General features: G+C 41.7%; 1 protein-coding gene across 1 annotated transcript; it reads left to right on the forward strand.

Moving 5' to 3' along the window:
* Positions 1 to 1,658: 1,658 nt before the first annotated feature.
* On the forward strand, positions 1,659 to 114,915 carry LOC125890228 (protein crumbs homolog 1-like). Its single transcript, XM_049578758.1, has 13 exons — positions 1,659 to 1,922; positions 25,923 to 26,618; positions 42,886 to 43,081; positions 46,363 to 46,502; positions 66,287 to 66,472; positions 66,585 to 66,698; positions 83,304 to 84,257; positions 87,426 to 87,967; positions 92,215 to 92,380; positions 96,736 to 97,597; positions 104,917 to 105,033; positions 105,177 to 105,303; positions 106,973 to 114,915. Exons 1-13 carry the CDS (start codon positions 1,853 to 1,855, stop codon positions 107,192 to 107,194), a joined length of 4,392 nt encoding a protein of 1,463 aa, XP_049434715.1. The 5' UTR covers positions 1,659 to 1,852; the 3' UTR covers positions 107,195 to 114,915.
* The last annotated feature ends 29,264 nt before the right edge of the window (positions 114,916 to 144,179 follow it).

Raw genomic sequence — 144,179 nt, forward strand, 5'->3', positions numbered from 1 at the left:
ATGACCCAAAACACACAGCCAAGGCAACAAAGGAGTGGCTCAAGAAGAAGCACATTAAGGTCCTGGAGTGGCCAGTGTCAGGACCTTAATCCCATTGAAAATCTGTGGAGGGAGCTGAAGCTTCGAGTTGCCATACGTCTCGAAACCTTAATGATTTGGAGATGATCTGCAAAGAGGAGTGGACCAAAATCCCTCCTTAGATGTGTGCAAACTTGGTGGCCAACTACAAGAAACGTCTGACCTCTGACTGCCAAAGGGTTCTGCCACCAGGTGCTAAGTCTTGTTTTGCTAAGGGATCAAATGCTATTTTCACTCGACCAAATGCAAATCAATTTCGAACTTTTTTCCAATGTGTTTTTCTGGATTTTTTTTTGTTAATTATCTGCCTCTCACTGTTAAAATAAACCTACCATTAAAATTATAGACTGATCAATTCTTTGTCAGTGGGCAAACTTTCAACATCATCACGGGATCAAATAATTATTTCCCTCACTGTAAGTACCTATATCTTTAAGCATTTATCCAAAAATATCTATTGTTGTGAAAGTAATTTGGCTGCTTTTTTCATCTTAAACTGAATATCTTTCTGGTTTTGGCTCACTACAGCTAAAGCTACGGTATTATGACATCACCAAGCAATTCAACTATTAATCTGGAAAATAATCAGCCACTTAATTGATAATGAAAAGTTGTTAGTTGTCGTTAGTTGCAGCCCGTAAACTGTCCATGTGTGGGATGTTAAATCATCATTACTAGAGAATTATATTGATTGAACTGCACGTGTGTGCAATTAGAAATTCCTGAAAAACATTGAAAAGTAAAAACGTGAACATTAATGAAGAAAAAATGTCAGTGAACAGGGATTCCAGTTGTCGACTGGTTTCAGAGATGGCCCTTTTTAAATAGGAATTGTGCAAATTTGCAGGAAAGCCCAATCAGTCTTCTTTCAGCATTGGCAGTATAAAAAAATAATCGAGGAGTGCAGCAAAATGGCACCTGCCTACTTTTGTTCATACAGAATGTGCCTTTTTCGGGGCAATGGGGGGCGTGAGCAAGTAACAAAACATGTAGCTCAGCGTGCAATGTAAATAGTGATGTACTCAGAGGGAAGTCGGCCCGTCCTTCACCGTCCCTTCATTCTTCATTTGCAAGGACAAGGAGGGCACGCAATTCTTTGTCTCCCCAGTTGCTCATCTTTACTGTAGTGTCTGTCAGGTTTGCGTTTCCCTCTTGCTGCTAGTACTAGCTGCTCATTCCTGCTATCAGCTCTTTCCTGTTAGTCCACCATCAGTGTGTCGCACTTGCAGCGTCATCAACAGCTCCTCCCACAAGTCATTAACAGGCGGAAGGACGCCTCATTCTTTTTAAACCAAAAAGGTTCCGCCAATATGTTTACCCCTACGTGGTGGAAAATTGGGCACCTCGGATCAACTCACCAATCAGGTTCTGTGTGCCTAAACGCTCGCAGCTTGCCGGCAAAACGGCCCAACATTCGCCGAAAATCTGGCAGTGTAAAAGGGGCTAGAGACTCAGTCAGTGAACCAGTGGTTGAATGAGTCCAGTCCAGTACTCCAGTTCATGTTTTCCTTCCCTCACTCTCTGCTGGGGTGATTACTCTGCTTTACTCCAGCCCAGCTTGGTCTCCAGAGAGACTCACACACACTCCTAAACACACGTTCATACACACACACACACACACACAGACGCAGAGTGCCAGTGGTAAGGCATGCTGGTGCTGGTGCTCACTGTCAGCAGCTAACTTGGAGCGGCTGGATGGAGTGTTGCAGTGTGCTGGACTGAGAGCGTGTTGACTGACAGTATTGTTCTACACTGACTAGAAACTTAAGCAACAATGGAATTTGGAAGAGTTTGGTCCAGATATCAGAGGACGCTGCTGATCACCATGATGATGTTCAAACTGGGTAAGGCTTAATTCAACACATGCAGTTAATACTAGTGCAGAAATGTAAACACATCACTCATGGGAACTTTGAGACAGTTTTAAGGGAGAAACAAACAATTCATAATCCATCCACAGTTGTAGCTGCAGCCCTTGCTTGTGTGTGGAGTGGAAAACATCTGCTGCCCTGTTTATCTTTAGAATCAGACTCACGTATTGATATGTGTGCTAAGAGCCACAGTAGGACCATCTTGGAAATGTAAATATAGTTTGATCATCCTTTATTTTATTGCTTTATACCTACAAATAATTTAAGAGTCATTTCCAAGTGGAGCCATGTAATTCTAAATCTAGGGCAATATTAACAATGTTCAATTGAAACACTTTGCATCAATATTCTCTAATCAATTGCATGTGTAATGTGATGGATCTTTTAGTTAGTGCACAGCACTATCTCACATCTGAACATACAAAAAAATGAAATCTGTCAGCAAAATACATGATAAATAAATTATAAATGAACTATAAAAGGCATATTTTACCTGTAATTAGTTCCCAAATACAAAATTCTTCCCAGGACACTTTCTAGAAAATGATTAGGAAATTATGGACCCATACAGTAAAACAAGACGGGTGGTTTTCTTAATCATTAAAAGCAGCAAAGCTTACTGTTAACTGCAAAGCATAGCATAATCATCATCATGTTATTTTGTATATACTATATTGTTATCATAACAGTGTGATGGAACCCAGTGATGTAATCAATGAGGCATTTATTTATGAAGTGATTTATAAAGATGTGTGTGTGTTATGTGTAGGACGGTCTTAGAGACATATCACTACATTACAGCTTCTTGGTCGACTCCACCACTTTATGAAACCTGTTGACCCATTTTTCCCGCGACCTTCATTTGTGTGAAGCGTCCAAAGCTTGTTTAAACCGTGGCAAACTAGCCGCAGGGATTGGTTGAGGGTGGCATTGTTGGAGATCACCATGGTAACGAGCTGAGCGTCCGACTGCACTACTACACAGCTTTTTTGTCTTAGCTTTGAATGGAAGGAGTGATGGGTATTAGGGAGCATGGCAAGAGATCTGGCACTCTGAGCTCTTAAGGATTAAAAAAAAAGATAGCAGAAGCAGAGCACATGGGATGGTGAAGACAAGTATAACATAGATTTTAAGGTGCAGGGTTTGCCTACTATATTCAAGACTTTATTATAAAGAAAAGCACACAAAAGAACATCCATAGCATTTACCAACTAACTGACTGAGAAGAAACAGGGATTTCAGTGGAAAATTTCCCCAAACTGCAGAACTGTTAGCTTGAATGAAATCAAGCCTGAACAACAGCAGTTTTAGGAAAGAGAAAAGGCACCACAAGAACCATCTTTAAGTCTGAAAATCATAGGGAGGAGCCAGCTGATAAATAACTGCTTAGAACTATACAAAAACATTGTGTTAAAAATGATGCAGTCTTTAGTCTTTGCTCAGACAGGACACAAAAGGATGTGCGCCTCTGACTGTGTAACTGTGACTGATTCAGAGAGGATTTGTGCATTTCTTTGTATAAAGCAAAGCAGCCACCTGCTGTGGAGCCTTTGGAGCACAAAGATGAATTCAAGCAGAGCTGCTAGACTCTTGTGGTGATTCAATAAAATTCCTCTTAGCCCAACTTGTGCATTAAGCGGGGGCTTCCCTTTCTCAGTGATTCATAGCATTGCCGCATCCTCTGCCCTGCAGCGAGACTCTGTGTTGACTTTGTGTTGCTGTTTTTGTGACTCAGGGTAAAGTCTTTCTCTCACTCTCCCCCTGCATTTAGCATCTGCCAGGGGTGAAAAGAGTTGTATCTCATTTAAGACTGTCTTTGTCTCATCAGACATGGTACTTTAGACTTGCACAGGTCCTTAAAAACTCTGAAAAAGTTAAATTTGTTCTTAACAACATACAGCATGTTATTTCAGCGCATATTTTCAATGCCATTGACTCGGTTTCTTACACAGATTTTTGCCAGAAACACAAATTTGTGCACTATGCACTTTGGGAGGTTATTCTGGTTAAGTTTAGATTCAGTTTTGCACAGGGTGTTCCTAACTTTAAAAAATTAAATTAAATTGAATTAAAATTAAAAAAAAAAAAAAAGACTATTTTTTTACTTAGGTTTTGACATGTTTCTTTTTGTCAGTAGGGGTATAGCACCAACTTCTGGGCCCAGTGCATAAGCAGTCTTTATGTTATGTTATATGTTTGCTCCAGAAATGATAAGAAAGATGTCACAGTGCATCTTTGTTAGGCTCTGGTGTGGGCGTGTTGCTCGTGGAATGTCAGTGGGAATACACTCTAGACGGTATATTCTGTTAGTACTGTGTATCCATATTCCTGCCTCTTTTCAAATTGTCATATGTGTTTGGTGTCAAATGTAAAAACAAAACAAAGAAACTCACAATTTTTCATACAAACAAGGATAATGTGACAGTTGTAAATTTTGTATAACAAACTGTAAATGTCCTGTAATAAAATTTGGTTTAATTTTCCTCAACCTTGGTAATTGCTTGGTCTGTTCATTCTTAGCTGAACAGCTTTCATTTGAAAACAAGTTGGGTATTTTTTTTCTTTTCAACTTGGCTTTAAGATTCATTTTATGGAAACAGCATTACATATTAATCGAAGCTTCGCATAAGAGGGAATACTGATGAGTCTAAAATTAAACCCCCTCTAAGAAACTCTCTGGTCTCTGGCGGGCAGTTTGATTCTGACCTACCTACAAACAGTCAGTGGCTCTGCTCAGTGTTATTGTTGAAGTGAGATGCTGGTACCAGTCAGTGTCAGGGATCTACCCCGTCTGGCCATAACCATGATCTATGAAGTGCTCAGTAATGGGGGTGGGGGGTGGGGGGGGGGGGGGGCTGTTATCAGCTCTCTGGAATGTGTGAAGGGTTGATTGGGTTTGAGAGGTCTCCCTGTCAGGCTTCATGGGATTACAGGTAGCACAGGTTAAAGTACATGGTTCTGACTGAGTTAGCTTTACATGACAGTCCACGGAAAGATCCTGCCTCTATTTGAAAAAGGGAGGTGAAAGAGAACAATGAGAAAAAGTAAAAGATGATCTCAGTACAAGTAAAAGCCAATAGAGAGAGGTAAAAGAGGGAGGTGATGCAAGACTGAGGAAATGACACTTCTGAAGATGAGAAAGGAGGGAGAAACATTCAACCACATTTAGCATAAATGCTGGGTCAGTTTACACATTCCGTAGCATTTGTGTCACCTTGTCAAAAATGACAATGATTGACAAAGATTGAGGGCTTTACTGCATTAACATCCTTTATGGAAAAAAGGTTCTTATCAGTGTGTACTCTTGTGGTTCCTAGACAAAATGCAATGTTATTGTCCAATTCATGATCACATGTTCACAATTCCATGACCATTCTCTGTGGTGCAGTGCCATATGCCTTACAGTTACATGTATAAAAAGCAACATTTAAATTCGGCAGCAGGGATAATTGCATGTAATCTGTTATACTGAGAAACAGTTAGCTATGATTAGCGACGTGTTGGCAAGTAATTTAAATGTATCCCGTCCTTTAAAATAATTATAATAATAAACTTGATTTATTTACTTTCATACAAGAAATGCAGCACAAAGCATGAAAATGTGAATTAACTGATTCATAAAATCATAGAGTTGGAAAACTATAAATCATAAAATCAAGAAAAAAGTTAAGAGTTGCCGCAGTGTGAAGCGTAAATAAAAAGTAAAAGCGTAAAAAGAAAAAGTTTCAGACCTATGACCTAAGACCTAAAAGTCAGAGCTAGGCTACTTAAAGCTCCAGTAGGCAACATTGTTTTGGTATAATTGAGTAAAAATTTTATAATATCCTCTAAGCATAATGTAAATCATGTGGTCTGAGACAAACAATAGGTTTCTGCACCTCACCATGGCTCTGTGTTCAGCCTCTAAAGAATCAGTATCGTGCTGATGTGCATCAACCAATCAAAGGTCAGCTCAGACCACTGCGTTCCTATTGGCTGTTCTACTGCATATGTGCATTCCCGTGCCGCTGGCAGAAGGGGAGAACAGTGGCAAACAGTGCACCAGGTAAAATAGCTATTCCAGCACAGCAACTGCCTACACAGCTAAACAACCCAAAAAAAGGAAGACAGAACTCGGTTCCCCAGAACCCCAGAGGGAGGGGAAGGGTGAGGTGGGGCCAGGCCCGGCCAGAGGGCGCGAGGGTCGGCCGTGGGAGCGGAGCCGAGGGCTCTCTGCGGAGAGGGAGAGCCGAGCCTCGGAGGTATGTGCGGGGCGGGCTGCTGCGCGGTGAGGGAGAGCCGAGGCTTTGGAGTGTGTGCGGGTCCGCAAGGGAGGGATGGGGAGGGCTGCTGTGCAGAGAGGGAGAGCCGAGCCTCGGGGGTATATGTGTGGGGCCGTGAGGGAGGAATGGGGCGGGCTGCTGCGCGGTGAGGGAGAGCCGAGGCTCCCAGAGAGGGAGAAATAGAACCAAGTAGGATAAAATACTCGCATGCTCGTCTGGTAGGAGGGGCTCAGGGTGGAGACGAACGAAACCTAACTCAGATGAGACTCAAAAATCAACCGTTTTCAGGCTTTCTACCTACTGCAGCTTTAAAGGCTAAAGTGAACAGATATGTTTTTAGCCTTTTTTAGAAAATATTAAGGAAGCGAGCTTACCTGATATCTATAGGTAGTCTGTTCTGTGGCTTTGGGACATAACTGACAAAGGCTGCATCCCTGATCTTTGGACTGTTGCTGAGAACCTTTAGTAAACCAGCAGCAGATGATCGCAGTGTTCTTGGAGGCAAATAGTTGACAAGGCAGTTAGCAATGTAGCCTGGTCCCAGCTCATGTAAGGCTTTGTATACAAGTAGGAGGACCTTGAAATCAATTCTAAATGTAACAGGAAGCTAGTGCAGAGCAGCTAAGACTGGTCTGATGTGCTCTCTCCTCTTAGTTCTGGTTAATAGCCGAGCTACAGTCTCTCAGTGATGTTTTTTGGAAGGCCAGTACGAAGTGCACTACAGTAGTCGAGGCAGCTTGAAATAAAGACATGACTCAATTTCTCTGCATCTTTTTAATTAAGAAATGGTCGTACCTTGGCTATGTTTCTGAGGTGTTATCTTGTTAATGTGGAATCAGGGATCAGGCCTCAGATTTAATTCAGGGAGTTTAATTCCCAAGATTATTAGGGTTTATTTAGGGCTGACAAGCAGGATTTCAGTTTTGTCTTTCAGGTTTTGTCTTTAAAGTGGGTAGATAAGGAGTCTCGAGTGTGCCACTGGAATAATTGTAGACTTTTTTAGCATTTTAATTAGTTCGTAATCTGAGAAAAAAATAGACAAAAGAAAAATATATATACATGGATTACCTTTATTTTTAATTGAGTGGTTACTTGTTCCTGCACAGCAAAGGGCAGTTCAAAAGCAAACAGCTGGCCTGTCACTGCTGCCGTTGCGGCACCTTTTTTTGCTTTTACGGATGGCAATATTGGCTGGTTGGCCGATGGCTCAATTGGTCTATCACTTTGGCCCAAACCAAAATTTCTCACCAACTGCTGGATGATTGCCATAAAAGTTTGTTAAGAGTTTCGTGTCCCCCTTACAGGATGAATTGTAATAACTTATATGATCCCAAGACTTTTCATCAAGAACCACCATCAAATCAAACTTTTTTTATTTTTATTCTAGTTGTCCAATACTTTGGTTTATTACCAAAGACCTGCAAAACTCATACTATCTCTATCAACCTAAACTGCAGACCTACTAACTGTTTAGAGCTGATTAGCAAATGTTAGCATACTAACATGTTAAACACAGGTGGTGAACGTAACAGTATTACCTGCAAAGCATCAACATGTGAGCATTATGAGTGTGAGCATTTCAGCATGCTGATGTTAGCATTATGCTCAAAGCACCACTGTGTCTAAGGACTGAGGAATACTCAATCAGAACCAGTATTTCTAAGAGGCTGTCTGATCACGACTGGAAAATTACAGAAAGTTACAGAAATTTCCAGACACAGCCACCAACTAATCTGATGTCCCAAAGGTGTGTCAACCATCCAACAAGCAGTTCTGATGAAGTATACTGGCCCTTTAACACTCACAGTACTCACAGAGCTGCTGGGGTTAGTCTTGTTTAGTAGCACACTGCTTAGTAGCTTCAAAATGAGCTGTTTCTACATTCAAGCAAACATAGTGATTGTTCCTATAAAGTATAGGAAGAAATATGCATCACTGAAAACTTGATTTGAATCGTTTACATCTGAATCTGAATTAGTCAATTTGAATATTTGCTGTAAAACCTGAATTTAGATCATATAATTCGAATTTGTATTATTAAACATGAGTAATTGCATTTAAAAACTGAATCTGAATAGCATAATTTGAAATTGAATTTATTATTTGGGAACTGAATTCCAATAAACATTAAATATTAAACTATCTAATATTCAATTAAATTCAGTTGCTCTCAAACTGAACTGAAAATTGCAGCTCTTTAAATACTTCCACATTCAGTTCTTACAATTTAAAATTAGCACTTGCAATTCAGTTTTAGTTTACTGAGATGCACATCTGGTCATTGAGGAAGAGCAGTTGATTGCAGATTCACAGAATTCTGGTCCCAAAACAAAATAGAAATGAGGAAAACAGGAGAAAACACTTTTGTTTTAACTTGAATTCAGCAAGCGCAAACCCCCAGCACTGGCAACCCAGTCTCACTCCAAAGTTGTTGAATACCGTTGCTTGGTCAGTGATTTCTGGTGAAAAACCCCTCCTTTCACATCGGCATGACACGTGGCCGGTTGCCATTATTGTTTAACGGCACCCAGAGGCATCAGGGTAAAACAAGGTGGGACAACAATACAAGTTAAGAGGTTGGAAATCCAAGTAGGACGAGTGGGAGGGTGGTGGAAGGGTCCAACAATTACCAACTTTCACCCAGGAGATAGATATCTAGATAGAAGCACACGAACAAGACAAGATACACGAGAGGACCTGCTGCAACAGGCTTCCGCCTGGCACGGCACCATCTTGGTGTTTGCTTCCCATAAGACTGTGAAACCAAACGTTGTTCTTTTTTCCTAAATCCAACCATGTGTGTTTGTTGGCTAAACGTATCCACATGCATTTGTTGTTGAAGGAAAAAAACATCAATTTGCAGTGCTGTACCAATGTAGTGCATTTATTTTGAAAGAGAATGTACTGTATGCAAACTGCATACATTTTATTTATAGGCGCATTTCACTACACTCAAGGTGACCTTGCAGGCAAAGAGAGAGAAAATAACAGCAGATAAAAGAAGTCAGCAAGATAAGAAATGAAGTAAATTAAAATAAATAACTAAATAATAAAATAGTTGTAACATAACAACCAATAAATATTCAGCAAAACAAGATTACAGTAAAGGGCGGCACGGTGGTGTGGTGGTTAGCACTCTCGCCTCACAGCAAGAGGGTTGCCGGTTCAATCCCCGGCGTGGAAGCCCTTCTGTGCGGAGTTTGCATGTTCTCCCCGTGTCAGCGTGGGTTCTCTCCGGGCACTCCGGCTTCCTCCCACAGTCCAAAGACATGCAGATTGGGGACTAGGTTAATTGATAACTCTAAATTGTCCGTAGGTGTGAATGTGAGCGTGAATGGTTGTTTGTCTCTATGTGTCAGCCCTGCGATAGTCTGGCGACCTGTCCAGGGTGTACCCTGCCTCTCGCCCGATGTCAGCTGGGATAGGCTCCAGCCCCCCCGCGACTCTCAAGAGGATGAAGCGGTTAGAAGATGAATGAATGAATGAAGATTACAGTAAATAAAATTCTATGTAAATAGTGGATTTGTGTGGCTAGATGGACAAAAGTCATACTGAATAGGCTATATGAAAGAGGTGAGTAAGGTAAGGCAGGATTTGAAAGGGGAGAGACAGTTGATGCTACAAATGTCTGGTGGGAGGGAGTTCCAAAGGCGGGGGGTAGAGTGGCTGATGGCTCTAGGCTCAGGCGGGCTGGCAGGACAGTGAGGTGGATGGAAAAGGAAGACCTAAGAGTGCAGGTGGGGGTGTGGGTGTGCAAAAGTTGGGAGTGGTACATAGGAGCTAGGTTGTGGATGGCCTTAAAGGTGAGGAGTAAGATCTTGAACTCATTGCGGTATTTAACTGGGAGCCAGTGAAGCTGCTGGAGGACAGGAGTGATGGGACTGATGGAGGGGATTCTGGGGATGATGCGTGCGGCAGAGTTCTGGACTAGCTTAAGTTTGTGGATGGACTTGAGAGGCAGACCAAAAAGGAACAGTAATCACGGGATGTAACCAGGCTGTGAACAAGAATGGCAGTGCTGTGTGGTGTGAGGGATTGGGTGAAGGCTGTTAATATATCATGGATGGAAATAGGCAGACGAAGTGACATTATTGATGTGAGCTAGGAATGACAAGAGTGCCAGATGACGCCAAGACTCATAACCGTAAGGGTTTCTCTTAAGGGGAAACTGAGGAGTTTTCAAGTGTGAAACTGTCAGTTCTTGCTAAGGTGGATTTGGTGCCAATGAGAAGTAACTCAGTTTTATCACTGTTTAATTTGAGGAAGTTGCAGGAGAACCAGGAATTTGATTTCCTGAAGGCAGTCAGAGAGGGAGGAGGGTCAGAGGGTGGAGGTTTGGTGGACAGATAGAGCTGGGTGTCATCCACATAGCAATGAAAGTAGATGTTAAATTTATGGAAAATGTAGCTGAGAGGAAGTAAGTAGATGATAAACAGAAGGGGACCCAAGACAGAACCTTGAGGAACACCGTTAGTAACTGAAAATAGCTGGGATTTGAATGTTTTGAGCTTGATAAATTGAGTATGGTCAGAGATATAGGATTTAAACCAGTCCAGGGGTGTGCCATTGATTCCACTGGAGGCCAGTCTGTTAAGAAGGATGTTGTGAAAATGGTGTCAAAGACCGCACTCAGATCAAATAGGATGAGAATGGTTAAGAGTTGGGAATCAGCTGCCATGAGGAGGTCTTTGTGATTTTTACCAAGGCTGTTTCTGTTCTATTGAGGGGGCAGAAACCACAGTGGAATTGCTCATAAAAAATAAATTGTCAAACAAGTGAGCATGATCATGAGATAAGACAGTTTTTTCAAGGATTTTAGAAAGAAAAGGTAGATTTCAGATAGGACGCAGGTTATTGAAATTGTTGGGGTCTGAACGGGGTTTCTTAAGAACCGGAGTTACTGCTGCTGATTTGAGAGCTGAAGGAACAATTCCAGAGGTGAGGGAGGAATGTATGATGAAAGTTATTAGGGAGGAGAGAGAGGGTAAGCATGCATTAACAAAAACAGTGGTAAGATGGTCTAAGTGACAGGTTGTTGGCTTGGATTTTCTGATGAGGTATTCAGTAGCAGAGGGAAGATTGAAACTTGTAATTGAGCAGGTGGTAGGGGCTAAAGGAACTGGAGAGGTCAGACTGTGGGAGGAGATAGGGGTTAGTTATTGGTGAATATTGTCTATTTTGACGTTGAAAAATTACATTAATAGGCAGGCGTACAATAGGCAGTTGAAAACTGGTGAGGAGCAAGAGAGTCCAGGGTCATAATATGTTGCTGACCATGGAAAGTCCATGGAAGTCCTGGTTTTCCCTTCACCTGAGCTGATTAGTCCTGCTTAGTAGGTGGATTTTGCTATAGAGAGAGCATCCTTGTAATGGATGACATGGTTATTGTACATTTCTTTGTGAAAGATTGTCTTAGGTGCAAACCATGGGGCAGAATTAGTGAACTAAACAGTCTGTGTTTTTAGAGGAGCTAGGGCATCTAGGAGATTATGAAGGCCATCAGTGTAATGAGAGATCAGTTCAACAGGGATAGATAAACAGTCTATGCTGGGGAGGCAGTCAATACCCCTGAAGAAAGCATTTGGGTTAACAGCCTTAACGTTACGAAATGAGAGGATGTGGTAGATTTGCTTTGAATAACGTTAGGTTGACATCAAAAGATTTTAGCCTGTGGTCAGAAATGGTGTGATTAGCAGCATTACAGCCAAGGGAAGTGACACCAGAACAACATATCAAGTCCAACACATGTTCTTTGGAATGAGTAAGAAAATGGATATGATCTTGCTTATCCAGGCAAGATGTAAACTCCTTAGTTAAATTATTATTGGTAGTATCCTGTATACTAAAATCACCCAACAGAATTATGTTAGGGGAGAATGAACAGAGATGGGTAAGAAAAGCAGCAAATTCATTTATGAAATCATTATTCGGCTTGGGTGGACAATAGACTGTGGCAACTATGGTAGGAGTTAGGGATGGGCATCAATTTTCGATTATCGATGATTGATTGTTAAGGCTTTTGATCGATCACAAATAATTTTGATCGATAGTCGCAGTGTTTCCCCTACAATGCCTGGCATAGGTCCGAGTTGCCGTGCCAACGACACCCTTCTGCCCAGCGAGCACGGCAGCTCGATGGGCCTATGAGACCCCCGCCGGACCTATGCCAGACAAAAAATCAGAAACAGACAGAGGCTCTCATCGCCCTCCAAAGCTTTGGCGGCTTCCCTTGAGGCCTCTGAAAACACAACACCATTGAAAGATGGAGGTTTTGCTGAAAACTGAACCCTGTAACTCTGGCTGGCAACGGTTTTAAACACCCAGGGGTGAACTGCGCATGTGCACCATTCTTCCTCTTTGGCCTGGGGGTTGAAGCTCAAAACTGGGGCAGCTGCGCCCTCTTGCGGCGGCAGTCTGCACTGCACTCTTTTGTTTTCTCTCTTTTGAAATACTTGCTTATCAATTAATCAATAATTGATCATTAATTTTTTTGATGATCGAATAATGAATTTTGATCGTTTGCCCATCCCTAGTAGGAGTAGGGCCATTTAGCTGTAAGGCAATGGATTCAATGAAATGTGAACAGGCACAGTAAAAGGCTTTCCACTTGTTGCGGTAAATTATCGCAAGACCTCTACCTCTACCAGAAGCACGGGGTTGGGAGATGTAAACAAACCCAGGTGGCGTAGATTCACTTAGTTGTGAAAAGTCATTGGGTTGTTGCCACAGAAAGTCAAACTTACGATTAGGAGATCCTGGAGTGGAGGTCCCTTGCTTGTGAGAGAGCGGATGTTGAATAATCCCAAATTGACTATGTTGTGGAGGTGTTTGACACTGTTGTTAGCTGACTGGGCTAGGCTGGGTAGGACATTGCAGTAAACTTTCCATCTGGGGTTTCTTGGACATGTTGAGAACCAGATGGATTGTATTGGTGTGGAGTTGTCGATGTGAAGGCTCTGCCGAGATCCACAATGGATATATTTCCGATGAGCATGACGAACGACAAATGGGCAGAGAAGCCGTGTTGATGGAGGATCCAACAGGTGGGAGCACAGTTGCAGGAGCTCGGCAGCTGTATATTGGATTACTGCTGTTGATGGAGTGAGTACAAAGGACAGGGCAGTCCAGGCGAGCACAGACCATACAAACTGCTTATTGATCCACACTAAGAAAGATGAAGCCTCTGACAGGCTGACATGCTGTGTTCTCCCTCACCCGCAAGTTTTAAGTGGCTTTTAAACTACTTGCTTTGACTTCAGTTGTTTTTAACTATCTCCTATGCCCGGATTTTAGTTTTTAATCATTGGATGTCAAAGCATTAAGGTTTTAACAGTTAAGCACTACCTGGCCTGCTTTGAGAGTGACTAAACTTCCGCCAGCTGTCAACACAGCTGGGCCTATGCTGTACGGCCTACCTGTTTTGAACGGACTGTAGTGAAACTGTTTCTGGTGAAACTCACCTCCAAACATGGTCAATTCCTTGACTTTCTCTGATATCAGGGGTGAACTAGCTTCCATTGAGTAACTCATCTCGGTGCTTCTCGAGCGGCAGATTGACTTCAGCTCCCGGCTGCTTCACTTGAGCCTCCTGAGCCCCCTAGCCGACAGGAGGAGTTGATCCACAGCGATGCAGATGATCCATCTCCCGGCTGTTCCACCTGGGCTTTGGTGGTGAAGGGCGGGAGGGGACGTCGGTCCCTTCCCCTCTTCGACTCCCTGGATGACACCGCAGATTTGGAGCTGTCAAACTTTTTCTCCCCTCTTGCTGCTCTGCCGATGTAGCCTGCACTACTGCTGAAAGTGACTTCTGCTAATAGAGAAACAAGTGTTTCCAAAAGGCGCAGATCCCCGCTCAGCAGCTCCAGCTCAAGAGCTGCCTCTCCGTCAGACTCTTTTACCGGAGGACAGCGGTGCAACTCTCACTGCAACACCCGGACCTCCAGCCACTCCGGCTGCTCTCCAACCTCCGCCCCGCCTCGGTCCCTCCGGCCGGGGTTCTGCGCTGCTCAATCCGCCACAGATGACCAACGCTGAGGTTAACTCAGCTAGTATGCAGAGCGTGGTTGGCCGGCTTCTACCAAAACTCACTGTCTACAACTCCAGCGTGGTAAGCAGCAATCCAGAGATTTTGATAGTCGGTGTTAGATATTTAACTCTCCCTGGGGCTATCACCTACTGTCTCTCTGGTGGCAAAGTGGTTCACTTAATTGAACTCATTCCAAGGCTCATTGACCTGCATCCCACAATCAGTATTGTTATAACACATGTTGGAACAAATGACGTCATGGCTAGACAATCCAGCAAATTATATGCAGATCTTGAGTCCCTGTGTTGCACTGTTGAGAGTCTGGGAAGATCCTGTGTTATGTCTGGCCCAATCCCAGCTCTCTCCAAAAACTCTGAGCATTTCAGCTGCCTCTTCATTCTCCACCACTGGAAAATTGAACTGGAGAAAAATTTCTGTTCTGCTGCAGGATGTGATTTTATATCCAACTCTGACTACTTTTGGACAAACTCTTGCTTACACACAGCAGACAGTGTGCACCCAAATAGGAGAGGAACAAAGCAGCTGACTGGTAATTTCATCCAGTTTATTGCTTTTAATTCATTGTGATATGCACCACGGCATGACCCTATCCAGACTTGTACATCTCCCGCTATTACATCCAGCCCTAACAGTCTGGGTCCTGCCACTGCGTACTCTGTATCTCTTCACCAGTCTCTGAGAAACTCTGGCTACCTCAGGCCTGACTCTGTAACACCTGATAATTCATCTGTAAACGTCTTAAAGTTTGCACTTATAAATGTCAGGTCTCTCGCCAACAAGACTTTCATTATCAATGACTTTACAACATCACACAGTCTAGATTGTACAGTATACTCCTTACGTGGCTTGATGAATCTGGTAGCAAAGAGTTGATTGAAGCTTCTCAACCAAACCTCTCATTTTCACATTGTAGCAGGTCATGCTTCCAACGGTCTCTCCAATTTCACCCTCATTCAAAGTTGTGAACTACAAGAAATTGTACAACAATTAAGCCCTGCTACATGTCCTCTTGATGCAATACTTGCCAAGTTTTTAACTGTCTGGTAGATGATGTCCTGGAAACTGTCAATTTCTCTCTACTCACTGGAGTCTCCCCCAAGGTTCACAAACATGCTATAGTAACTCCACTTCTAAAAAAGTTCAGTCTTGACCCTTTTCTTCTTGAGAACTATAGACCAATATCAAACCTACCATTCTTGGGGACAATTCTGGAAAAGGTTGTATATCAACAATTACACATGTACCTGTTGAACAGGGACAGGACAAACTAGCTAGATCAAATAGACTGAGGAACTCCTTTATTCCTCAATCTGTTAAAATGTTGAATCAGTCGGGTTTGTCAGGGCAGGGGGGCATTTAATAGCCGCTAGGGTAGGGACCTGGAGGCACTGCAGCCACTTTGATGAGGTTACATATAGCACGTCTCATGTCTGATGGTTGTCTCATGTCATATTTTGTTATGCTTTTGTCTGATGTGACATTTTGTCTGGTTGTCTGTTATATTATGTTGTTTTCTGTCACGAGAAACGTGTCTTGGACGCAAGAAAATTTTCAGAAGTGATTCTGACAAATAAAGTATTCATTCATTCAATAAATGAAACCAACAGAATTCCACACATTCTAGTGGTTGGCTCAAATGCCGTCAGCGTGATTTAAATAGTAGATATTTAAATAGTTTATTGAGTTTATTGCAGTTGTTGATCAATGTTTTTTACAACGAAAAATAGGTACAGAGGAAAAGAGAAAAAGAAAAAATGTAAGTAATATCAATCTGTTGATAGAAATGTTATTTTATATGCAAATACTTTAATAAAGTATTTCTTGTTTAAGTACATGGGATCTTAGGATTTTATTTTTTTTTACCGTGGTATTGACTTTGGTATCGAGAATCGTGTAATTTTACTGGTATCAGCGCCGACTACTGAATTTTTGGTATTGTGACATCCCTAACCATAGCACAGAAACTGCCCTGGTTAGGGTTATTAACAATCTTAAAATCAACACTGACAACCACAGAGTCTCTGTCTTGGTATTACTTGACCTCAGTGCTTCGTTTGACACGGTTGACCATGTCATTCTTCTTCAGCATCTTGAACAATGTTTAGGTTTTAAAGGCACTGTCCTCAACTGGCTTGCTTCATATCTCTCTGGTAGATCATCCTCTGTTTCTGTTGGTGATTTTAAATCAAACAAAGTCAGCATTCCATATTGAGTTCCTCAAGGATCCATTCTTGGTTATACTGTTCTCATATGTATGAAACAGCTAGCTTAACTCATTCCTCCAAAAAGTTCCTCCAATGAACAGGCCATGTGTTGTACTTGGCAGGATTTTTAATGAAGAAAAGGTAAAACTGAAATACAATATTACAAACAAGCAATAACTTACTCCAGCTAAATATCACAAGCATTTGGCTACAAACCATCAAAATATCACTGTTTCCCTAACAGATAAATTAAGCTAGCCACAGGTAAGTATCTACATGAATGAATGAAATAAATATAAAATTAAATGATGTAATCTTGTCTAATAATAACATATATTCACTTCTCGGGTTCTTAAATTACAATGTACTTACTGGCAATGCCATCAGAAAGGAACAGAAGAAGAATGGATAGCGATTTCACCATCATGTGCCACCATGTGCCTCCAGCAACAAAATGGCTGTCCCCATTTTACAGGAATATACAAAATAAAACTCAACTTCAAAATAAAACTTTCTTACTTTTGTCACTTTCTATTCCGTTATGCCACATTGGTCCTTTACTTGACAATTTGTATATGCTCCCACTTGGGCCCATTATTCAACAACACAACATATCATATCACTCCTATGCTGATGACACCCAGTTATACCTATCTGTTTCTGCCGACCATCATCAACCAGTGAATGATCTCATCCAGTGAATTACTGATGTCAGGTATTGGATGGCCAGAAACTTTCTACAGCTAAACGAGGACAAGGACGAGGAGATTTTATTAACAGGTCCAAAGGCTCTTAGACACCAAATGAGCACTTTGTTGTCTCCCCTACTGGTAAAACCCTGTGAGCATTTCAAAAATGTTGGTGTAATTAATAATGTTGATCTTAACTTTCAAAAACGCATTTGTAATATCTAGCAAAGTAATCACTCACTAAACTTCAGCTTATTCAGAACACAGCCAGAGTACTAACCAGAACCAAAAGATATGAAGACATCTCTCCTATTCTGGCTTCTCTTCATTGGCTTCCTTGGCTTCCTTGAAAACAAATAATTGATTTTAAAATTTTACTTATTGTTTTTAAAGCCATGAATGGCCTAGCACCCTCCGACATCTCTGACATGCTCACTGAATATACAGTGGTGGAAAAAAGTTTTCGGACACCCTTAAAATTTTACACAATCTCAAATATTATCATGAAATATTTGTGGAAAAATCTTTTTTGTGTTTCAAAAGGTGTGGCTGCATTAGACAGATACAAACAAATACAAATTATATTTTTTTGTTTATTGTTTACAAGAAAAACTAACAAAACTAAATTCTTGACAGTTTCAATATGTCAGTTCTCAACATTGTCGATATCAAAGTCAACAAATAACAGAGAATGTATTCAAAACTGAACAAAAAATAAATAAACCATCACATCATCAAATTAATATTTAGTAGTCCTGCCATTGGCACGTAGTAGAGCTCTAATCCTGGCTGGCATGTTCCCCACGAGCCTTTCACACTGTTGAGGGGTAATCTTGTCCCATTCTTCTTGAATTACTGCTTTTAATTCTTCTAAATTCTTTGGTTTATGCTTTGAAACAGACCTTTTGATAATCCACCACAGATTTTCAATGGGGCTCATGTCCGGGGATTGAGCTGGCCACTCTAAGACCTGGATACTGTGCTCCTGCAGCCAAGTTCTACTGGCCTTGGATGTGTGGCAAGGGGCATTATCTTGTTGAAACATCCAGTTTTTACCTCGACGGAATAGTGCACGCGCAGAAGGGAGCATGTGGGTTTCGAGAATGGTACAATACTTGGTACAACACCAGCAGCACTCATGCATCCCCAAACCATGATACTGCCTCCACCATGCTTGACAGTAGGTACTGTACATGCTGGAGATAATGCTTCGCCTGGCCTTCTGCGTGCCCTCACATTAGTAGGAGGAAGATAAAGCTGGAAACTGGACTCATCTGACCACAAAATCTTCTTCCAATTCCTGGCTGTCCAGTTCTTGTGTGCCTGGGCCCAACGACGCCGGGCTAACCTCTGTCTCTCATTGATCAGGGGCTTCTTGATAGCCTTGTAGGACCTTAAGCCATGATCTAAAAGTCGGCCACGTACAGTGCGGGTGGAACACTGGACACCAGTTTGGTTTGACCATTGCTGCTGAAGCTCCTGTGATGTCATCCGGCAGTTTTGCCTGCACATGCGGATCAGGATGCGGCCATTTCTTGCTGAAGAAACCCTTGGACGCCCAAGCTGTTGGTTCATCTGTATTTCTGCAGAGTGTATCCAACTGCTGAAGGACTGCATCTGCACTTCCTGGCTATCTGGCGGCAGCTGTACCCTTCCTGGCTGAGAATCTTTATCTTCAGGCGTGTTTCCTGCGTTAGGTTCCTTGTTTTAGCCATTTTTGTGTCTGAAGAACTTTCAAATGTGCTGGCTTTATGTAGACACGAAGCTTGGCAACAAAAATTGTGTCTTTTAATAAAAAGAACGACCTTCATCACTGGTACCAAAATGACCCAATACTTAAAATTTCTTATGTATTTTTATGGAACCAATCAATCAAGTTTTTAATGGCTTTTTTAGGATTTATTTAGTATTTTGGCTGTGACTGTACTAAAAGAAATTGCACGTGAAGACCGAAGAGTGACACAAATGCATGGGGTGTCCGAAAACTTTTTTCCACCACTGTATACCGGAAAGACATCTGAGAACATCAAGTAAAGGTTTCCTCACTACACCCAGAATTCATTCTAAATCAGTTCAAGGTGCCCTCAGTCATTATGGACCTACTCTCTGGAATTCTTTTTCAAATGATCTCAGGTCTGCTGCAACAGTATATTCTTTAAAAAGCAAAGTAAAAACATATCTTTTTTCACAAGCTTTTAATCAGGTCTAGTGTTTGTATTAAAAGCTTCGTCTTCAAACATTTTATACATTGTCCTATTGTATTAAATGTTCTTGTTTATTTTTATCTTATATGTTTTATATATGTATTGCTTATGAAATGGTATGTTCTTGGTATGTATGATTTTATCTGCTTTGCCTTTTTAAGCACATTGAGTTTACGCTTGTTGTATGAAATGTGCTATATAAATAAACTTGACCTGACTTGACATTGTTGCCAATGATGAACCAGAGAAGTCGGAGCCCTGGCACGCAACAGGAAGGCTACAGCCAGGTGGTGTAATGCTGATTCTCATCCCAGCCACTTCACACTCAGCTGCGAAACCATCCCAGCTAGAGCTGGAGATCACTGTTCGATGGGGCTAGGAGGACCACGTCATCCGCAAAAAGCAGGGACGAGATCCTCCTGTCACTGAACCTGACACCCTCCACCACTCGACTGCGCCTAGAAATTCTGTCCACGAAAGTTATGAACAGAACCGGTGACAAAGGGCAGCCCTGGCGGAGTCCAACTCTCACCGGGAACAGGTCCAACTTACTGCCGGCCACGCGAACCAAACTCAGGCTCCTTTGGTACAGGGACTGGATGGCCCTTAGCAAGGGGCCACCAACCCCATACTCCGCCCACAGGATGTCCCTGGGGACACGGTTGTAAGCCTTCTCCAAATCCACAAAACACATGTGGACTGGTTGGGTGAACTCCCATGCCCTCTCCAGCACCCTGGCGAGGGTAAAGAGCTGGTCATGAATGTGGACAAAAGCCACATTGCTCCTCCTCAATCTGAGGTTCAACTATCGACCAGACCCACTTCTCCAGCACCCTGGAGTAGACCTTACCGGGTAGGCTGAGGAGTGTGATCCCCCTGTAGTTGAAACACACCCTGTGGTCCCCTTTCTTGAAGATGGGGACCACCACCCTGGTCTGCCACTCCAGAGGCACTGCCCCCGCCCTCACTGAAAACAGTGTGAGCAAGTTGCCGCGTTCCTCCCCTGAGGCACCGGACGGTTTGCCAGATCGATAGTCTTTCTCCATGGCCTCACCGAACTCCCCCCACGCCCGAGTTTTTGCCTCCGCGACTGCCGCTGCTGCGCTCCGCTTGGCCCGCCGGTACCCGTCAGCTGCTTCCAGAGACCCACAGACCAACCATGCCCTGTAGGCCTCCCTCTTCAGCCTGATGGCTCCCCTCACCTCTGATGTCCACCAGCGGGTTCGGGGATTACCGCCGTGACTGGCCCCAGCGGCCTTGCAGCCACAGCTCAAAACCGCCGCCTCGACAATGGCAGAGCGGAACAAGGCGCATTCGGACTCAATGTCCCCCCCTGCCCTCGGGACATGGTCGAAGCTCTCCCGGAGGTGGGAGTTGAACATCATCTTGACAGGTTCTTCCGCCAGGCGTTCCCAACAGGAATAACAAGCACATTCTAATTAATTGGAAATCATTGTTTTTAGGAACATGGATGGAAAAAGGAATATGGGCTGTAACCCATTTAATGGATGAGTTTGGCTGTTTTTTAGATTACAGAGATTTTTGTGATGAATTTAATATCATAAAGTGATAAAGGCCATTCCGGTTCCTCTTCAAACAAAGATTTAACAACTGCTGGTGTACTCCAGTACTGTTTCAGAAATGAGGCCACTGTGTACTGAGTTTATTAGAAAAGCTCTTTCATCACAATATTATCCTAACCAGCTGAAAAGAAAATATGTTCTTTAAGAGAACAGTGACAATTAGGCAAGGAAAATGAGGAACAATTTTTACCCTGTCCAGTCCTACCAAAAGCCAAATATGTGATATTTAAAATTTTGAATGACATCTATCCATCCAGTCACTTTTTACATGCAAGATTTAACTGGGACATCAATTCATGTGGAGTCTACGAGAGGGGTATTGAGGCGGTTGAATATATTTTCTTCCAGTGAGAGCCTGAGATATATTGATACACCCTTTAAAAGTGATGTTGATTAAAGCTGGAGTAATTATTCATGAGAAAAAACTAGAGTTTCTAATAAACAATTTGATTCTACTATGCAAACACTGTATTCATAGATGTAAATATCTAAAGATTAAGTCTCTCATCAGTGGATGGAGGACTGAACTCAAGCCATTTGCAAAAAATCGCGGAAGTACATGACCATCAGAAACACCTGGAAACTATTTTCATTCATTGGACCTGTTTCTATTTCTGGACTAAGACCCTCACTCTTTGTTAATTTCAGAATTCTGTATTTGAAGATTGTGTTTTTATTTGTGTTATGTATATTACAAACGACTGTATCGACACAGTTAAGTCTTTCAGTATTGAAATGTGCCTTTAAAGTTTGTACTTGAATGGTGTTCAATAAAAAAAAAAAAATTAACAACCAACCAGGGTATTGCATGTCATATGTCGACGTGGAAAGTCCATGATCAGACATTCATACGCAACAACGCCAGAGTAAGAATATGTTAGCACTGAAGGGTCACAGCAGACTGGAAGACAGTAGCTCCCTCTCCGGGGCTGCTGTCCACTCTCTTTCTGTGAAGTAGTCTAGCAGCAGGGCTGAGGTGGATGGACCACGGGTGCGCTAGCTACTTTACTTTTATCTCAGTTGTGGTCTCTGAAATTCACCAAATTCAGTGCCACATATTGGTGTTTTCAAATTTTGCAGAGACCTTCACTTAAAAGCTGTAGCAACTCAAAGTGAGCCCCAGCACTGGGGGTTCTGGACCGACCCAACTCCACTCCAAATCAGCTATTGTTGCTGTTATTCAGGTTTTCCATTAATTTTAATTCAAGGCAGACAGTTTGTAATATTTCAGCAGCACACTTTAGACTCTAAAGATTGGGAGTGACTTTCAAAGCTGTTGGCCTAATGTGCAAAGTACAACAAATTCAACAGGAGTTCAGACATTTTTCAAAAGCCAGAAAGTACCAGGAAACATTTTCAGTCATCATAAATTCACTGACAAAGGTCTGATCATTGCACCTCATCCTAACTGTGTCAACATCAGCTTATAAATGCTTTGCTGGGACTCATTACCAGCATTCAAATTCAAAGGAGCACAAGCAACACAACACTTCTCTGGATTTATCAGGTATGAAAGGCATCAAGACAATGGGAGGAGAAGTGAGAGACTGGTGTGAGGATGAAGACTTGGTGTTAGAGCAGAGGAAGGAAGTGAAAGCAGATGCTTGTGAGAGGGACTGGGGGTGTTAAAGTGGATTCAGTGGGTAATGAGAAATGTAGGTGTGAGAAAAACAGTTCTCCCCCTGTGGAGCATGAATGCGTTTAGCAAGTGCATTATGTGACCTTGTAACAGATCTCCAGTTATTAGGAACTTGTAGTTCAAAGTATCAAAATGGTTGTCTGAAATAATTATTATTTATAATAACTATTAAGTATGTTAAATAATGTGACTTAATTTACAATCATCACGTGGGGTGACATTCCTGAAAAGGGAAAAGTGAAAGCCAGTCAATGATATCAGTCTTGTAAAATATACCAAACTATCAATTTGGAACACTGATTAATAGTTGAATTAATAGCTATAACCAAAAGTACCATATTAATAGTAAAGGCTGAAGGGTTTCGAGTTCTTGGCATAGCAGACGATGACTATTCAGTCACTCTTGTGCAATATTAAAGAGACAGCAGATGTGATTCCAAAAGTATTTACTCACAAGACAGTAAAGCAAAACAAAACACACAAATTCTAACTAGCCACTATATATGAGCATGGGTGTGTAGGCTATCTGTGTGTGTGTGTGTGTGTGTGTGTGTGTGTGTGTGTGTGTGTGTGTGAGAGAGAGAGAGAGAGAGAGAGAGAGAGACACACACACACACACACAAAGGTGTGTGTGAAACATAGGCTGCCTGGCCACAAAACAAAATGGCTGACAACAGAAAACTACAAGATGGCCGAGTCAAAGACAGCTTCAGATCGGGGAAGGTTTGCCTGAATGTGTGGTCAGTCAGGACAAAGACAAAGGAGAAGAAGCGGGAACTTTGAGTCTCCTCTTTTGGTGTAGCTATGTTAAAAGGCAATTTGTGAGTGAGTATGGCTATATGTGTCAATTAGAGCTTAGATTCTCTGCCCGACCACAAAATTATGGCCTGACCTGTGCGCTGCTTTGACGGCACCACTGGCCGCGCACATGTGAGTTGCCGACAGTGACAATGTGTGTGTCGGCTTCATCGAGTGTACCAAGTGCAGCCCGATGCTGGTAGCCTATATGACAGCAAAAAGACAGGGACCTCGACACTTAAAAGGCACATGACAAAGGCTTGTCATAGAAAGAAAGAGCCTTCAATGTCCATATTTGTATCCTTAAAAAAAAAAATGTCGGGCTTAAACTGGGCTTGGGCTCATAATTACAGGGCCAGGCCGCCAAGCTCTAGTGTCAATATATGTTGCAAAAGGGTCTGGGTTAGTACAGAGGATGTTAAATTGCATGCAAGATTCTGTCTGTGTAATGCATAATGCACAGCTTTGGTGAAGCCAACTAACCAATGACCTAACTACAACAAAGATCACAGCAACAACTCACTGAGCATTATTAAATCACAATTGACAAAATTAAACAGTCTTGCTTAGCCTGTACAAATATAATACTGCTATGCCCAGTTGTTACATTAACAATTCTTGAATAGATGGAGGAAAGGCATGCTTTGGTGTGCTGCTTTTGTTAGCAAGCAGTGGAGGGTTGGAAAGAACTGTGGTTCCAGATGCAGTCTTTGCTGTGTCCTTGTTCCAAAGCTGCAGATCAAAGGACACCCGTTGCTTGGTATCCTTGCAGAGTTAGAAGTCTGGTGCTAACTGAACTTGGTACTCCTCATTGGAAAGTTAGTTGCAAACCTCATGTTTGGCACACTCTGGTCTTTAGGTTCTGTGTCTGCCAGGAGCAGGCCACATTCAGAGCAGAGCTGCAGCTCCAGAAAATAGGGAATGTCAAGGTCCAGGAGAAAGAGAGAAAGAGCCCCCTTCGGGAGTTCAGGGGAAAGACAGAGATGGAGAGTTGAAGTTTCTCCTTAAGTTGGCTTGGGTACATTACAGAGTCACATGTCACTGTAGCCCCTTTCACACTGCCAGATTTTCTGTGAATAATGGGCCATTTTGCGGGCAAGCTGCGAGCATTTAGACACACAGAGCCGGATTGGCGGGCTTCCCTCCCATGTCACTGTTTATGTCACACGCTGAGCTACACGTTTTGTTACTTGCTCACGCCCCCCACTGTCCTGAAAAAGGTGCAATCTGTATAAACAAAAGTAGGTAGGTGGCATTTTGCCGCACTCCCTGATTTTGTTTTTATACTAGCAATGCTGAAAGAAGACTGATTGGGCTTAGCTGTAATTTGCACAATTACTGTTTAAAAAGGGCTTATGATAATCACCACTAAGTCAGTAATATCACTATTGTTTTACACATGACAGTGTGAAGTTCCCACCTGTGAGCAAACAGTTGTGAGTGAAACTTTCATTGACAACACTGACAGCTGCTACTTTGGTCATCTAATAAGTTTACTTTTAACACCATCTGCTGTGACCGTAAATCCGGAGAAAAGAGGGGCTTGTTACCTTTAGCACCGCTGAAGGTCAGAGTTATAGGTAGACCACTGTGTAAGCTGGAGGGTAATGCTGCTAAAGCTTACGAGGGAGGGCAGCAGACTCTGTTAGCCAATTGACATTAAGTTCACTTATTGATGTGCTCATTCACAGTTGAGTACTTTCATGTCAGGCTTTTGGTGAAATGTTTAAGTACATCCCATTACCTATATTCTTGGGGACATATTAATTTAACTATGACTACTTTGGTGTTTTAGTACCACTTAATACTTAAGTAGCACTTACTGAGGTAACCGGCAGTGTTGGGGAGGTTACTTTTGAAAAGGTTACAGTTAACTCGTTACCCTGTTAAAAATGTAATAGGTAATGCAGCTACTTTATTAATTATTATTAATTACTTCATTTAGCAAACAGTTGCCTATTTACACCTCCAACAGACAGAGCAAAACTGCATTGATATGGAGTCCGGTTTCTGGCCTCCTTTGAAATGTAATGCAATATGTACTCTCCCTTTAGCTCTATTTTGGTCTCCACCAACTTCTGATATCTTTCTGCTTTATTTACCAGTTAGTCCCTAATATGTCTGTATGATTTTTGTGCTGAGCAGGATGTGTACTGTGACTTTGTCAATGATTTTTCATTGAGAACTGCTGCTTGCTGCTCCATGAAACAAAGTTAAGTAGTAGGAGTGAACCAAACAGTAGATCTGTGAGCTGTAAAACAAAAGACAAACTGAAAGATACTAAAAAGCTCCATGGAGCTTTGGGGACTCTCTGTGGGCTCATCGCAATGAGCAACCTGTTTCACATTACACAGTCATTTTATCCACTGTTGGATCAAATTATTGATCGGACCAACTTTAAAGCTTCAATCTGCTGTAGTTGCAACCATCAGAAATGATGCAACTATCAGAAATGGTCAGCTTGAATGAGCTCAACCTTAAACAGATTTTATTGTAGAAATATGTTGCCTTTTGCATGTTGACTTACCATTTTGTCTTCCATACCAGGCCTACTGTGCACAGCAGCAGCAGACAAGTGTTTGTCATCTCCCTGCAACAATGGTGCCACATGTCTGGACCACCTGGGTGACTATGTGTGCCTGTGCCCCAAAGGACCAGTGTGGTACATGGGCAAAAACTGTGATGAGCTGTATGATGCCTGCATCCTGGCACCTTGTGCCAACTGTACCAGCAAGCTTGGGACTGACGAGTTCACCTGCCACTGCCTGGACGGCTTCACAGGGCTCAACTGCACACAGGATGTAGATGAATGTCAGAGCAACCCCTGCAAAGGCATCCAGTCCTATTGTGTTAACGGAGTCAACAGCTATTCCTGCCACTGCCCCCTGGGCTTGGGAGGGGAGGAATGCCAGGATAATATGACCACTTGTTCAGGGGAAACATGCCAGAATGGTGGCACCTGTGTGGACATCCCTGACACTGGGCACAGGTGCCAATGTGCGGCTGGGTACGAGGGGAGGAACTGTGAGGAGAACACTGATGAATGCCGGTCTGAGCCCTGTCACAATGGAGCCATCTGTAAAGATGGGATTAACACCTATCAGTGTTTCTGTGTGCCTGGATTTCAAGGCTACCACTGTGACTTGGACATCAACGAGTGTGCTTCCCGACCATGTCAAAACAATGGCACATGTCGGGATGAGGTGGATCACTACAGGTGTGACTGCACTCCAGGCTTCAAAGGTAAGCCACTGTGTATAGTTAGTCAGGGTACGATTGGCTGGGTTTGTGAGAGGAGAAATCTGTTATTTAATCAGAGATTCTTGGCTAATGATCTGAGATTTGCTATGAAAACATTTTGACCATTTAAACAGCTATCCATATGAGACACACACTCTCCATCTGAACACAAGGCTGCCTTACGGGCAGCTGCCCTATGGAACTCCAGACCAAGGCCATCCTTACCTATTCAACACTGGGGGACCATTTTAATCAACACCATCTGTGACCCAACTGTCCAGGGGATCTGGGGGGAATTTCCCCCAGGTGAAGTTTTTTTAAACTCAACAGCTAAACTGACCATTTTAGAGCACTCTGAAACAAAAATCTTAGATCAGGGGATCCACAGAAAAACTGCACACACTAACATTTTATAACTCTTTAAGACATACTGTACTATGACTCTTTTAAGACATAGGCATACTATGACTTTTTTATTACGTACTATATGCTGTAAACCCCAATTTGCTAAGTCAACTTGAAGTTTTTATGGAAAAAGCTTACACTCAAAACTTTTAGTGTAGTACAATACGATATGTTAAGTTCTGAATACATCAGACATAAAATAAATGTCTCACATGATCCTTGTCTGACAGGAATTTTATGTCAGATTAACATAACATTTTTTTACTATTGTTTGAGCATTTAATGCTATATCATATGAATATAAAAACATTGAGTACACATTGTGCAACTTTTTTTTCCATTTAAGTATAGAATTATATTGTGGTGACCTTAGGTTTCTCATTTGCAAGAACAAGGCAAAAAAGTTGAATAGTGAACTAGGAGGTGCCTTTTATTTCACCTCAGCACAACTTTTTGGTTACTGTGTATACAACTTAATTCTTGGTGCAAAATGTCTTTTACCACATTAACTGTAACCCATTAGAACCACTGTGAAATACATAAACATTAATCACTTTTTTATGGGCAACATGAGTGATTTAGAACACATTACTACACAGTTTTCCTCATTAAAAACATTGTCTCAGGGCATGCTGGGAAACTCTACCCATTTAGCCCTAACATGCCACAGTATGGTAAGTGCACAATGATAGTGTTGTTTATTGGCCTTAAACTAATAGGCAAAATCAGCTTGATAATTTTTAGTTGCTAAGCACCGTTGAGCATCACTTCTGTGGAGGCTAATGGAGGCTTATGGTGCCCCAGATTCAAATGTCCAAAAACACATAATGGAAACCACAAAATATCTCCATACTGCTCGTCCGTAGTGATCTAAGTGTCCTGAAGCCCTGACTTAAAAAGTTGTTTGGAAAAACATCATTTGAACTCTGTTTTTAGCCTCATTGTAGCCTGTAGCTCTAACTGCCTCTCTGGGCACCGCGTTCACGTGTGCGCTCTTGCACGAGACCGAGAGACATGGGCACCGCGTTTGAGTGTGTGTGCTTGCTTTTGCTGGTCTCGCGCTGGCTGGTTGGTGCAGCCTGGACCAAAATGTTTTTGTTGCCATTTGCGGAGCCTGGGCTGCCTACAGAGACCGGACTTTTTCAGAGCATCTTCAGAGGACATGTAGCTATGGGGTGCCGTTTGTAAAGTGGCTCACACTGAAAATAACATCAACATTTTGCCACATTTAGCTTCAAACAATGTTTAAAAATGTGTTGTGAATTTTTTAATGTCACCTTTTACCACATTTTACAGCAACATTTGTTAACTTAGAAATATATTAAATAGTTAAATCTAAATATTAAATGTGGCACCTAAATGTTAAAAGTTAAATCTAAATATTAAATCTAAATCTAAATGTTAAATGTTAAATCTAAATATCTAAATCTAAATGTTAAATCTAAATGTTAAATCTAAATGCTAACTCTAAATCTAAATGTTAAATGTTAAATATAAATGTTAAATGTTAAATGTTAAATCTAAATGTTCTGGGTGAAACTAAATATTTAGCTAATATGCAAATTCACACTGCCGGTCACCTGAAGTACCAAAACAAAAGCTTAAGATGGTCAGACTGTGTTTATAGAATCAAATAACGAATTAAAACCAACTTATTGGGGGAAATGAACAGTTGAACATACATTAGCGTGATAATAACTACCTAAAATAACAAAAAACATGTTTGGAGAAATTTTATTTGACGTGTACTTTGAGTTGTTAGTGTCCCTTCGGAGGGAATTGCCTTGTTGTTAGCAAATACTTGTAACTAAGACATCCGCTGGAATAAAAAATATTTTTTTCATGGACCGTTTAGAGTTAATGAGTCATTACAGACACCGCTAATGGGGCTAACAGCTAACAGTTAGCCCAGCTAATCTATGATAATCACGTTTCTCCAAATTTCTCCTATCATGTTTCTTGTTATTTTAGGTAGTGATTATCACGCTAATGTATGTTCAAGTGTTCCTTTCCCCTGATAAGTTGGTTTTAATTTGTTATTTGATTCTATAAACACAGTCTGACCATCTCAAGCTTTCAATTTGGTACTTCCGGTGACCGGCAGTGTGAATTTGCATATTAGCTAAATATTTAGTTTCACCCAGAACATTTAGATTTAACATTTAGATTTAGATTTAGATTTAGATTTAATATTTAGATTTAGCATTTAGATTTAAAATTTAGATTTACATTTAATATTTATATATAACATTTAGATTTAGATTTAGTATTTAGATTTAACATTTAGGTGCCACATTTAATATTTAGATTTAACTATTTAATATATTTCTAAGTTAACAAATATTGCTGTAAATGTGGTAAAAGGTGACGTTAAAAAATTCACAACACTTTTTTAAACATTGTTTGAAGCTAAATGTGGCAAAAATGTTGATGTTATTTTCAGCGTGAGCCATTTTACAAACAGCACCCCATATGTAGCTAGCGGATCGTGAGGAGATGTTTGTTGTATGTGACAAAAACTTTTCAAGCTTAGGAAGACTTAGAGAGCCTTTAACATAAATATATATATATATATATATATATGTGTGTGTGTGTGTGTGTGTATGTCAGGTTCACAAGTGAGTTTTTGTGTCAAGTGAACATTTTTTTTGTCATTTTGACAATCGGGCATTTGTGCAGACTTAACATTAAAATAATTTTTCATGGATGGATTGGGGTTTATATTGTACTATGACAATTTTTTTTAAAGATACTATATGACTTTTTATGATTTTTAATGATATACTATCAACATAAACTGTGATATAACCTACGTAACACATATATTACATTGTAGTTTTTAACTGTTTAGCATAATACATTTGAAATTAATAAAATGGAGATTGAACAATGTTTGTCATTGATTGTAGCCACAGCAGTCAATATTCAGATATGCCAACACCACTTGCACAAACCACACATAGAACTGCAGTAATTTAACACCATAATAGAAGTAATAAGTAGTAGTAATACTACTAATAATAGCAACTTGTTGAGTTTATTCATGACAACATCTCCATTTTTTTCATTTTTGGCTTTTGTTTGATTTTAAATAAATCAGAATATGAAACTTTTATTGCTAAATTCAGATGATGAATACAATTTTAAAACCCATAAAGCCAGCCTTAAAAAACATCTTAAAAACCCCTGGCGACATGCTTGAGCTAATTCTAAGTGGCTTAGCATCGTGCATCAAACTATTAATGCTAAGTTCTTAACATTATGGGCATTCTACACACCGTCCGCTTGGTTAGATTCTCCAAAATTCAATTGCTCAGTTCGATATACAAAAACCATGAGTGCCAAAGTACGTTGAATAATTCAAATTAACTTTTAGGTGTGGTAAACGGGAGAGAAGAAGAGCAAAACTGACGCAGTTATAAAGTTTGAATATCCATTCTTTGATTATTCATATTCCTTTAGTCCACCAATCAACGGAATGAGAAGTAGTTTTCATAAAGAATTAATTTAATGTCAAGGCCATGAAATAAAATAAATGTATTTTGCCAGCTTTTGACAGCGTAGGGCTTTAAGGGCATTGTGTTGTGGGCAGATGAGGTGCGTTCGACTACTGTTTTGTAGCTACTGTCTGCCGTCTGTGGGCATCATCTCCATTTCAGATTGCCATCCGTCTGCCGTAAGCGAATCCAAATGCCACTAATGATTAAAAAAAAATAAGAAAAAAATAAGGCTGAGCACGGAAGAACCAGAGAGGAAAAACCATCACATGGAGTTGTCTGCATCGGGAGGCTCTTGGCGACCCGACCGCAAGCCAGCGCCACAGAACCAGCGGCCGCTATCTAAGTTATCTATTAGGCTACCATTTCACTCTGTAAATAGATTTTAAAATTTCAATATAATTTTAATATTATTTTTGTTTATTTCATTATTGTTATTATTGGTTTTGCTTATTAGTAGTATTGTATTGTCTGAGGATGACTCATGTTAGTAACTGTCTACAGTAAAAAAGAAAAAAACAAGCAAAGAAACAAACAAAAATCATTTTATACACTGGGCCTTCAAAGTGCTCTCTGAAACTACACCTGGCATGGCTTGTGTCCAAAAAATGAAAACATCAAAACTTTGTCGTAGAGCTAAACCAAATACATCATTGGAAAGGTCTCAACCTGGAGAGAAACATATGTCAGTATGAAGATTCTCCATGACTCCTGCTTTCAGCCATTGACCTTTGAACCTTGACCTCAGTGCATGTTTGAAGGCTTATAACTCAGCAACAAAAGGGGGTACAGACATGGGACCAACTGTTATAGAGAGCTCTTGACCTCAGCTATCATGTGAGTGTAGTCAACAACTGGTGATGCTGTCAGATATGGGTAAAATTAAAATTAATTTTCACTCATTTAGAAATTAGATATTTAAAATCTGATTACACAAATGTGTTAACCATCCCCCTAAAGTCCACACTGTACTCTCAATTCAGTATTTACAACTTCCAAATCTGGGAAAAACACTTACATTTTTTAAAAACTACAATTCCCTGGGACAGAGCCATGCAGTTTGATACATATCAGCAACATAGTTGTAGTTTTTCTGATTTGCAAAGTAGGGCTCTAAATAGGGTTGTAAAAAGATATATCTACTGAATATATCTAATATCAAGTAAAGCCGAACTAGTTATTACACTCCACTTAGATGAAATATGGTAAGAAAAAGTAAAGATGTCGGCTAATTTTCGATATTTTAGCTAATACACTAGAAACGGCGTTTTTGGGACAGTAGGTTCGTTTGCGGCTTGTAAAATAGGGTTGTAAAAAGATAGATCTACTGAATAAATCTAATATCTAGTAAAGCCAAAGTAGTTATTACACTGCATCTAGATGAACCATGTTAAGAAAAAAAGCAAGGATGTTGGCTAATCGTAGCTATTTTAGATAGTACTCTAAAAACGGCGTTTTTGGGACGGTAGGTTTTTTGCGGCTTGTTGTAAAACAGGGTCGTAAAAAGATACATCTACTGAATATATCAAATGTCTAGTAAAGCTGAACTAGTAATGACACTGCACCTAGATGAAATATGTTAAGAAAAAGTAGGCATGATGGTTCATTTCAGATATTTTAGCAAGTTCTTTAGAAACGGCGTTTTTGTGATTGAATATTTGAATAGGCTATAACAAATATCTAGAACAGCTGAACTATCACGTTATTACCATTATTATTATTATTATTGGTGGGAAATTATAACAGAGGAATGTATTTGCCGTTTTAATATCAAGGACACTTCCGCGTTTTTGTATGTATACAGGAATGTTAAAGATATCATTGAGGAAAACGAGGTTGACGTGACGTGATTGAATCAGGGAATCCGTGTGTCCACCACGGGAGAGGACCCTAATTGACTTTACATTGGCATTGTTTTCGTGGTGGCAGCACGTAATTTCAACCCATTACGTGCTGCCACCACGGAATGCGGTGTTAAGAGGTCGTGGTCATTTCACGTATTTCTGTGAGATCAGGTTTACTGTCATTACCGTCTGTCCTGCATCTCTCTCTGTCTCTCTCTCTCTCTCTCTGTCTCTCTCTCTGTCTCATTGTGTCATATGGATTACTGTTAATTTATCATGTTGATCTGTTCTGTACGACATCTATTGCACATCTGTCCATCCTGGAGGAGGGATCCTTCCTCAGTTACTCTTCCTGAGGTTTCTACTGTTTTTTTCCCGTTAAAGGGGTTTTTTTGGGGGGAGTTTTTCCGTATCCGCTGCGAGGGTCCTAATAGTACAACGAAATAACGGATAAATTGTGCACTTTTTGAAAAAAGCATGAATTTCTACCATAGTTTGTACATACCATAAGGTTTATTTTCAGATGTGGAGGGAAGTCAGATTTGACCTCTGAGGCCCGGGAGAGGTCAAATTCAAGATGGCCGCCAATAATATTCAAATATGCTTATCTTTGGAACAAAACACAATAGAAAAACGTTTAAGGTGTCATTTCCAACTAAGTTTAGGGTGCCCATTCAGTTGATGATACTTTTGAAATCACCAGAATTCAAGAAAATGCATTTAGGTCAAAGTCATGGTCAAATTATGCAGACAGAGTAAGATAAAGGGTGCAAAAAGATGGTTTATTTCCAACATAGTAACAGTAATGATAATGATCATTAAAAATGTATTTACTTACAATATTTCAGTAGGCCTACTATGCTTCTTATACTGAATCTTGCTTTGAAATCAGTAATAACACGTCTACATTTACATGCCATCTATTAGCTCTCAAGTCTGTTTGATACCAGTGGCACAGTACTGAACTAGGCTACTTTGCTATCACCATTAATTCAGCTATAGTCCTACTTCACACAAATGACCAAGCTGAAATCTCTAGAACATGTGCTGTTCAATCATTCAACTGACTTCAACTCATGTATGTTCCAGACTGTCTTCTAGTTTAGCTAGCAGAATTATTTTGATCAGTGCCCGCCTTTTTTTTTTTTATTTATTTTTTATTTTTTTACCACAGAAGCTAGCTAGCTAACGAACTAGGCAGACTCATTCCTGGCTACAATCAAATTCAATGTATTTGCATGTTAAGGCTTTACTCAAGTATACTTATATTGGCGGCGTTTCCCAGATTGCTCTTAGCACTAAGAGCTTCTTAAGAACACTCTTGAGCCTCCCTTGAAAGAAAAACGCATTTCCCAGATTGCTCCTCTTAGCTTAAGAAGATCTTTCACTAAGAAGGAGTTGTAAGTTCGAGCTAACCCACTCTTAACAGTCTTCTTAGCAACCAAATGCGCACAGATCCAGCCGCGCCAGGCAAATTAATATTACACTAAGCTTTCTGACTAATTACTGTCTGATTAATTTATTCCCTGTTTTTCTGAGTAGTATTTTCTGTTTTCGGAGTAATATTTTCTGTTTTTCGGAGTAATTTATTTATTTTTCTGTTTTTTTGGTGTAATTTGTTCTGCTTTTCTGAGTAATTTTTTCCAGTGACCGGTGCCTGCGTAAAGTCAGCAAACTAATGATAACACCATCTATATGACTTAAAGACAAGAGTATCTCCCAGTGTCTCAAACCCAAAACAAAGTGAAACTGGATTAAACTAAACAAGCGGGTCATGTTGGCTTCCATTATATCGAGCTCTCAAGAAAGGAATGAAAGCGTCTGTTGTTCTATTGCTCTCTTGACTCAGAAAAAAATACTCAGAAAAACAGAAAAATTACCAATGGAAAACAGAAAAAAAAAATACCACGAAAAACAGAAAAAAATATACAGAAAAACAGAAAAATAAAAAAAATTACTCTGAAAAACAGAAAAAAATTACTCAATAAAACAGACTTTTTTAAAAAAAAAAAATTGTCAAGTGAATGCAATACGCTTCCGTAGATATTGAAACAGTGCTCACCATATATATTTTGATCTATTTTATACTTCAGATTTATATTGTTTAGCATTAATTGGTGACAGAAAAGAACGAATTTCATTCTGCAGGGAAACGCATGTCCTTACTGTGCATAAACACTTTGAATCTTGAATCTATATATTTTATGAAGACCCTATGTGCGCTCAAAGCTGTGGCACAAGTTACGCACCGAAATCTGGCGGAAGAAAAATAATAATAATAAGAAAAATAAGTATGAGGAATAACAAGTGTGTTCCTGTATGTGCTGTGCACATCAGGCACACAAATAAAATGAATCATCATCACTATCATTTATCATAATTTGTCCGGACATGTCCCACATCTGTATGCACATATGAGATAGTTTACCACATCCAAAAAATGCATCAGGCCACAACAGAAACACATCCATCTTCCAAACCTGCGACATTCAGATATCAGGCAACTGACAGCTGTAATTGAGCTCAGCTTTAACCACATCAATGGATGCTCCACCCGCTACTCTATATAAAGGCGTTGCCACATCACATATGTGTGAGATATCATGGCTATATTCTCACTGCTAACCAACAGGGTTGCCGTGTGCGAAGCCAAACCGTTTATGTAAAAGCATTTGTGCGTCACTCGACGTGCTGTCAGACCGGGCTGTCCAAATGAAGTACCGAGATACAACGCCTCATCAACTAGTGTCTTCACACATCCGGAGGGCAACTTGGTGCAATTTTGCCCTCAGCCCGGAGGTGCAATGCCTGGCTGCGCTGCGTTTTTACGCAGTGGGGAGTAAAGCCCTGTGAGGCAAATTGTGATTTGTGATATTGGGTTTTATAAATAAAATTGAATTGAATTGAATTGAACATAGTTTTTGCCTATTCACACACCAATGCAACATTAATTTTTGTGACCTCTGATTGGCCTAACCGGGTGCCATTACCACGACGTGAATATCAATCTCACTAAATCTACGTTTAGTCTTAGCCAGCAGTTTTAAATTTGATTCAATGTCGCCCACTCCGGCCCCAGGGATACATTTGACTGTGGCCGCTGCTGCTAATTTCACGTTTCTCAGAATAGAGCAGCCAATGAACGAATGAGTTTTCTCCTCGGTGGGTGTGTCACTGAATGGGGAATAACAGTTGGAACGTGAACAGGCTGGTGGTGAACCGAGGGCTTCAGCTTAGTATTACGCTTCTCTCGGACATTTACCCAGCCTCCCGGCTGCATGGGGGTTACCAGAGGACCGCTTCCAAGAGCTACGCTATGTGGCTTTGCGCTGGCTACAGGGGGCTAGCTGACTACCGTAGCCACAGATTGACTTGCCACGGTGCCGTGACGTGCTTCCAATTCACTTAACCTAGCCTCCAATGCAGTAAATAAACTACATTTATCACATGTACCACTGTTGCTAAAGGAGGCAGAGGAATAGTTTAACACCAGGCACACCGAGCAAGAGAGAGCAGGAGAAGGAGAAGCCATCGCAACTGTTAAGCTAACGTAGCTAACAAGGCTAATAGTGTGTGAACAACAGCAAAGATTAGCAAGAAACTTGTTAAAAGAAGAGGAGAGCTATGAGTGCTTAAAGGGAACTAGTGTGGGTTAAAACGTGAAGTAGATGTTTCGCAGCTGAAGTAAGGAAAATTAGAAAACTAGCTGGTGATCAGCACAGAAACACAGAAACATAGAAACACCGGAAATGACACAACACACTTACAGCAGAACGTCATTAACTAATGTGGGCTCATTTATTGCAGTTGAAAATCTGTCGAAAAATCTTCAGAATTCATGTTTTTGGACAAGGAGATAAATTTAAGTTTTATTCATGTTACCTGTGGCCACATTATGTCACATCATTCTAATGAAATAGCTGACTAGTCAGTCAGGTTACCCTTGTTAACTTCACATTAGCATTAGATGAGTCAACTGCATAGCCACTGTAGCTAATGGTTTGTGGTGAATTCAGTCATGGGGTAATGCTGCACTGTTATTCATGGTCAAAACAATAAAACTAAGAAGAACTTTAGAGGCATGTTTAATGTTGTGTTTATGTTGACGTTACCATGTGAATTAGTAGCCAGTCTTGTCTTTATCTTCTTCTTCTGGTTAATGGTGGGTGGCAATTTAAGGTGCATTACCCCCATCAATGGGCGTATGGGGTGTTTAATAATATGAGGGTTTTATCAAACATTCATTATATCTTTATGGAGGAAAATTTGTTAGTTTATGTATTGTTCATTACCTGAAACATAATAGGGCATTTTTACAAGCAGAAATTACGACTCATATTTGTGTTTTTGTTAGCCGAGGACCTCTAGTGGCTATGGTAATTATAACAGCAGAGCCGGGGCTAGCTGGGAGGCTAACTGGCTGTGTTTCCCTCCGGTCATGCTTCGGCTAATGTTCCGCTAGCCGCTAGCGAGGAAATAAAACCTGAACAGCCAATCAGAGTGATCTCTCTAACCGACAAGCTCCGCCGCCGATTCAACATGCTCAATCGGCCAAAAAGCTGCAGATGCTTAAGTGCTGACGGTGCAGGACACACCGCAAAAACTAGGCCGACAGACGCTCACCAACGGCCCGACTTTGGTCAACGGCCGACCGTCGGCTTGGTGTGTCAGGGCCTTAAGGAGCATAGACTGTAAATAAAGATGGATGACATAACCGCTCCTCATAAGTGAAGCCAAAATATCGCCCCCTGCTGGCTGGCTGTAGGACAGGCCATAACGCCCACCCCTGCCCGATCTTTTCATAAACCTAGCCAAAGAGTTTTAGTGCAGCAGTGACCAATTCCTAACCTTAAACAATTGTTGAAAGCTGCCATTATTATGGAATCACTGGCCAATGTTTCCTGTAATCATTTAGTTCAGAATGAAACTCCCGTTAGTCAACATTAAATCTGTATCTGTCTGTTTTTTTCTGACATAGAAAAATGTCTTGGATGAGATTTCTGAATAGGAATATTGTGAACTCTGGTGGAATCTGATCACATTAGTTACAGTGAGTTAGCCAGTCTTGTCTTTATCTTCTTTTTCTGGTTAATGGTGGGTGGCTACTGCAATTTAAGGTGCATTACTCTTATCAATGGGCGTATGGGGTGTTTAATAATATGGAGGATTTATCAAACATTTATTATATCTCTATGGAGGAAAATATATTGAGATAAGCCCCAGTAACTCCTAACCTGTTTGACTTGCAACCCCAGAAAACAAAGCACAGTCTGCTTGGGACTCCTCACATTCTGCATATAGTGCATCAGCAGGTTTTCACCAGTTCAGCCCAAGACTGATTTTTCCTTTTCAGATTGTTTTTTCGGTAGCACTTTATAATACAGCCCGTGTTTTACGACGTAACTCCCCGTGTCTTACGGCGTAACTTCCCGTGTCTTACGGCGTAACTCCTTTAAGACCTGCCGGGGTCTTACAGTGGAACTGCTACTGTCTTATGCTGTCACTCCCAGTGTCTTATAATGGAACTTCATGCGTCTTACCTTGCACTTACTGGGACTTCCCGGGTGACTCTCTGACATCTACCATGACATTTTGGGGGAGCCTATATGGTTTAGTTTCACTTATGACTTACAGTGTAACTCGCTATGTCTTACAGTAAAACGTCTTACAGTCCAACTCCTTTTGTCTTACCATGTAGGCCTACTTATTAAAACTTATAACTATAAAATCAGATATGATTTACAGTTTTAAAATACACGAAAATCATACTGCAATATGTAACCTGTTTAATCACACAATGACAACTTCAGAGTTATAAAATATCTTTATTCTTTACCACGCAGACACCTGGTACTTACATGCTAAGTGCCCAAGACTTCCCCTGTAAGTACCAGGGACCGGGTTGTATTGTAAAGTGCACACTGTTCACCCTTCCTTACCATGCAGGTACCTGGTACTTACACTCTAAGCACCCGAGACTTCTGCTGTACCTACCAGGGACTTTCCCTGTAATTACCAGAGACCTACACTGTACTTATCAGGGAGCGGGCTGTATTATAAATTGCACACTGTTCACCCTTCCTTACCATGCAGGTACCTGGTACCAGGCAAAGTGCATACTGGTAAATAAACAGAAACAGAATGCTGTGTACATGCTGCTCTCCCATTCTCTTCACATTCCCAAGTAATTTGTAAGATAAACAGAAACAGAATGCTGTGTACATGCTGCTCTCCCATTCTCTTCACATTCCCAAGTAATTTGTAAGTAAAAACATTATTAGGTGTAATTACTGTCAAACATTACTGGGCATATGACAATTTTATTTTAACTTCAGGTTCAACATTACAAAAAAGATCAGAACAACATATATAACTACATATATAATGAACAATGATTTCCCTTTAAAACAGATTTTCTATTTCCTTTTCTTTTTCTTTTTGTCTTTCTCGTGGTGGTGCTTCTTCTTCTTCTTCTTCTTCTCTTTCTTTTTCTTCTTAGCCTGGCCCTCTGTGGAAACACATGGCGATGAAGTCACAGATGGGCTTGCTGCTGTCAGTAATGAAGAAAAAAAAAAACATTTTAATACAAATCTGTAAGCCTTGTAAGTCTTTATTGTGTTACTTTGATGAATGATTGCATCACATGCAGGCAGATCATTCTGTGGGTGTAGTATTCCTTTAAAGGAGAACTCCGCCCAAAATGCATGTCAGCCTCCAGTATTTACTTTTAGGGACCCTAAGCAGTGGAGGCTGACATGCATTTTGGGCAGAGTTCTCCTTCAAGGCTTACAAGTATGTGTGCTACTCCATTGAGAATGAGTGCTGTAGTGAACTTTTAGTTTGTTCAGTCACAATTTAACAATTTTACTGGTTAAATTATAAATTCAAATTTGATAACATTGATAGGGTGGACTATGACCACCAGTCATAATCCATGTCCACCACGGTACAGTCATTTCATTTCTAGTTTGTATAGTATATGTTGCACACATACATCAGGGTTTCTGCAGGTATCAGGAAATCAAATTTAATGCTTTTTAATGCCATTTTTAATGCCACTTTAAACAAATTTAATGTCAACGTCCAACAGCAGATACAGTCATATATATATATATATATATATATACACACAGACAAAATTGTAAGCATTTGACAATGCTAATCTTGAATATTTGAGAAAATCTAAATTTACATTAACAGTCACTCTAAAGTAGGGCTGAACGATTTGGGGAAAATATCTAATTGCGATTTTTCTGACTGACATCGCAATTGTGATTGATGTGCAATTTATAAAATATACAGCTTTATTTTGGTTTGATTCTTTGGTCCCTAAATGTCTTATAAAATAGACATATGTCCTGTAATGTTTGACAGCATTTACTGTGAATAATTTTTTACAGTGTGCACTTTACAATACAGCCCGGTCCCTGGTACTTACAGGGGAAGTCTTGGGCACTTAGCATGTAAGTACCAGGTATCTGCGTGGTAAAGAATAAAGATATTTTATAACTCTGAAGTTGTCATTGTGTGATTAAACAGGTTACATATTGCAGTATGATTTTCGTGTATTTTAAAACTGTAAATCATATCTGATTTTATAGTTATAACTTTTAATAAGTAGGCCTACATGGTAAGACATCACGATTTTGACTTTAAGACGTTTTACTGTAAGACATCTTTGGTCCCTAAATGTCTTATAAAATAGACATATGTCCTGTAATGTTTGACAGCATTTACTGTGAATAATTTTTTACTTACAAATTACTTGGGAATGTGAAGATAATGGGAGAGCAGCATGTACACAGCATTCTGTTTCTGTTTATTTACCAGTATGCACTTTGCCTGGATAAGTACAGTGTAGGTCTCTGGTAATTACAGGGAAAGTCCCTGGTAGGTACAGCAGAAGTCTCGGGTGCTTAGAGTGTAAGTACTAGGTACCTGCATGGTAAGGAAGGGTGAACAGTGTGCAGTTTACAATACAGCCCGCTCCTGATAAGTACAGTGTAGGTCTCTGGTAATTACAGGAAAGTCCCTGGTACAGCAGAAGTCTCGGGTGCTTAGAGTGTAAGTACCAGGTACCTGCATGGTAAGGAAGGGTGAACAGTGTGCACTTTACAATACAGCCCGGTCCCTGATAAGTACAGTGTAGGTCTCTGGTAATTACAGGGAAAGTCCCTGGTAGGTACAGCAGAAGTCTCGGGTGCTTAGAGTGTAAGTACCAGGTACCTGCATGGTAAGGAAGGGTGAACAGTGTGCAATTTATAATACAGCCCGCTCCCTGATAAGTACAGTGTAGGTCTCTGGTAATTACAGGGAAAGTCCCTGGTAGGTACAGCAGAAGTCTCGGGTGCTTAGAGTGTAAGTACTAGGTACCTGCATGGTAAGGAAGGGTGAACAGTGTGCAATTTATAATACAGCCCGCTCCCTGATAAGTACAGTGTAGGTCTCTGGTAATTACAGGGAAAGTCCCTGGTAGGTACAGCAGAAGTCTCGGGTGCTTAGAGTGTAAGTACCAGGTACCTGCATGGTAAGGAAGGGTGAACAGTGTGCAATTTATAATACAGCCCGGTCCTGATAAGTACAGTGTAGGTCTCTGGTAATTACAGGAAAGTCCCTGGTAGGTACAGCAGAAGTCTCGGGTGCTTAGAGTGTAAGTACTAGGTACCTGCATGGTAAGGAAGGGTGAACAGTGTGCAATTTATAATACAGCCCGCTCCCTGATAAGTACAGTGTAGGTCTCTGGTAATTACAGTGAATGTCCCTGGTAGGTACAGCAGAAGTCTCGGGTGCTTAGAGTGTAAGTACCAGGTACCTGCATGGTAAGGAAGGGTGAACAGTGTGCACTTTATAATACAGCCCGCTCCCTGATAAGTACAGTGTAGGTCTCTGGTAATTACAGGGAAAATCCCTGGTAGGTACAGCAGAAGTCTCGGGTGCTTAGAGTGTAAGTACTAGGTACCTGCATGGTAAGGAAGGGTGAACAGTGTGCACTTTACAATACAGCCCGGTCCCTGATAAGTACAGTGTAGGTCTCTGGTAATTACAGGGAAAGTCCCTGGTAGGTACAGCAGAAGTCTCGGGTGCTTAGAGTGTAAGTACCAGGTACCTGCATGGTAAGGAAGGGTGAACAGTGTGCACTTTACAATACAGCCCGGTCCCTGATAAGTACAGTGTAGGTCTCTGGTAATTACAGGGAAAGTCCCTGGTAGGTACAGCAGAAGTCTCGGGTGCTTAGAGTGTAAGTACCAGGTACCTGCATGGTAAGGAAGGGCGAACAGTGTGCAATTTACAATACAGCCCGGTCCCTGATAAGTACAGTGTAGGTCTCTGGTAATTACAGGGAAAGTCCTGGTAGGTACAGCAGAAGTCTCGGGTGCTTAGAGTGTAAGTACTAGGTACCTGCATGGTAAGGAAGGGTGAACAGTGTGCACTTTACAATACAGCCCGGTCCCTGGTACTTACAGGGAAGTCTTGGGCACTTAGCATGTAAGTACCATGTGTCTTCGGTGTAAAGAATAAAGATATTTTATAACTCTGAAGTTGTCATTGTGTGATTAAACAGGTTACATATTGCAGTATGATTTTCGTGTATTTTAAAACTGTAAATCATATCTGATTTTATAGTTATAAGTTTTAATAAGTAGGCCTACATGGTAAGACATCAGGAGTTGGACTGTAAGACGTTTTACTGTAAGACATAGCGAGTTACACTGTAAGTCATAAGTGAAACTAAACCATATAGGCTCCCCCAAAATGTCATGGTAGATGTCAGAGAGTCACCCGGGAAGTCCCAGTAAGTGCAAGGTAAGACGCATGAAGTTCCATTATAAGACACTGGGAGTGACAGCATAAGACAGTAGCAGTTCCACTGTAAGACCCCGGCAGGTCTACTGTAAGACAAGCGAAACTACACAACAGGTTCCTCTAAAATGCCATGTAGATGTCAGAGAGTTACCATGAAAGTCCCAATAAGTATATGGTAAGACACGGGGAGTTACGCCGTAAGACACGGGAAGTTATGCCGTAAGACACGCGAAGTTATGCCATAAGACACGGGGAGTTACGTCGTAAGACACGGGGAGTTACGCCGTCAGACACGGGAAGTTACGCCGTAAGACACGGGAAGTTACGCCGTAAGACACGGGGAGTTACGTCGTAAAACACGGGCTGTATTATAAAGTGCTACCGTTTTTTCTTTTCTTTTTTCCCCCATTTTTGTTGAAGACATTTAAAGATTTTATATTAGTGTTTTACAACAGGACACATATGCATGCAGAGGGTGCATGGGTGGAGGGTGGGTGGGTATGTTAGGTGTCTCAGGTTTGTGTAAGGAGGGACCATATAAAAAGAGGTTGCCTGGCTCTGTTTAAGCAGCATTAGTCTGTGTTGATGTCTACTGTCTGCAGCTGAGTTCTTGGCAGCCCAAGTACCACTGGGTTGTTATCTGTACGTGTGCTAAGATAATTATGTGTGTTGCCAATCTCACTCCTTGGCGCACTGCCATCCCCGCTCTGTCTCCTGCAGGGATAAATTGTGAGGTGGAGATCGATGAGTGTGAGGTGCATCCCTGCCAGAATGGTGCCACCTGCCGAGACCATGTCGCCATGTACACGTGTGAGTGCATGGCCGGCTTCCAGGGCCAAGACTGCGAGGTCAACATTGATGAATGTGCCAGTATTCCCTGTTTGAATGAGGGCAAGTGCATAGATGGGGTCAACAGGTAGGATTACACACACACGTGTTTGTCTACACATACCTACACATACAATTTGGTCATAATGATTTGGGTTTTTAAAATGGTTACAACCTCATGGATGAACAGTTACACTCGCACATACAAATGGACTGTAGTACATGTGAGGTAGAATGCAAATTGGTTCTGAGGTCTGATATTTTAGTTTTTGAGGTAACAATTTGTCAACCCATACAGTTGAGGTTGACAGATTTGTCAGGTGATATATTGTTCATTAGCTGAAACATAATAGGGCATTTTTACAAGCAGAAATTACGACTTATATTTGTGTTTTTGTTAGCTGAGGATCTCTAGGAGGAAGGAGGAGGAAGTCAGGCAATGTAGCATAAGGAGCATAGACTGTAAATAAAGATGGATGACATAACCGCTCCTCATAAGTGAAGCCAAAATATCTGTATCGCCCCCTGCTGGCTGGCTGTAGTACAGGCCATAAAGCCCACCCCTGCCCGATCTTTTCAGAAACCTAGCCAAAGAGTTTTAGTGCAGCTGTGACCAATTCTTAAACTTAAACATTTGTTTAAAGCTGCCATTATTATGGAATCACTGGCCAATGTTTCCTGTAATCATTTAGTTCAGAATGAAACTTCCGTTAGGCAACATTAAATCTGTATCTGTCTGTTTTTTTTCTGACATGCACACTAGAAAAATGTCTTGGATGAGATTTCTGAATAGGAATATTGTGAACTCTGGTGGAATCTGATCACATTAGTTACATTGAGTTAGACTGGTGCTTGTAAGTGATTATCATCCTATGTGTAACCAATAAACATCTTAATTCAAATGTCTATATGACTTTCTACACACCATGTTTGTGTTTATATTTTCCTCTCATATTGAGCCTGGTAAGGCCGCTGTGTCATCCAGCAGTTTGTTGTGTCAACTTGAGGCTGCAGGGCAGACATTAAAGTTGACCAGGGATAAGAATTAATCCTCTTACTGTCAGCCATTGTGATGACTCATTAGATGTCTGGAGGTGCTGAGAATACCTGGGTAGTAACATAGATGGGAAGAGCAGGGAGTGAGGATGATGGGTAGGATGTTATATTTCACACTTAAATACAAGACAAGTGATGTTAAATAGTCCAGGAAACAGTGCAGATTTCTTACAGCTGTTCAGCTTAACCCAGACCAGCTGATCATCAGCTGATCACCCAGTGGTTGGCACTCCATGCAGTGGTTGGAGTGTCAACCACTCACAAATTCATATAAGCAGTTGCTTTAGTTGCCCTTTCAAAAGGGCAATTGCAATGATGTGCAAAAGACAAGTTCAGTTTTTGCTTTTATTGTCTGAATCAGCTGAAATAATGCTGTTTTATTTGTAGCAAGCAATTTCTGTCAAGGCTTTCTGATTTCTTTTGGCCTTGTTAATGCAGTCTTTGCATGGAGTGCTCCAATATTCTATCTGTTTCTTTGAAAATGTAAAAAACTTTTTCTGTTATCTTTAAACATTCAAAACAAGAACTGTAAATAACAAATAACAAATAACAAATAAGAACTATAATAACAAAACTGTAAATTTTAAAAGTAGTGCTCATTCTCCCTCCTTTTAAAGAAAAGGTGAATTTATAAGGAATAACATACCCTTGCTCATTTCAGTACACTCAGGGGATTTGTTACTTGGTTTGGTATCACCAGTAATTTGTAGTTGCTAATGTTGATTATATTAATGTTAGATATTGTTGTGCAACTGACATTATGTCATAACTCTTCACTTGTTCACAATGTTGTATGATGTCCCAGATAAACATTTCAGTGGTTTTATAACTGAAGTAGAACAAGTGGTAACCCAGCATATCAAGAGACATGTTTCCTGCATGTGGTGCCATTTTACTTGCTCTTCAGGCTCCTACAGACCCCATCTTTTAACAAAGTTTAGTGCAGCTGCACTGTGTATCATGGATCTAAAAACTTGGGTACTATATCAAGTTTGATGTATGTAGACTGTACAATGACAGGGCCCACTGAATCGCAGGTTACGACATATAATGCAATAGCTTCCTGTACTGAGTGCACAAGGATGCTACATGGGTTATTAAACTGTGAAGCACAACATAGAGGGTCACATTATTAAATAACCCAATGTTTTGTGGGCACTTTATACTGTGGTATGTCTGTTTGCTAGCCATTAGGTTGCTCATCTCGCAGCTGCAACTCCGCTGCTATTTCCTTCCATGCCTCGTCCTTCTTTAAGCGATCATGGTAAGAGCCCGAGAACACATCATAAAGGCAAGGCGTCTACTGCCACATTTCGACTAGTTTTCCTCTTTGCTGGAATCCCACACATTTCTTTTAGCTTGTTTTGACTCCATGACAAGCTGCTATCCATCTGTTTGTTTGGGTTTAGCACCAGTGTGTCATTTCATGCTGCATTTCTATTGGTTGGTTAGTAAACACAGGTGGTAACAGCAGTCACAGAGTGAGTTGGTTTTTAATAATAATAATAACAATAATAATAATAATAATGATACATTTTATTTGTATAGCACTTTTCAAAACACTCAAAGACACTTTACAAAAACAAAAAGAACAAAAAACAACAACATAAGAGCAGTACAACACAGTAGAGCAAGAATGGTGATTGAATGCAAGCCTGAACAGGCGGTTTTTTAGCAAAGATTTGAAGGAGTTTAAATCTGTACAGTTACGGATGTGTTGGGGGAGAGAGTTCCAGAGGGAGGGGGCAGCAGTGGAGAAGGCTTTTTCAAATTTTCCAAATTTCTGACACTGTCAGAATTTAATCCCAGGCAGTCTTTGAATGCAAGACCATGACAACGGCCATCCTTGGGCCTCTCTCACTGTGTGATGTAGGACCACCGTTTTAGAGCCACGACCAAAGATATCGCCACGTTTCTTTCACATTGCTCATCTTTCATCTGGGACAGTCCAAAGTCACACAGTGTATACCACGCTCTAGTCCGGTCGCCTCATCCTGTAGTTGCCACTTGTGCCTACAGTAAGTACGGTTGAGAGAAATTCAGTCGCCTTGCACTCCATTTTTATTGACTATAGGCCTGCACTCATTTGTTTTTATTTTTCCTTCCTCCACTAGATAATCAATCTGTTTATTTAGAAAGTTAGAAATTAAAGTGTGCCTTTTTGCCAAGTCCTAACAAAATTCTTTTTGCACAAACCAGTGATTTATCAAAGGTTAATCACACATACAAAATTTTATTATTATTATTATCCATCTCTTCCTGGTGACAATCACAGTATAAGACAGGCTTATCTGTTTCTCTGCTTTTTTCCAGCTATGAATGTGACTGTGAGGGGACGGGCTTTGAAGGTGACCATTGTGAAGAGGATATTCTTGAATGTGCTTCTGACCCCTGCCGGCATGGAGCCACTTGTTTGGAGGGGACCAACCAATACCAGTGCCTCTGCTGGCCAGGTACACCATGACTACACTTGTTAAAAACCAACTCTCAAACATTGCAGTAGTCATACATTAACCTGCTGCTCAGTAAAAGATACATTGTTATATAGTTATTACACTTGGAAAAAAAAAGCTAGAACTTGCACACATAAAAAGTGTCCTCAGGCTTTAAGTTACCCACACATATATCAGGACAAGAGGCGGATAACGAGCAGGGCTGTGCTTTGCAACATGCAGAATTTCCGGTAGAGCTCTTTATAAAACAACACAAATTCAAATCCTTCATTGCTGTGATGAATTATGAAAAGTGATGCATGAGCACACTGCAACAGAGAGAGATGCAGATGTCAGCAGACTTCATCTGATTTTTGTTGTCATAGTCTGTGTTTGTGTGTGTGTGTGTGTGTGTGTGTGTGTGTGTGTGTGTGTGTGCACACGCGCGTGCGTGTGTTTGTGTGACTTAAAGAATGGGCTCAGATTTTTCTTCCAATACAAGACTCACATATTGTAAACTAGAATAGATGCCGTTTTACTGTAATACTGATACTGAGGCATGTCCCCAAAATGTTTCTGCAATAGAGCAATAGGAGATAGGAGACCAAGAACGTGGCCAAGCACAGTTTTGGATATAAATAAATAAGCATCTGTCCAATGATCAAAAAATCCTGTTTATTTTTAATGTAGGCGTCCTAAATTGTCAAAAGTTGTGGTCTTACCTAGCTTTCAAGTTTGAAGGTCCATGCTGGCTTGAACCCTGGAATCACCACTTATGGCTATATATTTATTTTTGTTTAGTGTGCAGTTTTCTTTGAGGAACGTTTCTTTCAAGGCTGTAGCCATGGAGTCAACATTGGAGGGGGACCAAATCTGCATGCCCCCCCAAACACACACCCTTACTTCTTGCCATTGAAATTCTAAAATAAAATATGTACAAGTTCACACAACACATGAGAATGAATGTCTAACACACCAAAGTGAACATGGAAGAACTATTATCAGATAACAAGTGCACTGTAAAAATGAATTTGTTGGCTCAACAAAAAAAAAAAAAACACGTTACCTTGCTGCCTTAAAATCTTGAATTAAGTGAGCTAAAGATACCTAGTTCTTTACACTTCCAAGCAAGTTCCTATCACTTACAATATCACTTACAGTGACTCATCTGAAAGTGACAAACAGTTTGATCAACTTGATATTTTAAAGGGGCAATAAGCAAAATCGTTTCACCGCTAGGTTTGCTGTTGTGCACTGCCTGTAGAGCAAAACAAAGTGTGTCACGAGCCACTCCTCCCTCTACCTCTGCTCTCAAACCCCCACACTACTTGGCCACCACGCTAACGCTTGAACTCCAACTGAGCCGGGAGCCAGGTCACAGTCTCACGGAGAAGAGTTGGAACGTTAGCATGGCAGCCCATTAGTGCTAACATCCCCACGCTTCTCTGCCAGGCTCAGTGAGTCGGAGCCGAGAAGCGTGGGGACGTTAGCGTTAGCACCAGTCGGCTGCCATGCTAATGTTCCAGGAGCCTGCTTCTCGGCTCCGGTGAGCTCTAGCGTGGAGCCTGGCGGGCTCAAGAAGAAGAGAGGATTGTTAGCGTTAGCACCCAGAGTTAGCACTAGAGCTACTACAGCTATTGAAGTTGCTTGCAGCTATGGAGCGCTTCTACCAGCTCTTCTAGTCACTGAGCCTCGCCTCCATTCATTCATTCATTCATTCATTCATCTTCTAACCGCTTCATCCTCTTGAGGGTCACGGGGGGCTGGAGCCTATCCCAGCTGACATCGGGCGAGAGGCAGGGTACACCCTGGACAGGTCGCCAGACTATCGCAGGGCTGACACATAGAGACAAACAACCATTCACGCTCACATTCACACCTACGGACAATTTAGAGTTATCAATTAACCTAGTCCCCAATCTGCATGTTTTTGGACTGTGGGAGGAAGCCGGAGTGCCCGGAGAGAACCCATGCTGACACGGGGAGAACATGCAAACTCCGCACAGAAGGGCTTCCACGCCCGGGATTGAACCGGCAACCCTCTTGCTGTGAGGGAAGAGTGCTAACCACCACACCACCGTGCCACCCCTTGACTGAAATTCCTCAAATAAATTATTATCATGGAGAAAATCACACAGCTGGTCTGCAACCACTTTCTCAAGGATCTTTGAAAGAAAGGGAAGATTAGATATTGGTCTATAGCTGGCTAACACCTCTGGATCCAGGGTGGACTTTTTTTAGGAGAGGTTTAATTACAGCTACCTTAAAAGACTGTGGTACATAGCCTTTTAATAAGGATATATTGATCATATCTAATATATGAGTGTTAACTGAAGGTAAGACCTCCTTAAGTAGCCTAGTTGGGATGGGGTCTAAGAGACATGTTGATGATTTAGATGAAGAAATCACTGCGGTCAGTTCTTGAAGAGAAATCGGGGAGAAGCAATCTAAATATATATTATGTCTTACAGCTGTGTTTGAGGTTAGATAGGTACTATCTGAGGACAGGAGGTCATGAATTTTGCCTCTAATAGTTAGAATTTTGTCATTAAAAAAGCTCATAAAATGATTACTGTTAAGGGCTAAAGGAATACAAGGCTCAATAGAGCTTTGACTCTCAGTCAGCCTGGCTACAGTGCTGAAAAGAAACCTGGGGTTATTTTTGTTTTCTTTTATTAATGCTGAGTAATAGTTTGCTCTGGCATTGCGGAGGCCCCTCTTATACGTTTTGAGACTGTCTGCCCAGATTAAACAAGATTCTTCCAGTTTGGTTAATCGCCAGTTCCTTTCAAATTTTCACGATATTTGTTTTAACTTACGGGTTTGAGAGTTATACCAAGGAGCAAACTTTCTTTGCTTTGTTAACTTCTTTTTAAGAGGAGCTACAGAGTTGAGTGTTGTTTGCAGCGAGCCTACGGCGCTATCGACAAGATGATCAATATGGGAGAGGTTAAAGTCGGCACGGGAAACCTCTGTTACTGAAGGACTTGTTATTGAATTAAAAAGAAATCAAAAGTAATCAAATAATGATCCGATAGTGAGGGATTCTGTGGAAAGACTGTTAGGTTATCAATTTCAATTCGATACGTCAGAACTAGATCGAGGGTATGGTTAAAACAGTGAGTGGGTTCATGTACACCCTGACTGAAGCCAATGCAGTCTAATAATGAGATAAACGCGGTAGCCAGGGAGTCATTATCAACGTCGACATGAATGTTAAAATCGCCTACAATAATAACTTTATCTGATTTAAGAACTAAACTGGATAAAAACTCTGAGAATTCAGAAACAAATTCAGAATACGGGCCAGGAGCACAGTACACTATAACAAATAAAAGTGGCTGTGAGGTTTTCCAGGTCGGATGTAAAAGACTAAGAACAAGGCTTTCAAATGAATTATAATCTAGTTTAGGTTTAGGGCTGATTAACAGACTAGAGTTAAAAATGGCTGCAACTCCCCCTCCTCGGCCGCTGCCTCGAGGAATGTGGGTATTATTATGACTGGGAGGAGTGGATTCATTTAGACTAACATATTCATCTGAACACAGCCAGGTTTTGGTGAGACTGAGTAAATCAATATGATTATCTGAAATTAATTCGTTTACTAACACTGCTTTAGACGATAGAGACCTGATATTTAACAGTCCGCATTTAATTCTCCTGTTTTGTCTTTCTGTCACAGAAGAGGTTTTAATTTTTATGAAGTTGTTATGCACAACTCCTCTTTGTTTAATTTTGGATTTAAATAATTTACAGACACTGTTTGTATAAAACTATGAAAACTATGGCTGGGTAACTGAACTAGAAGCTCAGAGAGGCGTATAGGACTGCGACTCTGAGTCCTGGTCTCAACTCTGGGTTGTCAGGGATTTGAAATACTAATAAAATTTGCCAGGTTCCTAGAAATGAGAGCAGCTCCATCCAAAGTGGGATGAATGCCATCTCTCCTAATAAGACCAGGTTTTCCCCAGAAAGTTTGCCAATTATTAACAAAACCCACATTGTCCGACATCGTTTTTGCATATTCACACACCGAGGCAATATTAATTTTGGTGACCTCCGATTGGCATAACCGGGTGTCATTGCCGCCGATGTGAATAACAGTCTTACTGAATCTACGTTTAGCTTCAGCCAGCAGTTTTAAATTTGATTCAATGTCGCCCGCTCTGGCTCCAGGGATACATTTGACTATGGCCGCTGGTGTTGCTAACTTCACGTTCCTCAGAATAGAGCTGCCAATAACCTGAGTTTTATCCTCAGTGGGTGTGTCGCTGAGTGGGGAAAAGCAGTTGGAAACGTGAACAGGCTGGTGATGAGCCGCGAGCTTCGGCTTGGAGCTATGCCTCTGGCGAACGGTTACCCAACCTCCCGGCTGCACAGGCGTTACCTGAGGACCCCTAGCAGAGGCTATGCTATGTGGCTCCGTACCGGCTACAGGGGACTGGCTAACTACCGCAGCTACTGAATGGTTTTCCATGTGCGGAGCCGCGCTTCTAATTAACTAAGCCTTGCCTCCAACACAGCAAATAAGCTACACTTGTTACAATTACCACTATCGCTAAAGGAGGCAGAGGCATAGCTAAACATTTGGCACACCGAGCAAGAAAGAGCAGAGGGAGAAGCCATCGCTAACTGTAAAGATAATGTAGCTACCAAGGCTAGCAACGTGCAAACAACAGCTAAGAGATTAGCAGGGAAGTCGTAAAAAGGAGGAGAGCTATAAGTGCTTAAACAGAGCTAGTGTGGGTTTACAGAGTCCTGCACTGGGTTGGGTACCCGCGGGTACCCGCAAAAACAACTGATTTGCAGGTGGTTTTTTAAAAAAAACAATTTTTTCCCGGGTTCGGATCTGGGTGGAAAAAAATAACATGCGGGTCGGATCGCGGGTTTTAGATAAACACATCAGTGATTAGTTGGGTAAACTACAGATAACTATCTTGGTCATTATTTACTCTCTGAGGATTGCCTCCGCTATTTCGCAATGGTCATTGGTTCAGCTGTTTACACGCGTTTCACCATCTAATAACACAATTTGTGATTGGACGACAGAATCAACATGGCTGCCACCGTCTAACAAGCGCCGCTTCCAAAACAGTAAATAATTATTTAGGTATTTGAGAAATAAGTGGATAAAACGTACAACTATCACTTTATAATGTTTCTGAAGTGTTTCCCTGATGGATTACTTATCTCCTCGATGGATTCTAAAGACACGTGACGGCTCGTAACTGCTGAACGTCGCTCTGGACAGAAAGTAAGTCTATTATTACACATGTAATGTTCCTTTACATAGATTAAAAGTTTAAAAGCATTAAACGTAACAAACGAGTGCTTTTACACTCGTATGGGAAAAGAACACAGAGGGTTGATGATGGAGCTGAGGTCAGGTTTTTATTGTGAGAGCTGCTTCATTCAGGTCGTCGTTTACTTACTGGCATCTTAACTGTGGCGATATGCTGTTCAATATTCAGCCAATATGACCCAAAATGATTACTTTAAATCCGGGTTACGGGTCGGGCTGTGGGTTGTGTTTCAACGGGTCGGACCGGGTTGCGGTACTAATTGGCCTGATGCGCGGGTTTGCGGTTCAGGTGCGGGTTTGTACGTCGCCGGGTCGGGTCAGGGCGGATCTTGAAAACTGGACCCGTGCAGGACTCTGACGTGGGTTAAGACTTGAAATAGATGTTAAAGCAACTGAAGTGAGAAAGCAGAAAGCAGGCTAGTAGAATTCACAAGAGCAGTACAGAGACGCTGTCACAGAAACACCGGAAATGAAACAACTCGCTTACCGCAATACGTCAGCACGTCAGGAGACTGTCAAATCAACATAAAATTTCAAGGCAGCAAGGTAACTTTTTCTGTAAAAGTTGACCTCATTAACAATCTTAAGTTTGATCAATACTTTCAATAGCATTATATGTCAAGTCAACTAAATCACTTATTTTCTAAAATGACTGAGTGGAAGATGAATTACTTTTTAAAAAACTATTTATTTTCACCATCTTTTCAATCTCAAGTTCAGGCATAGAACAGTGAACATGAAAAATGCCAGCCAAAGGTGCTTAAGGCGCTTAACAGAAGTAAATACAATTGCAACACAAAATATAAACGTTTTATATTAAAACTGTAAATAAGAATATGTATAAATGTAATACAATAAAAGCTTAACAATCGCACAGTTTCTTTGTTTTTAAAAGTATTTAACAGTTGCACATCAACAATTGTGTAAATAGGCTACTTGCACAATCACTTTCAGTCACTTCCACATTTGGCATATTACTGCCTCCCCACTTCCGGTCAGTACAGATGTCTGTGGCTGTGGATGAGGAGGGGAAGAGAAGAGAAGGAGATGAGGGTAGGAGAGGAAGAGGTGCCGCTGCAGCTTTCACTCCCCTCCTCTCCTGTGTCTCTGACACGGGGGGAGGGGCGAAGGAGGGCAGAAGATGCGTTAAGTTTAGGGTAGTTTTCATCAGCACACAGGGGGATATACACACACGAGCTGACAGTAACAGCTTGTCTACTCTAGAAAATAAAATGGAGTCGGTTTCTAAGTGCCAAACCCTGAGCAGATAAAAATCAGTGATATGCACGGGGCTGTGACGAGCGAGTACTGTCAATTTACCACAGGAAATAAGAACAGCATTTTGAACATACTTGAATATACTTCCTGAACATTTCCAAATTCTCAGTCAGAGGCTATAGCCTTCTCTTCCCTCCTAGCTCGATGCCTCATCCTTCTCAGGTGGAAGGCGACTACACCTCCATCTCACACACATTGGGTTAAGAGTGTTATGTCCCACCTTAAGCTGGAGAAGTTTAAGTTTACCATACGTGGCTCCACTCAGAAATTCTTTAAGTGGTAACCATTCCTGGATTACTTTGAGAAAGTATTCCCCTCTTTTAAGTTATTCTATATTTTATGGGACTAATTTTTTATTTTTATTTTTTATCTTTATTCATTATTATTATTATTATTGTTATTTATGTATTTATTTTAATTAATTAATTTTCTCCTTTTACTGTGTGTGTGTGTGTGTGTGTGTGTGTGTGTGTGTGTTAATATACTGTAACAATAATACTGAAGGTCATGTCATTATTGTCTGTGTTGTGTTTATTGTGGTCTTTTGTTATGGAAACTCCAAATAAAAATAGTTCAAATAGAATATATATATTTTCTTAACACTTACATTAATATGTTCAGCTGACTACCAGTAATAAAGTGAAAAATGTTCAAATAACCAAATACACTCACTCCATAGACGACAGAGCCGTTAGCATTAGCGTTAGCAAAGTTAACGTTAGCTCATTCGTCGTCGCACATTTATCTTCAAAATATTCGGACATATCGTCAAACAAATACTTCCCAGTGCAGGTATACACATTCATCTAACACACTTGTGAAACTGTTAACAGGAGGGACTCATACCTGGATATTGTGATAAAAATGCAGACACGCTTTCCTCTGCTCACTGGTTATGTTCTTGCTGTTCCGTTGCTTGACTGAAATGGCGTCCTTTCCAACTGACACGAGGAGCAGGAAGGCAGTCTGTGATGTGCGGATTGTCCAAGGCCATTTTGCAGGGGCTACTCACATTTAATTGAGTCAGCTTAGCAATCTAAGTTACCTGTACTGTTCTGATTTAACTAAAGAGTTGACAGCTAAAGAGTTGACAACATTAAAACTTATATATTTCAAGTTGGCCCAATGATTTAGATACTTTTAGTTGGACTGACTAAGGAAAATGAGCTGAGGTAACAAAAAACCCAAATTCATTTTTACAGTGTGGTGTCTCTTGCTCAGATAGCCAACAAACCATTTCTGATCTGAATGACAATAATTCTTATATCAACAAACACTGACTCATTTTTTGTACTAACGCTAAACTAATGTTACTTCTATAATCCGACTGATAGGGTAACACTACTCATTTTCTCACTGACTTATTGACTTACTTTGTTTTGACCCCAATTAGAATCAATGACTGTGTTTACAAGGTCTTTAGTATCCCGGTTTTGATTGGGTTTTTTAAGTATCCCGTTTTTGTGTTTGTGCATGTAAACACCATATCCATATGCCCTTTTCCCGGTTTCAAGAAACCCGGTTTTGCCAGCTGGAGTACTCCGATAGAAGCCGGGATACTGGAGCATGTATACGCCTTATCCCGGTTTCATGAATGGTTCAACTACGTCACACAGCCGGCTGAAGGATGCCCTACTCATTCTGAAGTTTTCTCTCTACTCTGAATCTGTAAACTCCGTGAGAACGATCCTATCCCACCAGTCACAGCTACATATTTTCATCCACTGTTGCCTTGTACTGCGTGGCGGCAGTGACAGCCGAATACTAGAGCTTGAGATTCTCTGCGTGCCCGGCCTAATAATGTCAAAATATTATTTACAGACTGATTTAACAGACGATCACTGCTGCCACGATCACTGGAAAGTCTGGGCGAGAGGCTTCCACAGAGGAGTGCCCAGTTTGCACCAGCTTTAAACACGTTATTTACTTCACTCAAACTGCGTGTGGCTATTAGCGCTGGTGTTAGTGAATTAGACCTTGTTTATCAGTGAGAATCATTTCCATAGAAATGTCCAATTTTTTTTTACAATATTTATTCACAGCCCTTCACCACCTGGATCCTAAAATAAACACCTGTTTTATTACATAATCATGCTTCCGTGTTGCGCCATTCATTAAGATCCTATGTTTCTGTCATTCAAATAACAAGACTTGTGGTTTAATACTCTTAATTATAACAGCCAACTTATTGAAAAATGTCGGGTTTACATAATTACAGTTAATTGGACGGGCCGGGCCGGTCCCGGACATAACGTGCACAACATGCATAACGGGCTGGATTTTTTGGGCCCGATCTAAGCTCTACCAAATACCTATCAAAGTTGGTGACGTATTCAATATTTGTTGTCGCTCTCTCCTCCCATTGCTGAAGATGAAGTGGATGAGCCATAGCTGTAATGCGACGTGAGTGTTTACTAATGCTAAGCCCACTAGAAGCCACAGAGGTGTCATTTTTGTCTTACTTCTAAATATAATAAATATATCACATTTCCCGCTCAATCTGTTGTAAACAAAAGACGTAAAAGATGTAACACACGCCTGCACAGATAGGATGCAGTGATCAGAAAACGGGTTACTGGTATTTATCATGTATACAGGGATATGAATAACCGGGTTTCTCTGTGTTCCATGTAAATATCATATCCCAAATATGCTCAAAACCGGGATAAGCCTCAAAACCGGGATACTAAAGACCTTGTAAACACAGTCAATGTGTTTTATGTGATATTGACTTACTTTGCTTTGACCCCAATTAGAATCAATGCGTTTTATGTGATAAACTTAAGCAATTTCTTTCACTTTGGTTAAAGATGATGATTTGTATTATATTTTGGTCAACAAAAGAATGATTTCATGTTTGACATGTTCATTTATCACTTTTTATTAACATTTTGACAACTAATGACATCATTGAATAATCACACAACACACAACAAATGCAGTAATGGACTACACACACACACACACACACACACACACACACTTACTAATGACATCATTGAATAATCAATAATAGCATAACAGGCTACCTAACATGCGCGCAAGCACACACACAATAATGGTAAGATTTTATTACAAGGAAGCTATAAATATCATAGTAAGGCTGCTTATCTCTACACAACAAATGCAGTAATGTTAGCTAGCTAACATTACAGTACTAACATTACATAGTAGTTAGCTAACTAGTACCTACATTGTAGTTAGCTAACACTAGCTAACTTAGTTAGCTAGTGTTAGCTAGTGTTAGTGCTGCGCCTCACCAAGGGCAGCCCCCTCATTCTCCACTCTCTCCACTTTGTGCATGTATAGGTCCTGTTTGTGCATGTGTGTGTCTTTCAGACCTGTGTGTAATTGACAAGCAAGAGTGAAAACATTGAATTTCCCCTCAGGGGGATTAATAAAGTGAATAAACTTAATAAAACTTAAACTTAAACAGTCACAGTTGATAAGAATCAAAGATTCCTAGATCTAACCCTTGGTATTCCATAGGAAATGCTTGGGGTCATTTTTGACCCCACTTATGGAAGAGTGGAGTAGTGATACAAAAACAACAATTTCTTAAAATGTATATAATTTTTTTTTTTTAAATGCAAATGGCCTCATGTCAGAACATGTTTTATGAGGAATACCTGGAATATGAAATGATAAAAACTTTTAATTCCATAGATATTGAAGAAAAACAACCCCTGGGGTCATTTTTGACCCCACTTATGCATCTAAGGGTTAAGGCTAAGTAAAACAAGAAATCAGTTTCAATATTCTTTGAACTTTGTCATTAGGGTTAAAAGAAAGCTCTTACACTGATGAAAGTGTGTCCCAAATTACCAAACACGCTGTCCCAAATTACCAAACATGTCACTGAAAGAAAGTTTTGTGTCAGCTACAATAAAATGGTGAGCCATGCTTTGTAGAAATATCATATACATTTAATTTCTTCACATAAAGAAAGTAGACACCTTGAGGAATTCAGAAATGCATCATATGTTGGGTTATTTTTTCAAATTGATAACAAGAATTCGATCAATAGATAGAATTACAAAAAGTGTCCCAATATACCTGAATCAGTCCCTCCAGAATAACGCGATTATGCGATTGCATAATTCAATGCATAATCAGCCAAAGTCCACATATTCATGCGAGGGCCGTATTTTTTCAAAGATGCCGCACTTTCGCCGCATAAATCGTTGATTTCCGCGTAAAATGCGCGAAATATGCAGGGCTTGCATGTTTTTATAATAAGAGGGGTTTTCCTTGTGAACGCTCTCTGTAATGTACTGTTGGGAAGAGGAGGAGCTAAATATGATCATTGGCAATAATTCATAATTATTAACATTAATTATGGATTATTAAAATATTTGACTAATTAATTAATAACTAATTAGTTATTACATAAGCATAATAATCAAATTAGCTTACAGCGGGGCACCACCGGGAAAACCCGGACCAATGATCAGACGTAAATTCAGTCTCAAGAGCGTTCACTTAGGAAGCTAATTCTAGGGAGATATCAGCAACTATAAGATAAACAGGAAGGAGTGGAGCTCAGGCACTGACTTTGTCAACCAGCTTCATCACAGTATACAATGAAAAACCAAAGCAACCTCTCTTTGCGGTATAACAGGGTTTATTCACACTGATGACATTAATTTACAACCAACATCAACATTGCCCTATAAACCCTATCAACTATAAAACATTACTGAATCAACCAGCAAGCATCAAGAAGGGTGGGTGTGTGTGTGCGTGTGTGTGTGCGTGTGAGAGGGAGAGAGGTGTGTGAGCGTAGCAAGATGGCGGCTGTGACACTGCGAGCTACGTCACGCAATGGCGGCTCGCCAAGAAAGCACGCGACTCAGAAAAAGGAGGGGAGCCGGTAGAGAGGGAAGTTCGAATTGCTCGGCTCCAAGTGTAGGTTAGTGGAAGAGAGGAAGAGAGAAAGGGAAGCACTCAGAAGTGTGGTCACGCAGGCGGTATTGAGATGCAGTAACCCGTCTGTGTTACGTAGAGACGCGCTCGGCTCAGCTGATGAGCGGCGTGAATCTGGACATTGAACCAACACAGCCGAAGTACTGATCAATCCCGCGTGCGGGGCGACACAATAGCGGTCCGACGAGATCGGATCACTACGTATTACAAGCAGACACAAACGGGCAGGAGAATAACAGACAGCAGCTACACAGGCAATATTTTTACAATATCAATGCAGCCAAAATGGGACGCAGCGGTCCGTATCAACAAGCCCTTACAAACTTAAAAAGAAAACACACACTAACTAATATCTGCCCAGAGCTAAAGCCTCTTACTGTTGCAGAAGGTGGAGTGATGTGTTGGTCGTTCCTCGTGCGTCCTTTGTTACGGCAGAGGTGAAGTGGTTAGCGGCTCACAGCGGCTAACGGGTCCTCGGCGAGGGGGCAAGTCTCTGGTGAGGCGAGTTAATTCCGGCTCGTAGCGGGGAATCACTCGGGCAAAGAAGGGGGTCCTTGTCCTTCTTCTTGAAGCAGGCAGTCCTTGTTATCTACCAAACTTCGCATCCTCGGGCATCCGGGTGAGAGGGTCAATCCGTGGTCTCGTACCGGGCTACTCTGTGTTCCTCGGCGCACAGAGTGAGGGAGAGGAGAGGAGATCAGCTCAACCAGCGAGGGAAATCCGTAGGCCTAAAACGCGTCTAACTGTGCACAGTAATAACTCTTTCTAAAGCGTTCGCCACGTGGGACAAGTTGCTAAGCTTTAGGAACAGTTGTGGGTACTTCTATTGGCTATGAGGATCACAGCCAGAAGCGTTTCCCTCAGGTACGCTCTGTGATGATATACCCCGGCGTGACGTCATCGGTGCGGGGTTGGCTGTGGCGGATTTCACTCAATGGGAGCTGTGTATTTCAAGGGACCTCTGCTGGTCAGCTGGGGTGCTGTGTTGGGGTTTGAATCAGCCGATTCACACAGAGAAAGGGGGTTGACTGATTCCTTTGTTCTTTTGGGCGCCAGCATGTGGTCTCAGGCTTTGATTGTTACATGTAGGCCCAAAAGTTTATGGATAAAGTGTAGGCCTTTGTTATAAATCCTTGTACGGCACAACAGTACAAACAACTGTTGTGTCTCTCTGAGGCTTGCTGTGTCACGTAATGAGACAGAGCGCGCTTTCTTCTCCTCCTGTGGGGAGGAGGGAAGAAACCTTCCAGTGAAATAACTCTCAATCTAAAAGAGCTGGTTATGATTTTAGGCATGAATGTGGGATTCGGCCTCAGAGTAGCTGTGCTCCTGTCATCTCTGATAACGAGACAAGACGGGGAGACTGAAAGCGCACATAAATCACTCACTCTCTTACAAAGTCAGGGCTAAGAGAAGTGCTGTCTTTAATGACAGTAGTTTGAGAGAGATTTGTGACAGAGGCTCGAAGGGAGGTTCTTTCAGAGCGCGTAACACCAGGGGTAAATCCCACTGCGGTGCCAAAGAGCGCGTGACAGGTCTCTGTCGCCTGATTCCTTTCAAAAAGCGCTTAACCAGCGGGTGCGCAAAAACAGATCTCTCTCCATAGCCTTCATGACATAATATATATTTTATTTATTTATTTTTACATAAGTTGTAGCATATTCTAGCTACAGAACTTGTTTGACTCAGCAATGTTTTCTAAGTTAGAGCCATGTGTTTATTAAGGTCTGAAATAAAACAAGATGAGAACTTAAATATTCCCTGTACTTTCTGTGATGTAGTATGCTTGCTTATCATAGGAAGTAATTAGAAATGACTACATTAAGGTAGTAGCCTAGTGAGAACAGGGTGTTGGGGGAATCACTTTTTTCTTCCTTTTCATCAAACCGCAGTTTTTGCAAGTTCCTGCAATTTTTGCAAGTTCCCGTAATTTTTACAAGTTCCCGCAATTTTTGCAAGTTCCCGCAATTTCATTGCATGAAATTGCAAAATATCCCGCATATTCCATCATATTTTTTAAGAAAACGTGCCGCATAATCAAGGATTTTTGCCCGCAACAATCACAAAAAAAACTCTGCATTTTTCTGGAAGGACTGCTGAATCCACAAAGGCTTACAAACAAAACAAAGACTTGAAACAAAAACCTGGTAACATGCATGGATGGCTTGGACGCTAGACAGTACTCTCCTGATCAACATGACAAGACGAACTGACACAAGAAAAGGGAGACAAGGACTATTTATACATGAGATAGGGGGAACACAGGTGAGACCAACCAGAGAGCAGGGAGACAATCACAGTGGTGGGAAAATCACACAAAGGGATGAAGTCAGGGTCTGAAATGAGAGGGAAAAGGTGAGTACAAAATAAAACAGGAAGTGCAAGACGAGACTAGACATGAGTGACTTTAACTTAACAGATTTTACGTGACGTGACAACTTGCAGTCCATTTAGAATGGACCCATTACCCACCAGTTGGGAATCACTGGTAGACTGTGGAAACTGGAATGAACTCTTGTAAATTCTTGAAAACTATGCAAATTTTGTGGGGAAAAATAAAGGTCTGCCAAAAAAGTAGTTCGTTACTTGGTTGTTTTTTCTTTAAATAAGTTGCTAAATGGTTTTAAATGTAACCAAATCTAGTGAGGAGGAAACATCATACCAGCTGTGTCAGAGGGATGCGTCCAGGTAGTCAGATGCAGTTTTGTCAGTAGAACCTGCTTGCTCTGACAAAATGTAAATTTGCAGCTTGCTTTAATCAGACAGAGCTGAAGTGTTCATTCAGCATGTGTTTGTTAGACTCAAATAGCCAACACAGCTAACAGTTCAGATATTAGCTACAGCTAGCTAACAACAGTGTATGTGTGGACTGTGTTGGTATATTTGTGTGCGTAAGTCAAGGTAAGGCTATGCAGCTTTATTTGTCTAGCACATTTTATACACAAGACCAATTCAAAATGCTTTACAGAGCAATAAAATATAAAACACAATAAAGGATACAAAAAAGACCAAAGAGAAAAAAGATATAAATGGTAAAATTATTATTAAATTATTTACATTTTTAAAAAATCACTATAAATAATAGCAAAAGTGCAGACAAGAGGTGCAGAGATAAAGGGCTCTAGTTTCCCGGCGTGGCGTTGGGTGGCGCAGGGTGGCGAACCAGAGCTAGTTTCGAGCAGCGCAACCCAAGGCGCGCTCAGTTTGGTAGCTTGGCAGACCGAGGTGCACTGAGATGGGTGTGGTGACGCAGCAGGGCGAGGTGTCGACAGATCCAGCTTGGCACAGTGACAGTTTCGTGCCAAAAGGATTCGTCGAAGGTGCGCTAAAAGCTCACCAGCTGAAACCAGGTCTACTGTCAGCGCAGGCGGAACGCAGCCGGTATAAGTGGAAGTTTGGCTGACCGGTGGACAGTGCGCATATGTCACCAAAACCTCACAGGCAGGTTTCCAGAATGTCAGGCACATTAACGATGCAATAAATACCCACAAAAAACACTATTCAATGCAACTATCTGGAATCAGCACATAAATTATATCAACTGTCCCGTCACATCTCATGTCAGATCAAAGGGGATTGGCACCGTTTGGCACGCGTAATGGAAACCCAACCTGATTTGATTAACACAGCTGCAAACTAATGAGTTCACATCCCTCTCAGCCAACCACAAACAGCCACAGCATCAGATAGGGAGTATATATTCAGCATCTGTCATCTTAGAAAAGTCAAAAGAAAAGAAACAGAGTGAGACTGCGAGAGAGAAAGAGCGAGCGCACGCGCCCACATGAGAGAAATGCAACATTGATTTACGATTGTGGTGACCTCCTCCCAGGCTACCTTTGCATCATCAGCCTGTGGAGGTCTGCTCACAGTTCCGTATATTCGGACACTGCAAGCTTGGACCTCCCAGACCATAACATCAGTTTTCTCCTGGGAGAAGTTTGGCCGTCTAATGCTGCTGCTCTCTTCTGCCATGGCAAATTGAGTAAACTCTCATTACGCCTTCGCGCGGCGCATTTAAGGGCGAGGAGAGGGGCTCATTTGATTGGTGTGTTGTGTGTAAAACCCACTCCACGCCTTCTCTCCTCCCTCTTTCTGACTTGTGCAGGTAGGAGGGACGGAGGTGGGAAAGAGGAGTAGCTGCGCCAGCGTGCATGGTGTGCCTAACTTGCAAAATCCGCCTGGCCACACCCAGTTGGCGAAGCGCAGGTGCACTGCGCCTCCGTCTGCGAAACTAGAGGCCAAAAGGTTATTTACTTTCTTTACTTTCTGTCATGAAGATATGATTTGAACCATTCAAGGACAGTTCCACAGAGTCTGGTGTGGTCCACTGTGTTGAAAGCAGTGCTTAAATCAAACGGCACTAAAACAGAGACTTTGCCTGAATCAGTGTTCAGGCGAATGTCAGTTATAACCTTTATGAGTGCATTCTCAGTGCTGTGATGGGGCCAAAAACCTGACTGAAAGCTATCAGAACAATTGTTCAGCTTCAAAAAGTTGCTAAGTTGCTAGTAGACAACTTTTTCCAGTGAGTTTCCTTAGAAACGGTAAGTTTTAAATAGGCCGATAGTTGTTCAGTACAGTGGCATTACAGTTCAAAGCATTTAGGAAAGTGCCAGATTGGGGGGAGACATTAACTATAAACCTGCGTTCACACCAAACGCGAATTCGCAAATCAAGATTACACACATACAAAGATTACATTACATACAAAGTCAATGCAAAGACACAATTAGATGCGAATTTGCGCCGGGCGGTGCGATGGACGCGTCTAGCGCGACACGATGGACGCGATAGACGTGTCTAGCGTGGCGGAATAGACGCGAAATTCGCGTCCAACGCCTCATCGCTCGAGTTGAAAATATTGAACTTTTGAGGCGAATTCACGTGACACTGTGCCGCGAAAGACAATCAGCATTGAGATTCTCCCGACGTCACTGGCGTGTGTCAACAATATCCAGTTGTTGACACAACAATAAACTGCTACTCACCGGAGACAGATGGACAGACGCTCCACAGCTGAAATGGAGCACCTGTAGTTGGTGTCCTGCCGGGAGATCCTGGCGCCAACCCTTGCCAACAGGTCTTCAAACTGTGGTCAGCCTGAAGTACCGCTGAAAGTGGCTATCATCCAGACGGAGTTCCTGGAGGAGGTGGTGAAACTCGCCAAGCTGGATGCGCTTCTGCAGGATAGGGTGAACCCGGAAACGACGGCGTTTGGCCCTCCGACGCATCTGGGACTTCCAGAGCAGGTACAAAGCAGCGATGGTGGTTATCTCAGCCATGGTCGTCAGTGGCTACCCGTAGCTATATGATACAACGTGTCTACTCTACAGTGACCGCAACAAAAAGGAGCAGGCTTGGGTGAAAGTCGCCGCGAGACTGGTCTACTTGGTAAGTTGTGTAAATATGTGTCTTTAATTAGTTTGCAGAATGGTTGTACTATGAACATTAGCACTAGCTTAGCTCCAGTGAGCACAGCCGGCTTCCACGCTACTCGTGCGAATGACACGATAACGAGAATTAACAAAAAGGTCCAGCGTCAAAACTCACGCATTACGCGCGGTGCGTTACTCGCGTTACCAGCGAGTAATTCACTTCACTCGCGCCCGGTGTGAACGCTACATCAAAGTTAGTTGTTTGGCCAGGCTGCTCAGCACAGTTTTACCCAAAGTGGGTAAAACATCAAGGCAGCAAGTTGAAGAACTGAGACTAGAGACAATTTCTTCCAGTGTTTTGTCAGTGATGGACTTAAATTCTGTCATACCTAACACGTTACTTTGGGAAGACTGCTGATGGTACTTTATTCTTCGGCACTGAGGAGATAGTGCGCTCCAACTATCGGGGTATCACACTGCTCAGCCTCCTGGGTAAAGTTTACTCTAGAGTGCTGGAAAGGAGCCTCCGATCGATTGTCGAACCTCAGATTCAGGAGAAACAATGCGGATTCCATCCTGGCCGTGGAACAGTGGACCAGCCCTTTACCCTTGCGAGGCTGCTGGAGGGGGTCGTGGGAGTTTGCCCATCCAGTCTACATGTGCTTTGTGGACCTGGCGAAGGCTTACGACAGCGTCCCTTGGGGGGTCTTGAGGAGGGTACTACGGGAGTACAGGGTGTCAGGCTCGCTGCTACGAGCCATCTGGTCCCTGTATGACCAAAGTGAGAGCTGCGTTCACATACTTGGTGTAAAGTTGAACACATTCTCGGTGGGTGTTGGCCTCCGCCAAGGTTGTCCCTTGTCACCAATCTTGTTTGTGATATTCATGGACAGGATCTCGAGGCACAGCCTGGGGGAGGAAGGGGTCCGGTTTGGAGACCTCAGAATTGCATCTCTGCTTTTCACAGATTATATGGTTTTGTTGGCTCCATCACACGGTGACCTCCAGCATGCACTGGGGCGTTTTGCAGTCGAGTGTGAAGCAGTTGGGTTGAAAGTCAGCACCTCCAAGTCTGAGGCCATGGTTCTCTGTTTGAAACCGGTGGATTGCCCTCTTGGATTGGAGGAGAGTTACTGCCTCAAGTGAGGGAGTTCAAGTATCTTTGGGTCTTGATCACGAGTGAGGGTAGAATGGAGTGTATGATGGATCGGCGGGTTGGTGCAGCTTCTGCAGTGATGCGGGCAAAGCAAAGGTTTCGATTTACTGTTCCATCTACGTCCCAACCCACACCTATGGTCAGGAACTCTGGGTAGTGACCGAAAGAATGAGATCGCGGATAAAAGCGGTGGAAATGAGTTTCCTCCGTGGGGTGGCTGGGCTCAGCCTGAGAGATAGGGTGAGGAGCTCGGACATCCAGAGGGAGCTCGGCGTACAGCCGCTGCTCCTTCGCGTCCAAAGGGGTCAGTTGAGGTGGTTCGGGCATCTGACAAGGATGCGTCCTGGGCGCCTCCCGCTGGATGTATCCTGGGCATGTCCCACTGGTAGGAGGCCCCGGTGCAGACCCAGAACACACTGGAGGGATTACATATCTCGTCTGGCCTGGGAACAAGCTCAGCCAGCTGCCCCCATGACCCGGCCCTGGATAAGCAAATGAAGATGGATGGATGGATGGATGGATGGATGGATGGATGAATGGATGGATTGAGGATGTTGTGAACCCTGTTATTAAAAAAGGCTGCAACCGGAAGGTTAGTTAATCTGTCTACAGTAGCAAATAACATATGAGTTGTTAGTCTTTTTGTTGATGATCTCAGAGAAAAATGACTGCTTTGCACTTGTCAAGGTAATTTGATCTTTGTAGATTTTAAAGTGAATATGGAGCTTTGATTTACGCCATTTTCATTTTGCTTTCCGGCACTCACTTTTCTAGACCCTTGCAGAATGAGTGTTTATCCATGTTGCCTTTTGCTTATAACTGATTAATTTCACCTTAACAGGAGCAATGGCATCAATGACATTTGCAGTTTGAGAGTTGCAGGAATTCAACAGATCATCAACTTGATTTGAAATTGTGGCAGATTCAAATTTGATGTTTGCCATGAAAAGTGTTTCGGTGTTCTCATTAAAGTATATTTTTTCAACATTTGCTGATCCATGGGTAATTTTGGGAGTTATTGACAGATCAAAAAATACATAGAAATGATCTGATAGAGCAACATCAAGCACAGTGACATTTGAAATATTAACACCTTTAGTAATTAGTAACTCAATTTCTGTGGCATTTTTCTCACAGATATTATCCATGTGAACATTAAAATCACCAGTAATGACTACACAGTCCAATTTAGTACAAATAATTGAAGGCATCTCAGTAAAAGCATCAAGAACATTTGGAGAGTATTTAGGCAGCTTATTTTAAATGACACAAATTTTAAATGACACATATTCAAATGATGAGAACTCACAAAATTATAGCTTCTCACAAAGAAATCTATCTCTGAAAAAGGCACAGATATCACCTCTTTTTTTTCTGTAGTGCTTCAAACTCAAATCTAAAATTTGGTAGAGTGGATTCAGTAAGAGCAACATTTCCATTCTTGTTGTCCAATCAAATCTCCGTTAAAAACATAAGATCAAGTGACTTATTACCTAGAGACCTGACATTAAATACAGCTAGTTTTAAATTTGTTGGAGTGGGGCCTGCGATACATTGCTTACAGGGAATTTGAATCAGATCTATGGAATTGGAGGATCTTGGTGTCACCCTCTTATCTAATGTAAGTTAGGATGGGATCACTTCATGGCCTATATGGATAAAATAAAATGAAAAAATACAGTGAGCATTAATTCTTTTAATGCGAGTGTTGTATTAAGGCAGACTTGTCCTTTAAACATGTATTTGTCTTTCTGTGTATGTCCAGGTTACAAGGGAGAGAACTGCCAGCTGGATGTAGATGAATGTGACCAGCATCCCTGTGAGAATGGTGGCCAGTGTTTCCAGCGCTCAGATATCTTGAACTACAGAATGCTGCCTGAACTCAGCAATGCCAATTTCAGCTATGAAGAGGCAGCTGGTTTCATCTGCCACTGTCTGCCAGGATTTACTGGTAAGCCTCTTCACAACAACACCCCTTCAGTTTCTTGATAGATTGCCCTTTTAGCTTGCAATGAAGTGATGAGGACATGGATCTGAATCTCATTAATATGTTCCGCTGGCAGGAGACAACTGCTCAATCAATGTGGATGATTGTGAGTCTGGTCCATGTCAGCATGGAGGAACTTGTCACGATCTGATCAACTCTTACCAGTGTGTGTGTCCAGACGGCTTCACAGGTAGGAGAGACCTCTTATCTGCTCTTCTACTCTTATCCCTAACAAAATAAACTGAGCTGCTCTTCCTCCAGTGGCACCCCACAGAGTGTCCTGTCCCTGTTACTATTCATTCTCACTGACTGCAGGAGTCAGCACAAGGACCAGCACTGAAGTTCTCACGACAGCTGTTGCATGTGCTTGTAATCAGTGAGCTTGCAAAGCTGTGATAATCTAGGCAGGTTTTAAATCTGTTGTGTTTCACACTGAATAAGTGACAAAATAGAGTATACTGAAAATAGTCAAGAAGCATACTAAGCATACTAAGCATACTATGCTATACATATACAAGTCCATTAACCATTGACCATTTTAGCGAATCCAGATTACCCTCTTTAAAGTCCAGGTAAAGCAATCAGCAAGCAAAAAAAGTATGTGTAATGATTTTGTCATATGGCAAAAAGAGTTTCTTATAGCAGAAACATTTAAATAAACTACAGGTGGTAGTGAGACAGTTGCAGGAAGATCTATGACATCCAAACATAAGAAACTGTAAATCACTAGTAGTGAGCAGCACCCTTCTTTGTCAAATGTCTAGTGTTCATTGAGAGTGTAGTGGCAAAAACTTCAAGATTTGATTTTTTCCTTTAACCCCTATTCCAGTTTCCTTTGTTCTTACCACAGGGAGAGTGCAGGTGCAGTGTGTCAGACTCGCAGCCTTCTTTCCAATAATCATTACATAGAATATTTAGCATTCACTGTGGCAAACAAAACAAAACAAAAAAAATACATGACATGACATGATGCAGTGATTTTAACTGTAGCATTTGCAGGTTCCACCCATGTTATTATGGCTGTAGTGAAGCTGAAGCTGAGGTCAATGATGGTGTCTGCTGTCACCCGCCTTCTCTCCGCCATGTACCATGCCAAACCAATAGAGAGAAAAAAAATTAATTATGTGAATACAAATAAATTTAAATGCGGCTCCTACAAGGAGGTAGAGCAGGTTGTCCATTAATCTGAATATCAGAGGTTTGATCCCTGGCTCCTCCAATCAGCATGTCATAGTGTGTGTGAGTGTTTGTCAATGGTTAATGGAGTAACATAGCACCTTGTATGGTAGCCTCGGCCTGTGTGTGTGAAAGGGTGTGTAAAAGGACTTTGTGTGGTCAGAGGACTATAAAAGTGCTATACATATACAAGTCCATTAACCATTGACCATTTTAGCGAATCCAGATTACCCTCTTTAAAGTCCAGGTAAAGCAAGCAACAAGCAAAAAAAGTATGTGTAATGATTTTGTCATACCATAGAAAAATGTGTCATTAACCACCCAGCCAAATTAGAAAGATTATAAAAATCACCAATTGAATAATAGGTTTCAAAATTGTGAAAAAAAAGAGATGCTGGGGGCGTGTTCACTGAAGGAGCTCATATGAAAATAATGGACAATTGTTAGGAACTATGGCAGTAGCACAGTAGCATACACACACCCTGAGCCAAGTAACGAGCCACCGTGCAGCAACAGACTCTTGTTAGCAGCTAACTCAGTGCACCGTAAATCCCATTCCATTCATGACACAAAATTTTAATGTTAAGTGTACACTGATGTCCTGGATTGTCAAAATGACATAAAAAAGTTATGTTCACTTGACACAAAAACTCATCCCTCCATCATTTTTTTATGTCAAGTTAATAGTTTTTGAGTTGTGAGATAATTTGACTAAAATTTATATAGCAGATTTCACCTTATTAGTTTAAGGCCCATAAACAACACTATCATTGTACACATAACATATTGTGGTGTGTTGGAGCTAAATGGGTGAAGTTTCCCAGCATGCCATGAGACAATGTGTTTAAGGCCATAAGCCAAAGAAAACTGTGTTTAAATGTGTTCTGAATCAGTTACGTTACCCATTCATAGACTGTATAAAATAATGGACGTAGTCACCGTGACGTCATCCATCCGTTTCTGAAGAGTGGATTTGAAGCTCAAAATACTCCGCTCTGGACGTCGCCATCTTGGCAGTGCCTGACTCCACCCAACTCCCGGATAATCAAAAATGGGCAAAGAGGCGGGCCGAAGGAAGCCTGGTTGTTTAAACACGCCCACCTTGCTCGGCGCTGCTAAGTTAGCTAAGGCTAACAAGCTAGGCTAAGAAGCTACGCTACTTTGGCTAGCCCTGCCAGCTCCCTCACGAAACTTGAGGTAAGTTGAGTTTAGCTGAAACTAACGTTATACAACAAACCTTGAAACAATGATTCAGCTGTTATCTTAAAAAAAAAAACTTTCATATGCACAGAGCTGCAGAGACCTTGGGAGTCACCTTCTTAATGCCTACTGCCGGGCGTCCGTGTCTGCTGGTTTGGCTGGGGTGGACTGCAGTGGGCCTTTTCTCCTTCTTTTCCCACTCCCTGCGAGGAAGAGCAGCACCAGATGTCCTCATCATCCACTGTGGCGGCAGTGACTAGCTGATCAGCATGATGAAGGAGGACCTGCACCAGCTTCACCTCCAGCATCCTGGCATTAAGATAATATTTTCTTCATTGGTCCAAAGGTGCAGGTGGGAGGCTGGTGGCAATCCAGCAAAGATTGATAAGGCCAGGAAATGTGTTTACAGTTAGAAATTATATGTTTTTAAGTAAATTAGTTAATTGTCTTAAAGACCACCTCCAAACACAGTGAACTGCTTACAGTTGGCAGTGTCACTGCTTTTGAATTTGGGCTTTAGGACACATTTTGTTAGGCTTGATCATAGCCCAGGCTGTCATGGCTAATGTTGAGTTTTTGATATTCATCTATAACTAATAAATTCTATTTATATTTGCACTCCTTTTGTCTTTGCTACTGACTGAATGTTGTATTTCACAATCAAATCTGACTGTCAATTGAAAGGCCAAAGAAATGATACACTACAGATAAAACATAAAGCATTAATGTTTAACATTGTCACTGACAAAAAATTAAGCAGTCCATTTCTGTGTGGGCCTGATTATTTTAACTTTGTACTTGAAGATAACTAAGCACCTTACACCCAACAGCAGAGCCTGAGAAGATTTTGGAGAGTAACCTTTGTTTGCTGCTCTGTTAGAAGTCTAGTTTTAACACAGAAGAATGTGACTGGATAAAAGGGCTCAAAGTGAAAAACAAAGAATTAGCTGGACACAATAGTTTTGAAGCCCCCAAGGAGGTATCACTTGTTTGCTATGTTGCCAACTCTGAGAGGGTCTTCCTAAGGCAAAGGTATTGTGACTTTTTTGTAGTGAGGCAAACAGAAAGATAATCAATGTGTTGTTGTTTTTTTTATCCTCACTATATAAGCCTCAATACCGAGCAATACCCACAGAACCTTCTCATATGTCACAGCGTCACAAATAAATAATACCTCCTACGGGACTTAAAACTATTCAGTGTGCAGATATTTCCTTGTTTTTCCACAAAAGGAGAATTGTTTCTCAGTGAATTTTCTTCATTTGTCTTAAAGAAATGTCCAAACAAAACCAGCACATAACATCAGCTATTCATTTTTTTTACATTCTGCTAAGATAAATGCAAACTTGGGTAAATGTTAAGACATAAATGAAAACATTAAGATGCCATTAATAACGATTATATTTTGTTAATGGTTTAAATCACCACTATATTTCCAATCATCACAGGACACTGATGAAAGACAGCTTTCAGAAAATTTGCTTTAACTCTAAAGTAAATTTTGTCTGATCCATTTTATATAGCAAAAGTTATAACCATTACACAAACAGTTTAACAAAATTAAGTCAAAGCTTGTATTCATGAAATCATCACTATTAAAAGGTTACAAAAAGTACACATGAAATAAATGAAAAGATTTATAACAGTAATTATAAAACATATGGATTAGGACCCAATGTCATAATTTGCAAAATCTTAATTTCTTGTGAAACAACCTCTTTACTGTGGAGTAAATATCACATTGGTCGAGGCGTTGTAACTTTCCTCAAGTGTCCTACATGAGAGAAAGATGACAGGTTAAAAACACAGATAGAAAATTTAAATTTAACTGTACTATCAAGACAACTGGAGTATGAATGTACAGTATGCAATTCATCCACATTAAAATAATTGTTGCTATCAAAAGGAAACTGAACTGTTCTCAAAGCTCACTGCCATTGTGGAATCATGCTATGTTCAGCTGTCTCATTATGAGAATATTTTTTCCATTGGTTTTTCACAGACTGTGTGTGGGGAAAAAGGTAGTAATTCTCACTTTGATAAAGGGTCTTTGCATAAAAGGCACTAAAATGTTAAAGTCAGTAAATACATGTCATGTTCCTTCATTGATAAAATCTTCATTTGGCCTTTTGCATCATGGGAACACTAAACTGCACTGGTGTGTCAGTAATTTCACCTTATTAGTAATAGTACAGAGCAAGCTGTGCCCTAATCGAGTACTTAGTAATGTATGACAATTAGTAATTTATGTAATGCATTTAAATGTATTATGGACAATAATTCATCATTTTAAACTAATAAGTTTCTTGACTCTTTGTGAGGTACTGTATAAAAAAAGGTGTCTTTATCCTGGAGTCAGTGCTGAAGTGATGACTCTCAAAGTGTTCACTGCACAGATGAAAGTCTTGTTTGGAGTCCAGTTCTGTCTCCTCGTGTTGAGTGTCCACTGGTCCAGTCTGTCTGGGTCACCTAGAGGAAAACTTTACACAGACAAACAGATATTAAAAGTGATATGTGTTAGGATACCTACTTCACAGACACCTTTACTTGCAAACAATACAACTTAAATTACTTCAATGTTCAACAGATCATAATCAATTTATTTTAGCAAAACAAAAAGGTGGTGGCCATCACAGTCCTCATATTCTGTCATTATCTATTGTTGTGTAACTACAGGCCTATATCGTACACTAGTCTTCTTAATATTTTATATGTGACAGTCAAATGTCACATTAGTTTTTTTAATTACGTTACACACCTTATTGTAATTTCACACAGTTCGCCACTTTTTAATTTACATAACGTTACACAAGTATAGCCTTAATGTTATGTTAACGTCACACTGCTCATATGACAACGTTAACATTGCATCACGTTAGCTAACTAACGTGGTGGACCTTTATTTTCAAACCTCACACAGCCTCAGCCTTTTGTTCAAAATATTCTCTCCCTAAATGCCTAAATCCTAACACTTATCTGTCAGGCTCTGACTTCAATGCATCCCCGGACTGGCATCTTGCTTGAAGGCTAACCATTAGCTGGCTGGTTAGCTAGTTAACGAGCTAAGCTTGTGTTGTATTGTCTGTGGCTCTGTAACTTGATGTGGATGTTGCTGCTGTGATACAGGTCGCACTTGAAAATGAGACCTCCGGTATCAACGTGATTTTACATGTATTAAATAAAGGCTTAATAATATAAGCTGACAAGCTAGGTGGTGACCGCAGACACCGATACACGCTGCTGACAAGCTAGGTGGTGACCGTAGTGACCGCAGACACCGATACCCGCTAATTAGTGCTAACATATAAACATAAATAAAATAATACTAGAATTTCCGAATTTCACTTACCGAAAAACCTGGAGCACAGAATTCTTGGACGGTCTGTTGGTATAATTAATCGAACAGCAAGCCATATTACTCCAATATTTGCCTGAAAAAATATCCAAAAGGCGCAAACACGGCTGAGAGGACAGGTTCAATGCCTTGAACATGGACATGAATTGGCTGAGATGACGCCGAGCAGACGGCCGAGTCTGAGCTCAGCTCCTCCGAGCTCCGCACAGCAGAGCCAGCGGCTAGTTAGCGTGATAGTTTGCCACCCGTGATGGCGCGACCTGTCAATCAAAGTGACCACGCTCTTAATTATGCGCAATTTCAAACCTTAATAACATTTAAACGGAAGAGTTAGAAAAAATTCCCCCCCCCCACAGTTGTCATGAAAGGGGAAATTAACTATAGAGACCAAAACCATTTTTTGTACTAGGCTGTAAACATGTTTATTTCTGCTCTAAAGTTGGGCATTTTAACATGGGGGTCTATGGGAATTGACTCACTTCCAGAGCCAGCCTCAAGTGGACAGTCAGTGAACTGCAGTTTTTGGCACTTCCGCATTGGTCTCACTCGTCTCCCCCAGAGGTTGGGGCTTGTACCCATTACACAGTGATTAATGTTCATGTATTTCACAATGGTTCTAATGGGTTACAGTTAATGTTGTGGTAAAAGACATTTTGCACCAGTTAAGTCCTATATACAGTTAGTGACCTCCAGTGTTGGGAACGTTACTTTAAAAAAGTAATTAGTTATAGTTACTTGTTACTTTCCCCCAAAAAGTAACTGAGTTAGTAACTGAGTTACTGCACTATAAAAGTATCTAATTACCTGGAAAAGTAACTATAGTATTATTTTTTTATAAAATGCTCAAATATGTCAAATTGTTTGGACACCCCCCCTTAAAGCCGAGTAACGGTGCATTTTATTGTGAATAACGGTAATGGCGTTATAACGGGGGAGACAGTAACTCTTCTGATAACTCGTTACTGAAAAAAGTAGTGCCATTAGTAATGCAGTTTATTTATAACGCTGTTATTCCCATCACTGGTGACCTCCCACCTGTGTGGATATGGGGAACTGCCCATTGGTTTGACAGCCCATTGGTTCGACATCCCATTGTTCCGACCATATTAAACTCATTGTTCTGAAGTCCATTCCGAAATCATCATGATGCCCTGTGGTTAAGGTCTGGTTAGGTTTAGGCACAAAAACCACTTGGTTAGGGTCAGGAAAAGATCATGGTGTGGGTTAAAATGAAAAAGAAAGTCACAAACACATAAGCTGTGAGCCTGCTCCGCCTCAAGCCGGTCGCGGCGCACCATACGCCCGCCGCGAGCTGTTCAGCACCGCGGACAGTCGGACTAATGGGATGTCAATCAATCAATCAATCAATCAATTTTATTTATAAAGCCCAATATCACAAATCACAATTTGCCTCACAGGGCTTTACAGCATACGACATCCCTCTGTCCTTAAGACCCTCACAGCGGATAAGGAAAAACTCCCCAAAAAAACCCCTTTAACGGGGAAAACAAAAAAAGGTAGAAACCTCAGGAAGAGCAACTGAGGAGGGATCCCTCTTCCAGGACGGACAGACGTGCAATAGATGTCGTACAGAACAGATCAGCATAATAAATGAACAGTAATCCATATGACACAGAGAGAGAGAGAGAGAGAGAGAGAGAGAGAGAGACCAATGGGCTGTCGAACCAATGACATGGACCCTGGATATGTCTAACATTAAGTTGTGCTGAGGTGAAATAAAGAGCACTTCCTGGTTCAGAAATCATTTCTTTGCTTTATTCCTGCTATCACGAAACCTCAGCTCACGACATTATAATTTTATAGTTAAATGATATTAAAAAAAAAGATGTTGTAAAATGTTAACTCAATGTTCTTTGTTCATATATAATTAAATGCTCAAACAACAACAACAGCAACAACGTTTATTTTGTGTCTGGTGTACTCAAAACCTTTATGTTACTGTATTGATCTAAACTGAAAGTTTTGAATGTTTTGAAAAAAAAAAAAAAAAATAGTTGAGAGAGTGAATTTGGCTTTTTAGTGTAGCTCACACAGTCTATGGTTGTACAGCACACACCCTCTGCTAAGTGGCTATAGCCTCTCATTCAGCAGCTAACATTAGTTCAAAGAACACACCCACAGCAGTCAGCAGCTATGCTGGCGGGCCAAGTAGCTAATTTGGCCAGAAAGACTGGTGGATCCATTAGTGACTGTTAAGCTTGTGTTTATGACCTGTGGCATTTAACTAGGGTGACCAGACATCCCGAAAAATTTGGGACAGTCCCGAAATCCAAGCAGTTGTCCCGAATCCCGACTTCTGCCCTAATTGTCCCGAAAATTACACTAGAGCAGAGTCTGGAGTAGTTATTGCCTGATAAAACGTTAAAAACTGATCATGGTGGTTGAGTAGTCCTGCAGCTCCTGCCGGCTGCACATTGGTTGCAGCAGTTCCTACATGAATTATGGGTGTTGTATTTTTTAAATTGTGTACAGCAGTGGCAATGAAGTAGATGAAGACAGCACAAGTTGCAGCCATGAGGACAGGGAAAGTGCAGGCAGTCACGAGAAGGAGTGATTTGCATGTTGCAGTGCAGCCTCTTGTTCTAAATGTTCAAAACTGTTCTAAAAACTTGTTCTACAAACTGATAAGCCTATAACGAATGTACCAGGCATTTTTTATTTTGTTAGCTTTTATTTATTTTTTTTATTGATTTTTAAAGGACAAGTGCCTTTACATTGATCACTTCCATAAAATAAAACGAGAACTTGGAAAAGAGGAAAAGATTGAAAAAATTGTTAAAATTAAATTAGGGAACAGCTAAAAGAAATTGTTTGCTAGCTTGACGCTAATGGCAGTACTCACCGGGTTGCTAAAGTGCCTCTGCTGTTTCACACCATCGTTTTCCCTTTTTACTCTGTGTGGTAATGTCCCTAGAGGAAATACCAAAAACCCTGGGGTGTTGTTGTCGTACAGTTGTCTACAACAGCAGATCACTCTGTGTTCCTATTGGTCAAAGTGACAGCTGTGACAGAAGTCGTGAACGACAAAAATAAAATCAAACATGCTAGACGTCAGAATGTCGTGATGCGTCCCAGACGTGGCGTCGGTTGTCGTTAACTATGACACACTACACGAGATGATGGATTATCGCGTACGACACTCATTGTCTATTGTAGTCCATTGTATATCAATCTTTTGAATTTAGGGAGTTGTATTCCTTCATTGGCAAACGTTTTATGGATTACACTATCAATCAATGAATCAGATTCATTGATATCTACAGCATCTTATTTTATTTTGTTTGACTTTTTTATCACATGGACATTTATTTATTGTAATGCGTAAATATCAGATTCCTCTGAAATGTGTCACAAGCCAACTTTCTCCGACAGTGATAATAAGTTATTAGGTAATAGTAATAATTATTTGTGTACTGGTTTGCGTCACTGCAAAAAGAACTTTTCCTTTGGAGGACAACATGTCAAGTGAACTGAAATGATTGTCCTCAGTAGAAGCCAGTGTTGGCAGATAACCTTCATGCCAGGTCTCAGAATCTCCTTTGCCAAACAATAAAGGGTTAATCTTCCTCCTGCTGATCATTCCGCACGACCAGCCAAGGTTATTAATCCCTCATTAAAGGAGATTTGTCACTGCATCACTCAAAACAGGGGGATCTGCACCAAAAGCTGACCTTCAAATGCACAATGTGGATTTAGAGGTAAGGAATTCAGCCAGATGCTCTCATCAACAAAATGAGAGGCTAATTTAATTTGCCAACAGTATTATGGCCATGTGATGAGGAGGGCACAACAGAGCATAGCAGAGGATAGGAGGGGATGAGAGGGCATATGGTATGGAGGGACATAGCAGACAACAGCAAAGCCAATAAAAGGTGCCATATGTCAGGCGTCCGCCATGGGTATTAAACAGGGTCTCCTATGAAATTTGTTAGGGGGAGGAGGAGGAGATTACAGCAAAGCATCTTAGGAGCCTCATTAAAGCCTGATGAAAAAAAACACGGTACAAAACATTGTGAGCAAAACAAGGGCTTTTTTCCCAAATGATCTACACTTCATTACTCTGGTATGCTACACTCTAAACATGTCACTCTTGTTCAACAGCAAGCTCCATATGGCTCAAAAATATGATCCTAACTTTGTATGGCATGTGTGCAAGAAGTCGACCTTTCACGTGCATGAGGTGTTCGTCATTATAAATGGCTGTTAAACCGGTAGAGATGATTCCCTCTTGGGACGCTCCTCATTAGTGTTTGGGCCAGACTAGGAGGAGCTACATATGTCTGGGTTAGGGTTAGGGTTATTAGTTTGATCAAATTTCATAATGCTTTCCACACTCTGGCTTCCTTAGGTTTACTCATAATGTCATCAGCAACATGTATATGCTTTAATAGCTTGATTTAGCAATTACTACAGAACCAGACAGAGAAAGAGAAAAAAAGTAGATGGGTACAGAAAAAAAAACTACTTTACTACTTCACTTTAATGTGATTAATTTGTGATTATTGTGATTATTTTCCATTTCCAAACACTTAATGTCGATTCTAACAAGGTGAAGCAATCCTTACCAAAGTGTCTGATTGGGAATCAAATGAATGCAAAGAAAGTTACTTTATGATCTTGACTTTTAGATTTATTTATTTATTTCAAATCAGTGCTGCACTGCTACAACATCGTGGTCTGAAGCCATGATATAAAGGTCGGAGACAACTTCAAAGTGCTTATTCTGTCAGTTACAGTGTTGTTTTGACTGTTTGTTCAAAAGGATTACAGTGTTTCACAATGTGAAAGTGCAGTTACTCTGATATAATTTTGATTACTCACTTTCAATGATACCCTGGTGAATTTGGGCGGCAGTAGCTCAGTCCATAGGGACCTGGGTTGGGAACCAGAGGGTTGCCAGTTCAAGTCCCCGCCAGGACCAAAATATAGAGGGTGGACTGGTAGCTGGAGAGGTGCCAGTTCACCTCCTGGGCACTGCCGAGGTGCTCTTGAGCAAGGCACCAACCCCCCCAACCACTCGATAGGTCCTGTTTGTGCATGTGTGTTTGGACCTGTGTGTAATTGAAAACAGAGTGAAAAAATTGAATTTCCCCTTGGGGATTAATAAAGTATATTAAATCAAATTTAAAAAAAAAATAAAAATTTGAAAGCATTTGCACTTTTCAGGAGTTCCTGTTTAGTTGCATTCTCTGATTCATACAGATCCTGTGTGTGTTAAACTATTGTTCCCTGCAGTAGTAAAGCATATGACTGGTCACAACATGCCAACCTGAGGACGTCCCCTCAATACATAACACTTGTGTGATGGAGTGTCTGTGTCGCTCTGCAGCTACACCGCCAAAGCACTAGTAGGCGGTGGGGTTATAATAGGTCTTTACCAGCAGTGTTTACATGTGATGGCATCCAGCTGCATATCATACCTCCACAACAGATGGCGTCCAGCCATGTTATGAGCTGATGCCACCTTATCATACTGCTGCGGCAAGTGCTGGCGTGTCACAACACAGAGAGAGGTTCCATCCAGCTGCATTGCCAGCTTACTCCGTCTGGTGCTGTATCATACCACCGCGAAAGGCATCTTTTGGCATCAGGTGTCTGATGCCAATATCACTTAGAAAGCAGCGATATTTGAATACTTTGGAATGAGAAGTAAATGGGCTGGAAGTGCTGTAAAGTTTGAATGATTCAAAAGACACCTAAAAGACACCTTCAAAGTGCACAAATTGGCTTCATTATAATGGCAAGGTTGACAGACAAAACACTTGGCTTTTGCTGGACACATTTTCCCCATAAATTCAACATGCTAACGTTACTAGCACAAGCAAGCAAGAGATTTTCTCTACTCATATGAAGCCAGGCACAACAGTAACTTTTAACAAAGGTAACATTGCGAAATTCTGCTCAATTATAACCTGCAAGGTTCACTGACAAATGAATTGTCTTATACTAGATATGTTTTCCCCACAAATACAACATGCTAACATTATTAGCACAAGCCTATGACATTTTACATTAAATAAGTGTGCCTAGCGGCTAGTGAAGTTTTGCCCTTCTCATGTGAAACCAGGATAAATTACACACAGGATTTAAAAGTCTGTTTAATCTACAGGGCTGTAGTGATTTGCTCACTCCAAAATAACATTAGTGTTTTGCTGGCTTTGGCGATGCAGTTGCCTGCTGTTATCAGTCTTTTTAGCTGCACCTGTAGGCTCAGCTGATAGGTGGGAGCTCAAACTCAAAGTACAGCGATAATTTAATTCCATTTGACACAAGGTGGGCTTTACTTTTACATGTCAACTGAGCTGTCTGGGAGTCTTTTAACATGAAAGAAGAAATTTAAAAAAGTGCATCACAGCAGGAAGCTGCTGTGGTGGCTTGACTACAAGTAGGGGGCTGTCAAAGAGACAAAATAGCAGCATACGATTAACATGATAAAAGGTAAAAAATAACGCGTTGTTGTTCGAACCTTGATCACACTGGGATTAAGAAGATTCTATCACACACTAACACATACACGCACATACACAAACGCATACATTAAAATCCAATTTAGGTTTGATACCAGTTAATTAAATAAAAGCTACAAAAGTGCAAATCCAAAAAGATTTTTTAAGATTTAGTTTGAAGCTATCTACTGACTCAGAGCGTCTGATGTCCTCTGGAAGGCTGTTCCAGAGATGAGGGCCAATGACACAGAATGCAGCATACCATGCCTTTTAGTTCTACTCTGGGGGACATTCAGTAGACCACAGGTGGAAGATTTTAGGGATCTGGAGGGAATGTATTTGACCAACATATCAGATAAATAGTGAGGAGCCAGACCATTAAGAGATTTAAAAACTAAAAGTAAAATTTTAAAGTGAGCTCTAAAATGAAGGGGAAGCCAATGAAGAGACTTTAAACCTGGAGCAATGAGTTCTTGATGTTTTGTCTTAGTGAGTAGACATGCTGCTGCATTTTGGATCATCTGCAGTTTCTTTAAAGATTTCTTTGAGAGGCCTGAGAATAAGGGCTTACAGTAGTCATGTCTGCAGGAGATGAAAGCATGAACACCGAAGTTTTTCATTGTGTTCTTTAGATAAAAGAGGTTGCACATGAACAGTGTTTCTAAGATAAACATTTTTTTGGGGCATCCACATATTAATTTGATCAATACAGCATGACAGTTTTTCAATTGGGCTTATATCATCTGAAGAGAATGATATGTACATCTTCCTGTCATAGGATTTGAACCAGGTTAGAACTGAGCCTGAAATGTTTAGATTGATATGAAGCCATTTTAGAAGGACGCTGTGATCAGTGGTGTCAAAAGCTGCACTTAAGTTGAGAAGGACAAGAAATAAGGTCTTTCCCTTATCGAGTGCCATTCTAAGATCATTTACAACTTTTACTAGTGCTGTTTCAGTATTATGGTAGAGGTATTAGGTAGATTAGAAAATGGGCTTGAAGTTGCTTAAGACCAGAAGGTCTGCACTAGAATTCTAAAAGGGGTTTGACAAAAGCGGTTTTTAGAGCCGTGGAGAAAGTACCATTGAGCAGAGATTGATTTACAATTTCAAGAACATCCTCAAAACAACCAAACAGGTGGGGATTGGGTCAAGATCAAGTTGAGGTTTTGAGATCATTGACCACTTTCCTGAGCTGATCTTTTTTGACAGTAGAAAATGTGCTCCAGCTATAAGGAAGAGGAGAGTTGTTTGTCATAACCAGGCCAGGGAATACTAATTTTTTTTTTTTCAATACGCTGTCTGATGTTTCTTATCTTATCTTATCCCTGAAAAAGATGGCAAAATCCTCACAACTCAATGTAAGGTTGATCAGGTTGGGCTCTGGGTGAAGGCAGCTGACAGTGGAGAAAAGCTTGGGTTTTTTTTTTTTTTTTTTTTTAACAGTTATAACTTTCCAAAAATAGATATGACAAGTTTTGCGGGTCTCTTTGTTCAGTAAAGCTAGTTGTTGACTTAAAATTACCTGATGCACTTCCAGTTTAGATTTTCTCCACTGTCGCTCTGCCTTCCTACAAGCTCTTTTAACTTGAGAGATAGCTGGTGCTTCCCATAGTGTTTTTTTTCCTTGAGTATAATGTTAAAATTGGCATAAATTGTTAAAATGTTAAAAAAAAAAAAATAGGTCACCAGGTCCTTAAACCAATCTGAACACCATTTGAAACACGTGACATCTAGTATCCAAAGAATGTCTGTGGCAATGGTGGTTGCATTTAGATGACTTTTGGAGACAGAGATGTTAATTAATTTTACGTATTCTTAAAAATATAGAGTGACGGACTTCTGAATCAACTATAGGTTGCAGCGCAGCAAAGTTTTGTCACAGTTCAGTGGATGTGCTGAAATAATTTCGGGTTTATTTGACACACTGGTGATTTATTATGATTTTTTGAAGTTTGGAATGTGAAATGTCTTGAAATTAAGATTTAATGTAATAAGCCACACCCCCTTTAAGCAATCATTTTCAAATTTTGTGCATCAACTGAGACATGACCCTAGATGATGCAAATCAAGATTCGTACACATATCTTTGGCTGATTATGAGATATCAACTTTTTGCAACTGTAGCACCCCTATTGGTTGATTTGAATCAAACTTTCAGGGTACGATTCAGATACTTATGTCGACACTTCCTACAAATTTGGTGTCAATTGTGCTGAGCCACGCCCCCTCTAAAGTTCATTGGTCAATATCATCAAAAGGCAATGACATATCAAAAAGTCTTTAATAACGAATGTTTGGTGCAATCGGATCAGTGGCTTAGGAGGAGATGTCAAAAAGGTGCTTCACAAAAAATCTAATATGGCCGACAATGTAGTGGGCAGACCTTCAGGGTTTTTCAGGCTTTTGTAGGACCCCTTCACCTGACCATGTGTGCCAAGTTTCAAGTCAATCTGACATACGGTGCGTGGGTGGTGGACTTTCAAAACCAAGTTTTTCTTTACCTTTATTATAGCACTCCCATCTGGCCTAATGGCATGATATATCTTGAGCAACAATTGCACACAACTTCCAATCATTGGTGAAAATTTCATGTCTCTACGATGTACCATCTCACAGGAATTTGCAAAAACAATACATGAAGGAATAGTTTGACTTAGGCAAACTGTTGTTTCAATTTTAAGGGAACATTTAATTTAAACATAACATTTTCAATAATTTGAAATTTTATCCCACAGTCCCATTTCCCATTCATCTCTGGCAAGCATAAAACAAAACGCAGAATTTTGACAATAAAGTTGGATTTTAAAAATTGTAGGTGCCATAACATCTGAAATCTGACAGATAGTCATATTAAGGTCAAATTAACAGCGAGTTAAAGAGAAATGTTTAAGAAGCACTCTGCACTCTGACGGTTGACTCCTCAGCTCTAGCTATGAACATTCCATCCCATAGAAACCAATGTAAAAACCTGAGAAGGGCATTTTTACCAAGCTTCAAACAAGTTTGAATATTTCAAAAATTTCGAACAAGATCTGAAAGTTGAATACAAGCCACAATGTATGAAAGATGGGGAACATTTTAAAGTTTGAATGTTTTTTTTTTACGTGAATGTATGATAGGAGAAATAGGAGTTGAAAATGCTTGAAAAAACTTGAAAAATTTGTGTCAAGTTTTAACAGTCCCCTCTCTGCTTGATTGAGGAACGATGCCTGAAAAACACTGAATATTTTGGAAAGCATGAATGTTATGAATGAGAAAAATACAAGCACACCATTCTTAATTGAGCTGAATAATTTTGGTGCTTGATCAGTTGAGGTTTAAGTCTTCCCACAGGCAATAAATCTAATGTGATATAATCACAAGGGGTTGAGACTGACTAGCTGCTTTTCAAACGTTAATAATAGATCAATATGGGCTCCATGTATGGTTCCAACCATGCCCAGGCCTGAAACCTTGAACCTGCAGCACCTCCTGCAGGTTCAATCTAGCAGCTTCTGCTGCTAGTGGGCAGGGCCTCCACAGGCAAGCACATGGAGCAGGGAGGGGGTTCAGCACTGCATTCCTCTTGTCAAACACTGACAGGAGCCAGCTGGACGCTGGAGGCTTACCGCTCTGCCTGGGCTGGGCTGCAGACAGGAGAGGAGCAGGGGGTGTGAGGGAGGGATTCAGGGAGGGATGAAGGAGGGAGAAAGAGAGGGAGGAAAAGAAAAGGTAGGCAGGGCTGCTTTGTAATCACTTCTGCCTGTCTGTCTGGTACAGAGTGGAGGAGTGAAGGAGCTTTTGCTCTGTAAGTTAGAAAGAGAGAGAGAGAGAGAGAGAGAGAGAGAGAGCCTGGTTGTGTCACTTCTGTCATCCAGCATTGTGAGGAGTGAGTTGGTTGTTGCCACAGTGGATCATGGGTGGAGGCAGGTTGATGCTGCTGCTGCTGCTGCTGCTGCTTCTGTGCTGCTGCTGGGGGCCCTGGCAGCTGAAAGGTAGAGTATGCTACAACACTTTATTGCTAAATTAACAAAGCATAAAGTTGCATGCTTGTGTATGAGGGTGGAGTCTTGGCACAGAGAGGATGAACAGCTTTAGGGTTCCTAGGGTGCAGAGTATTTTAAAGGACTATGTTAATGCAAGCTGACTGCTGCTGCTGCTGCTGCTAGGGCTTAATGTTGAATGCGGTTTGATTAGGTGAGTTTGACTACTGAAACCAGGACGGACTGTACAGGATGTGTGTGGCACAAGTTTGTCTGACCAGCATATAATGCATAATTTCAGTGTCTTGCTGATACAATCAGGATGACAGATACTGGTTTAATTGCATCAAGGAAATTTGTGCAAATCTAATTCTCCTCTAATTGTGTTATTAAGCAAACCTACCTGTTCATTTGTATACATACATGCATTAGCTCTGTATCTAATTAAGTCATTTACTGTAGTTTGACTCTCCAGGCTCCCAGTGCATTCCCCTCGTTGTTTCATTGATTATTCAGATTTATGTGATTAAATTATCATTAAATATGACTTCCACTGTGATCCATGTGAAGGTTGTGTTTTGACTGTCTGACTGTGAAGTTGTAGTACTAAATGTGAGTGCCTCTTCATGCAGGTGTGCACTGTGAGGTGGACGTCAACGAGTGTGACAGCAGTCCCTGCCAGAATGGTGCCACGTGTAAAGATGCTGCCAACTCCTATAGGTGTCTCTGCCCCATGCCAGAGCCTGGCCAGGAGCCATGGGGTGGGCAAGACTGTGACGTCCGTCTGGTCGGCTGCCAACAGCACCAGTGTCAGCATGAAGCAGGTTGTGTCTCTGTGCTAACCGATGAAGGAGAACACAGCTACACCTGCCTGTGTCTGTCTGGCTGGACTGGAGAACGCTGCAACACCTCCACCACCTTCTCTTTCAACTCTGAGGGCTATGTCCACATGCAGCTGCCTGTTTCCAAAAACAGGACAAAAAGGGAGACCAAAGACCACAATCACGGGCTCCACATGCAGCTCCGATTCAAGAGCACTCTGCCTGACATGGTGCTGTACTACCGGGGCAGCATGGAGCACTTTGTCTCCTTGGAGCTTGTCGGAGGCTCCCTTCAAGCCAGGGTGAAGTCTGGAAAGGTACTGCAGGTTATTTACCCTGGCCCAGTCAATGACGGGGAATGGCACCAGGCTACTGTCACCATGGATGAGAGGCTGGTTCTGGTTGTAACAGGACCTGGCTGTGAGGAAGAGTGCCTGGTGAAAAATGAGGGCTACAACCATCTGATCTTCCTGCAGCCTAGCTCCTTTGAACAGCTATATGTTGGAGGGGCACCGCAGGAATATTTAGCCCATACGTCCAGCGGAAGGGGCTTCATTGGCTGCATGGAAGACCTTCAAGTTGATCACAAGTTGCTTCTACCTCAGGACCTCATCAGAGAGGAGAACCAGGGCTTGGAAATAGGATGCAGCAAAAAAGAGTGGTGTCAAGATGATCCATGTATGCGGCATGGGCAGTGCGTGGACATGTGGGTTCGTTCCAGCTGTCGGTGTCATCGGCCCTACTATGGAGAGAGCTGTGAGAAAGGTAAGAGTACAGTGGTGGAAAAAAGTTTTCGGACACCCTTAAAATTTTACACAATCTCAAATATTATCATGAAATATTTGTGGAAAAATCTTTTTTGTGTTTCAAAAGGTGTGGCTGCATTAGACAGATACAAACAAATACAAATTATATTTTTTTTGTTTATTGTTTACAAGAAAAACTAACAAAACTAAATTCTTGACAGTTTCAATATGTCAGTTCTCAACATTGTCGGTATCAAAGTCAACAAATAACAGAGAATGTGTTCAAAACTGAACAAAAAATAAATAAACCATCACATCATCAAATTAATATTTAGTAGTCCTGCCATTGGCACGTAGTAGAGCTCTAATCCTGGCTGGCATGTTCCCCACGAGCCTTTCACACTGTTGAGGGGTAATCTTGTCCCATTCTTCTTGAATTACTGCTTTTAATTCTTCTAAATTCTTCGGTTTATGCTTTGAAACAGACCTTTTGATAATCCACCACAGATTTTCAATGGGGCTCATGTCCGGGGATTGAGCTGGCCACTCTAAGACCTGGATACTGTGCTCCTGCAGCCAAGTTCTACTGGCCTTGGATGTGTGGCAAGGGGCATTATCTTGTTGAAACATCTAGTTTTTACCTCGATGGAACAGTGCAGCAGAAGGGAGCATGTGGGTTTTGAGAATGGTACAATACTTGGTAGAGTTCAATGTGCCATCACAGACAGTGAGATGACCAACACCAGCAGCATTCATGCATCCCCAAACCATGATACTGCCTCCACCATGCTTGACAGTAGGTACTGTACATGCTGGAGATAATGCTTCGCCTGGCCTTCTGTGTACCCTCACATTAGTAGGAGGAAGATAAAGCTGGAAACTGGACTCATCTGACCACAAAATCTTCTTCCAATTCCTGGCTGTCCAGTTCTTGTGTGCCTGGGCCCAACAACGCCGGGCTAACCTCTGTCTCTCATTGATCAGGGGCTTCTTGATAGCCTTGTAGGACCTTAAGCCATGATCTAAAAGTCGGCCACGTACAGTGCGGGTGGAACACTGGACACCAGTTTGGTTTGACCACTGCTGCTGAAGCTCCTGTGATGTCATTCGGCGGTTTTGCCTGCACATGCGGATCAGGATGCGGTCATTTCTTGCTGAAGAAACCCTTGGGCGCCCAGATCTTGGTTTGTCTTCCAAGCTGTTGGTTCGTCTGTATTTCTGCAGAGTGTATCCAACTGCTGAAGGACTGCATCTGCACTTCCTGGCTATCTGGCGGCAGCTGTACCCTTCCTGGCTGAGAATCTTTATCTTCAGGCGTGTTTCCTGCGTTAGGTTCCTTGTTTTAGCCATTTTTGTGTCTGAAGAACTTTCAAATGTGCTGGCTTTATGTAGACACGAAGCTTGGCAACAAAAATTGTGTCTTTTAATAAAAAGAACAACCTTCATCACTGGTACCAAAATGACCCAATACTCAAAATTTCGTATGTTTTTTTATGGAACCAATCAATTTTAAGTTTTTAATGGCTTTTTTAGGATTTATTTAGTATTTTGACTGTGACTGTACTAAAAGAAATTGCACTTGAAGACCTGATTCTTAATGCAACATTTCACAAATGCATGGGGTGTCCGAAAACTTTTTTCCACCACTACAGTACAGTACAGTATACCTTATAGGTTTGCAGGAATGCACTCAACTTTTAGCACAAAAGCACTACTTATGGACCCCTGGATAGATTTCTAGCAATCAGAGTGGGGGTCTCTAAGTCGTGTTACAGGAACTGTTAGAATGCTTTTGTAGGTGGGACTCTTGTCTTACAGCTAACACTAAAAACAACAGCAGATTTTTGTATCCTAGTCAAAGACAAAACAAAATGTATGAATGAAATCAAACTCCTTCCTAATGATCACTCAACAAACACCTTGACTAGACAAAGCTGGATAAATCAAAGTCTGAGCTTCTTTACCTCTTCCACTATGTAACAGAATTAGCTGTTAAGGGCTTCTGTTATGCCAAATTACAATTACAAATTCAGGTGCAAAAAAACAAAAGAAAAACAACAACATATAACTATCATGTCTAAATGTAATTTTTGAGACTGAAAAAACACTTTATTTAAATTAGCCAATTAGTGTTTCTCCAACACTGTTTGACATGTTGGACACAGACAGCTAACACAGCACCTGCTGATCTTTGCTCTCCTTTTTTCTCTGATAACTTAAGATCCAGACATTCAGGAGGTTTTTACCAGGAGCCAAAATATCTGCAGAGGTCTCTTCCTCTCCAAAACAAACCGACCCAGTGATTTACACCGGTAAAAACACTGATTAAAACAGTTTCAAGAAAAAAAAAAGTTTTTCCAGTGCTGTTCACCTTGGAGGGGCTACTAACTATGTTGGCCAACACAAAAATGTAAATGGCCCTATCTAGAGCCAGTGTTTGGTTTGTCCTTTTTGGGCTACTGTAGAAACATGGCAGTGCAACAAGATGATCGCCATAAACAATGGCTCGCTTCCTACATAGATATAAACGACTTATTCTAAGGTAATGAAAACACAACAATTCTCATTTTCAGTTGATTATACACTAAAGAATACATACTTATATTCCATTTCTGCCAATATATTCAACTAAATCCTACTCACTGCACCTTTAAAGTGTCAGTCCAGTAATTAAATGTTGTACTGCCATAAAGTTGGAGCACCAAATAAACAATAAGGCAAAGATCAAGCAAATTTATTTGTATAGTGCCTTCCAATAGCAAGTTAATTTGAAGTGCTTCACATGTGACATAAAAGGAAATCAAGGCAGTAGAGGCAAAGATATCCTGACATTTATCCCCTACAGTATGGATTGATCTCCAAAAAGCACTGGATCCTACACTTTCTATAATGCCACCCTTCCTGGTAAAAGCAGAAATGTCAAAATTTCCTTTAAAAAGTTGTACTGTTTTAGTGCAGGCCAAGACACACAAGTAATGTGTTTCGAAAGAGGTCCTCCGTAGCCTTACAAGATATTATAAAACCGTTTCACAGGCTGAATAGTCTCCTGAATAGTCTAAACTGATATGTAAAACTAGAGTGCCCCTTCAAGGAAGCCAAAATACAGTATTGTTGAAACAGGAGTAAGCATGTGCCAAGGTGTTGGGGAAAGATACTGACAACTTTGTGCTTTCCAACCTCTCCTCAGAGTACCCATCCTGGACCTTTGGTCATGAGAACACCACCAGCTATGCTGCATTTAACATCTCAGATACCCATGGAGACAACTTCACCATCTCCTTTTTGATGCGCTCCCTCAAACACAACGGTCTGCTGCTGCAGCTCCATCGAGAAGGAAAGCCCTACCTTACAATCTATCTGAAAGAGGGCACTGTTGCTATTTACAGCCCTCACACCACACTGCTGTCAGAGGCCAAGTTCGTCACTGACGGCAACAATAATTTAGTGACTGTAAAGGTACAGTATGGCCATGTGGTTTTCCCTAAAGCAGGGTATCATCGCGCCTTAGGGAACGTGAGTGTAGAGGCAGGGGATGTGGCGTATTTGGGAGGGCTTCCTGCAGGTAAGGGCATATATGCCTGGGGTGGACATCTCAAGGGCTGCCTGCAAGACATTCGGCTGGACCACAAACATCTGACCACTGAGGATCATCTGGAGGGGGTGGAAGTTTACCAGGCAAGGACAGAGCAGAATGTGCTGCCAGGATGCCAAAGTGATGACACATGCAAGGTAAATGAGAAATGTATAGCCTGCTGTATGATTATCACCTCAATTACAAAACAAAACACACTTCGTTGAAATGTGTGCTTCTGTAGAGAATAGCTGAACTGACTTTGTTTGTTTTGCAATGTTTCTGATCAGTTAGTATGGGAATACAATTAAGATTTTTTTTTTCACCACAGCAAAATTTTATTTAATTTAAAGGGTCCCATACTAATCTCATCCATTTTGGTCAGGGGTCTTTTAAACCTACTGCTAATCTCTTTAAACGGTAGCATTGTACATTTCTGCAAACCAAGTATAGGTTTCATTTGTACATTTCATCATATCAATGTTTCTTAAGGCCCTGACACACCAAGCTGACAGTTGGACATCGGTCAATGTTGGACCGTCGATGAGCATCTGTTGCCCTGCCCCTATCAGTTTTATTTTGGCCCATTCAACACAGTAATATATATGTATGCTCTTCTCTCTCAGCACTGGATTGTGTTGTTATTGTGCTAACTGGCTAACTAGCATCAAGACAGTCTTCTGGTTTCTGTTTATCGATGAAGATTACAGACTACCGCCATCTGCTGCTGTGGCAAGCTATTTCCTCTCACATAGGCGCAGAATAGGGATGTCCCGATCAAGCTTTTTCCACTTCCGATCCGATACCGATATTACAGCCTTGAGTTTTGGCCGATACCGATCCGATCCAAGCACGTCTTATACATATTCACTTATTTTGTTGTCAGTCATGTTAGAAAAGGTTTGATCAAGCGATATTACTCTAACAAGAAGAACTACTTAATCGGGTTAGTTAGAATGATCCACAACAGTTGGTATGAGAAACTGACCTGTTTATTGTTAACACGGTTAAATAAACAAACTTTGAACTTGAGCATTAACATTAAATAAAAAATATAGCTGGTTTGCTTTGGCTGCTTTGGCCCCTTAATAAATAGAAAATAAATCAACACAAGAAGTCTTTAAAATGTCTAATATTGAAATTAACACAGCAGCAAGACTCCTTACACTTGTACTTTGGCCCCCTAATGAATAAAAAATAGATTAACACCACAAGACATTGTTGACATTTAACAAACAATGCAGCCTTTCTTTTTCAGTTATTTTAGTAGTGTCAGTGCCAGCCTGGTGCTGCTGTTTCCTGGGATCAACAGAGGGGACAAAAAAACCACACACAATATTGTACGACTAGTCCATCCATGCTCCAGTTTCACTAATTGTGCCCAAAACAATGCTATCAGTGCTCAGTCAGTGCTTAAACAGTAAGAGTGTAAACCAAATAAAAATATCATTCTCAAAAAACCAGAGCAGAAAACAAATGGTCAGTTAACTAAATTGACCACTACTCTTCCTACCCTCCATGCGTGTGCCATCTGCATGCTGGCCTGGTGGATTGATAGTAAGAGCTGGAGCGGATCACTGGAATGGACTGCTTGAATTGCGGGGTGCTGGGCTGGTGGGAAAACCTGGATCGTATTCTGTGAAAAACTGGATCGGAGTTCTTGGATCAGCATTTTTCCATGCAGTCCGATCCGATGCCGATGCACGTTTTTTGCTAATATCGGCGGCATCCCTAGCGCAGAATGTATGTACGTGCTGGTTGGCCGTCAGCTGTAGTGTTTGGGGTGTGTTCATGGCCAACTTTTTGACCAAGACATGGCAATGTGAGGCAACGCAGCAGGGGGCCTTTCTTGCCACTAGTTCTCTGAAGTTAGTTTGGTGTGTCTGGGCCTTAAAGTGACATAGTTCTAATTACATGTGTATGAGCTTACTGCCTCATAGTGAGCTGGATGGGATGGTGGATGGTGTGAGACATTGGAGAGATGGCTGCTGAGCTGCAGACCACTCTTTGAGACCAGCAAACACCATTTTAAGCCATAACATGATCTTTTCCTAACCATAACCAAGTGGTTTTTGTGCCTAAACATAAACACACATTACCCACAGCATTGTTGAAACGTAAGGAAACGCAGCATTTTAACAATTCCACCACATAATGACGTACAAATGTTACAAATCTGTGGTTTGCAGAAAACTACATTGCCAACATTTTATCTGGCGAGTGGGCTGGCTTAACTACTACTCATCTGTCATTGCAATTACCTGTGTTATTTCTACTATTATTCTCTGCAGCAGTGGTTCCCAACTGGTGAATCATGGTCCAAAAGTGGGTCGCAGGTCCATTCTGAACGGACCACAAGTGACTCACAACAGTGTCAAGTTTGTAAAAAGCACACTTTATTTTTTAAAGCAGCTGTGCGGAACTTTCTGTTTTCGTCGATTATAGCGCCCCTTTTGGTCGAAGCAGTATGACACCGACTGCAGCCTTCGGCTTCATTCGTAAATTCTCGACTGCAACCGGCAATTACCACATGCATTTGTTTTGGAGAGTGAGAGGAAAATCATGAATGTTCTGGCGTAGCTCTGAATTTCTTATAAACTGAAGACAACTGCCTGCTGTATATTTGTGTTCATGGTCACAGTCACACATAATTTTGTGGCGTTTGTTGTACTAGACAAAAGCGGTTCACATCAGCTACATTTAGCTTGCTTATAACTTCCATGTCGTCATATATTGAAGTGAAACAACGTCTAACAAGTTGCGGTATATTCTCTAAATAAAAACAAAAATTATATACCTGTCGATTAGGAAAAGGGCCAACTCGGAATCAGTTTTAAAACCTTTCAAATCTCTCAGCTCTCTCCACTTGGTGAATGCCTGACCGAGGTTTACACGCTTTTGGGCTCGAACCCTATCACTGTCCCTTTTTAGCCTTCTTCTGTTCTTTTTCTTTTAGATGGTGCTCTTTCTTTATCCACCATGACATCGAAAGTACAACCAAGTCCTTATAGATACATCTGATAAAACTGTTATGTGTTCAGCAATGCCAGTTGCGTACCGCTTACTCGAAGAACACTCTCTGTAAACATGGCTCTTCTTCTTCTCTCAATTTATTGGCGGATCGCAAACAACTTCCAGGTGCATACCACCACCTACTGTACAAGAGTGTGCAATGTGTCTGAAATCATTCACTACTCCCTACTACATGTCTGTTAGCCTGTTTCTTAAATCCTACTCGTAAACACGGCTCCTTCTTCTTCTGTGGTTTAATGGCTGCGGGCCGCTGCGGGCGTGCAGACTTACTTCCGCCTCCGGGTGCCATATTCTGGTTTGCTGACTTCCGCTGTGTCTGACCCAACCGAGGCTACGCTAAATAGCCATATAGAAAAAGGCTTTTTTGTCGCTGTCAGGTTCAAATAAATATGCGGATCTTCGGGGGGGGGGGGGGATATGAACAGGGGACAGTTTTATAAATGGTAAAAAGTTCTGCACAGCTGCTTTAAGTTCAGTGAATTTCTGGCACCGAGTTTTTATTTTGCTGTTTCCTGCTGTAGAGTGAGTGACTGACAGCAACTTGAGAGAGACAGCAAAGTAGCTCAACGACATGGCCAAATGCAAGTGTGATGCTGAGTATATTATGACTAAGGAGAAATCTGGACCCCATGGCTGGACGCGTTGGAAACCACTGCTCTACAGCACATTTTTCTGCTACTGCTACTACTGCTTCTGCTACCACTATTGCTAGTACAGGCCCTACTGTAGGCTATGTCTCCAGCTTCAGCAGCCCTGGCTCAGTTCTTCTTTAAAATAACAAATTAAAGTCAGCATGTTACAATACAATCTCTAGATGTTAACATGCTACTGTATATGAGTATTATTGTAAGAAGTGCAGTTCAGACTGATGGAAATGTACAACTTAGATTCTGAAACTCATTTAATTTCCTTCTCTGGGGTATGTTCCAAATTTAATTCCAGCCCATCTCGTAATTTTTAAGAAATTTCAGTTTCAACCAAAGTGGTGGGCTGACAGGGCCATCTGTAGAGCCACTATAGCATGGCTACATTGTATAATTATCCATAGTGCATCACATCCATCTTATCACAGATTGACAAAACTGTCTGCCAAATATTCAGATTTAATGGAAAAACTCCAGATAAATGCTCTTATGTTTTGCCAGTGTTTGGCTTTAACACTGAACCATGCTAATTGTGTTAGCACCTCGCAGTGCTGTCTGATAGCTGGGCTGTATTGTAGTGCCTTAACCCTATTAACATTGATCTGGCTGGAGTACCTTTGATCTGTAAGTTACCACTCGATCTTCTCTGTAGCTTTTACCTCTGTGGTCGCATCAGGTGAGAGATTTTACAAGACATCATCTCATCATCTGTGTTTGTCTGTGCACAGGATCAGCCCTGTTTCAATGGTGGACAGTGTCAGGTTACTTGGAATGACTTCAAGTGCGACTGTTCCATTAACTACTCTGGCCGGCTGTGCGAGACACGTTTGTGGTGTGTTGATAATCCTTGTCTTGACAGAGTGCGCTGTGTGGACTTACAGGATGGTTATGAGTGTAAGTAATCTTTTGACAATGATTATTACTCTCTTTGTTAAGGCAGGGCTAGTCAAGTCAAGTCAGGTCAAGTTTATTTGTTTAGCTCTTAATTTCTTGATAAGATTTACAGTCTTGAAGTTTCTGAAGTGTTGTTTAAGCACAGCCTGTCTACCTTAGACCCTCACTGACATTGAAGGGAAAACTGCTTAGTGCAAGAGAAGGAAGAAACTCCATTACCTTAAGAGTCTGACTGCAAGAGGTTCTGTGAAGAAAGATTATGCTACGACAAATGTATAGTTTATGGTTGATGCTTTTTCCAAGTAGCAGGAATAAAACTGGCAACAGGAAGCAACATAGACACATAGGGAATGTGACAACAGATTACCTGAACCAAAAAATTCAATTCTATTCAATTTCATTTGTAAAGCCCAATATGACAAATCACAATCTGCCTCAGAGGGCTTTACAGCATATGACATTTTGGACCCTCACACAGATAAGGGAAAACTCCCCCAAAAAAACATTAAGAGAGAAAAAACATGGTAGAAACCTCTGGAAAAGCAACTAAGGGATCCCTCTTCCAGGACGTACAGACATGCAATAGATGTCGTGTGTCCAGAACAGATCAACATGATAAATTAACAGTAATCCGCATGACAAAATGATAAATAAAAAGAGGGAGAGCCAGAGAGAGATACAGGGCAAACAGTAATGACAATAGCTACAATTTAGTAATAATATTAATAATAATAACAGTAATTTGTTGTTGTTTGGTAACATATTTTATATATTAATATATATTAGTATATGTATGTGACAATAATAATCATATGTGTATTATAACTGCATGAGTATGACTAATAATAACAGCAGTAGTAGTCGGCATCAAGCAGGACCACGGCACCAGCGCAACCACGACACACGATCCAGGCACAGCTGCAATTCAAGGGAACCTGCGAGACAGTGGAGCACAAAAGCTCTGGAGAAGAAGCCGAGTTAGTGACATGCAGTAAAGCAGAGTTAGCGATATGCAGTAATAGGACACGAATGTTAGCATGTGTAAGTCACAAGCAAGTCACAAGTCTTAACCATCAAGCAAGACAAGTGAAGTCAATGCTCAGGTCAAGCAAGTGACATGTAAAGTCATAGGAAATTATGATATTTTGGTCAAACATTAGCTAGAAAGCTAACATCTGACCAGCCAATAAGTCAGCTGAAAAGACATCTTTCTTTCTAGCTTTTGTAGTGATGATGAAGTTGGATGTTGTGGTGGTTGTGTCACTGATTTTTGAACTGCAGACTGCATACTACTGTTTTCTTCTTACTACCATTATCGACAACGTAATACTTGAATCCAAATTTTATTATTTTTTGATGAGCCCTCTCCATGATAGCTACTTGTGTATTGGCCTCTGTTGGTCTGCTGCATCCTATTAGGTTGCTAAGTTTGCATGCAGTGCACTAGAAATTATCCAGTTATGTTAAAAAAACAAAAAAATAGCTTCTCAGTGTCTAGAAAAATGCTTATATTAAAACAAAACTAAACAAAACAAAAATCAAGTCCTTTGAAGTCATCTGTCTCAAGTCTAAGTCAAGTCTCAGATCATGAATATCAAGTCAAAGTCAAGCAGAGTCTTTTGTCAATGTTAGTCAATGGTGTAGTGGTAGTTGATGAGGTCGGTGTACTACTATTTAGATGTGTAGGTTACCAAGGAGGAAGTGGATATACTGTCCTAGATATTTCAATGGCTTTTTGGCTTATAGGTGGGTATACTGTAAATGGCAAGGAAAAGATGTGGATATACCCCGCACACCTGGATATACCCTCTACTACACCACATATGTTAGTCAAACAAGTCTCAAATCATCATATTTGGAACTCGAGTCTAACTCGAGTCCTGCACGTCTGGTTACTGCAGTAGAATTTCAAAGCCAGCCCGTGCTTATATTAATGGCGTTTGTTCCTGCTCCATTGGGTGTAGCGATCCAGATGTGTGTGTATTATGAATATTACGCTTACATTTTTTGTCCTTGACTAAAGTATGAATGTCTTTGGACTGTCTAGTGGAGTATGAGTGAATATCAGAAGAAAAAATGACAACATTTTGAAAAACACTTGGTAAGTCATGAGTTAAATGTATGAATTTATACATAAATACACAAATCTGGTATTTGTTTACATCACACATAGATAAAAGTTTGTATCTTCTGAATGAAGAAGCTGAAGGGTAACATCTATTAACAAGACAAATCATTCTCAGAAATCTTTTTTGGACTAATAGAATCTTATTAAGATAGGTAGAGCATGTAGCACCCCAAACAGAATAACAATACATCATATAAGGAAAGATTAGATTAGAAGATTTACGACATCTATTGCACGTCTGTCTGTCCTGGAAGAGGGATCCCTCCTCAGTTGCTCTTCCTGAGGTTCCTACCGTTTTTTTTTCCCCGTTAAAGGGGGTTTTTTGGGGAATTTTTCCTTATCCGCTGCGAGGGTCATAAGGACAGAGGGATGTCGTATGCTGTAAAGCCCTGTGAGGCAAATTGTGATTTGTGATATTGGGCTGTATAAATAAAATTGATTGATTGATTGATTGATTAGACTGTAGTACAAGGTTAAATGACAAGAATGATTGGTCAGTGAACGAACTCTGCTCAAGATAGCAATTGATTTCATAGTCTTTTTGCATCTATATGGAGTTTCCATGTTAACCTCTCATCAACAATGACTCCTAGGAATTTAATATGAGGAACCTGAGTTATTTCCTTGTTGTCTAAGATAATTTTGGCATTTTCTTTTGAATATTTTTTGTTTTTAGTGCAAAAGAGCACAAAATTAGATTTATTTAAATTAAAGGACAACTTTGGTATTTTTCAACCTGGGCTCTATTTCCCCATGTGTATGTGTGCGTATGTTTCATGGGTACCACTCATTCTAAAATTGGTTCAGTATTGAGCCGCGAAACAAGCTAAAACAGTAATGGGGGCAAATGCGTCCCGTATAAAAGTGCTTTTTTTCGCCACTGACCGGTTCAGATCGCCAGTGTTACCTCTGTAGATAGCATATTGTAGCGGCCCTGGGGCAGTGGTGACTGTGAATGAGTGGAGTCAGCTGTCAGTCAGTGTTGGAGCAGAGAGGCGGATGGCGTCCCCGCTTGGTAATGTAAATGAGTCAGAGGACGGAGTCTTTTACGTGCTACCCCCTGGAGTGTTACCGAAGTTTTTGGAGTGCTTAAATAAACGGGCCTTTTTCCCAAACGCAAGAACAGGATGTCGCGCAACACCCCGTAAGTTACAGCTTTCATAGGCTGCCTTTGTCGGACAGCGAGATGCTGAAGTTGTGGCTAGTTGTACTACAAATGGATGCTAACACTCTTCTCCGGACACTGCGCCTTGCAGACCATGGGGTCTGCCGTGCTCACTTCTCCCAAGATGACTACTGCCAGCTGAAGAAGAGAAGACATCCAATCCCGAAACACCTCTTCCTCAAGAAAATGGCTGTCCCACGAGCAGAGAGAGCTACAGACACAGTGGAGCAAAGCTCATGACATCACACAGCCCAGAGGTAACGGAAAGGCTAAGTTAGCATGCTATTTACAGAGATAGCACTGGCGATCTGAACCGGTCAGTGGCGAAAAAAACACACACTTCACACACACATACTCATTTACAATACCAAGCGGGGACGCCCTCCGCCTCTCTGCTCCAACACTGACTGACAGCTGACTCCACTCATTCACAGTCACCACTGCCCCAGGGCCGCTACTACTGAACTGGTCAGTGGCCAAAAAAAGCACTTTTATACGGGACGCATTTGCCCCCATTACCGTTTTAGCTCGTTTCGCGGCTCAATACTGAACCAATTTTAGAACGAGTGGTACCCATGAATCATACGCACACATACACATAGGGAAATAGAGCCCAGGTTGAAAAATACTGAAGTTGTCCTTTAAGAGAGAGTTTGTTCATACAAAACCAATTTGACATAGATGATAATTCCTCATTAGCTTCTCGAAACAGAGTATCAACATTTTTATGTGATGCAACCAGGCATGTGTCATCAGCAAATAAAAGAGGTAAAAAAAAAAAAAAAAAAAAAGTTGCAAAACAAGAGAGGTCCAAGGATAGAGCCTTGGGGAACACCACAAAGTATCTTCGCTCTATGTGAAGAATGCCTGTTAAATGATACATAATTTTCTCTGTCCTTTAAATAATTAAGCAGCCATTTCAAAGCAACACCTTGAAAACCATATTTATGTAATTTTGTAATAAGTATATTGTGATTGACTGTGTCAAAGGCCTTTGACAAGTCCAAAAAAAAAATACTAGTAACTTTTCAAAACTGCTCGCATTATCTTCTTTTTCCACAGGTTTAACTGAGGCCATTTTTCAGGACAATGCTCTACAGTATGTTGCCAACAGCTCCTTTCTGAGCCCTGTAACCAACATCACCATGGATTTACGGACACGGGATGAGAATGGGATCTTGTTGCGTGCTGAAAGCAAAGCCGAGGTCTTCTGCCTGGGTCTGCTCAACTCCTCCCTGCTGGTCAAAATGGACAGCGGGATGAGTGCAGAGCTGCTGGCCTTCACGAGTGACAGGGCCATTGCAGACGGAGGGTGGCATCACATTCAGCTTACCATGGTCGATCCCACACAGTTAACGTCCCGCTGGCGCCTCACTGTAGATGGACAGAGAGTTGGTGGCAGCTTCAGCGTTGGCGGCAACCTCAACTTCCTCAGTGACACCAAAATATGGCTGGCTGAGAAATACACTGGATGCATAGGGGAGGTGAGAGTAGGTGGAGTCTACCTGCCACTTGTAAATGTTCCAGATGCCCCTCAGATGAGCCGCTTCTCCAGACTAGGTGGGCACGAGCCAATCATAGGATGCCAAGGTGCACCAATTTGTGATTCCCAGCCCTGCCTCAATCAGGGTATATGTCAGGACCAGTTTAATGAGTTTAACTGCAGCTGCAGTGCAGGATGGGAGGGGAAACTGTGTGAGATGGAGATAAATGAGTGTTCTTCAGGTCCATGTGTCTATGGTACATGTAAAGACCTTCTGGCAGACTACCAGTGTGACTGTAAGCCTGGGTACACAGGTAAAGACTGTCAGGATGAAGTGGATAACTGCCTGGAGTTCAGCTGTGTGAATGGAGGAACCTGTGTGGACACAGTGGGAGTTCACACATGTTCATGTCCTCCTGGCTACATTGGCAAACGCTGCCAGTAAGTACAGACTTCTATTGACTCTCTACAGCACATTTTAGGCTTTGTAGCTTTTGGTTGTGTGACCTTCCACCACAGTGACTACACCTGGTTTTACTCAGTCTTAAATGTGCATTGATTTATTAACTTTTTGCCACTTGAAGACAGTGGAGCTAGTTGTCAACAAAAAATGGACATAGTATGTTCTTATGAAGATTATATGGCAAATGTGTCAACAGACAATTGTCTAGTTACACATTCAACAAACACAAGTCTTGTCTGTGGCCACTTGATGAATGCCAATACAATCACAATCACAAAGAGATGCAAAATGCCCTCAAAGAGACACAAAACAACCACATAAGCCCCCTTTCCACCACAGGAACTTTTATCAATTACCCAGGATTTTGAAAAACCTCAGATTTTGAACTTTCCCTCAACCCCAGACTCAACCACAGAACCAAAAAATATCTAGTAGGGGGGTAGGACTTTTCAGATTACCCAGAATTATTGAGGGGCGGGGATATTTGCTGAAGAGCACTGATTGGTGGAACACACACTTGCAGTGTTCTGCACTTGGATAGTGTTGAGCATTCAAAAAACAAAAACAAAAAAAAGCAGTTTTTGTTGATTAGCCCTTGTACCTTTTGTGTGTGGCTACTAATTTAGCAGCCATTGTGGCTTGTAGTCACTTTTGATAGTGTGAGTTGTTTGTTGTGTAGTTCTGCTTTTGCAGTCTGCATGTTGTGTGGTACTGTGGAGGGTATTTAGTACTGGCTGTACTTAGTGTGTGACAGTTTTTTTTTTTTTTTTAATGTTTGTGTGGTGGCTGTAATTCATTTGTGGCTTATAGTCACTCTTTGTACAGCTTTTGGGAGCCCCTTTGTCAGGCTAGAGTCTCAGTGGAGACATTTTTGGTGGCATTCAAAGAGATAGGAGATGCCATTTCATGGTTAGCATGCCAGAATTAAATGTCTGTGTGCTACTATCTTGTTGCTCATTGAATAGCACTAGTAGTATCCATTTTTGTGTGTGCCATCATGGCATTTGAGCTGGACAGGTTTGTTAAGGACCCTGACGCTCAGCAACTCTTTCGTTGCACAAAAAAAGATCTTCGTTCTGTAGCAGAACACTATGATATTGATGTTCAAGGCAATTTAAAAAAAGCAGAATTGTGTACAAAAATTATTGATGGTCTGATTGAGCAGGGTGTTTTTTCTGAAAAACTTGAGTTGCCCAATCAGCAAGATTTTGCATTCTCTGAGGGAGAACAGGAAGAGTTGCAACAGTGTGAGCATGAAGCTACTAAGGACAAAATCCTAAGGGTGAGGGAGCTTGAGTTAAAGCTGCAGTTGAGGAAGCTAGAATTAGAGATTGAGGCAAAGGAAAGGCAGCAGCTCAGGCAGCATGGAACGCGAAAAACTTAAACTTGCACACGAGCGAGAGCTCAAGGAGATGGAGTTAAAAGCTCAAATAGAGAGTAAAGCTACTGATAATTCTGCTGCCTCTAACAGTTCCAAATTTGATGTGGGTAAAAATATAAAAATGGTCCCTCCTTTCAATGTAAAAGCTGTTGAGAAATATTTTTCACATTTTTTCACATTTTGAATGAGTGGCAACCAGTGTACTCTTCATTGACTTTTGATAAAAGTACAGACTATGATACTGTTAAAGCTGCTATTTGCGGGCCTATGAACTTGTGCCAGAAGCTTATAGGTAACATTTTCATAGCTACTTTAAAGGTGAAAAGCAAACCTATGTGGAAATTGCCAGGGAAAAAAGAAATTTTGTTTGACCGTTGGTGCGCCTCTGAAAGAGTGGAGACAAAAGAGCAGTTGCGGCAGTTGATTCTTCTGGAAGAGCTCAAAAATTGTGTTCCAGAGGTGGTTTCCACTTATTTAAGTGAGCAGAGAGCAAAAACTGTAGAGGACGCTGCTGTATTGGCTGATGAGTATGTTTCAACCTGAGGTTAAGACTCATACAGTTGCACAGAGATCTTGTTTTCCCAGTAAGGTTTCCAATGGTAGTTCCACTCCCTATGCTTCTGCCAAGAAAATTTCAAGCTCTAAGAATGGAGTTTCAGATAGGATTTGTTTCTATTGCAAGAAGCCACCACAATGCTGTTCACATGGTTCAGAACCTTCCAGCTTTGAACCATTTATCATTGATGGCTTTGTAGCATCAAAGCCATCAATCCTGATGTGCCGATTCGTATTTTGTGGGATACTGGTGCATCCAAGTCCATACTGCTTTGTTACCTTTGTGTGAAGAGACTTTCCTCGGTGGTGATGCGTTGATACTGGGTTGTGAAATGTCCGGGGCACCCCTGCATTCTGTGTATTTAAAGTGTGGTTTGATCACAGGGATTGTGTCAGTGGGTTTGCGTCCCTGCACTCCAGTTGAGGGGGTTAGCCTCATTTTAGGTAATGACCTTGCAGGCAGAAAGGTGTTCCCTCCACTGATTGTGACAGAAAACCCTGTTCTTTCTGAACAGCCTGACCCTGGTGACAGAACACTGCAACCTCTTATTTACCCTGCTTGTGTTGTGACTCATGCACAGTCTTGAGAAGCTGATGTTGTCAACCTCTCTGAAACATTTTTGGCTGATCCTCCTGATACAGCTGAACCAGAGCTGGTTGCTGTTGATGCAGTCAAGTCTGACTGTGAAGATGACCAGGATGACTTATCCCCTGCCTTCAAAGTTGTTGATTTGACATTGTCTAACCCTGGTGTTTCAGCTGAAACTCCACTACAGCTACGTAGTTTAGAGCTAGCAAGGTCACAGAGGGCTGATCCTTCTAGCCAAGTCTTTTGCAGCTGTTAAACCAAAGAATGAGTTGCTGTCTGTTCGTGTTGGTTTCTATATGGAAGGTGATGTGCTTATGCGTAAGTGGACTGCTTCCTAAGGTCTAACTGGAGCACTACTTACCAAGTCGTTGTGCCTTCTGTTTACCATTTGCAGATACTTAACTTAGCTCATGATAATGCTATGTCTGGTCATTTAGGGGTTACCAAAACTTACAATCATATATTAAAGAGGCAACAGATAGGATTCGGGTTTTTTTTAGCTTGGCGCCACCTAGCGTCAGCAGTGTTGCTCGCACTGTCGCAAAGACCAAATTGACCGTGGGGATCAGAGATAATCAATAAAATGTAGGCTGTAAAGCCACCAGTATACCTCTATGGATATGTAGAATGAGAAAGTGTGTGGACACTATACTAAATAAATGAGTAAAGAGACCGAGCAACAATTATCAGATTTATCTTAAGAAAAAAACAAATAGTAATGCAAATAATTATACCAGAATGCACAGTACCAGTACAAATGACTCACAGTAAATTATATCACGTAACACGTAAGGGATAATATATAGTGAGCCGGTGACTGTTGAAAAATAACTCCCAGCAGGGGAATGGAACCCCAACGCGCAGCAGAGTTATTTTTCAACAGTCACCAGCTCACTATACATTACACTGTCCGAGGGCTGCCATAGAATGGCAACGAGGATGTTAGCCGACCAACACTCACTACCCTGGCCAGCTAGGAGTTAACTAGCAGCCAGTACATTATAGTCCTCTCTCAGCTAGCTAACATTTAGCCATGTGAGTTACTGATCCATTAGAAAGGAAGCTAGCTGGACACCAGTGTTGAAACGCCTGACTGAGGTTTACTCTTGTTTTTCCTCTTCTTTTATCACTCTCCTTTTTGTGCATCCTCGCCTCCTCAGACAGATTAGCTCGTTTTCTTTTGGGAGGCCGTTTTTCACTTATCTCCAAACTTTGTCCGTCTGCCATTGTGCTCCTGACTCAACTATCTCATGCCCCGGCCAGTTCCTCATAAGGACCAGCTCCAGTCCCTGATTGGCTGACCGACCAGTTTGACGCATTTCCTGCCGTAAAGCAGATTTTTTTTCCGCGAAAATTCGTCCCCGGTGGCAGAAGCTTATTGCAAAGATTGCAAAGCCATTAAGTGACCTATGTAAACGCTGACAGTCTGATTTTACTGTGTATACTACCCTGTGCAACCCACATTATTTTCATAATGATATATATAGGCAAAAATGCTGACTGTTGCTTCTTTAAAGCACTTCTTTTGGCCTGGTCTAAAGGCTGCTGTTGCAGAGTATTGTCGCGCCTGCCATGTACAGTACAGCAGCTCAGATCAGAGACCAGATGAATGCCACACAGAGTTCTAGCAGCAGACCCATCTCTAGAACAACTGTTAAGAGGAGACTGCGCGAATCAGGCCTTCATGGTCAAATAGCTGCTAGGAAACCACTGCTTTGTTGTAGCGCTTGATGGTTTTTGCGACTCCACTTGGGGACACATTTAAAGTTTTTGCAATTTTCCGGACTGACTGACCTTCATTTCTTAAAGTAATGATGGCCACTCGTTTTTCTTTAGTTAGCTGATTGGTTCTTGCCATAATATGAATTTTAACAGTTGTCCAATAGGGCTGTCGGCTGTGTATTAACCTGACTTCTGCACAACACAACTGATGGTCCCAACCCCATTGATAAAGCAAGAAATTCCACTAATTAACCCTGATAAGGCACACCTGTGAAGTGGAAACCATTTCAGGTGACTACCTCTTGAAGCTCATGGAGAGAATGCCAAGAGTGTGCAAAGCAGTAATCAGAGCAAAGGGTGGCTATTTTGAAGAAACTAGAATATAAAACATGTTTTCAGTTATTTCACCTTTTTTTGTTAAGTACATAACTCCACATGTGTTCATTCATAGTTTTGATGCCTTCAGTGAGAATCTACAATGTAAATAGTCATGAAAATAAAGAAAACGCATTGAATGAGAAGGTGTGTCCAAACTTTTGGCCTGTACTGTATGTCAGTTAGCAGGCAAACCTAACAAGGTGATTCCTCCAGTGCCCCTACAGCCCATTCCTATAATAGGAGAGCCATTTGAGAGGCTTATTGTAGATTGTGTTGGGTCCCTACCAAAGTCAAAATCTGGTCATCAGTACCTTTTGACCATCATGTGTGCCACCACTCGCTACCTGGAGGCAATACCTCTGCGCTCTCTTAAGGCTAAGGCCTCAGCGAGCTTTTGAAATATTGCACTACTTTTGGCTTGCCGAAAATTATTCAAACAGATCAAGGGAGTAACTTTATGTCCAAAGTTTTCAACCAGGTGCTAGAGATTCTGGCTGTGAAGCATCAGGTTTCTAGTGCTTATCATCCTGAGAGCCAAGGAACTCTCGAGAGGTTCCACCAGACCCTCAAGTGTATGTTACGCACGTTCTGTCTTGAACATGGTCCAGGGTGGGATGATGGCATTCCCTTTCTGTTGTTTGCAGTCCGTGAAACTGTGCAAGAGTCATTGGGGTTTAGCCCTGCCAAGTTGGTGTTTGGCCACACCGTCAGAGGGCCATTGAAACTGTTGCGGGAACAGCTAATGGCAGATTCCCCATCTCATGTCAATGTGCTAGACTATGTGAGTTCATTTCGAGAGCGTCTCCATCATGCATGCAACATAGCCAAATATGCTATGGAAAACTCTCAGTCTAAAATGAAACAGCACTTTGATAAAAATACAGTGCAGTGTTTTTTTCAGCCTGGGGACTTAGTGTTGGCTCTTCTGCCCATGCCTGGGTCAGTGTTACATGCCAGGTTTGCTGAGCCTTATGTGGTTGAGAAGAGACTGAGTGACACAGATTATGTCACTGGTACTCCAGAAAGGAAGCGTAAGTCTCGTGTTTGTCATGTTAATATGCTGAAGTCTTATGCTGTCCGGTTTCAAGAGGGACAAAGTCCATCAAAGGAATTGAGTTGTGTCGCTGGAGTTTCAGTTGTTTCCACTTGCCCTGGTGATGATGGTTTAGCCAAGGAAAACACGGCTGCCCTGGGTGCTCGGCTCCAGAACTCACAAGTGTTGGAAAATCTAGAGACTCATCTGTCTTATCTTCTCAAAAGGAGGATGTTCTTCAGCTGATACGTGGTCATCTTGCTTTGTTTTCAGATGTACCCACTCGCACAAATGTACTGCAGCATGACATTGATGTAGTGATAGCGCTCCTATCAAGCAGCATCCCTACCGTGTAAATCCTGTCAAATGTGAGTTGATAAAAAAGGAGGTTGAATACTTGTTGGCCAGTGGTGTTGTAACAGTTCTTGGAGTTCGCCATGTTTATTGGTTCCGAAAGTTGATTTGACTCCTAGGTTCTGTACAGACTATCGAAAGGTCAACAGTGTAACTAAGCCTGACTCATTCCCTCTTCCACGTGTTGAGGACTGCATTGACAGGGTAGGAATGGCCTCTGATATCTCTGCATTTGTCACACCTGACAATTTTCTTCAGCATACTGTGATGGCCTTTGGCATGTATAATGCCCCTGCCACCTTTCAGTGGCTCATGTGGACAGTGTTGTCTAGTATTGTCTGTGAGGCCTATTTAGATCAATCAATCAAGCAATTTTATTTATAAAGCCCAATATCACAAATCACAATTTGCTTTACTCCAGGGCTGGGTGGCCATCTTTGACTATGCGTAGGCTCAGTGACTGGTATTTGTTTATTTATAAAGCCATTCTGGGTAAACTACCATCATACATTTGCACTTTGATTGCTCAGAGTTCTGACTGTAGTTATAGTCCGAGATTGCAAGATTTGGTTTTATTGTCTGTCCCACGTTCATGGACTGAATTGGGAAAGAAATCTTTTAAGGTCTCTGCTCCCCTCACTTGGAACGGCCTACAAGATGTATTGAAACTGAAGGTTTTGGTCCCTATGTCTGGTTTTAAAGGTCTCATAAGTACAATGGGGAATGAATCGGTTGGTATTTGTCGATGCCTGTAGGTATTTAAATTTAATTTAAATTAAATTTAAATGTATTTAATTTAAATGTATTCATTTATATCTTAGTGAGTATCTTTTATGTTTTATGTTTGTGTTTTTTATGTCCTTGCTGTTCATTGTTGTGTTGTAATTTTTATGCTGCAGTCTTGGCCAGGTCTCCCTTGAAAAAGAGATCACTGATCTCAATGGGACTGACCTGGTTAAAAATGGATTAAATAAATAAAAAAATAAAAATGACAGCAAGACACAAAATTACCACAGATACAAAACAACCTCAAAGAGACATAAAACAACCAAAAAAGCCACAAAATTACCTTTAAAACACAATCCAACTAAGAGATGCAAAACGGAAAAAAAGAGGCAATTCCACCACAAAGTTTGTTCCTCTTTTTCTTGTGTAGTAGACATAGTAGGGCCCTCTGCATGTCTGTGCCCAGAGACCCATTGTCTCATAATGCGTCCATGTGTGTAAGTACAATATTATATACAAGAGTGTAATGTGTATATGTGTGTGTGTGTGTGTCCAATAGGTGGCGTTTCCCTCCTGTGGCGTGTGATGAAAACACGGAGTGTCTTAATGGAGGGGTTTGTATTGGAGGTGACTCTGGAGGCAACTGCACCTGCAAGCCGGGATACACAGGTGCCAGGTGAGACCAGCACACTCAACATTCCTCACCACACACCTGCTGCTCAGGGGAAAGTGTGTCTGGACCACATCCAAGTGTGAAGGTCAGGAGAGCCGCTACTCTGTCAGCCAGTGTTGTGTTAAAACCCTTCTGATGTGTTTCAGGTGTGAGACAGAAATAGACGAGTGTGAGTCCAGCCCTTGTCGCAACGGTGCCACCTGTCTGGACAGACTCAACCATTTCCAGTGTGTGTGTGTGCCGGGATTCAGTGGCACACTGTGTGAGAGAAATGTGAGTGACAGACACTGGCTTTGAGTTAATTCCTTTTCACAGCACACGAGCTAAATGAGAACCTGCATCTGACTGATGGATTTAATACTCATGGCTGAAATTTAAGAAGCCTTGAGCTGCCACAGAAGCCGTGATCAAGAAATTGGAAAAACACAGAGAAACAGCACATGACAGTATGGTTTTAAACAGGGGTGTCAAACATATGGCCTACACGCCAGAGTCCAAGCCAGAGAGAGAGAGAGAGAGAGAGAGATGCAGGTAATGACAGTAGCTTACAACAACATTAATGAAAGTAATAATATTATAGTTATAGTTCTGGTTACTGCGGTACAATATGTTGAAAGTATGTATTAATACCTGGCAGTATACATGTGTGACAATAATCATATGTGTATAATAACAGAAGAAGTATGACTAATGACTAATGATGGCAGCAGCAGCAGGAGGCATCTGGCGGGACCACGGCAGCAGCACAACCACACACGTCACGCTGTCCAGGCACCGCTGTGATATGAGTTAATCTGAGAGACAGTGGAGCACAAAGGCTCCGGAGAAGAAGCTGAGTTAGTGACATCCAGAATGGCCGAGTTAGCTAGATGCAGTAATAGGATACGAGAGAGAGAGAGAGAGAGAGAGAGAGAGAGAAGGAGAGAAGGGGCCCGGTGTATTATAGAGGGGTCCTCCGGCAGACTAGGCCTAAGTCAGCCTAACTAGGGGCTGGTACAGGGCAAGCCTGAGCCAGCCCTAACTATAAGCTTTATCAAAGAGGAAAGTCTTAAGTCTAGTCTTAAATGTGGAGACGGTGTCTGCCTCCCGGACCGTAACAGGAAGATGATTCCACAGGAGAGGAGCCTGATAGCTAAAGGCTCTGGCTCCTGATCTACTTTTGGAGACTTTAGGGACCACGAGTAACCCTGCGTTCTCAGAGCGCAGTGTTCTGGTGGGATAATAAGGCACTATGAGCTCTCTAAGATATGACGGAGCTTGACCATTTAGAGCTTTATAAGTTAACAGTAGGATTTTAAATTCAATTCTGGATTTTACAGGGAGCCAGTGCAGAGAAGCTAAAACAGGAGAGATATGATCGCGTTTATTAGTTCCTGTTAGTACACGTGCTGCTGCATTCTGAATTAGCTGGAGAGTTTTTAAGGACTTACTAGAGCTACCTGATAATAGAGAGTTACAGTAATCCAGCCTTGAGGTAACAAAAGCGTGGACCAATTTTTCTGCATCTTTTCGGGTCAGGATAGGCCTAATTTTCGCAATATTACGCAGATGAAAAAATGCAGTCCGTGAGGTTTGCTTTAAATGAGAATTAAAAGACAAATCTTCATCAAATATTACTCCGAGGTTTCTTACGGTAGTGGCAGGGGCCAGAGCAATGCCATCTAGAGAAACTATGTCATCAGATAAAGAGTCTCTGAGTTGTTTGGGGCCAAGAACAATAACTTCAGTTTTGTCTGAATTTAACATCAGGAAATTGGTGCTCATCCAAGTTTTTATGTCTTTAAGGCAATTATGGAGTTTAGTTAATTGATTGCTTTCTTCTGGCTTCATGATGATTTATTAACCACTGATAAACCTACTAGTTAGAGCTATGCCCTATTGAAAATGGTACTAAAGAAGGTATGGCTACCTATTCATGACACAATGTCCTGTCCTTATGCAGAAAGAGGAATATAAGGAGCGAGTCCCCTGGCTGGTGGTGACCATTCCCCTGACTACACTGTGTGTGTTACTGGCCATCGTGGTCGTGTTTTGCCTCATCATGACAGCACGGAAGAAGCGTCAGTCAGAGGGCACATACAGCCCCAGCTCACAGGAGGTAGCTGGTGCCAGGCTAGAGATGGGTAGCGTCCTTAAAGTACCCCCAGAGGAGAGGCTGATCTAAGGCCTGCAGCCCTGCGTCACAACCTCACATCTAGTGGATGTAGGCCTATGTAAAGGGCAGAGAGAACAGATGCTCTGCAGTGTCACACTGAAGAGCCCTCCTGTCTTTCGAGGAAGTGATGGAGGATAAATCTACGGCTGATCCTCCACTTGGGAAAACTACTGACGTTAAAGTCTCACAGATGGACAAGTTAAGACCAGAGGCTGACACTGCTTCCTTATTACTCAGCCTGTCCTGTTGTAGAGGGTGTACCTGGATGGCCTCAGGAGGAAAAGTCTTGAGGACAATCTCAAGCTTGATACCCATGGGACTAAAGTCATGTGAGGACCACATGTACTAAAGAAAAGCACCCACACCTGTGGATATTAAGGAATGTATTCACATTGACACCCTCCATACGCTCACATAAGAGCAAGAGCAAGTAATTCATCATTTATGGTTTAGCAAAGCAAAATATTCAAAACCTTCCTCTGCAGATTCCACTGCAGATTCTGTTTTGCATGATGGTAGAAAGAGGCATGTGTAGAGGGAGTTTAATTTGCATGGGTATAAATTGCATAATATTATCAGGGGTACCCTTTCATCATCTACATACTCCTTATAGTAGCATTACATTGCATTTGCAAGGGGATGTCTGTCTTATAGTGAGATTTTTTTTAGAAACAGGCACTAGTTTCAAATCCTGACTTTATCTTGTTAGAGGTCCCTTGGTATTGCTAATCCTGCATGACTCTTTTGCCATAATGGTTTTTAATGCCTGATTTCTGCTTTTTTTCCCCTCTCCTTCTAGAGTAAATCTCTTTTTTATCAGTCTTAAAAATTGGAAGCAGCAGTTGCAATATTAGTTGAAGAAGGAATGTATTTTCAATTTAAACCTCATCTTTTCCTTTGCTGAATCAAAAATTTTGAATTTGCACAAAATTTCCTTGATCACTGGTAATTTAAGATGCTTTATATATTTAGAATAATTCTTGTCCCATGTCAAAGGAGCATTCTTAAGTGAAAGGCAGTACTCTTCCATCATGTATCTTTAGGGTTTTATGCATTCAATTACTAAGTAGGCTAATTTCATTTTATTTAATCTGCTGTGGTGTGTGAATGAAAAAATGCAGAAAGATCATACAATGAAACATGACCCCAGAACTGAATGTGCGGATGGGCACAGGCTGTTCTCATGAACTGCTGGTGCATATTCCAATGAAAAGTAATGCACCAAAATTCGTACATATCCCATGTAATGTGAGCAGTAACTCGTGCATAATTCATGTATTTTGGAAGGCTGTGATCACATGACCAATGCTCTGACAGGAGTAAAGAAGGAAACTGTCTGGACCGGTCCAGTTAAGAGGCAGGTTGGGATGGTGGGTGAGTTACAAAACACTGGACTTTCCCTCCCAAGGACTGTGTAAGCTTTGAGTCAACTTTGAGTTATTTTAAGGTATGTCCTCATCATGTTTCTTTTCCTAAACATAACCAATGTAATATTACATTTTTTATGTAAGTTAATGTTAAGGACGTAATGTCATTTGTGGGGTCCTAATTCATAGGATATCATATATACCTTTATATGAGGACATATTGATGGACATCACTGGAACCTCTGCAGGAGTCAAACACTGTTATCTAACTATTTGCTGTATTACGTTGTCAAAGTCTAAACCACACTGCCCCTTCTTTGTCACTGTGCAAGTATGCTCTGAGTATTTCAGCCATGTCTTTGTGTTGTGTATAATGTGCTGCAAAAGTTCAGGTCACTGTATTTTCCTTTTTTGTTATGTTTTCAAGAGGAATAGTATTTATTGTAGGTGTCTTATTGCTGAGGTCTAAGGTGTCATATTAGTTTTTGTGGACAGAAATACTTCAGATGTCAGAAGAGTTTTTTTCAAAGAATGTATTGTAGGTACTGTGTGTAGGATTTAGTGGGATATATCGGCATAAATAGAATATATGTTTCATAACTATGTTTTCATAAGTGTATAATCACCTGAAACTAAAAACTGTTGTGTTCTCCCAACCTGGTCTCACTCGGAAGTAGTCGAATACTGGCGCTTGGTCAGTGACCTCCCACGTCAGACACCAACGAAATAAGCCACCCTTTCACATCGACATGATACAGTCGCTGTTATTGTTTAACAGAGGCTGGCGGCGTCAGGGGGAAACACAGTGGGACAGCAACAAAAGTGTTCTTTTGTTGCCTAAACCCAACCATGTGCGTGTGTTGGCTAAATGTAACCATGTGTGTTTGTTGCTGAAGAAAAAAACATCAGTCTGTGGTGTTGTACCGATGGAGTACATTTGTTTTGAAAGACACCGTATGAAAACTGTACATTTCCTGTGAAAACAGAAGTGTATTTTGAAAACAGACAATGCATGTAACAGGCTAAAGTTGACACAGTGTCCCAGAACATCAACAACCCACGCACCCAGGGTACCTTGCATGTCATATCTCGAAGTGGAAAGTCCATGACCAAATGTCAATATGTGATGAGGCCAGAATGAGAATGTGTTGGGTTTCTTTACCTTACAATGAGCAGTTTATATTTACATAGGTAGCAGGTCTTCTTCCATGAAGTCCGCCATGTTGTTTCTACAGTAGCCCAGAATGGACAAACCAAACACTGGCTCTAAATAGTGCTATTCACATTTTTGCGTCAGTCACTGTAGTTCTTCTAAAAGCATGGCACACAGGAGAGGTTTTGGTGGGTTGCAATCTGCAACTTCACTGCTAGATGCTACTAAATCTTACACACTTGACCTTTAAAGGAACAATTCAACAATTTCAGAATTCCACTCATTCAGTTTCTTTCCCAGAGTGAGATGAAAGGATAAAAGTCCGGAGCTGGAGAAATTAGCTTAGCTAAGCATAAATACTTAGGGGGGAGACCAGCTAGCTTTTCTCTATCCAAAATTCAAAAATATTCCCATCAACAACCTGAGTGCTCACTAATTAACACGTCATAATCTCATTTTTTTAAATTCCTTGCAGAAACAGTGATCCATACAAAAATGTAAAAATAAGAGTTGATAATTGTAGGGTGAGAACTGGAACTGCTTACTGGCAAACAGCTAGAGGCAGTGATTGTGCACAGTGCACAGTGAGGTAGCCAGGTTTTGTATGATGATGCCAGTACAGAGGCCAGAACATCACAGATTGTTGTTGCTAACTCACGCACGCTAGTGACACTGCACAGAACACTGGATGGATGGACTGATTGTTGTTTACCATTAAATAGTTCCATCACCAAATCCCAAAACCACCAAGTTCTCATTTTTCCACTCCTGTTCATGTACAGATAAAACAAAAAAAGAAACAATGTCTTAATTAGTGAATTTTGAAGGTGTTCATAGCCATATCATATTTTTCACTTTGGAAGGAGCAAGGTGAGCTGTTTTCCTTTGCTTCCAGTCTTAATACCAGGCTAGGCTAACCACACCCTAACCCCAACTAGATATCCATCTTTTTGTCTGATTGTCAGGCAGAGAGCAAAAAAGTGTATCTTTCCAGATTTTCACTTTAAGTTGTCATATCAATAAAACATTGTCAAGTTGCATTTCCTTTCTATAATCCCACAGAGTGGCTTCAGACAAACCTGTGTTCTAACTTTAGGGTAATGTTCCACATATACTTATCATTATACTTTGATGCCAGTGTACTCACATTTATACTCCAGAAGGTCCCACTGCTCATTTGCCTTTCACTCTGTACTCAGCACTGTTGCTAACTTTATGAAACCACTTAACCAGGATGCTTTTACAGGTAACTAAAGGTGCTGATAACCCAGACTGACAAACTGTAACGGTTTTATGGTAACAGATAAGTGACATGCAAGTCACAGGTGAAAATGAATTAGAGAGACACCGGTCATTACCAGTGAATGTAGTATTAAATGTAACTTTAAAGGGGTAATATGTATGACTTTCATCATGATCTGTGGAGTTGTAGGTAGCATTGGTGTCAATGACCAATAACAATTACTTTATAGTTTGTAGTTTAGTTTGACTTTCTTGTATCTGATCGAGTACAATTGACCCAATATTGGTCAAATGTAGCTGAATATGTTTATGGCCGAAGGTACTGTATGTGGACACCCCTGTTTTTCAGTGTTTGGTCCAAGCGCCTGATTTCTAATAAAGGGAATTCTTAATGCTGCAGTAGTTTCTGTTTGGGATATATGAATCCCCTGTGGCTCAGAGGGTAGTGCAGGTCAACCATCAACTGGAAGTTTGGCGATTCAGTCCCCAGCTCCTCCAGTCTGCATGTCAAAGTATCCTTTGGCAAGATACTGAACCCCAGCTTGCTTCCAGTCAGTGTGTGAATGCATAATGAATGTTTAAGCTGGGTAGCAGGTAGCACCTTACCAGGTAAGGTGCATGTGACATGTAGTGTTAAAGTGCTTTGAGTGGTCAGAAGACTAGAAAGACATTATACAAGTGCAGGTTAATTTATCTTTTACCATTTACATGCCTCAGTTCACACAGTTAGCTCCAGAAAGAAATTATTTTCCCAATTTGGGGTGAAGGAACGTAAATGACCTGCAAAGAGCCCTGACTTTAACCCCATCTGACACCTTTGGGATGAACTGGAACACCGACTGTGAGTTAGACCTGATCACCTGAGATCAATGTTGGACCTCACTAATACCCTTGTGGCCAAATGGGAGCAAATCCCTGCAGCCAGGTTCACCATGGTGAAAAGCCTAAAACCAGAAGAGTAGAGGCTGTTAAAGCAGCAGATCCGTGCCCATGGTTTTTGAATGAGATTTTCAGCAGTTAGGTATAGGTGTAATGATGTCCACATACTTCTGGCCATGAATTGTATGTATACATTATCAAGGTGTAAATAGTTAAGAAATACACTAGAGGCCTTCCAAAATGGACCCATGGAAACCCTCCCTGGACATGCATCAATACATTTTTGAAAAAAAAAAAAAAGACACAGTGTCACTGTTGGACTGTGTCTAAATATTTTCTCTCACTGTGATTATGACATATTGGCACTAATCCAAGTCGAGTGGCAATAAAATGAAAGCCTTCCCAAATAGGCTATGGCAGTACCTTTTTTTTCATACCTTGATACCTTCCTGAAATTTCACTGAGGTACACAGTATATGACAGTATTAGCATGCTACTCAACATCCATCTCACCTTCAGCCTCCCACCTGCCGAGTTTGCTGCCTTCTGAAAGCCATGCTAGTAATGAACAATACAAACTCACTAAATGATGAGAAAGTTAATATTGTTACATATATATTCCTTATTTAACAGAAAATCAACCTTCTGAATTCAAGTTTCTCTCTTTCTCTGAAATGAGACTAGTGTTAACTCATCCTAAAACACATTTCATTCATCCTAAAACACATTTCATTCAAACTGGACAGAAACAAAATAAAACTTACCAAAACTGCCTCAGTTAGTCTTAGTAGTTGTCTAGTTAGTTAGTCCGCTGTTCCAACATTCAGTAAATCTGGTTTGGTCAAAATAAATCCCCAATTCACAGAGTTAGATGTGAAAATATGTTGCTTTTCCATATGGTCTCTCTCTACTGTTGCAGGCTAGATTCCACAGTCTGGAAATGTTATTCCCATCACTCGGAGTCACAGTGTCTGTCATTTCAGCTTCTCATTCCCAACTCATCAAATACTTCTGCTTGGTCAGTGATTTTGGTGTCAGACACCGACACCAAAAGCCACCTTTCGGGGCAGTATGATACGCTGCTGGCCTGCCAGACAGCACCTGTCATGGCAGTACTATACAAGTACAGGCAGCGTCAGTTAATGACGTGGCCAGACAGCACCTGTCGCAGTGGTATGATACGCCACTGGATGGTGTCAGCTTGAAACACTGCCAGTAACAAAGTAGTATAAGGAGCTGAAAGATCCCTATGGGGTGGGCAGCACGAGTATTGGATGGGTCCAAAAAACCCCAGACTTCCACCCAGGAGCCTGCTGTTCGCTGGGTCCATGTCATTGGTCTGACAGCCCATTGGTCCGACATCCCATTAGTCCGACAGTCCGCCGTGCTGAACGGCTCCCGGCGGGCGTATTTCTGCCTTGATGGTGCGCCACAACCGGCTCTGGGTCAGCTGGGAAAGGCTTGAGGCAAAGCAGGCTCACGGCTTATGTGTTTGTCACTTTCTTTTTCATTTTAACCCACACCATGATCTTTTCCTAACCCTAACCAAGTGTTTTTTGTGCCTAAACCTAACCAGACCTTAACCACAGGGCATCATGATGATTTCGGAACAACGGGACTTCGGAACAATGGGTTTAATATGTTCGGAACAATGGGATGTCAGACCAATGGGCTGTCGGACCAATGGGCAGTTCCCCTGTTCGCTTACCATGTGAATGTAGATCCAAACCATGATGTTTCTTTCTAAACCTAACCTTGTGCTTTTGTTGTACAAGGAAATAAACATAAATATGAGGTGTTTTACAGACATTGTAAGATTATTTTGAAACTGTATGCATCTAACGATTAGAAACTGTACATTTCCTGTGAAAATGGAAGTATATTTAGAAAAGGCATAATGCATTTAAAAAAATGACATGCCGTCCTGCAGTGTCAACAACAAATGTAGGAGGACACCTATTGTATAGACCTGAATGGCACTGACAAGGTAGTGATATTTAACGAGTTGGGATGAGAACAGGTTGGCCTGTGCCACCAGTGGAGGCTAGAGACTGACTTCTGATGGCCCATCATGTGCAGTACATACAATGAGTTTAATAGATAGAGGAGCATCTGTATTTTTGATGGTATTGAAAATCATACTGTCAGGAATTCTTAATACCCTGATATGTATGAGTATGTATGACTTTATGAGTACGAGGATGCAGGGTTGTTATGCTACTGACTACCTGTAGGGTTTGATAAAGTTCAGAAATCACTTAATGCTCCTTTAAAATAACTGCAGGGAACATAGGGGTGTGTGCATGATGAGATGACAGTATGTGCCTTTACGTTCTCCTGCATTCATGAAACAAGAATCCTGTGGTCTGTTTTTATGTTAGTTATTCAGACAGATGAAAGCCTTTGTGTAGTGTTTAGAAGGATCCAAAGGAAGGGCAGAGAGAAGTATACAGGGTAGCAGCTCCGCTCAAACATTCAAATGTCAAAAGCATTACAGTTTTGTAAAGACTTGCAGTACAGTGATGTGACTTAACAACAGAACATATACAGTACAGGATGGATAGGTATCCCAGCTATGTGCAGAACGGTAGTGATTTTACACTGGAGATGTTTTTACTAAAGCTGTACCGTGTACAGCACACTGTAGACCAGACATCAGGAGTTCTATTCCAGTAAACAGGATCCACTTTGTGAGTGACACCAATGGGTCAACCCAGGACTTATACTGCAATTCACCTACTAGATACCTGTTGTTGTTTTTTTAAGTTAGTGTCTCTTTTTTTGTACTCAGAACACTTGTCTATATGAGGAGGATTTTGTTTATGGTAATGTTTTGCATTTAGTGGAAAATGACTTTAATTGGAATCAAAATTGGCATGTATGAAATGTGTCTTAAACAGTGTTCAAGGAAAAATTAAACATTTCATTTTGTAAAAACTGTTTTTTTTTTAAATGTTTTACTTTGTTTTCCCATTATCAACAGTAAAGTAAAAAGACTGTATACACACTTAAACAAGGTACAAAAAAAACTGGTGTCCCCATAAAAGATAAATGGAATGACAAAATCCTCTTGTATGCGCAGTTTAGAATCCACCTCCTAAATTGTCCCTCATGCCAAATCGTATGTGACATGTCAGCATCTCATATGTTCATGCATCTCCAAAATAAGTTTTTACAGCAGAGGGAAAGGCTGCAACAACACAGGAAGCTGAATGTCTAGACTGTTGGAGAATTATTATTATTATTCATTTATTTATTTTTTTTTTTATTTAATCTTTATTTTATCAGGCAGTCTCATTGAGATCAAGATCTCTTTTACAAGAGACCTGAGAACAAGGAACATTCACAATCAGCAGACAAAACAACACACAACACAACACAACAAACAAAAAAACAACAAGATATAAAAGGAATTAGTAGAAACAGTTACAACAATCACAGTAAACATCAGGCAACAGAGATTTAAAATCTCCAAGATGAATGAATGTCTCAAGTTTAAGGGCAGATTGCAGTTCATTCCATTAAAAGGGAGCATAATATCCGAAACCAGTTCTGCCAACATTTGTACGTGTATATGGAATATCTAAGGTTAGATACACTGAACAGAAATATAAATGCAACACTTTTGTTTTTGCTCCCATTTTTCATGAGCTGAACTCAAAGATCTAAAACATTTTCTATACACACAAAAGACCATTTCCCTCAAATATTGTTCACAAATCTGTCTAAATCTGTGTTAGTGAGCACTTCTCCTTTGCCGAGATAATCCATCCCACCTCCACATCCAGCATGTTCACCTCCAAGATCGTCTGAGACCAGCCACCCGGACAGCTGCTGCAACAATCGGTTTGCATAACCAAAGAATTTTTGTGAGAAATGGTCTTTTGTGTATATAGAAAATGTTTTAGATCTTTGAGTTCAGCTCATGAAAAATGGGAGCAAAAGCAAAAGTGTTGCATTTATATTTTTGTTCAGTGTAGTTACTGGATTGTGTTCTGTAGTTGCTGGATTTAAATGAGAGAAGATATGTGAGGTAATTAGGAAGTTTCAGCAGTAGAGCTTTGTAGATGAATAACATGAGATGGATATTTCTTCTAGACTGTAACAAAGTCCAACCAACCTTTTGATACAGAGTACAGTGATGAGTGCGAAAATTGTCATTAGTAATGAAGCATAATGCACTGTGATACACAGGGTTTAACTGCTGAAGAATTGATGGGGCAGCGTGGCAATACAAGATGTCCTCATAATCAAGGACAGACATGAAGGTTGACAGTACAATGATTTTTCGGTTGGAGGGAGGCAGACAGCCTTTGATCCTGTACAAGAAGCCCAATTTGATTTTTAGTTTTGAGTTAGCTGTTAAAAATTGCTGTCAAGCCAAATTCCTAAGTATTTGTATGAGTGACATGATACGTTGGACATATTGTCTAATTTGTAAATAACACTGTGTCTAACAAAGATTTTATTTGGATTTCAGAAAACAAAGCAAATTTACCATTTATAAGAAGATCATGCTGACTGTATTTGTTCAAACTAAAATATCCTGCTTCACCAATACAAGGAAATACATGGCTTACCAGTAATTCACTAACAAGACCACACCAATAGTATTTTCAGAATGATTTATTACATGTTATGGATAATGAGTAGTCAAGACTGAGGAGGAGAGGGTTGAGGGATGAAGGGATGAGGGTCAAGGGATGGAGGGGTGAGGGATGAAGGGATGAGGGGTTGAAGGATGAAAGGATGAGGGATGAAGGATGAGGGTCGAGGCGATGAGGATGAAGGGATGAGGGGATAAGGATGAAGGGATGAGGGGAGGAGGGATGAAGGGATGAGGGTTGAGGGAAGGAGGGATGAGGGGGAGAAAGGGTTAAGGTATAAGAGGAAGAAAGAGGGTTATGAGTGGATGGACAGATGGATGGACGGATGCTTGGTGGTGGGAACCAGGAAGCTAAGACTCTGGGTGGGGGAGCCGTCTCTTCGATCTCTGGGGTACAATCAGAGCCCCCAAGAGAACTTCAAGAGCAAAGGTTGGCATGGGCATGTCTGAGGTCACCTAGATTGTTGCGGATGTACGTGAGGTAGGCAAGAGATGACCAACAACCGAGAATTTTAATGAGATGGTTGCCGATTCCCTGTCATGAGGCGGAAGAGGCAGCTCTGATGCGAAACGAATGCCCCGAGTATAGCTATGGGGATATTCCGGATCTAGATGGGATTTGGCGGAAGTGTATGAGCGCAATACACCCATCCATGTAAAGGGATGTAGAGTGAGGAATTGAGGGATGACGGGATGGAAGACTGAGGGTTGAGGGATGAAGGCTGAGTTTCCAGGTAGCTGGCAAGCCCGGTGATTAACACGTTGAGTCAAAGGCAGGAACATGGGAGGGACCTGGGAGTGAGACTGAATGGAGGAGTTGTCTCTTCGTGAGCTCCGCTTTGGATGGAGCCCCAAAGAGAGCTTCAAGAGTGCATGGGAGTTTCGAATCAGTGCATATGTGTGATGTTTACTAAAGACAACGGCGCCCTGGAATTTTAATGTGGTTAAGAATTTTCTGCTTATACACAGTTACAATGCTCCGTACGAAAGGTCGGAGGCTGGTGCCGATTGTCAGAATATCTGGAATAATAACGGGAAAGCAAGAGTCAGCGATTGAGGATATGGGACACTCGGATTGATTGATTGGTGCAGGTCTGAGGCCAGGGAGAGTGTCTGCATGAATAGCCTGTTAAGCAAATGTGATCGTGCCCCCAAAAGGATGGCTGCTGTAGAGACAGGGTACGTTTCGCGGGTTGTGGACCAAGGGATGGGGGTGGCTGAGTTTGTTTATTACAAAATGTTGAGGAAGGTTAAACTTATGAGAGAAGGGGATAAACATGGGGCAGGAGGTTGTCCATTATTGCTTGTCTGGGACGACGATGGTCGTGGAGGAGAAAATGGTTATGACTATTGCAAACGTGGTGGCCAGCGGTGGAGGCTGCGTTGATTTACTTCTCAGGAATGAGAACGAGAGAGAGTTGGAATTATGAAGTTGCGTTAGAAAAAACTGGGACAAAGTGGAGGGTCGAAGATGTGTTGGGGCGATTCGGAGCGCTGGCGGAAGTGACGAGCCACGGAGGCTACGTTAATTTACTTCTCTGGAGTGAGAACGAGAGATAGTCAGAAGTATAAAGTTGCATTAGGAAACTGGGATGAAGTGAAGGGTAGATGCATTGGGGTGAATTTCGGAGCACTGTGGGAGAATGAATGCAAGGCAAAGAAGGTCTGAAGTCGGTGGCAAGCATTTGCTGTAAGAGCAGAAACCTTTTTCAAGAGTTGGTTAACATGAGGATGTATGTAGCGGTTCACAACTGCCGGTGGCTAGGTTAATGGAAGCCGGTTCTGAATAGGTAGTTGTGGGCAGAGAAGTAAATTTTCTTTATTAATAGTACTATTATTATTATTATTATTATTATTATTATTATTATCATTATTATTATTATTATTATTATTATCATTTTATGGACACAATGCGTGGTAAAACTTAATGAATGTGACGTCTAGAAAGTAAAAGAGGAGCTGACGGCGACTAGTAAGGTGGGCTAAGGGTATGCTTTGAACGAGATCATTATGGATAGCTTTCTGTGAAGCTGATGGAAGGTTTTCCAATTGTGGAACTGATTAGATGGCCGTGACGATGTGATGAAGCCACAAAAACCCGGCAATAGAGTTTGGAGTCTAGAACCCCCCAGTATGTGCCCTGGTAAAACTGCTGCAGGTGTCCAGCGGCTTGAGAGGCAAAAAGAGTGTGGAATGTCTAAAACCCGTTTCCCCCGAACCATAAGGCAAGGTCAAAAATCAGTGATGGGTAGTCATCCAACTCTGACCTGCGCTCGGGGAAAACGGAACGGATTAGGGCTTGAATTACTTGCGCCGACGTGTTGGTTCGAACAAAAAATGGTGGCATGCAGTGGCAGCAGTGCTATGCTGGAATTTGTTATTTACGTGACAATGCCTGAACGCAACACGGGCTCTGCTCGATTGACTGTTTATACAGTGCCTGCTTCAGCTTAAGGTAGAGGGAGGTAGAGGGAAGCTGAAGGCTTTGGCTAATAGTGCCACCATTGATTATCGATGCAGGAGCAGTCTGTGGGGCTGTGGTGGTGGACATCAGGGTGGGAGGAGCTGGAGCGGCCGATGAAGATTGAATAGGAAAGGTATAAGGAAGGGAAGAGGAAGGGATGCTGGGATGGAGGGATGCATGTGCTCGGGTTGCTAGTGAAGGCTGGGGGAAAAAGGGATGGGTGAGATAGCCCTGAAACTGGGAGAGCATTGTTTGATACGACCTGGCCCTGAGAGAGGGCTGATGTGGAAGGCTGGGCGTCGTTGGCGTGTACGCCGACGCAATGCTGGGAATCCGGAAGAGGTCGGGAGTGAGTGGAGCTATGCTGTGCCTCGGTGAATAGTTTGAAGAGTTGTGACCCATCTGTGTAGCTGCAGTTGGAGGGAATTCCTTTTCTTTTCGGGACGCGCTGGAGACTGTCCGCCGTCTGGTCTCTGAAGTCCGGTTTGGATCGTGATGTGGAGAATGCTGTTGCGTGAAGAAGGCTGCACCGTGAGTGCGCGGCTAAAGATCGTTGGGAACAGGTGGAGAACGTGCATGCACGGCAGTGCCGATGGCGACCACAATTCTTGACCCTTGTGGTTGGAGGAGAGGATCGATCCGGAGTCGGAGAGAGTTTGTGGGGCAGGTGGAATGGAGGTGCTGGCGAGGCAGAGGTATGGGAGCCGTGAAATGCATACGGCTCTGCCTGGAAGTTTAGTCTTAAGGACTGCTGCCGGAATGATATGACTTGATAATAATATAATCGCCTTCGGGGGGCGGCACGGTGGTGTGGTGGTTAGCACTGGCGCCTCACAGCAAGAGGGTTGCCGGTTCGATCCTGGGTGTGGGAGCCCTTCTGTGTGGAGTTTGCATGTTCTCCCCGTGTCTCCGGGCACTCCGGCTTCCTCCCACAGTGGACTCCCACAGTCCAAAGACATGCAGACTGGGGACTAGGTTAATTGATAACTCTAAGTTGTCCGTAGGTGTGAATGTCAGTGTGAATGGTCTCTATGTGTCAGCCCTGCGATAGTCTGGCGACCTGTCCAGGGTGTACCCTGCCTCTCGCCCAATGTCAGCTGGGATAGGCTCCAGCCCCCCCCGCAACCCTGAAGAGGATGAAGCGATTAGAAGATGAATGAATGAATGAATGAATAATTGCCTTCGGGTGGATTTTGTCTGGATCAGGAGGATTGTTCTGCAGCTCTGGATCCATGGTGAGTTGATAAATTGATACGATAAAAACTGCCTTACTTTTAGATTGAGGTAAGCCTGTACACCTGAAGTGCATGTCGGTCGATGTGGAAGCTGAGTCAGAGGAGTAGAAACAGATGAGGTGTGCTTAAACACTAACAAATATACCGCAGGCAGTTGTCCTCACTTTATAAGAAAGCTACACCAGAACATTTATGAACAGGTCTTACTTTACTACTAATTTGTGTGTAACGTTAGCATGTTAGCATGTTTCCACTAATTACTTGGACTGACCTAATGTTAGTAGCGTTAGCTTTGCAAGCGAAGGCTGCAGGTAACAGCTTTGCTGTGTTAGGATTATGTTATGTCTCCGACAATTTGGGAGGTATGCCCTTTCTCTATAATTTTCATATTGAGACAACATCATTGATATCTTTTTTGTGTCTGTACGTCTAGTGGCTGAGTCTCAGCGGTTAGCATGGCGCTTATAGGGGGTCAGTATGTCCTGCGCTGTGATCCGCTGAGGGATACACCGGTGAGCAGGCACAGGCACAGATGTAGCTTGTAAACAAAACTCAGCTGTTTATTTAGCCTAGCGATATCTCCGGACTATAGTAGCTGCAATGGACGACTTTGAACGCGATTTTGAAGAGTTTCTTGTAGTGGACACAGATCCAGAGCCATACCTGTTTGAGCCAGAGTACACAGATGAGGAACTCCATGTGTTGGATGCTGAGTGGGCGAGAAGAGAGGCTGAATCCTCCGCTCCCATTTTGCTGCACAGAATGGGATTCATTGCTACCATCGTTGGGGAGATATATCATCAGGAGGAAAAGCGCTGCAGAGAGTGCATCACAAGGAGTGAAAACTTTGCAGCAATCACTAATCTTCGCGTGATTGAAACTTTGTTTCATGTTATTAAGATGAACTGGAAAAAACGCCCCAGGCCTGCAGGAGCTGATGGACAGCTTTCAGTCGAGTGAGTAATATCGTCCGTGTCGTCTCTTTGTTTGCTTTTACCGAGTGACCTAGCGTACCTGTCCCAGAGCCAGCTGCAGCTGTTGCTCACCGGTGTATCCCTCCGCGCAAGATGTACTGACCCCCTACAAGTGCCATGCTAACCGCTGAGACCCAGCCACTGGATGTACAGACACGAAAAAGATATCCATCATGTTGTCTCAATATGAAAATGATAGAGAAAGGGCATAACTCCCAAATCGTCGGAGTATTCTTTTCACATAATAATGCGGACACAGCAGATGACTTGTTAACTGTTTATTCCTCCTTCCACCGAACGTACATGGCTGCTTCTCATTGTTTCCAGTAGCACAACAACAGTTACTACATTACCCAGAATAACTTGAGGCTCACAGTACTACGGTAGCTTTAGTAGCTCAAAATACACAACAGATTAGATCAGAACAGAAACACGACAGGAGAATTTACTGAGTAATTTTGCTGTTTCCACTAATTACCTGGACTGACCTGACGTTAGTTAATCCTCTTGCTCTCCAAAACAAAAGCATGCGGTAATTGCCGGTTGCAGTCGAGATTTTACGACACCAGGTTGTGGGTGTCATACCACTTCGACCAAAGGGGCACTATAATCAACGAAAATGAAAAGTTCCGCACAGCTGCTTTAAGTACTCCAAAAAAGACACTGATGGAAGAAATTGGATTAGTTGAACTGTTGATCTCCCTCCACATTCCCTCTCCTTTTTAAAGAACATCTTCTTTTCTCACTTTGCACAGCCTCTCTCTCTCTCTCTCTCTCTCTCTCTCTCTCTCTCTCAATTTCAGTTTCAAAGAGCTTTATTGGCATGACAGTTTAGAAACAATATTGCCAAAGTGATTCATAGTAATTTCAAAACATGGATAAAATCAAATAAAGTAAGAAGAAAGAAAAGAAAGAAAATAATAATAATAATAATAATAATAATAATAATGTCTCTCTCTCTCGCCCTCTCTCTTTGAAGCTATCATGATGCATTCCTTTGTGACTCTGAGTAGCTCCCACCCAGGCTGCCTGCTGGCTTGGTCAGAGCCTCTCCTCCCTAATGATGGCAAGTGAAGCAGGGCAAGCATCCTCCTCCTCCTCCTCCCTCCTGATCCCAGAGTGTGGGGGCGGAGGAGCCAGGAATGATAGCATAAAACCCTGAGATTATCCTGCTCCTCCAAACTACTTGAGAAAAGGCAAAAGAATTGTTTTCAAAAACTAAGGAAACACATACAGTCACCTTATCAGAGAACATATATCAGTGACCCTTTATTTTGTAAGTTATCCTTTCTAATGGAAGGCTTGATAACATTTGTCTCAGTCACTGAGTAGTGCTTGGTCGGTGAAAGTTTTTCCACAAAAGTGCAATACATATTTTGGCATTAAGCAAGCTGAGGTCTGTAAATGCTCGTTCATTTATACTATAGTTATGTTTCTCTGGATAAATGCCCAACAAAAAAAAAAGCTTAAGGTCTAGTGAGATTCTTTTTAAAACAAACTCCTTAATTATAATTTTTTCCTCTTCCCAGATTATTTTAATCTTTCCACATTGCCAGATACAGTGAAACAATGTTCCCCTGTTTTCTGTACATTTTGTGCATATGTCTGGTATGTTTTTGCTGTATTGCTTGAATTCCCCTGGTGTCACATAAATTCGCAATAACCATTTATACTGTATTAATTTAAGGCATGTATTTGTAGATTTAGTATGAGCATCAGCACAAGCTGTGCTCCAATCTGCAAACTGTCCTTTTAAACCAAGCTGTTTTACAGAGTTTTGTCTGTGTTGTCTGTGTCTGAAACACAGTTGTCAGTACTATCAAGTGTATATTCAAAATATTGTAGTAGTAATAATAAATAGATGTCAATGTTTTAGATTAGTCAGGGTCTTTATTCAGGATCCTTGTGTCCTGAGGGTAGAAGCTCACATCCCAAGTCACATTATATTTGCTGATCAAAGCCGTAACCGATTTTGGTCACACACTTTTGCATGTATTACCATTGTTATTGAGTCATTTTCCAAAGTTTGTGGCAATTAAAGAACGGTCTGTAGCCCTGCCACTGTCACTGTGATGAGCATCATTATCATTATTATTATCATCATTATTATCACTATTATTAAATCCACTTGCCATCATTCAACAAGCCACCTGCTGAGTGAATAAGACATATATCAGACCTGTCAGTCTGCCTCAATCAATCAGTTTTATTTATAAAGCCCAATATCACAAATCACAATTTGCCTCACAGGGCTTTACAGCAAACAACATCCCTCTGTCCTTAGGACCCTCACAGCTGATCAGGAAAACTCCTTAAAAAAAAACCTTTAACGGGGAAAAAACGTTAGAAACCTCAGGAAGAGCAACTGAGGAGGGATCCCTCTTCCAGCACGGACAGACGTGCAATAGATGTCGTACAGAACAGATCAACATGATAAATTAACAGTAATCCATATGACACAATGAGACAGAAAGGGAGAGACAGAGAGAGAGAGAGAGAGAGAGAGAGAGAGAGATGCAGGACAGATGGTAATGACAGTAGCTTACAACAACATTAATGAAAGTAATAATATTAATTAATATTAATATTAATAATTAATATTACCTACAGGCTATTAAACGTTATTCCACTCACATGACATGCAGGACAATTAATGATGGGCAAATGTGTGTGTGTGTGTGTGTGTGTGTGTGTGTGTGTGTGTGGTTCTGGACATGAGCAGCTGCACGTTTAACAGCCACACATCACCGACACTCCACTGAACAACGCAACGGGTTGTGAATGAAATGAACTTAATTACAACATGACAGTCTTGCATGAAATATCATTAACGTTACTCTTTGTAGTCACGTAGGCATGTGAATTACAGCGTTTCATTGCAAAGAATGCATGTAACAGGTACGCTTGCGCTGTTTCTCCACCATCTTGTTCAAATGAGCCAGATGTAGGGGGCGGGTATTTATACGTCAGGGCCTCAAGCTGAAAAAGACTTCCTGTTAGGAACCTCTCATGTTACCTTACTCATCGCACCTAACAGATCCCTCCTAACTCCTATCTTCTTCCTTCACAGAGCTCCATTGTTGTTCAAAAAATATTAAAAACACACCAGTGTGCCGTACTGTTGCACTGGGGGATATGTTCCTTCATTACCATGAACACACACACACTGTAGTTTATTTTGACTCAATCCCACATGACCGTCTTGCTGCCACAGATACCCACTAGAACACCAAATGTATATATATGTATATCTTTTTTTTCCCCACTGCCATGTTTTTACAGTAGCCTGGAATGGAGAAACCAAATGCTGGCTCTAGATAAGGACATTTGCAAATAATTCCGCTTCCGCTAAAAACTGGATCCTATGTTATCAGAAAAAAGGTCAGCACATATAAGCAGGTGCTGAGCTGCCAGCATGTCTGTGATGTGTCAAACAGCGTTGAGGAAACACTAATCTGTAGTGTGAAACGGCTGTATTCAGTGTGTATTCCAGTTTTAATCACTGGGTCCTTTGTTTTGGAGAGGAAGAGTCCTCTGTAGATGTCATGAAGTTCACAGGCTCATGCTCTTGAACTCGTTTAACTGTTTATTGAACATTAGCACAGTATAACATAGACAGACCAGCATGCAGCTTCTCGGCTGTGTATCTCTCAACTCGTTTACGCACATACTACGTTACCCAGAAACCCTTGTGTGTAAATCCCAGTAAAACATACTGCTCACAGTCATAGCAACCTCTAGTGACTGATGTAAACAACGATAAAGCTAATCAAAATCACATTACATCACAGTGGATGATTTGGCTCATGCTTTAAACCTCTTGACCGTCTGCATCCTAAGTTGTGAGAGAAAATTGGTGAGCACCCTTTAGCAAGTGTTGGGCCAAAGGCCTGTCTGAGACGTGCCAAACAGCATAGCATGAACACTGATTTGTAATTTGAAACTGCTTTATTCAGTGTTTCTATTGGTTTATATTACCTGATCTGTTTGTTTCGGAGAGGAAGAGACATCTGCAGATTATTCAACTCTTGACAAAAACCTCCTCAGTAATGAACACTGAGGAGAAGTTTCAGCTGGTTGCAATCTGCAATCCTCACTGCCAGATATCACTAAATCCCCTGAAATGTTGCACATTAGACCTTCAAAGGTATACTAGGTAGGACTGTGGGTGGCTTGTAGGTTACTGTATGTAAACACAGTGGCAAGTGAAAGTCAAATTAAAAGCCAACTCGAGTTTCACTCACATTTGGTTTTTCATCTTGATATTTTTGCATCTTTTTCTGTGCTGCCTGTCCGGGCAGCTGACTGTTAGTGGCAGCTCGCCTCTTTGTTCGGAGACCTTTGTGGTGCGTTGTTAGACAGTCAACTTGTAGCTTTTGTAGCGTGTTGTAGCTTTTTGTAGATTTTGTGCACTCTGTTTTGAATCCTTGAAGTGTGGCCAGGTTTTAGAAAGACTTTTGACTGATTCTTTGTATTTTCCTCCACACACAGGTTAATTCTCTGTATCAGAGACACTAGGGGCTGTTTTTGTTGTTTTACAGTTTTACAGTTAGTTTAGGTAGTCAGAATTTGTTTTACTTTTATTTTTGATGAGTCAGATTGTAGGCTAAACTTCATAGCTCATAGTGAGTCCTCTTTTTGTTACATTTTGCTTTTGAGTTAAACAGCACCCACTGGCCCTCTTCCTTGGTTTGTCCTCCATTTATTGTTAACCAGTTTTCTTTAATTTAAGTTACAATAAACTGCTTTTACCTTTTACTATCTGGGTTTTTGTGTTGCTTCCCTTTCCCCTGCGAGCCAGGTTGCAACAACAAAGAATAACACAAACCATATTAAGTTGCCTCTTTAGATTTTTTGGTTGTGATGGACCTGCCTGTGTATACTCACACACTTGGTTCTACTTTAGTCTACTGCCGAAACCTACCTTATTATTTATACTAATTTTTGGGAAGATTGTTTTAGTTTTTACTCAGATTTTTTACCTTCTTTAGATGACAACATCCAACTCCTGAGATATTCCTATGAAACTTAGTATACATATTTATACTCCTCAGACAATAATAATTAATATCACAGTTGCTCCCCTGACTTTCTCCTTATACCACCATCAAACAAATTTCTACTTGTTCACAAAAAATGTCAACATCTAACAGGCATATTATCATTAAATTTGAGCACATTCTTACATCTCACAGGATAAGCCCTTTTGATTTAAGACTTTCAGGGCAAAGTTTACATGTAAGACTTGAGCATGTATGCCTTGAGCAAGGGACTGAACCCCCAACTGCTCGGGGCAACTGTCCAAAGCAGCCCCCTCACTCTGACGTCTCTCCATATAATATAGGTCCTCTTTGTGCATATGTGTGTGTATTTTGGGCCTGTGTGTATATGACAACAGAGTGAAAAAAAAAGAATTTCCCTTTGGGGATTATTAAAGATCTTTTTCTTCTTGTAGAGGAGCTTCAGAATTTTGCTCTTATTATTATTAGTGTAGGAGAACTATTTACGTTTAAATGTGTCCATAGAGTTGCGTAACTAGCTAAATACGAGTGTGTAATCAGATTTTTAAAATTGTAAAATAATCTCTAAATGTGTGAAATTTGTGAATGAGTAAAAAATTTGTATTCAAAATCCATGTGTGTGTAATCAGATTAGTAAATGTGTGAGAAAAAAATTCTATTAGATTAGATTAGATTTGCAAGTAAATGAGATTTTTAAATGTGTACTCAATTTGTACATGCATACATAAATTGTTAAATATATAGACAAATCTGTATGCTTACATAGATATAAGTGGCTGAAAAAAAGTCAGTATTTTCCTCTAAGAGCTGAAAATACAGACAAATAATCAGTTACAACTCAGGCAGGCCTCTAATTGTCTGTCTTTTAACTCCTGACTTTTGCTACACTTCTGCCATGGCAGAGCTCTGTAAATGTGTATGGAAGTTTGTCTGTATGTACCGCTCTGCCCTCACTGTACCTCAGTAGCTATACAGCCTAAATACCACCAGTCGGCGTTAGCAACCTGCAATTTGAAGCACAAACTTACTGCATATTCCATACCATTTATACTGTACTATATTTTTGTACATTTTTTTTAGTATGTCATGTAAATTAGTTATACTGTCATACCACCACTATATCACTTTACTTAGACGTGACTGCACTGCTGTCAAAGCTGAAATTATCTTCTACCATAAGTAATTCAGTTCATATACAGTAAGTCTAAGGTTGATACACAAGCAGCGATTATAGCCTGCCGAGATTCTAATCAACTGGAGGCAAAAGTTTTTTCTACTCCACAGCGATTACAATCCCTTAAAACAACAAACTGAAATCGGTTGAGAAATGAAAAACTGAAGCTCCCCTATTTGTTTACAGGCAAGCCTTGCCTGGCCTCATGATGGTGACATTAACATTTTGCAGCAACAGGCTGAAGCAGTTGATGCAGTGTCTATGTGCAGTAAATGCTGTATGTCTGTGACCATAACCACTAGCTAGCCCAGCAATGTCATCCTCAAATCACCACATGCTAGCACCAACTGGTGGCTGCATAGGTACTGAGGCATAATGCATGAAGAACCCACACACATCTGCAAATCGCCAAACACATCATAGATTTCCGCCACAGCAGATGTGTAAGAAAAGACATGTGTAAAAAGACAGCCAACAGAGGGACCTGCAGTTGTAACTGATTGCTTGTCTGTAGTTCCAGCTCTCACAGCAAAGTATTTTTCAGCCATTAATATCTATGTATGCATACAGCTTTGTCTACACATACATTTACAGATTTATATATGTATTTACAGATTTGTTTACCCATTTACATATTTGTGTACACATTTCCAAATCTCAATACACTTGCAAATCTGAATACAGGTTTGTAGATTCACAAATCTGATTATGCCCACACAGATAGGCTACTGACTACACATTTGCAGATTCCTGTAATGCATTCACAAATCTATGTTTTTGTTTTTTTTAATTCTTTTACACATCTGAATATGCAGATTTAACTACAGTTACACAACACTCCACACACATTTGTTAATAGTTCTGCTACAATAATGGCCCCATATTTACCATCTAATTTATGGTCTCCTTGTTGTTTGATATGTGTATTGTTTTTATGAGTGGGATTTTAGCCTCTGTTTATGTATTCATGCTGTAACCCTGGTTTAAAATCATTAGATCAACTTACAACTTACAATTTGCTGTCATCACACTAGAATGCCAACCAGACGCCACATGTCTTTCATACACTATGACATATATTGACATTTTGCTAAACAAATAAACTTCATTATAGTCTCTCCATCCCTGGCCCTCAGAATAGGATGCATGGCGCACCCGCCCACCCCCCCACCCTCGTGCACCTCCTCCTCCACCCATCTGCCCCTCGCTCTCCCTCACTGGATGGCTGGCTGGCAAGTGACAGGACTGACAGACGAGGCCTGTTCCTGGGTTAGTATCATGTCGGCGGGGAGCGAAGCCTCCCGGCGGTGTCAGCCATCATAGTGCCAGCTCCAGGTCTAATGAGGGAGACTGCCGCCTCGGCATTCCCTCCCCGGTGTCAGGAATCGGCCGACAAATCAGCAGTGCATCACGGGCCCAGCACAAATGATATGTTGACAAATGCAGATATTTCACTTTTAATTGACACTAAGAGACAGAGATGATCCGGCTGCCAGGGCTTCTGAGGAGACAAGGACAAGACAAGATGGGAGGGAGGTATAGAGAGGGAGAGAGAGAGAGCAGGGATGGAGAGAAGGGAGGGGGGTTAAAACAGTGTTAGAGAAAAGAAGAAAATGGAATAGGCCTTGGAAGATGTTTAATATTTGCGCAGGGTGTCATTTTTTCTGTGTGGTATGGTGGCGGGTGGGGGGGTGGGGGGGTGGGGGGGGGGTATTAGAGGTGTGTGTTCCTGAGACTTGTCAGTGCTGACAGCCACTGTGGCAGCCTCACAGCCTACTGACTCTTCTAAACCCTGACAACATTGCCTATTCATTTAGCCAGGTGGGCTTTCTCTGTAAAGTCCCCTATCTCAACAATGCCTAACAAAGGCTGGATCAGGGAACACGTGATATTCTACTATACATTCACTCTTATTGTCTGCTTGCTGATTATTTTTGGGGCTATGAAATGCCTTCTTTAATAGGTAACACCACTGTTCATAAAACCCAATATGCATACAATACAGTCTTTATGTTGATGAAGTTTTTATTATTGTTTCATGCATCATGCCCAGCTTACAACATACATGACACCACAAGTAAATATAAACAGATCTATACTTTTTCAATCTTCTTCATTCCCTCAGTGTTCATTGTTCAGGAGTTTTTTACCGTGAGCTGAATTATTGGCAGAGGTCTCTTACTCTCCAAAACAAATGGACCCGGTGATTTCTTCCACTTATAACTGCAAGGTTACTTAAATTGTGTGAGACAGCAAACAGCTTGGACACCTTGTTCCCCATTCATGAGTATCCTGACAATCCACTCTGACAGGGGGTTACTCTCAAACCTGCTTGACATCTGTTTGATGTCATTTGATGTTAATATGAATTGGAGGTGCCCCTTTTTAAACTGGCTTTCAAGTGCATCTCCACTGACAGTTTATCAATCCAACAACATCAATCCACAAAAAGATCCAGCGGTAATTTACCCAAGATGCACTGTGGGCAGGTTAAGGACTGAGTGCAGACTTTAACATCTTCAGGAAGAGGTCTAAGCCAACTTTGCAGCAGTATGTTTGCCATAAAAATATTATTCTAATATTAGTAATCAAAGCTAAAATTGCTTATTTTATTTATTGATCCTCAAATTGTACGTAGATTGTAAACATAGCATATACAAACAAAAAATTTAATGGATCACTTTTGTTTGTGCTCTCATTTTTAACAGATTTAAGTTCAAGATCTCAGACTTTCTAATGTACTTAATAGATAAATTTCTCTCAAATTTTGGTCACAAATTTGTTAATCTGTGTTAGTGAGCACTTCTCCCTTTCCAAGATAATCCATCCACTTGAGAAGTGTGCCCCGGAAAGGTCACAATAAAAGGACACTCTAAAATGTGCAGTTGATCACACATCACAATGCCACAGATGATCCAAGGTTTGAGGGAGTGTGCCAAATTGGCATGGTGACTGCAGGAATGTCCACCAGAACTGTTGCCCGTCAACTGAATGTTCTGAATCTGATGTTCACTTCCATCAGCCATCTCCTATGTTATTTCCCTGAATTTGGCAGTACATCCAAGCCTCACAACCACACAAGTAGGTTATAATGACAAACTGCTGTCAGGTCAAGACACTGGTGAGGATGACAGGCATGTAGATGAGCTTCCCCGAGACAGTTCTTGATGGTTTGTGCAGAAATTCTTTGGTAGTGCAAACCAATTAGCTGTTCAGGCGGCTGGTCTCAGATGATGTTGCAGGTGAAGATGCTGGATGTAGAGGTCCTAAGCTTGTGTGATTACACATGGTCTGCGGCTGTGAGAATGGTTGGATGTACCGCCATAGGAATCATCAACCAAGGAAAGAAACGACTTGATTTCAGCAATGTTGTCTAGGTTTAAAAAAAACAAAACAAAAAAACGGCTGTCTTGGGCGGCACGGTGGTGTGGTGGTTAGCACTCTCGCCTCACAGCAAGAGGGTTGCCGGTTCGATCCCGGGCATGGGAGCCCTTCTGTGCGGAGTTTGCATGTTCTCCCTGTGTCAGCGTGGGTTCTCTCCGGGCACTCCAGCTTCCTTCCACAGTCCAAAGACATGCAGATTGCGATAATCTGGTGACCTGTCCAGGGTGTACCCTGCCTCTCGCAGGGATAGGCTCCAGCCCCCCCGCGACCCTCAAGAGGATGAAGTGGTTAGAAGATGAATGAATGAAAATGGCTGTCTTGGTGATATTTTTAATGTGCTCCTCAAAAGAGAGGTTTGAATGAAACGTATCAGAAAGATTCTTGGCTGTCTGACTTTAGGATCTCTTACAGTTGTTACTTGATCAAACTGGTATCTACAGTACAGGCCAAAAGTTTGGACACACCTTCTCATTCAATGCGTTTTCTTTATTTTCATGACTATTTACATTGTAGATTCTCACTGAAGGCATCAAAACTATGAATGAACACATGTGGAGTTATGTACTTAACAAAAAAAGGTGAAATAACTGAAAACATGTGAGCTGGGTTGAGCTGGACCGCAGAGTGAAGGCAAAGGGGCCAACAAGTGCTAAACACCTCTGGGGACTCCTTCAAGACTGTTGGAAAACCATTTCAGGTGACTACCTCTTGAAGCTCATGGAGAGAATGCCAAGAGTGTGCAAAGCAGTAATCAGAGCAAAGGGTGGCTATTTTGAAGAAACTAGAATATAAAACATGTTTTCAGTTATTTCACCTTTTTTTGTTAAGTACATAACTCCACATGTGTTCATTCATAGTTTTGATGCCTTCAGTGAGAATCTACAATGTAAATAGTCATGAAAATAAAGAAAACGCATTGAATGAGAAGGTGTGTCCAAACTTTTGGCCTGTACTGTATGTTGATCAGGGCCAGTGACCAGCATCTCAGTTTTGGCAGGAAATTTATGAGACTTCCAGTTTCTCGCAGCAGACAAACAGCCATCTCATGGGAATGATAAAAAGTTCTGCTGGTAGGGGTTGAGGAGGTATCTTCTTAATTTAGAGGGTGACTGACACCAGCTTAGAAGTTTCAATAGCAATAGTCTAAAAATCTGTAAGAACAGAGACAAACTGGGATTCGCTGCTTATTTTGCACAAGTAACTCATCTAATTTTTTTGCAGATAAAATCTAAAAAATTATGAGCAAAGGATGTATAGTTAACAGATGGCTGTTTTTGGTAAGTTTGGCTACAGTGTCAAAGAGAAATCTAGGAATGTGTTTGTGGTGACTGATTAAGAGGGATAAATATGCTGCTGTGGCAGTGGACAGACTTGTGCCATGAGAGGTAGAAAATTTCCAGGTTTGACTTACACTATCTCCTGCAAGCCCACTGAGAAGCAAATGTTTCGTTATTAAACAGGGGTGTAGACCTCTTTGATTGTCTTGTTTTGGTGGAACAAGGTGCAACTGAAGTCATACCAGAAGGGGCTGTGCTGAAGTCAGTGGTAAAATTTTCAGCAGGGCCTGTCACTGCAGGAGCCAGCACCTTAGGCACTAGCTCACCAACGACCAATGTGGTGATTACTAAATAAATCAGCATCACCATTCAGAGGTGTGGACTCAAGTCACATACTTTGGACCTGAGTCACAAAATTTATGTCTTTAGACTCAACTTGACAAAATCAAAGAAAACTTGCAACTGGACCTGGACTTCAACACCAATGACTCATGACTTCACTTGGACTTGAGTCTTTTGACTTGCAAAGACTTGACACCTTCTTCCAAGCCCACAGATTATGTTATTTAAAAAGTGTGCAACTCATTTCCTGAATCACCTAACATCAGGGGTATTACCCAGCTCCACAGCCGTTGGTGGTCAACAAAAAACAAACAAACGGCAGTATGCAAAAAAATGCAGATTTAAAATTACAGAGACCCAACAATTTCCAACAACTTTTTTTTTTAAGTAAATACAAATTTTAAAAAGCATTCAGGAATTTCGTAATTTCATTATATTATTACTTTATTTTTAAAATTCCTCTAAGATTTGGAAATTAGGTTCAGGTGGTCTATAGAGCACCACGAACTGGATTTTGTTGCACTGGAAAAATTAGTTGAATTAAATGAGTTTGGAGATTAAACTGAAAATCAGTTTGTCTCAGCAGATGTGGACTGTGGCTATACTACTTTGGCCAGCACTCTCCCTCCCCTTCGTCATCTGCAAGGTTATCATTTTTAAAATCCCCTTTGCTATCAGTAACAACAACAACTACCTCCAAGCTAGCAACCTACGCACTGACATGGCAAGTTTTGACGAAGATTTGAATTGTAAAGATCTAAAACATATAAAACAACTTGCGAACGCAGCTCGGAAAAGCAAAGACTCCATCTTGCAGGACTCTCATACTCAATGTTAATCCATTTTTTGACACAGCCAGTCGGAATTGATCTTGCAAACAAGCCACACAGTTTTTTCCCCTAAAGCAGAATGGTAAAATGGTGATTCCAGAAAAGAAATAGCCCGAGTAAGATACACACTGATGTATAGTTAGGTGGGCAAGCTTCATTTAATGGTGAAAAAACATTTGGTTTCAGCCATATTTCACATAAATCAATCAAATTCAGGTCAGTAATCTGAAACTAAATTTGAAGGTCTTCTTGGGGCCCAGTTTTCATTAGTATGCCAGTCTAGCAGTAGAGGACGTATTTATTGGAACAAGATTTCTTCTGCTATTATTAGTACACAATCTTGGTGGTCACGCAACAGTGTGCTAGACATTAACCGAGCTAGTGGACATCAAATCCATGCTGACTATTAACTCTCTAATCACCTGCAACCTGCTGAGCACTAAGTCTTTTACGTCCCTAAGATGCATAAAAATGAAACGCATTACATTAGACTCATTTTATTCCTGTAGCTATTGAATGATTAATCTCAACATGCTTACCTGCTCTTTATCTCGCCAAAAACTACACTTTATTTGGCTATTTATTTAAGGTATGACTTAGCTCTCCATTGTTGGCTATAGCCTGTGGATAGCAATGTGGGTCAATCACTTTGTCCAACACTTTGGTCCAGACTGAAATATCCTGACAACTATTGTATGGATTAAATGTGGATTTTTTTTCATGTTTTGACCTCCATATATGATTTACTATTCTACATGATCAATATGAGGTCACTTCCTGTAATTTGAGTGTCAAAAGTACATTCAAAAGTGACTTTGTCTTGTCTCTTATGGCTGGAAACCACCTACATTAGACCAAGAAAAAAACAGGAACATTTGATGGGGCGTCTTGTTACAGTTTCTGTCTTCATCGAACCTACCCTTCAAGTCCCCTGTGTTGCAGGTCCCTGTCATGGCCACCAGAGAGCAGACACACGCTATAGTTTTGACTGAGCACTGACAAGCAGAGGGAGAACATCCACGTTTCAGTGTGTTTATTTCACATCCTTGGGCTTTGCTCATCAGATCAGTTTAAATAACTAACCCTCCAAGCATCCACATCTCTCTCATGAATAAAGCTGTGGCCCTTAGTGGTCCCGGCACTGTCTCTTGGCAACGCTACACTGCTCTCTGAAGCTTAATACACAGTCACTCACGCAGACACACACATGAAAACCCACAAGCACACACACCGGATGGGTAATAGTTGTGGGTCACAACAGAAACATCATTAGATATCCAGCTGTCAGCCACTTTCTTGGATTCTAAATTGGACGAGTGGGTGAGAGTGATACAGCACAGCCGAATAATGACTCAATTGCATATTGTCTGATCTGTTAAAAAAAACCCTTGGTGTCTTCTCACCTTTAAGTGTCTGCTGGAAGTGAAGGCAGACAGACTTAAAATACCGCAGGATTCAAGTCGACACTGGGCTGAATCGCTTGACTTGGGGGGGGGGCGGGGGCGGGGGGGTTGAGGGCCCACTTTCTCACGGAACTAAGAGTTTAAGAGAGTAAGTTTCACACGAAGGCAAGACAGAGTATTTACTCTGCTGATGAATTTGTGGTTAATTGTGAGTGTTGGTGTGTATGACTATGTGAGGGGAATGTTAATGTGTACCCTTGGGTAGGGCTGATAGAGAGGGAGACATCCCTCATTAAAGTAATTAGACCTGCAGGAGAGGATCCCCCGGCCCAAGAATAGATATGCACACCACATGTACACACCACACACACAACTGTGAGGACCTCTCACACTCCAGACACATGCATGCAGCCACAAAAACACACCAATGCATGCACACAGTAAACTACACACACACGCACACAAACTCAACACAGCCTAATTCAGCTCTAATTCTAAAAACGGAGCTTTGCCTCAGACCCTTGCACATTAATCCTTCGATATACCTGATGCAAAAATATACACAGAGTTTTGTCAAATATTAAATACATTATAACCTGATCTCACAGAAATCCGTGAAATTACCACAACCTCTTAACACTGTATTACATACAGGTGCCACGTAACGTTAGCACTACGTGCCAGCACCATGGAAACAATGCCAATGAAAAGTCAGTTACAAACAGTTGCAGTTTTAAACACTTGGTTACTGTTGTGAGGTGGCTGCAGTTTGGTTAGGTTTGGTACAGAATGTAAGTACATCGTAACATAAGTAAGTAGGCTAGGTAATTTTAAAAAACTCAATGTTGATTTTTGATTTCACACAGCAGCAGTCTCCTGTGTTGTTTAACCAACCATCCACCCCACCATCCCACCCTATGCAGACTGAATCACTCTCAAACTATCTAATGTGTGATGCTGTCCAGGGAATTAATGTGTCACCATGAAAAACGATCCTAACTGACTTTCCATTGGCACTGTTTATAGTGCCTACACCTAGTTTACTGACGGCCTGTCCATGGGCCCTCCTAAGGTGATTCTTTAGTATAATGATATGTAAATCAACTGCTGTATTTGTTGTTGTTGTTTAAGTGGTTTACTCATACGACATAGCCTTCCAAAGCTACTCTCCTCACGGTGCCTTTACTGTGTACCATTTCAAGACACAACCACCACAGCAGGCTCAATAAACACTTCTGCCAGAGAAACAAAAAATCAATAAACAGTTATAACTCACCTATGAAGCGTTATCTTAATCCACAGATCAATATCATGTAGACCAAACCACAGTTTACACAGCTTCATTTCTCACACATTGCAGATGGTCCACATGATCTAAATCCAGTGACGTAGTTGAAACACATTATCACATCCACAGATATCCCATTGCATTTCTTCCACATATTATTCTTTATTTCTCCCATTCTGCATGTAAACACACCAACTGACATATCTCTAAATGGAGGTGAGCTCCTGGCCTTTCCACTGACACCTCACTTGAGCCAATAGGAGCTTCCAGTGCTGTTGCTATGGCCTCAATAGCCAACCAGAGCCTAAGCTGAAGGAACAAATTTCTGGTAGTTTAGAGGTATTTAAAGAGCCAGCAATTGATCCACCCCACCCGAGGCTTATGGGTCTTGTAGTCAATGACACTCCTCACCTCCAGAAGAGTTTTTAAGTGGTTAGTGTCATCATAGAGGGTTACTGATGTAGAGAAATGGTAAACAAATGGCTCCTGTGTTGTCTTTAGGGAAAAAAGTCAGTTTTTTCAATTAAGGTTTTCTAGAAGTGTGTTTCTATACAATAAGCTGGTAATAAGTTGATTAGTTTTTCCTCTCATAATCATACATTCAGTACATTGTTTTACCCTCTTTTTACCTGGACAACATCTCAGAAAAACATGTTAAGTGTTTATTTTCTGTGATATTGTAACCTACTTTGAATTTGAGCTAGTTGTGCCTTCATGATATGGTCCAACAACAATTTTTATTTCAATGTGTTGAAACTTGTATGACTCAATGTCTGAAGCACTTACAGTGATTCTGACTGTGGGGGAAAAAAAATCTGTATTATGTTTCAAATGAGACTATGCATACACATGTACAAAAAAATGGAACAAGAACAGCTTTCAGTTTACTTGGGCCATGACTCGGATAGGGGTTTTAGGTGAATATTAGGACCTTAAAGAGGCTTAAACATACAGTAATGCTTGCCACAATGTAATGTAATGTTTCGAGGTTGTGGTCTTTTCACATATTTCTTTGGCACCAGGCTGTTTGTGAATACTGTTTGTTAGTATTAAAGTATTATTCTGGATTATTACATGATATTTCTTATTTACTTTAGGTCCGATTATCTTGCTGCATGCATTTTTGACCCAGCAGACTTTGATCTAGTGATAGTTTTTTTCCCCAAATCTCATTATTTAATTTTGTGAATACAGTCTTCTTATAACTGATAGAAATAATGACATGATGATAAAAAATAGAATGCAAATGCATTAACTAGAATTATGAAGCTGACAATCCAGCACCACACATTGCACAGGTTTAGTGTAGGGGAAAAACTACACAAAAAATTGCCTACTTCAGGGGAGATACAGTATGGATAGCATTATACACCTCTTTAACAGTTGTAGCAGAATTCATTCATCATTCAGAATTTATTTCCCACTCTTCGGGAAAAACAAATGTGGCAAAATGCATACAGACTGAATTTTCAATCTTTTTTTTTTAATGCACAGTTTTGTAATCATTGCGGTGACATATATCATTGTCTAGTTGCCTAAATCAGGCTTAGTAATTTCTGATGCTAAACCAGTTTACTAGTTGGGCAAAGTCCGGGAGCTATCAAGCTTGACTAAGCATGCAAGATGGAGCTAAAACCGTAGCACCAGTCCCAGAATTCTCCCGGAACGACGTCTCCTTTTGTGATGATCACACCAAGTCAGGAGTCATTCAGGTGTACACAAACTCTGCCACCCCCACCCCTTCGTCCACAACCTGCAAAATGTCTCTATAGCAGCCATCCTTTTGTGGGCACGGTCGCATTCCCTAAACAACATGCTATTCATGCAGACGCTCACCCTGGCCTCAGACCCGCACCAATTCATCAATCTGAGTGTCCCATATCTTCAATCGCCGACTCTCGCTTTCCTGTTTTTAATTCTAGAAATTCTGACAATTGGTTCCAGCCTCCGACCTTCTTTCGACTGTTTTACTTGGGCTGTCTCTTCGCATTGAGCCACCTTAACCGCTTATAGACAGAAGATTCTTGACCACATTAAAATTGCAGGGTGCTGTCTTCTTTACTGAACATCAAACATATACGTTATGCTCCCAATGACATCCGAAGCACCCATGCGCTCTTGAAGCTTTTCTTGGGGGCTCTATCTGAAGCTGAGCTCATGAAGAGACAACTCCCCCACTCAGTCTCACTCCCTGGATCCCTCCTGCATTCCTCTCTTCCACCCAACACATCCATAGATGCATAGACCGCGGAACCGGGGTGGCCAGGGGGGCCATGGCCCGGGTAACTTTTGTACTCTGACATAGAGGGCTGCATTGGGATTGCGGGACCCAAAGCAAATATCGCGGGAGTGGGCGGTTTGAACTTTGCTGCGGGCGGGAATGGGTGGCTAAAAAAAATACCGCAGGATCGGGATGTGGCCTATTTTTTTTTTTTTTTTTTTTTTTAAAGGTATAATAGTTATTTTGATCCACACTCCACCAGTTGGTGGCGGTAATGGACCAATTCACTGTTTGCCAACCGCCATTAAACAGTAGAAGAAGAAGAAAAAGAAGAAGAAGAAGGAACTTGGTGCACATGCATTCCACTCCATATTTATTCATAAATGGACAAATATGCCCTGAACCAGCTCTGCTCTCAATTTGCCGCTTGCTCCACCTGTCTGTCTGTCTGTCAGCTCCATCTGTCATGAGACAAACATGAAAGAAGATGTGCAGTTTATTGTGTTTCACCGGTGACGAGCTCTCATTACGCGCGACTATTACGCAGGTCTGCGCGCTCTTTATAACTCACTGTGTGAACCTATGTTGCATAATAAAGATTTGTCCCCTCGTTATTTTTAACCGCCCCCTCAGCAACTTCATCCTGGCGCCGGGCTTACCTTAACCTCAATCACTGCGTGATTATATAAAGGTAGAAAAATAAATAAATACAGAGGAGGAGAATAGAATATGAAACAGCCTTTATTTCATTAAAAACTAAATGAAAACAGTGAAATAGGAGCGCTATTCCTGACCAGTGTGTCAAAAGACATGCAGGCCAGGGAAACGAAACAAACAACCCCATGAATCTCTTTATTAATAGCCTATAATATGACATGTTTTCTCCTGCGGGATGGGAGAAGACACAGAATCAATGCATCTTAGTGCTGACTTGTGATGATAATGAACATGATGTTGATTTAGATTCAAGGCAGCAAGATGAGTTTTGGTTGTGGTTGTGGACTGGATGTACTTTGTTGTTTGCTATAGTTTCATCTGTACGTTTATGTGTAAATAGGCTTGGCCTGTTGTGTGTGAATGTTAGAGTTGGATCAGAGGGGTTAATCTGAGCAAGGATGTGTTCGTGTTCATGTGTGTACTCTAGATGTGACTGTGTGGCGTCGGAATAAAAAAAGTGCTCCGTAACGTTATTTAATACATCAGTAATATTGTCTGTTTCAATGCATATGCCCCCTCACCCCCTCCACATGACCTGAAATTATGGCCCCCCCTTGTTCAGATGTGTTCCGCGGTCCATGTATAGATGCACTCGCCTGCTACCCAGAAACCCAACCTTCTCCCCTCAAACCTCATCCTTTCATTCCTCACTCTTCATCCCTTGATACTCATCCTGTCAACCCTAACCTTTCATCCATCTCTTCATCCCTCATCCCTTTATCCCTTAATCCCTCACCCATTCCACGCTAGACCCTCATCCCTTCATCCCTCCATCCTCATCCCTCCATCCTCATCCTTTCATTCTATAATCCCTCAATCCTCATCCCTTCATGCTTTCCTCCAAACCCATAATCCATCATATGCAATAAACCATTCGAAATCTTTTTCCAATTGATGTGGTCTTTTTCTTCTTTGTTAGTGAAATGTAATTTTATAACTAGGTTCGGGAGCAAAGACCATGCCCTGATCACATCCCATTTCCACCCAAAAGTATTTAAACACACCTGATGCATTCTCTTTCTCTTTGACACATTTGTCTTTCTCTTGTGTCCTACTGTACATCTTTTTTTTCTCTGCTCCTTTCTGCATACAAGAATCAGTAGGGGCTATATCTGAAGCCGTGCTCACAAAGAGACAACTCCCCCACTCGGTCTCGAAATCCCTTCTGCGTTCCTGCCTTCGACCCAACACATCCATCATTGTCCAGAAATCCAGCCTTCATCCCTCAACCCTCAATCTTCCATGCCTTCATCCCTCAACCCTCATCCTTTCATTCCTCTCTTCATCCCTTGATCCTCATCCTGTCATCTCTAACCTTTCATCCATCCCGCCCTCGACCCTCATCCCCACATCCTTTCATCCCTTCATCCCTCATCCATTCGACCTTCGACCCTCATCCCTTCATCCGTCCATCCTTTCATTCTCTAATCCTTTGATCCTGACCCCTTCACGCTTTCCTCCAAACCCATCATACACAATAAACCATTCAAAATTATTCTTATTGGTGTGGTCTTTGTTAGTGAAAGACCCAAAGTCTGTGTGACATCTCAGCCATACTGCCTGCATGAGCAGTGCACGATGGCTCCCTCACTGAACTGCTGTGGCTCACATCCGTGTGGTGTTCAAAAAAATAGTTTTTTGCTGCTGTGGTGCTGTTGCAGAGCTGCCTGCTGCTATAACTACTGTATTTCCACAATTAAAAGCAGATGCTTTTAAGCCATTCAACAGGTCATGCAAATATTTCACATCAAAAAGCTGTGTATTAACAAATGAAGGGATTCTGTCAACAGAAACATTGTCAGAGTTTGTTTTTTTTTATTTTGAGAAGCACAGAATGTACACAGGCAACACTACACTAAGTGTATTGCTTGGCAGTAACTTTTTTATGGGTAAGCAAGAAAACTTTTTAAAAGTTGGTCCCCTCAGTATTGACTAAAGGCAACATAACAAAGTTTGTAAGCTACAGTCAACTTAGATGTTAATGAAAAATCACAGCTGAAATCTACCCTGAGTCTGCTGCACAGTACACACCCAGCAGAGGGATCCACATGTTTGGGTGGGGTGCAGGGGGCTAGATTCATCAGCTGTATTACAGAGGAGATGAGGAGGTGGACGTGAAAGCCTGGTGGAGAACAACAGAGCAAATTAGTCGAGAGGAGCTGACAGAGCCCAGCCAAGTGGCTCAGCATCAATCAGGGAGGGGGAGGCGGGGCTGAGGGCATGGGCATCAGGGGTACACTCAGTTACTAGTTTGCAGGTGCTGGACTTTTATTAAATATCACAAATGGTCATCAACCACACTGCAGTATTAAGAAAATCCATTGCAGAAAATCTCTTAATGTATTTTTTAATGATGTGTTTAAATGTAGCACACAATATGTATATTATAATTCATTTTCTAATATTTTACTTAATGAATCAATCACTTGTATTGTACTCATGTATAATACAGTGGTAAAGAACTAAAGATGAAAGTATCAATTAGACCAATGCAATGTTATCACTGTATTCTGGTTGGTTGGTTCTGTTGGCTGGATAGGAAGGACAACCTCCCTTGGAGCATCATTTTACATGCATTGTCAAAATTTGGATCAAATATTGGTCTGGGAACTGATCAAGGGTGGAGCAGGAGACCTCTGGCAGAAGGCCCAGAGGGCTGGACAGGGGCGGAGCAGAGTACCTTGGGTGGACAGACTTAGGGCCTGACATCTGAGCAGAACCATCTAGGAGGATGATGAGGATGCTAGAGCGATCTGAAGGACGACCAGGATGCAGAGCAGACGGAAAGGGCAGATCTTGAGGGTGGCCAGCAGGCCGACCAGACGGGCAAAGCAGATCTGGAGGACAGGCAGGAAGGTGACTGGACAGGTGGAGCAGATCCGGGGGTTGGCCAGGAGGTCGACCAGGTGGACAGAACACCTCTGAAGGCTGACCAGAGGGGTGAAGCAGATCCGGAGGGTGGCCAGGAGGTTGACCAGACAGGCGAAGCAGATCTGGAGGCCAACCGGGAGGCTGATATGACAGGCGGAGCAGACCTGGAGGCCGACTTGACAGGCAGAGCAGGTCTGGAGGCCAGCCAGGAAGTCGACTGGACAGGCGGAGCAGGTATGGAGGCCGGCTGGGAGGCCGACGTGATAGGTGGAGCAGGACTGGAGGCCAGCCGGGAGGCTGACTTGGCAGGCGATGCAGGTCCAGAGGCCAGCCGGGAGGCTGATGTGACAGGCAGAGCAGATCTAGAAACCAGCTGGAAGGGTGCAGCGGCTCAGCAGGAGCGGGGACTTGAGACTGCTGCGGCCCAGCAGGAGCAAAGACTTGAGGCTGCTGCAGCATCACAGGAGTGGGGCCTTGAGGCTGCTGCAGCATCACAGGAACGGGGACTTCAGGCTGCTGTGGCCCAGCAAGGTCAGCAGGGGGCAGAAGCAGCTCAGAAACCTGGGTCTGTCCCAGCACAGCACAAACAGGAACTTGGGAGCACTGTAGCTCAGCATGGACAGGAGCTTGGGAATGCTGCAGCTTGGCACAGACAGGAACTTGGGAATGCTGCAGCTCGGCACAGACAGGAACTTGGGAATGCTGCAGCTCTGCACAGACAAGACCTTGGGAATGCTGTAGATCGGTGCAGACAGGAACTTGGGAGGGCTGCAGCTCGGCAGGAACAGGGACTTGAGAGCTCTGCAGCACAGCAGGAACAGGTACTTGAGTGCTGCAGCTCAGCAGGAACAGGGACTTGAGAGGGCTGCAGCTCGGTAGGAACAGGGACTTGAGAGCTCTGCAGCTCGGCAGGAACAGGGACTTGAGAGGGCTGCAGCTTGGCAGGAACAAGGACTTGAGAGCGCTGCAGCTCGGCAGGAACAGGGACGTGAGAGTGCTGCAGCTTGGTGCAGGAGTCAGCTGGACCGCCGACTGGACTCTGGGTGCAGGAGCCGTCAGCCGGGACCCCCGATGCCTGAACAGGAGTGACATCAGCTGGGACCCCTGACGTCTGAACAGGAGTGACGTCAGCCAGGACCCCCGACGCCTGAACAGAAGTGACATCTGCCGGGACCCCCAGCATCTGAACAGGAGTGATGTCTGCCAGGATCCCCGATGCCAGAACAGGAGTGACGTCTGACGGGATCCCCGAAGTCGGAACAGGAGTGACGTCTGCCGGGACTCCCGACACCTGAACAGGAGTGATGTCAGCCAGGACCCCCGACACCTGAATAGTAGTGACATCTGCCGGGGCCCCTGACGCCTGAACAGGAGTGACGTCTGCCAGGATCCCCGACACCAGAACAGGAGTCACTTCAGCCGGGACCCCTGATGCCTCAACAGGAGTGACATCTGCCGGAACCCCCAGTATCTAAACAGGAGTGACGTCTGCCAGGATCCCCGACGGCAGAACAGGAGTGACATCTGGCAGTGACATTTTCACTCACCCGTTGTCTGCCAGATAGCCCAAAGTTGAACGGTCATCAAAGCAACAAGTTCCTTAATGATGAGACGAAAGTGTGTTCCACCGGCAGACGTTATATCCAATTATCCATTGCTGTTATCCACAGCGACCGTTACGGTGTGAGCATTTTACTCGCATTTGTGACTAAAAATAGTTTTGTGCGAGCAAAAGAAATCATTCTGGAGCATGCTGTGTGAGATTTCAATTTCAGATTTCAACCAGCAGCAGGAACGAAAGGCGAATCCTGCCTATTGTGGGTTGAATGGAGGTCAGAGACAGGAATACTGCTGACCGAGAAGCCCGGCTCCAGGTCCTGTAATTTCCTCTTGGTTGGTGTCATGACCGCCCAGAAGTACATGAACAGCCGAGCCGTGGCGGCACACAGGTATGTGACGTGTCAGAGGAGAAACGAGCTGCTCACTTTTCTCTCTTTGTGGCAGGTAACGGTCCACAAACCTCACTGCACTGAAGGGACTGTTCTTAACTTATCGGAGGAGGATAGCTGGTTGATTTTTATTTTATTTATTTATTTTATTTTGATCCCCCCTGTAGCCACAAATATTTTTCCTTGAGCTTTTTGAAGTGACTGGTGGAAAATGCATGACCCATCACCATGAATTAGATTTTTAAAATTTAGCTGAGTTCATCCGATGAACAGCCTTGTGTGTGTGTGTGCTGGGTTGGCTTATGTGTGTATTCTTATATAAGCTATGTCTTATATAAACTCCCAATGCAAAACAGATTGTTATTATTATTATTATTGTTATTATTGAAAAGTGAAGTATGAGGATATGGAAATATATTTCAGAACTTATTATATGCCAATATTAAATCAATTTGATGCTTTGAATGCTCAGAAATTGTATTGCCAATGAATATAAAGTTAGAAAATACAATGTAACACAACTTCCGGTACAAGCCATGCCCACATCCGCTTTTTATCCGAATACAAATACAGATGCAGATAATTTTGCTGGTTGAA

Source organism: Epinephelus fuscoguttatus, linkage group LG6, assembly GCF_011397635.1.
Source record: "Epinephelus fuscoguttatus linkage group LG6, E.fuscoguttatus.final_Chr_v1".
Taxonomy (NCBI): Eukaryota; Metazoa; Chordata; class Actinopteri; order Perciformes; family Serranidae; genus Epinephelus; species Epinephelus fuscoguttatus.

What these genes read in the sequence shown, in the direction of transcription:
- LOC125890228 (XM_049578758.1), top strand. Translation starts at nt 1,853, where the DNA reads ATGGAATTTGGAAGAGTTTGGTCCAGATATCAGAGGACGCTGCTGATC. An exon ending in TGCATAGATGGGGTCAACAG is followed by an intron (nt 43,082 to 46,362) that starts GTAGGATTACAC and finishes GCTTTTTTCCAG; the next exon opens with CTATGAATGTGACTGTGAGG. An exon ending in CTGTCTGCCAGGATTTACTG is followed by an intron (nt 66,473 to 66,584) that starts GTAAGCCTCTTC and finishes TTCCGCTGGCAG; the next exon opens with GAGACAACTGCTCAATCAAT.